General features: G+C 29.9%; 15 protein-coding genes across 25 annotated transcripts; 8 read left to right on the top strand and 7 right to left on the bottom strand.

Annotated features, from left to right (window-relative positions):
• The first annotated feature begins 4,287 nt into the window (after positions 1–4,287).
• Positions 4,288–9,293, top strand: LOC119671415 (vacuolar protein sorting-associated protein 18 homolog). Its single transcript, XM_038082031.1, has 6 exons — positions 4,288–4,657; positions 4,961–5,274; positions 5,693–6,007; positions 6,070–7,459; positions 8,402–8,553; positions 8,613–9,293. Exons 1-6 carry the CDS (start codon positions 4,390–4,392, stop codon positions 9,075–9,077), a joined length of 2,904 nt encoding a protein of 967 aa, XP_037937959.1. The 5' UTR covers positions 4,288–4,389; the 3' UTR covers positions 9,078–9,293.
• Positions 9,294–13,551: 4,258 nt separating this feature from the next.
• On the bottom strand, positions 13,552–14,435 carry LOC119674483 (protein C19orf12 homolog). The gene is made up of 2 exons (XM_038085623.1): positions 13,947–14,435; positions 13,552–13,877 (listed from the first exon to the last, which is right to left on the bottom strand). Exons 1-2 carry the CDS (start codon positions 14,143–14,145, stop codon positions 13,657–13,659), a joined length of 420 nt encoding a protein of 139 aa, XP_037941551.1. The 5' UTR covers positions 14,146–14,435; the 3' UTR covers positions 13,552–13,656.
• Positions 14,436–15,734: 1,299 nt separating this feature from the next.
• Positions 15,735–25,034, top strand: LOC119671417 (protein halfway-like). Its single transcript, XM_038082033.1, has 7 exons — positions 15,735–16,043; positions 20,244–20,869; positions 20,940–21,174; positions 22,141–22,263; positions 22,325–22,483; positions 22,541–22,651; positions 24,510–25,034. The coding sequence occupies exons 1-7, from the start codon at positions 16,026–16,028 to the stop codon at positions 24,789–24,791; spliced, it is 1,554 nt and encodes a 517-aa protein (XP_037937961.1). The 5' UTR covers positions 15,735–16,025; the 3' UTR covers positions 24,792–25,034.
• Positions 25,035–25,168: 134 nt separating this feature from the next.
• LOC119667085 (probable ATP-dependent RNA helicase DDX52) lies at positions 25,169–27,280 on the bottom strand. The gene is made up of 6 exons (XM_038076369.1): positions 27,184–27,280; positions 26,911–27,120; positions 26,330–26,844; positions 25,938–26,271; positions 25,567–25,877; positions 25,169–25,511 (listed from the first exon to the last, which is right to left on the bottom strand). Exons 1-6 carry the CDS (start codon positions 27,256–27,258, stop codon positions 25,169–25,171), a joined length of 1,788 nt encoding a protein of 595 aa, XP_037932297.1. The 5' UTR covers positions 27,259–27,280.
• Positions 27,281–27,505: 225 nt separating this feature from the next.
• Positions 27,506–29,304, top strand: LOC119671419. The gene is made up of 2 exons (XM_038082035.1): positions 27,506–27,911; positions 27,967–29,304. Exons 1-2 carry the CDS (start codon positions 27,525–27,527, stop codon positions 28,849–28,851), a joined length of 1,272 nt encoding a protein of 423 aa, XP_037937963.1. The 5' UTR covers positions 27,506–27,524; the 3' UTR covers positions 28,852–29,304.
• A 319-nt stretch (positions 29,305–29,623) lies between these two features.
• On the bottom strand, positions 29,624–33,484 carry LOC119671418 (syndetin). The gene is made up of 12 exons (XM_038082034.1): positions 33,353–33,484; positions 33,065–33,292; positions 32,681–32,998; positions 32,426–32,614; positions 32,278–32,364; positions 31,639–32,220; positions 31,236–31,576; positions 31,007–31,172; positions 30,753–30,863; positions 30,369–30,692; positions 30,138–30,250; positions 29,624–30,065 (listed from the first exon to the last, which is right to left on the bottom strand). Exons 1-12 carry the CDS (start codon positions 33,416–33,418, stop codon positions 29,738–29,740), a joined length of 2,853 nt encoding a protein of 950 aa, XP_037937962.1. The 5' UTR covers positions 33,419–33,484; the 3' UTR covers positions 29,624–29,737.
• A 1,165-nt stretch (positions 33,485–34,649) lies between these two features.
• Positions 34,650–36,843, top strand: LOC119671420 (N-acetylglucosaminyl-phosphatidylinositol biosynthetic protein). Of its 2 annotated transcripts, none has more exons than XM_038082036.1 (7): positions 34,650–34,746; positions 34,912–35,052; positions 35,109–35,199; positions 35,258–35,503; positions 35,556–35,673; positions 35,736–35,855; positions 35,913–36,843. In XM_038082036.1, exons 2-7 carry the CDS (start codon positions 35,042–35,044, stop codon positions 36,767–36,769), a joined length of 1,443 nt encoding a protein of 480 aa, XP_037937964.1. In that variant the 5' UTR covers positions 34,650–34,746; positions 34,912–35,041; the 3' UTR covers positions 36,770–36,843. The 2 variants fall into 2 exon arrangements, with proteins under 2 accessions (XP_037937964.1, XP_037937965.1); XM_038082037.1 differs by having other exon boundaries at positions 34,651–34,761.
• On the bottom strand, positions 36,837–38,135 carry LOC119671422. 2 transcript variants are annotated; one of them, XM_038082038.1, is made up of 2 exons: positions 37,897–38,135; positions 36,837–37,624 (listed from the first exon to the last, which is right to left on the bottom strand). In XM_038082038.1, the coding sequence occupies exons 1-2, from the start codon at positions 38,051–38,053 to the stop codon at positions 36,873–36,875; spliced, it is 909 nt and encodes a 302-aa protein (XP_037937966.1). In that variant the 5' UTR covers positions 38,054–38,135; the 3' UTR covers positions 36,837–36,872. The 2 variants fall into 2 exon arrangements, with proteins under 2 accessions (XP_037937966.1, XP_037937967.1); XM_038082039.1 differs by having other exon boundaries at positions 37,875–37,959.
• Positions 38,136–40,469: 2,334 nt separating this feature from the next.
• On the top strand, positions 40,470–41,645 carry LOC119674562 (sperm-associated antigen 7-like). The gene has a single exon (XM_038085709.1). It carries the CDS (start codon positions 40,643–40,645, stop codon positions 41,384–41,386), a length of 744 nt encoding a protein of 247 aa, XP_037941637.1. The 5' UTR covers positions 40,470–40,642; the 3' UTR covers positions 41,387–41,645.
• Positions 41,646–43,194: 1,549 nt separating this feature from the next.
• Positions 43,195–45,143, bottom strand: LOC119671423 (XK-related protein 6-like). Its single transcript, XM_038082040.1, has 6 exons — positions 44,629–45,143; positions 44,484–44,570; positions 44,348–44,422; positions 44,096–44,229; positions 43,890–44,042; positions 43,195–43,760 (listed from the first exon to the last, which is right to left on the bottom strand). Exons 1-6 carry the CDS (start codon positions 44,976–44,978, stop codon positions 43,315–43,317), a joined length of 1,245 nt encoding a protein of 414 aa, XP_037937968.1. The 5' UTR covers positions 44,979–45,143; the 3' UTR covers positions 43,195–43,314.
• A 5,493-nt stretch (positions 45,144–50,636) lies between these two features.
• On the bottom strand, positions 50,637–79,196 carry LOC119671424 (high mobility group protein DSP1). Of its 8 annotated transcripts, none has more exons than XM_038082048.1 (6): positions 78,915–79,196; positions 73,244–73,768; positions 56,474–56,635; positions 52,255–52,418; positions 51,990–52,164; positions 50,639–51,126 (listed from the first exon to the last, which is right to left on the bottom strand). In XM_038082048.1, exons 1-6 carry the CDS (start codon positions 78,936–78,938, stop codon positions 50,941–50,943), a joined length of 1,236 nt encoding a protein of 411 aa, XP_037937976.1. In that variant the 5' UTR covers positions 78,939–79,196; the 3' UTR covers positions 50,639–50,940. The 8 variants fall into 8 exon arrangements, with proteins under 8 accessions (XP_037937971.1, XP_037937970.1, XP_037937976.1 ...); XM_038082047.1 differs by having other exon boundaries at positions 56,474–56,641; XM_038082046.1 differs by having other exon boundaries at positions 56,474–56,641; positions 73,244–73,771.
• Positions 79,197–84,006: 4,810 nt separating this feature from the next.
• LOC119671425 (double-stranded RNA-specific editase 1) lies at positions 84,007–88,461 on the top strand. 2 transcript variants are annotated; one of them, XM_038082050.1, is made up of 5 exons: positions 84,007–84,167; positions 87,042–87,327; positions 87,397–87,723; positions 87,786–88,036; positions 88,100–88,461. In XM_038082050.1, the coding sequence occupies exons 1-5, from the start codon at positions 84,105–84,107 to the stop codon at positions 88,289–88,291; spliced, it is 1,119 nt and encodes a 372-aa protein (XP_037937978.1). In that variant the 5' UTR covers positions 84,007–84,104; the 3' UTR covers positions 88,292–88,461. The 2 variants fall into 2 exon arrangements, with proteins under 2 accessions (XP_037937978.1, XP_037937979.1); XM_038082051.1 differs by lacking the exon at positions 84,007–84,167 and adding an exon at positions 86,414–86,931.
• Positions 88,462–90,579: 2,118 nt separating this feature from the next.
• On the top strand, positions 90,580–99,993 carry LOC119671427 (transmembrane protein 68). The gene is made up of 4 exons (XM_038082052.1): positions 90,580–90,625; positions 90,749–90,887; positions 98,874–99,540; positions 99,609–99,993. The coding sequence occupies exons 1-4, from the start codon at positions 90,580–90,582 to the stop codon at positions 99,714–99,716; spliced, it is 960 nt and encodes a 319-aa protein (XP_037937980.1). The 3' UTR covers positions 99,717–99,993.
• Positions 99,994–102,764: 2,771 nt separating this feature from the next.
• Positions 102,765–106,138, bottom strand: LOC119671428 (alpha-glucosidase 2). The gene is made up of 3 exons (XM_038082053.1): positions 105,177–106,138; positions 104,225–105,116; positions 102,765–104,172 (listed from the first exon to the last, which is right to left on the bottom strand). The coding sequence occupies exons 1-3, from the start codon at positions 106,044–106,046 to the stop codon at positions 103,289–103,291; spliced, it is 2,646 nt and encodes an 881-aa protein (XP_037937981.1). The 5' UTR covers positions 106,047–106,138; the 3' UTR covers positions 102,765–103,288.
• A 1,023-nt stretch (positions 106,139–107,161) lies between these two features.
• On the top strand, positions 107,162–108,186 carry LOC119671429 (mediator of RNA polymerase II transcription subunit 4). Its single transcript, XM_038082054.1, has 3 exons — positions 107,162–107,321; positions 107,382–107,562; positions 107,617–108,186. Exons 1-3 carry the CDS (start codon positions 107,254–107,256, stop codon positions 108,127–108,129), a joined length of 762 nt encoding a protein of 253 aa, XP_037937982.1. The 5' UTR covers positions 107,162–107,253; the 3' UTR covers positions 108,130–108,186.
• Positions 108,187–144,179: the final 35,993 nt, after the last annotated feature.

A 144,179-nucleotide genomic window follows, 5' to 3' on the forward strand; every position in this document is an offset into this window, starting at 1 on the left:
CGTTAATTCTGAATTTAATTTATTCTTGAGGAAATTTGGTATACAAAGACGCTTAACTGCTCCATATACGCCGGAGCAAAATGGTATTGCTGAACGTAAAAACAGAACTCTAGTTGAAATGGCCCGTTGCATGATGAAACAAGCTGAAGTTCCGCCAAATTTTTGGGCAGAGGCCATAAATACAGCGTGCTATATTCGGAAAAGGTGTCCTACAAAAGCATTGAACGGTGTAGTACCGCACAAGTTGTGGACTGGTAAAATGCCAACTATTGTACATTTTCAAGTATTTGGCTCTAAAGCATATGTCCTAAAAAAGGATAAGACTAGAGATAAATTCGATTCTAAGTCAGAACCTTACATGTTTGTTGGATATTCAAACGAAGCGAAAGCCTATCGGCTGTGGTCACCTACAAAACGAAATATAACAATAAGCCGTGATGTCGTGTTCGTAAACAAAAATATCTATCATAATAAATACGAAAACATTTATATTAACAATGAAAACGACTGCCAAACAAATGATTATATCGATATTGCGTTCGAAAATTGTGAAAATCAGAAACTGTCGGTCAATCCGAAAATTGTAGAAAATACAGATACGCGAGAAGAAAACTCCATTCGTAGGAGAGGTCGTCCGAGACTTATTCGCACAAATTCACGCGGTAGGCCTCGAAAAGAATATTACACGTCAAATCGGAATGGTGAAGAATCATCCAACGAAGACGAAAATACAAGTTCAGTAAGAAAAATTGCTGATAAAAACCATTCAGATGATGAACCTGACAACAACGTTTTTGAAGATTGTGAAATGGCGTTTCTCACTACATATCAAACTCCAGTAACGATTTTGGAGGCACTTGAAAGCGATGAAACAAATTCCTGGTCAAAAGCGCTAGAAGACGAAATAGTGGCACAACTAAAGAATAAAACATGGGAAGTGGTCGAAAGACCGAAATCACGAAAAGTTATTGGGAATAGATTCGTGCTTCGAACTAAAGATGACGGAAAACAGAAAGTACGATTAGTAGCGAAGGGTTTTGCACAACGACCAGGTGAAGACTTTCATGATACGTTTTCTCCAGTCGCTCGTTCAACATCTATAAGACTACTTGCGGCACTGGCAGCAAAAATGGATTTGGAGATCCATCAGATGGATGTCATTACAGCATATCTAAATGGAGAGCTCGAAGAGAGTGTCTTCATGGAAATTCCCGATTATCTTATACCATTCCTGAACAAAGTTGTTTCATCAAAACCAGTGGGAAAAACTTCAACAATATTGTGTGGAAAAGTTAAAGAAACAGCGCAGCATTGGTTAAAGGCGATTAAATCAAGTAAGTCACCTGTATGTTTATTAAAGAAAGCTCTTTATGGACTTCGTCAGTCTGGGCTATCATGGTACATGAAATTGACAAAGAAACTACAGAATATGGGTCTAAGTGCAGTACAACAGGATCCTTGTGTATTCACTAAGCGAGAAGGCAACGACATTGTTTTGATGACAATATATGTAGATGATTTACTAATAGCGTCCAATAATAAGTTTCGTATAAAAGAAATAAAGGCTGCACTTGCGAATGATTTCGAAATGATGGATTTGGGAATAGTAAGTAATTGTCTTGGCATCGAGTTTCATCAAAATTTAAGCAAGCATCAAGTTTTTCTTTCACAAGAGAAGTATGCAAAAAGCATTATTGAAAAGTTCAATATGAAAGACTGTAAACCAGTGAAGACTCCCATAGAATTGAACATTAAGTTAACGAAACCAACAAAAATTGATGAAGGTGTTATGAAGATGTATCCCTATCAAAGCTTGATAGGAGCATTAATGTACTTAGCTGTTACAACTCGACCTGAATATTGCGTTTGCTGTAAACTTTCTTAGCCAGTTCAATTCAAATTATAACGTGGAACATTGGAAAGCAGCAAAACGAATTCTAAGATACCTTAAAGGTACAAGCAACTATGGTCTATTGTATGAGAAAAACAATGAAGAATTGTATGGTCTGGTTGACGCTGATTGGGGCGCTGACTTAAACGATAGACGTTCATATTCAGGGTATGCGTTCATTATATCAGGAGCAGCGATATGTTGGGAAGCTCGAAAGCAACGTACAGTAGCGCTTTCAAGCACTGAATCAGAATATATGGCCATATCTGAGGCCACAAAAGAAGCGTTATATCTAAAGGCAATCCTTGATGATGTTGGCATTACAAGTAAAACAATTGAAATCTTTAATGATAATCAAAGCGCTCAAAAATTAACGGAAAGCTTCAGGTATCATCCACGGACAAAGCACATTGATATTCGTTATCACTTTATTCGCAGCAAGGTTAACGACGGCACTGTTAAAATCAAATATATGCCAACAGAAGAAATGCCCGCAGACGTCCTTACCAAAGGACTCACTACAGAAAAGCATGTTAATTGCTTACGGAAATTAGGAATGAAATATTAAAGTCATATTTTACACATAATAAAAGCACTTTAAGAGGGGGTGTTGTTATGTAAAGTACTTTTTTAAATATTAATTGCCTGGCAACTCTGGCCTGTCATTATTCTATATTCCTTTTGTAATTATTATTCATTATTCATTTTTAGTATAGTTAATAAAGCGAAGTAAAGAACATGTTAAAAATACATCGGACCGTGTTTCACTTTTGCTAAAAATATATAATACTGACTAAGCAGAAAAATAGTTTTTTGTGCAGAACTTATTTTAAAATTAAAATTACAAGCTTAAAAACAATAAATATATTTATAAAAATTTTTTTAACATTGAAAATGTTTTACGAAACATTTATCATTGAAATATAATAAAATTATTATATATTTTATATATCTAATTTTTATGTATATATTATATATTTTAATATATTTATAAATATAAATTATTGTTCATATTTCAAAAAATTTTTATTTCATATTTTTTTACATGTTTTTATTCATATATTCACTCCACTATTTTAAGCATCAAGCATACCAACACACGATTTTTAAATTAATATTGTTGCAAATTATACGTATAAAATCGTTTTCGATTCACAGATCTAGAGTAACTTTTTTACCCGAAATTTACGGCAAATCTAGAGTAACTTTTTCACCCAAGATTTAATTTAAGTACAGTTTTCATTTTCGATTGGTAAATCTCGAGCGACATGTATAACACTCGAGATTTACTTACAACACTTTCGACATTTCACCAGAGTAGCAAGATTACGCTGAAATTAACAGCTGTTTTATATGGCTTTACAAATAAAGTATGATTTGATTCAATAATGTATTTTTGAAAAATATAAATATCTACCAACCTACTAAAAAATGTTAGATTACTTTAAAGAGTTCAATTGGGCAACAAATCGCAATCGTAGAGTATATGATACTGTATAATATTGCGATGTATCATATGGTTACTGCATAGTATACGATATTGTAATATTTCACACTTAAAGCTGAATTAGATGTCAAAGACGTAGCAAGTATGAGAATAAAAACAACAGAACACAGAAAAAGTCATAAATTATAACAAAGTATATGCAAATTTGATTACCAAATACTTCACACACAAAGAAATACAATGCAATTACTTAATGTTTATGTCAACTGATGTATGCACATATGATTGAAAACATTGCTTTCCATAAGGTAGTTTGAGTTAGCTGATTTTTTACAGCACATATCGCTATATGTTTGTGATATAGGGTACGATATTGTCATAAAACAAAATTTCTTTTCTTAATAGAAAATGTTTGAATTAAATATTTAATATTTTTCCTTTACCGTATGTGATATCGATGTAAAGTACGATATTGTTATGAAAAAAATTTATTTTATTATAAACAATTTTTGAATTAAATATTAAATATATTTACTTAACTGAAATTATCTATTTATACGTGCTATTTTTAATAGTCATTAAAAAATTAAAAATTGATATTAATTTTAATATTTTATAATATATTATTGTAGTATTTTTCAAAGCCATTATTTTTAACAGTTTTTCGATAAAGAATAATTAATAATTTTAATTTTATAAATTATGTATATTATAAATATTTATTGTTTATTATATTATATATATATATATTATTTTATATATTATATATATCTATTATATAACATATATTATATATATGTTGTATTATAGTATATATCAAAGAATTTATAAATTCTTACGTTCTACGTTTTATTTACAATTATTTACGATATCGTAAATATTCATAAAATATTAATGTTGATGCCGCCCTGTATATCAGCTGATTTTAAAAAACTCACTCATTCATTGTTGATTGTGAAAAAAATTGTTGATAGTGAACTAGAATCAATAACAAATTATTAATAAATATTATTTGGAATATTTTGGTGCCAGTAAAAATTAAGCAAACAATATGTCAACACACGATACAGCTGAACCCGACGACATACCGGCACAGCCAAAGTTTTTGCCGGATATTGATCCAAAATTTTTAACTACAAAAGATCCAAATGAAACGCCCATTTTCAGCAGACACAGATTGCAAGTCCGCATTCCAGAAACATCTCGAGGTGATATTATGCACTTGGCTATATCAAGAAATTGGTTCGCAGGCATTTTAACAACAGCAAAACAAGTAACATTGGTCCGTGTATTCTTAAAACGTGTCTTGCCACCTTCAGGTGAGGTTAACATTATTTAAGATTATAGTATAATATGTCAAAAAAAAAGCAAATAAATATTTTAATAACTCCTGCTGAAATAGCATCGTTTACGAGGTAGGCGAATTTAACAGGCTTCCCATGCTAAGAAAGAACAGCCTAAGTGACAAGCAATTGGACGTCAAATTTTAAGTCCAATTGTTTTATAACTACGCTCTATTGAAATAACCAGATTCTTTCACCTAAACCTATATGGGTTTATTTTAATCATCCTATTCCAATATGCCAAACGTCAATTAATTACTATAATTTGTCTATTTATAGAAATATCTTTGGAAAAGTATCTTGCCGGTTATAAAATTTCTAAGCTATTTATGGACTTCACCGGTCATCACATAATTATAAGTTTAATACCAAAATCCCCTGGTCTTTGTGCTGACTTCCTATACGTGCACGGAAACACTGCGAAGGTTAGACGTATTGAAAAGTTTAAGGATCATGAGATTACAGCCGTTGCCTTCAATAACTATGCGGGCACTGAGAATGCAACTGCAGCTATACTTTTGGGCACTAGTCGTGGTTTGATATTTGAAACGGAATTGAACCAAGAAACTGAAAAGCCTTTATATAGAAAGCAGGTAAAAAATACAATGAATTTAATGTAGAACTATTTTTTTTTTATCTCAACTTAATGTACTTTATTAACATCATTCATCTCAACATATCATATATTTTAATAGTTTCCATCATATTTACCTTTATATGGATCTAGGCATATCGATGGATTGGTATAAATATTTTAGTATATAAATATTTTTAATTTGCTTACTTAAAAGTAGAAGGCTTTATATTACTCCTAAGTTTCGCTTCTGGAACAAGTCGTCTCATCTCATTTGGCACTAAATTTTGTATATATAATTTAGTTTATAACAAATTAATTATTTATTTGTTTTGTTTGCATAAATTTAATTAATAAGTGTACATAGTTATTAATATTGAATATAGTATCTTAATCATTAAATGAACATTAAAACGAGTTAATATTTACCCCTTCAGGTATACGATTTAGGACTTGGTCGTGCTTGGTATCCTATAACCAGTCTGGAGTTGTTACGTATGGCCAATAGCAATAAATACATTGTCGTTGCTGCTACCCCCGATTGTATATATACATTCCAAGAAGTGTTAAGGCCAGATGAAAAATCACTACAGCCAATATTTACAACTTATGTGAATGGCACACAAGTACATGGTACCATCGAGGTAAAGACTGACTTAACGTACTCCGTTTTTCGTTATTTTGCGCCAGCGAATGAGCGGTATATTAAAAATTGGGGTTGGCTCTGCGGTGCAGGAATTCGTATTGGCGAGGTTAGTCAATGATATCAATCAACAGTTTTAAGTTTGTATCACATTCCCATATATTGTTAAAGGTTTCCGCAGATACTAATAGCGCTGATGTATTACTCGGTGATGACATTATTAAATTAGATTTCGTAGAGCGTCAGCATTTGTCATATGAACAGAGGCGTCAATGTGTACCTATATCGTTTGTACTCACCGAACATCATGCACTACTACTATATCCCGATCACATTACTGGTATATGTTTGCTTAACCAAGAAGTGGTGTATGAAGAATATTTTCACGAAAATACTGGCAAGCTGTTAAATGTATTACGCGATCCGTTTTCGGGTACTCTTTACATATATACAGATAAAGCGGTATATGATTTTAGAATCACAGATGAAGAGCGCAACATTTGGAAAATATATCTTGATAAAGAGAATTATGAAATGGCAGAACGCTATGCTGCTGATAATAGTGATAACTTGGATATTGTATTAACAAAGAAAGCTGACTCAGCCTACAATGCTAAAGATTACACGGCCGCTGCTAATATCTATGCAGAAACTAGTAATCCGTTTGAGGGTATATGTCTTAAGTTCATGGAATTGGAAGATAAGCACCCAATAATTCTATATGTGAAGAAACGTTTAGAGAAGATAATGGAAAGTCCGGATCATGTTATTTTATTGGTAATATGGTTAACCGATCTTTATTTAACACAAATTAATTACCCGGGACGTGCAAGCAGTGAACGCGCTCAATGGCAACGTGAATTCGATGAATTTGTGGCTGATGAACGCATAGCCGCTGCAATGCGTGAAAACAACGTTGCCATACAAAAACTAATCAATGAACATGCCGATACGCATAATTTAATAAAATTTGCTATTTCCAATGGTGACTATGAGGAAGTAATAAAGCAGCAAATATTGTCAGAGCAATATAAGGATGCGCTTGCCTCATTGAGCAAACAAAAAAACTCTGTGCTCTATTACAAATTTTGTCCATTACTTATTGATCATTTACCACGTGAAACAGTGGACTTATTAATAGCGCAAGGTCGGAAACTGGATGCAAAAGAATTAATTACCACACTCGCAGTAATAAAGACACCACAACACATTGAGGAAATTATTAAATACATTGAACACGCAATATATAATCTGGGTGAAGAAGATGATGCTATACATAACTATTTACTGCGTTTATATAGTGAGCATAAACCTGCAAAATTAATTTCTTATTTAAAAAATGAGGGCACCGATATTAGTCTAGTACACTATGACGTCAACTATGCTCTCTTGACTTGTTCCAATTATGATGCAAAAGAAGCTTCAGTTTTTCTAAAATGCTTAGTGGGCATGTGGCCAGCTGCTGTGGAGTTAGCGCTAACATTTGATCTCAAATTAGCTAAAGAGACTGCTTCAAAACCAAAAGATGACGAAATGCGACACGACCTGTGGCTAAATATAGGTAATATAATTAATACTCTTATACCATATATTTTCAATGTATGCCCCAACTACAATTGTCATCTTCATGACGTTGTCTCTCTATTCAACTGTCGCTATATTTTAAGTTCTCTCCATCCTATTGACAAGCTGTGACAGTCTAGTTACAATTAGCATACATATATATTATGATTTATACATATATATTCCGAATATATATATATCCTAGGCTCTATTAAAATCATCTCAATCTACGCTAGTTTCAATAAACACCTATCGACGCTCTTATGTCTCCTACATTCCGCATATTGATCTATGGCTCAGCTCTACTGAAGTACACTGATTACTTTACCACACTCTAAGTTTGTTTCAATAAACGGTACAAACAGTAATATATCTTACACGTTTCCCATATTTGTCTATGGCTCAGCTCTATTGAAGTGGGCGTGATCCTTTTCCTTGATTTAAGCTAGTTTCAATAAAAACCTATCAATACCTTCTCCATTCTTTATATTGATCTATTGTAGTAAACTAGTTCCTTCAACTCATTCAAGTGACTTTCACTGATCGTCTATTTATACCCTCATCTCTCGTCTATTTCATATATTGATATATGGCTTCATTCAATTGCATTAGTCAGGTTTCTCACCTAATCCAGGCTATTTCTATTTGTACCTTACTATACTTTTATTTCTCGCCTATTTCATATATTGATCTACTTCCTTTAGGTTTCCACTCCCGTAAGGTTTACTTTCAACTAAGTTTTTTTTAAATTAATTACAGTTTCATCTCTGTCTTCCATATCTCTTAACACTCTTATCCCGTGTTCCAATCCTAACCCGTATATTTTATGCTTTCATTCATCCATACATATTTTCTGTCCCATAGACCTCCGCGATTTGTAACAACAACCAACTCCTCTTTATACTCTAGTATAAAATAATGCATAGAACCTTCTTTTTAGCTCAACACTGCATACAAGGCACCAACGATGTCGAGAAAGCACTGGAACTATTAAAAGAATGTGATCTCCTACACATTGAAGACTTGCTACCATTTTTTTCAGATTTTGAAAAAATTGATGATTTTAAAAAACCCATATGTGATGCTTTAAAAGTAAGTTCTTTCCATAATTTTTATAATTTATTCAAACGAGATATAATTTTACTTTGCAGGACTACAACTCAAAAATACAAGAACTTCAGCATGACATGAACGAATATACCAAACAAGCGGATCGCGTGTGTGAAGACCTACAAAACATACGCGATCGTTGCGTACGCATCGAAGCACATGAGAACTGCTCCATTTGCGAAACATTTTTAATGGTTAAACCCTTCTTCGTATTTGCTTGTGGCCACAAATTTCATAGCGATTGTCTTGAAAAACATGTCGTACCAATGTTGACTTCAGATCAAAGTCGGAAACTTACGATGTTGAAGCAACAATTGGAGACGTTACTAACAGAATCAATTGCTTCTGGAAACCACTCACAGCAGCAACGTTTTAAGCGTGATAAGATTAAGAAGGAAATTGAAGAAATCGTTGCGGCAGATTGTCTTTATTGTGGACTTCTCATCGAAACAATCGATCAACCTTTTGTCGTGGATTGGGATCAAATTCATGTTGATTGGGAATAAATAAAATTTTCTACACAAAATAAGTGGAACAGCGTTGTGTATCATATAATATTTTATTTCACATATAATATATAATAGTATTAATCAATTTCTGACCTTTGTAGTTATATGTATACGTAGATAATATTATATTTATATATATATATATGTATATATACAATATATATGTATGAAGCTTTGTATGTTAAATTGAGGAATTTCACAATTGTTTTGCAAAAAATATAATGAATTGCTATTGCATTCGTTATCAAATAAACATAAACGTTTCCGTTAATAACATTAAGAACAGAACACGTAGTGAGAAATTAAATTTTTTAATTTAATTTAAAAATATAAGAAACATGTTTTCTTCACTTACTAACACATTAAATTTTTTATTTTTATATTTTTTCTAATTGTATATTGTATTTATATATGTACATATATTGAAAGAAATGTTTCAATAAATATTACTTGGATATATATTCATTTGCATTTGAAAAGTATAAATAATAAATTTGCAAAGAAATTAAGTTTAGTAAGGCGTTAGCACTCTGTTACAATAGAAGTCTAAATTATCTCAATACATTTTTAGTTATCACATGTAGAATTTCTTACGGTTGTTAACTGAAAAATGATAATTATTTCCAGAATAAAAAAATATTTCGTAGTATTTGTTTTATTTTAAAAAAATATGCTTGGTATTTAAAGTCGAATCCAGATGTGGGAACTTCGAAAAACGATGTCTAAAAATGTAAAAATTTAACTGGCAGTATCTATATAAAAAATTTGAAGCAAATTCATAGCATCAAATGGACCGAAGGTGTAATTAGGACTGCCATTTAATAACTTACTACGATGATAGAGCACGATAATTTGGATTACGTATCATGTCTTTTGAATCTTCTGTACAAATATAGCTTTAAGGCATTTTATGTATCATGGGAGAATATACTATATCCTGAGCTATTAACAAACTTTTAAATACGCAGGAAGTTTTATCGAACTTCTGGGCAAAGATTACCTTTAGGTATATTATGATCACGGTACCTGCAATATGCTACAACTTTTATTGCTAAGTAATAGAATATCACCATTACAATATTCCATTATCAGAATTGTTGGTAATTTTACCATTTCCGAGCTAATAGTTAAAATGCCTACATATATTAGGTGATGATGACTTCGATAACGCATGAAGTCTTATCGATCTTCTGTACAAAAATCACTTTAAGCTATTTTATTTATTACGCGAGCTCCATAATTCTGCTATTTCCTGAGTGTTTACTAATGGTCATGGCAATTGGCAATGTTCTGTGTGATTAGATCGCAACCATATAGTGATGACGTAGCCAAATTCTTTAGAGTTTTATTTAAATGACATTTGGATTGTTCAGGTCTTTATTATTTAGCATATTCTATGATATTAATTTCCAACGATTCACATGTGATCATAGTAAGTAAAACGTTGTTGGTAATGGTACTTATATAAATAATATTATAAATATGACGTAGGTAAGTCAACGCAAGCATTCAGGTCTCCGAGTCGAAGAGCAAAATTTATTTTGAGCTCGTATTTGCAAGCATTTTAAATTTAGTTGGAGAACGCGCAAAATCCATGTTTTTTTTTCATTTTATGGAAGGCATAGCTTGCAAATACGCGCTGGATGATCGTTATCCGCTATCTGTGAGATATAGAGTGATATAATTACACTTTTAAATGAAGTTATAAAACTGTAATTTAGGAACAAATCTGGAATAGGTTCATTATAGACAACTGTTTAACACGTAGCTATGACCTTAACTGGTCTAGAAAACTTTTGTGCCTCTAGATAGATAGGTGTATGTTATAGAGTGGTGTAATTAAACTAATAAATAAAGTCATAATATCCGAAGGAATAATAAACTAATAATACTTTAGTAATAAATTGACGACATGACTAGCTATGCTTGTTCGAGAATTAAAATTTAATGCTACTGATTAAATAAAATGAAATGAAAGAGAACTGGATGTTTTTTCCAAGAGTATCAATTTAATACTAATTTTATTTTAAAAATTATTCTCTATTTATACAAAATTGTCTTACAAATAAGGGTTGAAATAATTGGTTGCCTGTTATCATTTATTTTATAGTGGACTGTATTATTTTTTATTTTTAGTTTACATTCTATTGTTGTCGCAAAGGTTCAAAACAAAGAGATATTATTTTTTCTCAGAAGAAAATCCAGGCACAAGGATTTTCTTTTATTGTGTTTAAATACATTTTTATTATCTTAATTAGATACGGTGCCATGTGTTTCATAAGATATTTAAACTGTATGTTTTTACAATGCTATTTTAGGGTATTTTTTCATCCGTATTTCCTTCTAAGAATTTAAATGATAACAGACATAAATAAATAAATTTAAATTTAGGCACATCCTGCCAGCGTTCAAAATAGATACAATTTTAATTTTAATAGTTTTAGGATTGTATGTCCTAAAATAACATGTTCATTATTGAACATATTGCCAACGCTTTTAATAAGGCAGAATGGCTTAATATAATATAAATATAAAATTAAATATTAGTTTAATTAAAGTAAACCATGTTAATTATTGAACAGCTACGGTACATTTATATATTGAATTTCCTATGAAATAGATCATTTCCTAGAAATTTATTATCATTTTAAATTTTTATTAAATATAAAAAAATGAAGTTTGATTTGTGCAAAAATTGTAGCTTTGTACTACACTGAGTACCAACGGCAGTCGTAAGGCTTACAATTAAGACTTATAAAGATATACTTATAAAGATTTATATGGCATATACACTGAGCTCAAATGATTAATTCTGGTCAAAAATGAAAAAGATGACTCATTTTTGCATACAAAATCTCAAGCGCAAATGAGATCCATTGGATCTCATTCTGTATAAATCAGTTTCAACGAGGTTAGAATAAGTTATATATATGTTCCAAATGCAAATAAATACATTAAACATATCCTAAATAAAAGCTTTTCATGGCATTTGACAGTTTGAGAAAATTGTGTTTGACGTATTTACAAAAAAATGTAAACAAATGTTTAGTGGTTGCATTTCCTTGAAAACGACGCACCTCTTTTTGGAACTTCTACTCCCCAAAAATAAATAAAGCGAATCTAAAAATAAGTTTTCAGTTTATATTGTAAGGTTTGAAGGTATATTTAACCTCTATCCAACATTTTTTTGGCACAGGACAGAAATCAAATCAACAGGCAAGTTGAAAAATCTACTGTTTGTAATGAGAACAAATGAATTACAACGTATGTAAACACTTTCAAATGAATCATTTGAAACGAGCCACATGAGGCTAGTGTAAATTCCATATTATACACTCTTTTAAATTTGTACGACTTTTATCGACACTCACTGTATTTGTGTATGCATATGTTTTTTTTATTATCTCTTTATACATAAGATTCGTGAATAACAAAATCGAAAAAGGGGACTCCATTTGTTTTATTGATACTTAAATTTTTATAAATGTATTATTTATAAATAATACAATAGCTTGATTTTAGCTATTTATTATTTGAAAATTATATATGTATTTCGAACCAATTGCAAATTTACGCCATTGTTGAAAATTCTAAATAAATATTTGTTAAGGGTTTATTATGTTTGTTGTACCCACAAAAAATTGTCAATATTATTTAGAAGGTATCCTTATCCTATCTTTACTCATTTTTCAATTGCCGTAACAAGCTTTTTATTTTAGTCATTTTGTTAGTATTTGAAACTGACCACGTCGAAGCGATGGAACTTGTAATACCAAAAGCTGTAACATTTAAACCCCCAACCACTACCCACCTACGTCCCATATAATAGTCTTGTTTATTCTTTCATGTTATCTGCTTACAGGTCTCAGTAAACCGCTGGTCTCAGCAGTAAACTGCCATCGTTGTTGTCTTTCGTTATAGCCGGGATAGTTTTCTTGGTATGGATTTCACGTTTTTGTCTCACCTTGCTTGCAAACAATAGAACTTGGACAAATGTTAACTAGCACTAAGTCATAGATGATGAGCAATTTCGAAAGAGAGATCTGGCTGATCAATAACCAAGTTTGCTATGGAACGTTTTGTGTAGGAAATACAGAATTGCTTTCAATAAGAAACAAACGGTCTCCTTTGCCTATTTAATTATTAAATTTACTATCATTTATACGGTTTTGCTAAGATTAGTCCTTCGCGATCAAAAACTAGAATCTGTCATTCTGTTCATAAATAATGGTTTTTATTTTCTGATAACTAGAAATCATCGAAATTCCACCTATTGGAAAACAATTCCAAATAGAAATAAAAACAAATATTTGTTAACAGTAAAATAAATTTCAATAAGAAAAAAGAAGTAAAAGAAAATGTTTCCAATCATAAATAAAATATATTAAAATTGTACATCGCAAGATATTGGATTACATAAAAAATCAGTACTAAATTGTTTATTTATTAAAGTATACAATAATATTTTATTAAAAACGTAAAATAATAAACGCTTACATTCATTAAATATATAAAGAGAATAATAATCTTGAGTACAGAAATAATTTTTCACAGTATGTTTTCCTAACACAATTTGTTAGTCAACGATTTGACATCGTAGCTCACTTGTTACGAAATTCTTCACAACTTCAAGAACTAACGTTTGCATTGAAGAATTATTTAAGATTAGCGGTGCTAACATAGCAATGTCAGCGGCATTTACTCCTCTAGCAGCTGTCTGGATGCGATCCACTAGTTCTCTTTTTTGTGCGTCCGTTAAATCGTTACGTATTATATCACTTAAAGACTTGAAGTTACCTACCAAAGAAAGTTTATATAGATTAGCAAACAGTTTTTTTGTAATCTTTAATATATATTGAATGTTACCACTCATGGAATAAGCAGCAATGCCACCTGCAGCTCCACCTATAGCCATTCCAACCGGTCCCATTAGTAGCCCAGCTATGAAAGTTGTTGCAGCGCAAACAACGGCTCCCTTTCCAACCTCCTTAACAGTGAAACGAACATCTTCTCTGTCTGCAACTATGGCAACTGCGCGTAATAATTCATCACCTTGTATTGGCATTTTGTGCGTTTGGTTTTATTTTCTTTTGATTGTGCTTTTAAATATTTAATGTAACAGCTATTCTGGAAACTTCTAATAATTTTCTGCCGACGCTGCAATCCTTACCTTACTCTATGGCACCAACTTCAGTTATGTTTAACTGCATTTCTCTGTTATTGCTTTTACGTTCTTGTGAGTGCTGTAAAACGTTTTACGAAGTAGTGAATTAGACGCGATTAGAAAAAATGTACTTATCAACACACAACTGATGATAATATAGTCAACCTAAAACTTGTATTATAACAAATATTTTTATTCAAAAAAAATTCAAATACAACATTGTGTTTTAAATAGATATAAAATAAAGTTGAGGGATATTCAGAAATTACTTGGTTTTTTTAGGCCTATGTTATACGAAGAGTTATGAACAAATCAAGTGTAAAATAATTATTTTGAATGTATATTAAAATATTTAAAATGAGGCAATTTCTATTAAAATTTGGTTGCGGTGACAAAGCTTTGTGCCCTCATTGATCACATCAGTCTTGCTTAGTAATAAATGTCAGTGTTTCTGCCTATTAAGGTGCATCTACACTAAAGCGAACACTTGCGAACGAACGAACATTCGCAGATAATCGTACCTGCAAAACTTCGTTCGCTCTTTTACAGTTTTTTAAATATGTATTTACTTTCTCAGTACGTTTGTTTACAGTTTAGTTATTTGTTTACATTTAACATAAAATACATATGACAAATATTTCAAATTTTAGTAATTTCCCTTGTGGAAATTTATTTTTCTGGGTTGCATTCAACATTTTTGGACTAATTTACCTTGCTTTATTTTTAAGTAAATTAAAAAACATAAAAGCTCTTTGCGTCGTTAATGAAATCTACTTAGTATGTTTCACATACTAAGTAAGCAGTGTAAACATGATATTAGTGTATAATAGAACACATTATACCATGATAAAAAAGGATATATTTTTTTGTTTTAGTTGTCCACTTAGAATAACATTCATATAACACTTGTTTTAATATAGCCTTACCAACAGTCTAAAATCTTTAGATAAATTATAAACGCAGAATAGTACTTAAGCAAGTTAATCATACACAATGACCTCCAAATCCCAACAATCAACGTAAAAATCAAAACTAGAAATAGAAAATATTATTCAACAATCACTGCACATGAAAAATTCCAATATTAACTCACGCCCCTTTTAAATTGATCTTAATTAAATTAATTTTATTATTAATATAAATAAATTTTATAGTTTTTATTTATATCTACTACATAACTCCATAAACTTTTCGTTATCTTAATTGAATTTTAATATATAATTAATGTCTTCAATAATTTAGACAGATGTATACTTGCTATGGAAAATAAATACAAACAAAAAATAAACTTTTATCGCTAACAAATTCCTATGTTTGCACTTAAATGCCATTTATTATGATACATGCTTGAACGTGTTACTACAATAAATGAGTATATAAATTTAAATACGGTAGTACAGCTCTTATGTACTTTATCAACACTGTTTTCATTGATGGTGTATTTATACCTTTTTCTCATTTTTTTTTTTTTGCTCAACAGACTTTTATCAGTTGCATGAGAATAATGAGAATAAGCAAATCAAAAGGAAGTGAAAACGACTGACTTGTATGAATAAAAACAACATAAGAATAAATCAGAACCAAAACAAAAAGCACTTAAGCAACTGGTGTTCTCGCTCGTAAAAGTAAAATTTGCTTGCAAAAGTTAATGGTTAAAAAGTAGAATTTATGGCGGACTGAACATAGTAAAATGTTAAAGAAAAAATTGTTAAAATGAAAAGCAGTGTTTTTGTTAATGTAAAAACACAATAAATAAACTTAGTTGTGAAAAAACTTTAAAGATGTGCTTAAATAAAAGTGTAAGTACCGCAAATGTTAAATATAAAAGGCATAACAATAAAAAAAAAGCTTGTTAATCGGCATAAATTATAATAAAAAAGGAATTAATTACAAAAAACTCATTCTGGTTTATAGACTCAATTATTTTCTGATAGGAACTTGCTTTCATATGTTGATGATAAACGCATTTATTTTTAGAATATTTTTCTACTTACTTTTATAATTGATTTGATCGCGAACGTGGTTCGAAACTTGCAGCAGCGCGCATTGTTGCAGATAAAATAAAAAAAAATATGTATATATATATTTAAATAAAAAGGTAGAATTTATTTAATTATTCATTATGAAAAAATCTGAAGTTTAAAGTTAAATAAATTTTCACCTACGCAAAAGGTTAATCTTCTTATATTTCTGTTTTTATTATCCCTAGTAATCGCTTGGCTTTTAGGTATTTTACAAGAAATTAACATTTTTAAGTAATTTGTTTACTTAAAAATTTATTTTTAATTCTTAAAATTAAATAATTTCATTAGCATCAAATCGTCATTAAGTCGTTAACATTTTTAACAATGCGCGGCGCTACGAAATTGTGTAAATTATTTTATGGTCCCAATAAAGACGCACAAAAGCTCCACAAATAACGTCTTTAATTTGCAATTAATTCACAAATAATTATTTAAATATTTACTCAATAAGCTGTGGTATAAATATGCATACTACTATGCATACCTTATAATTAAAAATTGTATTAAAATTGTATAAGTTTTTACTCATAGTTGATATACTTACACACATATTACACACAATATTTGACCTTAAGCGCTATTTTTAGAACCCGGTAGGGATTTCAAAAGAAAGAAAAAGTAATGGAAGTTCACACTGATAACTTTGTTTATTTAATAAACTGAATTTTCAAGTGATATTTAAATAGATAAAGTGATTGTTCTTTAACAGTTTGTAAACATATTTATGCTCTTAGTAAATTGTTATTTCTAGATAACCATTATTTTAAGAAAAATTTTAAGGCTATGTATGATCTACTTAAGTTTAGAATTAATTGAAAAATCTTACTCAAAGTCTATAACCTATAAAAAGTGCTTCTATTTGAATAGTTAACCAAGCTAAGAAACACTTGATTCCAGCACTATCAAACCAAAAATCTTAAGAAAACGGGACGACGCTTATCTCTAAAGCAAAATAACTAAAGGGATAGATATCACTTCCCTCATCATACCATACTGTCCTACCAACTTCTTTTACTTTTTTGTGCAAATCTTCTTCTAATCTCTAAAGCAAAATAACTTAAGGGATAGATATCCTTTCTCTTATTCCACCATTCTCCCCTACTGCTTTCTGCTACTTTTTTGTGCAAGTCTTCTTATAATCTATTCAATTAAGAAAGACGAGTGACCATCAACAAACTACATTCAACAATAAAAATGTCTGAAATCGTTGTTGCATCTATTGTTGCATCACTGTTCTTCTTTTCTGAAATTCACTTTATCCTTTTATGTCCCAATAGACTAGTTTATTTCCATGTTCTAATGGAATACTTTCTTTCCATGTTCGAATGGAATACTTTATTTCCATGTTCCAATTGACTACTTTATTTCCATGTTCCAATGGAATACTTTATTTCCATGTTCCAATGGAGTACTTTATTTCCATGTTTCAATGGATTACTACAACAATAATAAGTATTTGGTATCAACCCAATAAAGCTCTATGCAGTTTCTTCGGATAGTCAAGAAATTCTTAAATCTTTTAGTTTAAGTGTTGTTAAATAAAAAACCTTTATTAAATGGAATAGATCTCTATGATCCTTTTATGACCCAATTGGCTACTCTTTTCCATATTTCAATGAAATACTTTATTTCCATCTTCCAATGGACTAGTACAACAATAATAAGCTTTTGGTATCAACCCAATAAAGCTCTATGCAGTTTCTTCAGATAGTCAAGAAATTTTTAAAGCTTTTACTTTAGTGCAGTACAATTAAACCTAAAACCTTAAACATATAATATAAATCTCAAAACATGTTAACCGAGCTCTTTAGTATCTAACTAATCAGGGACAATAATATAGAACATAAATAATGCACGTTTCTTAGTCTGTCAAACCACAACAGGGGTTCTCTAGCAGTGGGTTCCCTTCTTCCAGAAGAAAATTACTTTTTTTAAGTTATCACTAAGCTCATTTTGAAGTTTTTAAGCTTAGTCTATTTTACAGTCATTGAAGTGTCTCAGACCTTTTAACGAGAGGTACTAATATTTAAATCCTTCGTTCTCTAATTTATAGAACATAATTACAAAGCTCATAATATAGACTGAAAACCACAGGCTTGTTGGCACCTCAAGAAAAATTAAGTTAAAATTCGAAACGTTTTCGCAACACATATATGAGTAGTTCTCCAGCATATCCTAATGTGTTCGTCATCCTGAAATAACTTAATAATTTTATATGATAGTGCTTTACTATATTATCGTGAAAACATTTTCTATAATGGAACTTACAACTATCATCAGTTTTTTTTTGTTGTAACAAGGCAAGTACTTATAGGGATTTTCAAAAGAGTGATAGACAATTTTGTAAGGAAATCAATGTTAAATTACTACAATTTCCCACATAACTATTGTAGATCAGACTGAGCTTACAGCTAGTCTAACTAACCTAACCTTGTATTGAAACAAAATTCTAATTCAATTAGGTAAGCTAATCTACTTAACAAAAAGGATCTCAATGCGGATTTGATTACACTCTCTGGTTTGCTATCACAGACTGCATATGGGTTATTTATGGGATTTTTAATAGAGTATTTAAAAATTTCTTAAGAAAATTAATATCAACAGTGAGGTGTTTCTTTTAAACATGTTTTAATTAAAAATGCCAATGGGTAAGTACTTGGTTAGTTTCCTAGAGGATTTACAGGACGATTTGAATTTCATTACAATTTCAATAAAATATATTTGTCTTCTGTGACAGAACATAATGTTTCCAAATAAAATAGTGAGATGTTGACCTATGATATATATTTTTTTGTGAGAGTTTTAACAGACACCAAAGCAGAGAGTGTTGAGGTGAAAATTATATAGCTATCCCATGTTATGAAAATGAGGTAACAAATTTCTTAGCTTAATAAAAATCTGGTATTAATATAGACACAAAAATTTCTGTATGTGATCCGATTATATTTATGTGTAAGAACAGAAACCCGATTCTATTTATATAAAAGAAACTAATGGGCTAATAGACCTAAGTGGATCGTTAGAGTCGCTGGTATAACCTATATATAGAAAATGTAACTTAAGAAATATAAATAAAATTGTATTACTGGTAAATTAACTTATTTGTAATATTTGAAAATATTTGGAATAAACTCATTAAAGACAAATGGCGTTTTCGATTGGTAAATCTGGTTTCAATCTAGATTTAATCTGGATCTGTCAATTTTTGTTACCCAATCGAACTTTATGGAATAATTTAACATTTTTGTAGTTGTGTTAGTAGTGGGGATTCATATTGTTCATAAATACGTTAAAGTGTGATTTAATATGTTAAATCAAATCACACTTTACCTGTCAAGTCATATAAGACAGATGTTTATTTCAGAGTAATCTTGCACCTCTGGCTAATCTAAAGTGTTATAAATTATTCTCAAGTGTTATACATTTCGCTCGAGATTTACTAGATCTCGATTAAAAAAAGTTATCCCAGATTTATTCATTTCGGCAAAACATTCATTCAGTCAGGTTAATAAGCATTTCTTTGAAAATTTAATGTTATTATTTATGGATGTAAGCAACATAGTTTTCAATTTCAACAAATTCAATATTCTTTAATATAGCCCATACCTACCTTCTTCCTCGATTGAAAATTGTTTCAACCCATATTTAAAGAAACATGCCTGATTGTCCTATCGCAGTAAAGTCGATTGTTAAACGTTTTGCATATTCTTTGATTAGCGCACACACAGGAGCTCCATGTTAAGGAAATATTCAATTAGTGCTATTAATTTCCTAGCCACTCCTTGGTTAATAAATAATATCTTTACTCATTCGGAAACACGAGTAGAGCATTTCCAATTACGTATTTATGTATATCGACAAATTAGTTAAGTAAACATATTTATTGTTTGCATTGAATAGCAAAGCTCTTAGGATGAGATTAGAATTATTTGCTCGCAAAGTATGCATACAATAAAAATCATTTGTTATCTATAGTTTTCCTCGGTATTTATATTTGGTATTACTATCTGCTTGCTGGGCGTTACGATAACACGTTCCGAAGAGAATTCATTAACAGCAACAAATCAACAACAATATGAAAACGTTAATACTAGTTCTAAAAACCCATCCATAAACGAAAATGAAACTCCAGATTCGCTAAAGAATTGCTATTATGCTGAAGAAAGCTTATGCCTGATTAAGCCACAACATGACAACCAAACGGAATCATCTTGCCAATGTGCTGCTCATCCAACCATTGAAAACTTTTCCTACTGCTGCAATGTCACACACATGGTCAATATAACCAGTTGCACTCACATATCAACCTGGACAAAGCTACATATACGGAATATATCACTGCCTGAGCTGAATCTTGGAAATTCTATTTATCAAACACTTATATCGCTTGCCATTACCGATGGCAACATAACGCGTGCTACTAATTCATTTTCTCGCGCATCCAAAATAAGATGTCTGAATATATCAAATAATCATTTGTTGGATATAGAAGATCGTGCCCTAGGTCTTGTGTCCAACTTAACATATTTGGATATAGCCAATAACAATTTATCTCGTATACCCAAATGGAATCAAAGTAGAAACATAACCGTTAATGTCAGGTGGGTGTTGAGTCTAAAATAACCACTGGAAGAATAGTTTTGACAATAGTTCTTTTTTATTTATTTTCAGTGGTAATAAACATATGCTTTGTAAAACCTTGAAGGATGCCATTTTTCATGATTCATTCAAATTCGTTAATCCCGAAACCTCATACTGTGTCCAAAATTACACATTCAACTGGTTTAATGGTACGGATTATGTTTCCATACAACAATTACAAACATTGAAGAGATTGAAAACAGAGTGTCCCGTAATACCAGGACGTGGTAATTGCACGTGCACTATAGATAAAATGCTCGCATCAGTAAGTATATATACACAGTCATATAATTATTTTGCCGGTTCCGACGGCTACATCATAGAGAGGTCATATTCAAAGAGAGAAATATTAAAACAAAGGGAGGCCTGAACACTTTACAGTGTTTTTGAACTATAATTTATACATTTTAAAAATATATTTAATTCATATTCATATAAACGCAGATAAAAAAAGTTATAAATTAATATGTGTTAATATGGAAACTTAAGGTATCTGAAGATTCTTACTTGAACAAAATAGAACAAAATTTGCAACGGTCAACTGTAGTTCACTACCTCTCAAAGGGATTTGACAAGTAGATCCCCTCGTCTTACCACAACAAGAACAACAAATGAAATAAGACTTTCCGCATCCTTTACAAAGTTTTGTCAGTATTGTAGCTCTGTGAACGATGAGAAAGTTGTACTTTATCTTATATATTAGTGCCCATCACTGGCTAGGAAAACATTCAAAATCTTTGGGACCTCCTTTCAAGCTAATCTGACAGACTTGTCATACATTAAAATTAACAATAAAGCCAAGTTTATAGACTCGTCAGTTTGATGACTTTAACGGAGGAGAAAGTAGTGTCTTCTAAAAGGGACGCTGTTCGCCAGATGTTCCGGGCCTCTTCATTTAAGCTGACCAGTGTTTATAAAATTTCTTTCTTTGTGTTTAGTTTGTAAGACCCTCTTGAAATAAATTTCTAGTTACGGGTTTGATATCCGTATATACTATATATGGTATATATATATGGTAAGATATATCAATAAAAAAGTAAATAGATTCTTAATTCTTCTTAAAAAAAAGTTAAGAATATTTTTAATATCTGGTTTAATTACTTCAGTAAATGATGTTAAGTATGATTTTACGATTACACAAAATATCGATATAAACAATACGTAAATGGATGAAACCCATTAACATAAGTATTCTTATTATTATATATATATACTCACTTATTAATTTCAGGGTGATCAATCGAAGCCATCAGCTAAACTATTTTGTCGAGTAGATTGCTCCAGCCTTGGACTTACAGAGCTGCCAGCAAAATTACCAGAAAACACTTTCTCTCTAGACATATCCAATAATAATGTAATTATATTTTAATGATGCATATTTTTCTATAAGCTATTAAAATTTTTTGATTTATTAGATAAGTAGCATTGAATCTCTTGGCAGAATACCTTCCTATCAGAATATTGTGATGTTATATGCTGATAACAATCAGATATCATCTATGAATGACTTGGAAGGAACAGAATTCTTAAATCATTTTCAACGTTTGTCACTACGTAACAATGCCTTAAAAAAGGTAATATTTTAACTAATTTTATTAAATAATAAAATAATTTTATGTTTTTATTTGCAGTTGCCAGAATATTTACTTACAAATGTACTCATTGATACTGGGCTCGGACGTAAAATAAATTTAGGTGGAAATAAATTAGAATGTGATTGCAACTCAGCAAAAGTCCTCAAGGTATGCTTAATGGATTGTATATTGTGTAATAGGGAATAACTTGTTATTACACATTATAACATATTAGCGTAACGATCCCTTATACTAGATCTTAATAGATCAGTCTTTAAAACATTGATTGGAGTGACAATTGGTTACTGTCTTTTGAAAAGGCATAACGTTTAAAACTATCAGAAGCCGACAGACTATATATACAAGGCACAGAAACGTCCCTATATATTCTTGATAAACTCCCAGCTCTTATACAATAGAGGAGAAGAATTTCTCACAAAGAGTTTCATCTAGGAAGAACGGTTAAATATCGATGGACTTAAAAAAGATTAATATTTTTCTGGATACAGCTGAAGTGAAAGAAAACCTTCACAAATTGAAGAAAGGGCAAGATACAAAGGCCCAACGACGTAAGGTCAGAGATGAGCCCGTATAAGAACTTTAATGACTCTTGATTGTATTCAAACTATTCTTTAACCAGTTTTTCTTAAAATTTCTTTGCCTCCAATGTTGGAGCCTTACAAACAATCTTATTAAAATGTAATAGCTTAATCTCAGTTTTCACCATAGCTGCACTTACCATCTTCATGAAAAGAGAAAAAAATATAATGTTCTTAGATCAGGGTTATGTCCAATTGGGAAATTTCTCGCTCTACAAAACTCCTCTTAGGAAACTATTCAGAGAAGAAAAACAAATATCTCCTAAATCTGAACAGTTGAGATTTGAAAGCGATGATTCGAGTCATAACCGGTTATTGGTTTCTAAATAAGCATAAAGTGTGGTTAGGTCTTTCGACAACCAATGAATACAGGCTATGGAAAACACAGAAACATGTATGTACTCTTAAAGTATGCTCGAGTCTTTTACAATATAGGAAAAAAGTTTTCATAAAATATTGATCCTCGAATCAGAGTCGGCAAACTTCGATCTGGAAGAGATCAAGACTTTTCTGGAATTAGCTGAAGTGAAAATTATTCTTCGGTAATTATGGATTGGTTAGAATACAATAATTCATTAATGGAAGCAGTGCCACGAACAGCTTATGTTCGAGCTCACGAAAATTCAAATGCAATTCAATAGGACAAGGTAAAGCTATGCGCAAATCAAGCTCCTTTATCAAATTAAAACGATCATTCCTGTTCAATCAATCTTCCAACTGAGGTAGCGTTTTTGAATAGATAATTTACGATTATAATTATTATTGTCCTTCTGGGTTTAGAGTAGGCCTCTAAGTCCTGTTGCGTCAATAAAAAGTAGTATATGTTAGAACCTACTTTACAGAGTTTTATTGCCTCTTCCGTAAGAGTATACAGTATAATAGGCCCAAAAGCCTATTCCGTATGTGCATTAGCGCAGGGCATTCTAACAGGACATGTATGCCCGACTCCTCATTCTCTTTACAGAATCTACAATTTGATTTTACGTTTAAGATATACAATTTTAATTTTTATTTTGATATAAAATTTAAACTATATGGGAAAATGTTATAGATTCAATTACGGCTCACATTTATAATAAATCGTCTTTCATGTATCTTTAACTCAATTATTATATCTTTATGCATAATAATATATATATTCTTATATATATCTATATTATTATGTTGAGGCTAGTTGAGTCAATGCACCTGAGCACTTTTACTCTCTATTAACTGCGGGACTTCTTCATAATCCCTCTCTACGCCTTGACTGGATTATTGTTTATCAATTATTATATATTTATGTATAATATTATATATATTCTTATATATATCTTTAACTCAATTATTATATCTTTATATAGAATAATATATATTGTTATATATTGTCTTTGACTTGATTATTATATATTTATGTGTAATAATATATATACTTTATATGTTTTTAGCTTTGGCTTTTGGAACGCAGTCGTGATATACCAGATTACAATGATATACTTTGTCGTAACATGGCACATCGTGTAATGGAATTACAAGAGGAAAAAATGTGCCAATCGCCACATGATTGGACCGACTATATATATTACTTAATAGCAGCTGAAGCATTACTGCTTATTGCATTAATTACTAAAGTATCATATGATTATTGGGTATTTAAAACTGCCGGTTATCTGCCATGGCCAGCTAGTAAAATGCCTAAGTTACCCTGTGACTGGTTATGTGAATCGTAAATCTAACCTACCTACAAAACGTATTTTAACATTATTTTACATATGGACAGAGGGATTTTATACTCTTAAAATTATGAAATTTATGTGCCTAAAATTTTTCATAGAAAATCATTATCTGCATATCGTTTATACAATATTATAAGTAAATGTTTTTCAAAATGACAATTATGTGCAATTAAATGTGCCTTAAAATGTTGCTTACAATTTTTGTGTATGTGTAACAAAACATTAAATGTATGTATGTATGCATTAGTTTATATAGTCAAATTTTTATAAAAAAAATTAAATTTACATAAGATATTTATTTATAGATGTTATTTATATTGTAAGAATTATTATAAATAAACTAAATGACAAAAATTTTAAAATTAAATGTACTAAGTTGTAAGTTTTTTCTTTTTGTTTTTCGTCACCTTTGTGACTTGTTTTAACGATTTATTTATGGTTTTTAATTTTTTAACTTTTTCTAATTTCTTCTCAGTTTTGGCTGAATTCACTTTGCTTTTAACATTTTTCAATGTTTTACTTTTCTTCTCTAAAACCTTCTCGACTTTTTGTAGTTTATTATGACGCTCGGTCTGGTGCTTAATTTGTGTAGAGATCTCATCACGTTTCGGTGCAGCATTGGCCAGTCTCTTCTTTTCGCTTTTCCTTAACTTCTTCATAGTCAGCATAAATTCGGGAACTTTGCCGCCTGAGTTTTTTATAATATGAGCAATGCTAAAAAAATAAATAAATTAATATTTTTTTATATATTAATTAACATATACTTTACCTTCTTAAATTTGGTGTGTCATTTTGTGTAAAGAATGTGATTGCTTTACCAGTGCGTCCAGCTCTACCTGTTCTGCCAATGCGATGTATGTAAGATATAATTGAAGGTGGAAAGTCATAGTTTATAACAAGATTGACACCTTTGAAATCTATACCTCGACCCATTAACTCTGTACATATTAGTACCCAAATCCCACCTTCACGGAAGGCACGTACACAATTATCACGCTGCTGCTGTGTACGATCAGCATGTATGACATCTACATTGATGCCATCGTAGAGCAGTTCTTGAAATAGTTGCTTAGCTCGATCCTTAAATGACACAAATCATTTTAATATATGAATATACTATAATTTACGAAAAAGCATTACCTTACTCTGTACAAACACTAAAACTGGTGGCTTTAAACCAGCGCGTACCAAATCACGTACCGCCAACAGTTTACCACTTTCAGAACCAACAAAAAGTAATTCCTGTTCTACAGTTTCTGTAGCAGAATTTTGCAGACCCACTGTAACGCGTGCTAAATTTTTCAAATTCTTTAAAGCCCACTTAGCTACTGGCACTGTGTACGTTGCACTAAATAAAGCTAATTTCTTTTTAGAATTTGTGCAAGCTTCAATAATATCATCCACTTGATCCTTAAAATTATTCTGCCCTTCCTCCATTAAACGATCTGCTTCGTCAATTACTATCCATTCGATACTATATAAAAATGATTTTAGAATAATTATAATTTTTTAAAGCAAAAATGTTTGGCTACCTTTTCAGATCGATGAGCGGTGGCTCTTGTTGTAGCAAATATCTTATACGATTTGGTGTTGATATGAGTATATCACATTTCTTATTACCAATTGCGCTAAACTTTTGTTCGGCCTGATTTACTTTGCTGATAATATGTACTCTAAGAGCAGTCTTCTCTGCAAGACGCACGCATTCCCTGTAAATTTGCTTAGCCAATTCACGTGTCGGTGCTAGCACAATTGCACGAAACCCAACTTTTTGCGGTGCACGTAAGTCATGAATGATGGGAGTTAGAAAAGCTATTGTTTTACCCGAACCAGTGGGAGCACAAGCCATAAGTGGACGTCCTTGTAACATAATTGGTATTGACTGCATTTGTATAGGCGTTGGCTGAGGATAATTATAAGCACACAAGTTGGCTAACAGGCGTTGAGAGATATTATAGTTCGTGTGCAATTCTTCAAAACTTATAATTGGTGGAGGTATATTTTTACCAAGCACTGTGATACGTTTGTCTTTGCGTAATGTTGCTAACTAAAATAATTTAATAATTTACTTTAATTATATACATATATATATGCAGAATTTAACAAATATTACCATTTCTTCCTGCAATCTTTTTGCTTGTTCTGCTTCGCTAAGTGCTGACTTTTTTTTCTTTTTCGCCGGCTCAAGTTGAGAACCCTCGAGCAATTGAAATGTAGTTTCTTCATCGGATTCCTCAGCTTCAAGCTTTATTTGTTGTTTAGCATATTTTTCATCGTCTTGAGTTTCTTTCAAAACTTTAGGTTCATCCCGCGCCTTTATTTCCTTGCGTTACAAAATTAAGGAATAATTTTAGTTTAAACATTGCTTTGATTTCAATAAACTTACTTTTTCAGTAGCAGGTTTTCTTTTTGTGAATTTTGTGCCTCTTGTTAATTGTTTAAATAAATCAAATGAGTCCATTTTGGATTAAAATTGATATGAATACAACAAATAAAACCAGTGGATAGAAGAAAATAATCGCACGTGCGGCTTGAAAACAAATCGCACAACAAAAAACAAACAGCTGACAGCACATGGTTGTATTTATATATTAAACATGACAGTTAAATAAAAAACGCAGACTGGCAACGTCGGTCGCTAAAGGCATACATATTTTTGTTTACATTTTTAATGCATATTAGCTGCAGTTATTTTAATATTTTGGAAAAAAAATATTGTAATTAAAAATGGATGAAAACGTAGTGCTTGCGAATATAGCAGCAATAATTACAAAAGATATTCTATTTGATGATAAAAACTATTCCGGCGTACAGCAAAAATTTATGCAAACAAATTTTCACGGAAAAAATCCCTCAGGCACGAAGTTGGACGAGGACGAGGAGTTTTATCTGCAGCAAACAATATTTAATAATAAGAATCACACACAAAATCCAACAAACAAATGTCAGACAAATCAAAAGAAACGCAAAATGCATGATTTTTCTACTTCAAAACCAAAATTTTCAAGGCAAACGTTAGATAAAAATATTGAAATCAAGGAATTAAATTTATTAAATGATTTCGAATCGAATGACTTCGAAAATCAACTTCACATGTCAAAAAATACTTTCATTGTAAGTATAATCTTCACTTAACCACAATCTAATATAATTAATTTTATAATTTTAGAGTATTTTCCAAATGGTGCGCGTTCTATTAGCAAAAAAATTCTCGAAGAGAACGATCCCTTCACAGACAGTATTCTCGCTGGCCATGTGGAAATTAACAACCGATGAGCATTTTGAAGAAATTTCGCGTAAATTTGAAATTCCCTTGAATACCTGCATTGAAGTTATTCGACAATTTTGGAATATAATAGCATATAATTATGAAACTTTCATTAAATGGCCAAAGACACAACATGCACAACAAACTACCATGAATGATTTTAAAATGCGTCCAGAGTTGTCACAATTTCCAAAATGTATTTTCGGTATTATAACACTAAAACGTTTAGACATTTTTCTAGAAACCGAAAATGAAGAAATGCCAATTATATTACAAATAATCTCCAATGCCAAAAATGAAATCATAGATTGTTTCGTTGAGTTTGCACAGAAATATAATTTCGATGAAACACCCATTGGACTGGCATTAAGTAGAAAAACAATACCTGAAAATAGTTTCTTAATTGGTAATAAATATTTTCCACTTAAGCACTATTTATTACGTCCTTTTGAACAAGGGTGCACCTCAAAGCAAGCGGCTTTTAATAGTCTGCTAGAACCAGCTTTGAATATGGGCACTCGCGTGCTAGATAATATTGCCAAACGCTTTAATGTACTCTATGCGCTTGAAGCTAAGGATTTGGTTGAGGTACGTAGAATAGTGGAAACTATTTGTTCGCTACACAATTTATGCATTGACAATGAAGATGGTTATGTGAAGAAGAAAAAGGAAGCAAATAATTTCAATTGGGCGAGCAGTGGCAAAGCACCAAACGTACGAATCGGTGAGACTAGTTTCGGCAATAAGAGACGTGCTGATTTAGTTGAAACTATAATAGGCAAGTAGAAGTTAAGATGTTAAAAAAAATATAGTTAAAGGTTATAGTACGTTTTCACTGACTTTATTACACCAGTTAACTTACTTGAGATTCAAGTAATTCAAGCGATCTGAACTAAGTTAACTGGTCTGACGAAACCAGTGGAAGCATACTATTAGGTAAATATGATAGCTGTTAGTCATGTATAGACAAATTGAGACGTAAAAATAGTTTAGTAGTAGGCAACGTGTAAGATAGCGACACATTTACGAATCTACATAGTACTTAAATCTATACCTAATATTTTAATTGCTCTTAGATTTAAATAAATTATTTAAAATTTAAATATTTATTAAAATACATTTGATTCACTACATTTATACATTTGCAAACATTCATTACTTAAATAAAATATGTATTACTATTACTTTTAGTTACTTTATTATAAAGTCTACAATTATTTGTCCGTACTTGCTTGCATAAAATTAAAAATTGTTTAAGTAATAACAATAAAAGTTTGTTAAACATAAAATAGCATAAAATTCGAGTGAAAATTCAAGTTTCATATATAATTTTCGAGAATATAGAGAGTATTAAGTATACAAAGTAGAAGATAGTTTAGGAGATCTTATTAAGTAAAAAAATGTAAATTCAGTTAAATAGAAATGATTAAGAAATTTGAGAACTTCTCATAAGGTACATAAAAATGGAATGATTCGTTACAATTATGAACAAAAATAATAATAATAAAGAATAATATACAATAACAATAATATATACAATTAATAATATAAATAATTTGATGAATATAAATATAAAAATACAAAAAAAAATATACAATAAAAACCAAAAATAATACATAATAAAAATATTTGTGCTGCAACATTTGGTTGCATGTTTCCGTTGCAAGAGCAACTATGTGCTTGTTGTACTTGTATTTAAGTTGTTGGCATTACCCAAGAGACTCAGTAGTTTCTGTCTGGTTCGTTTATCACTAACGCAAACACACTGTATTAAATTTGTAAGTTGTTTTGCGGAATATTGTTCGAGATTCTTTTGCGTTTCAATCCATTCCTCAAACTGCTCATTTGAGAAGTAATATGCCTTTATAAAACCATCAACATAGGAACGATGTTCAGGAAATTTTAGAGTTGATATCAATTCGAGTAACGACATAAAATTCGTAAAATCCAACTGCATAAGTGCACGACCACCAGCGGAACATTTTTTTACATTAGAAAATCTAATAAAATAATTAAATATAAAGAAATTTCATATATATTTCATATAAATAATTGAAAACAATTATATTTACCCTTCGACTAGTAAGTGTGTTGCTACGTGCGCCACAGAATTCCATAATGGTTCTGTTGGTAAGGTCACTTCTTTTGCTATTTCTTCCAAACGCATAGCAAAATGTTGTATATTCTGTAATTTAATATAATTTTAAAAAGTTATCACACTTTTTTACAAAGGAAAATATATTATTAACTCTTTAAATAAAGCTATGATAGATATTTATTAAGACTTCCTGTTAAGAACTTACTCTATTCATAATGTCTATATAGCTATTGTGCTGAAAACTGACGTGATTCACATCCCACTTCACTTTCGATATTAGATTTAGTATAGCAGGCAAATCAATAATTCTAGAAGTAACGCATGTAAAAACAGGCCGAGCTATGTCAGACATAAAGTCAATGTAGCTGAAATAGTTATCTAACATTTGACGTTCGTTTGGAGGCAATAAGTGATTTAGATAATTTTTTAAAGTTTGAAATTGTCGTGTCATACAATGTCCACTCTCAATAGCGACTACGCGTTGCGATAGTCCATAGAGTGTATCTGGATTTGCTAATTCATTATTGATCTATAGAATAAAATAAATGAAATAAATAATTATTCTTATTTAAATGTAAACATCACTTACCAAAGACGAAAAATTTAAAGGCCAGCATTTAACCGTTGACACAACATTTTGTTGCGTTGCTTGCAGTTTTTGTTCTAGACGGGATGCATAAAATTTGTCCATTTGCACAGCCTAGTAGTAGAGTAAAAAATTATAGTAAAATAAAATTAATTATTAAAACAAGTAGAAAGGAGAATCGTATTTCTTAAATAATTATCTTGAATCTGCATACAAAGTATATTTAAAATTGCTGACAAAATTGATTTAACACTCACAGCGTCTTTTCCAAATATTTCATGTACAGCGAAACCATAAAAATCCAGTAATTCCAGCATGCTGGACACTATTTTTGGCGATATGCAATGCAAAAGCTTACACATTTGTAAATAACGTCCGATACATCGAAATACATTAAGAGTGGTATTATTCACAATTAATTGGCTATAAAGAAATTAAAATAACTTCAAAATTAAATGCATATTATATGCAATGCAGAAAAAATACTTATTGCTTCCATCTTCATCGCATTTGCTTTGCATACTCTTCGGTTCATCATCACTTTCTTCTGAAAAATAACAAGAAGCTTCGTCTACAATTCCTGATAGTATATCCTCTTCCAGCATAGCAACATCCAAACCGCCATCAAATGGCGAGCTCTTTTCAGAAAATCTTAAGAAATATCCATAGGAACCGTATATAGAACTATTACCATCCTGTGAGTGCACTGATACAAGCTCATCGCAGTTGTTATTGCTAATTGGTGAGTTATTAACTGATGTAGATGTAAGTAGAACAACTGGAGGGGTTTTATGGCGACGTAATGTATGACGAACAGCACGAAATTCCTAAAGAAACATAACATAAATTAATAATTGCATACAAACACAAGCTATAAACTATAACTCACTGGTAACTGCAAAATATTCGCAAATGAATCCACAACAGTCCAAGACTCATTATCCAAAAACAAACAAATTTCCTCGAGACAAGACGAATGGTAACGTTGAAAAAACTCTTCGCTTTGCATATGCATAGTTTCAATCAATTTATCTGATTGCTCACCACAAAACTCGATTCCAACCTTTTTTAAACGTTGAATAATCGACAAAACTTGTATGAACTGATCATATTTAAGCATTTTTAATTTTGAGCTTTGCAAAAATATATAAATTTTTGTTATTATATCGTTCCAAATGCGTGATTGACCCTTTTTTAACTTTTGTTGTATATAGAGATCAGGTGAATCCTCTAAATCTAGAGAATATAATTTATAATTTTGATGCCATATCACAATTTGGAAGTATGAAGCCAATATTGTCCAAAATGTCTTGCATAAACTTATTAAACAGGGTATAAATTTATCAACAGCTACTTGTTCACAATATTGTTCGTAAAGGTATTTAACATTCTCATCCATATTGGGATCATTGTAAGCGCGCAATACGGAATTCACTGAAGAGTGGATGGCAGATATAAAATTTATGTGGAGCTGTTAGTAAAATTAATTAATTAGTTAAAGCATTGTGTATAGTACATATTTACAAACCTGATCCATGGCAATAAGAGATTTTCCAAGTAACTTATAGGCTTCTTGCAATTTTGCATACTTACGAGCATCAAAATTTAGAATCATCTAAAAGTAAAGATATAAGGTAATTTTATTGCATTTACTAATTTTATATAATCTTCCTAACCTCGTTTAGAACTGTATCCAACTGAAATTCAGTCAGTAGTAATGTCTCTTGGAGTTTTTTATTTAAAGATTGCACGCAATTATATTCCATATAACCTTCGGCTGAATCTTTACATGTTAACAATAGAGAGATCGCACCAGAATAATTAAATTCATTCAATAATTTTTGTACCTCCACATCAGTAGATTTCTAGGCATTATAATTATTAGTTAATTAATTTTGTTTATAGTGGGAACAAAATGTTTTACTTCTTACCAATTTTTTAATTTCATTCAGTGTGTTTAAAAGGTCTTTTAATATTTCACGCTTCCTGTATGAGGCCAAAATTTCCAAACTGGTTTCAGTTAAATTCGTTTTAGCATATTTTAAGTACGAACGTGCCTTTCTACAAGTCCAAAGCGACTCTTCCAACTCTTTTTGCGTCTCATTTATTGCACAAAATTCTGTGTTACAGGCACTACGTTGTTCCAAAATATTTTGCAACACTTGCTTAGAGAGCACCTTATGTTGGATACGCAGTTGTGCCATTGTATTGTCAATTAACTGAAAATCCACTCCATTTTCCAATACTTTCTAATAGAAGAAAACAGAATAATAATAAAACAAATCTTATTGGTTTTTTTCTTTGTTCATAGTTACTTGCAGTTCATACATTTGTATGTCACAGTCCACATCATAATATATTTTATCGATACTCTCTAAAATTTCTTGATCAGAGGATTGTTGTGTACTTTTATCTAATGTTTCACTCGCTGCATCCACTTGATCGGATTTGGTGATTGCCAACGCTCCAGCAGTTTCTGCAGTGACACTTTGTATGAAATATTCGGAGAAACCCATGGCAGGGATTTTCATTTGACGATTTGTCTGAATGGTTACAAAATGTTTTCATTATAAAGTATATGATTGGGCATGTACTATACATACTTGTTTGTGCAACAAATCCATGAATTTCGTCTTTATTTCATCCATTTTTGCTTTTGGATGCTGCATTATGCATTATTTTTGTAGCAACAAAGTAATGACAGATGTTGTTACAACTGCGATGACAAATCGCGGATATTTGTAGTGTTGCCATCACAAATGTTTTGTTGAAACCAGTTTTTAAGTGTTAAATTATGTTTTATTGACGTATTAAAATTTTTCAAAATAGTTTTGTATGAATCATACAAAAACAGATAAGCAATCAATATCATCGGCTTGTTTATGTAGCTTTCTCACTTAGTTTTCTCAAACGATTTTTCTCACTTTTGATAAACATTGCGAGTAACTAATTGTTAAAAGTGAAAAAATCGTTCGAGAAAACTAAATGAGAAAGTTACATAAAGAAGTCGCATGTTTACACTTCGCAATTACCAGAGATCAGTAACAATGATTGCATAATTAAAATGAGGGTTATGTTAGGATGCATTCAAACTATTGTCGAACAACATATTTGTTGTTGATTTGAATGTAGATTAAAAAAATTGAAAAGAATGATTAATTAATAATTATTAATGATTATATGATTGCCAGCGTAACATGATGTAAACACCTATACACGATATCGAATTTTTATTTTGGCAAACAAAGAAAAAGAATAACATGCTTTACGAATGTATCAAGCAAACTAATATAATCTAGACAAGAGCATATATGTTATATGTTTTCAAAACAGTTGTGATAACATTTCGTCCTGAGGAAGAAATCAAGAAAACTTCCAAATGTCGATGGAGGATATAGGTATATAGAGGACTATATAAAATAAAAACTTATTTACAAATTTTTATTTTATTCATATAAGCTTTTTTAAAAACATTTAAAAAAGTGAGCTCACAACTACTCTTAAAGTAATTCAGACAAATTGAACATAACGAGTTGTGATAGTGCAACAATGTAACTTTTTTTATATATAATTATAATATTAACCCATATCCGCCCAACGTTCGATTAATCGAACAGCAAATTTTATCACTTTTCTTGGATTTTTTGTTTATTTTAGAAAAACTTTAGGGTTTATATTTATTTATATATTATATCATTACTTTGAATGTATGAAGCTTTAGCTTTACAAAAACATTTGTGACTTCACTCCACACCACCCACTTCCTTACTAATTAAAACATTTTGATCAAGAATTCCAAAAAAATATCCTTGGGCGGATATGGGTTAAAAAACATAGTTGCTTTGCTTTTATTATGTTTGAACGAATGTAATTAAAATATCACATAACAATATATGCACTATTACAGTTAATGCTACAAACGTATCATTTTATATACAAAATCCATACGAAAATGTGCTAATGAGTTTCAGTAATTACAAGTGTAGACATTAAGCAAGTAAATATCTTTGATGTAAATCATTTGTTTTTTATGATTTATTTATAACATATATTCTGATGAATTACACTATATCGATTAAACTATAATTTATGTATTTCATAATATTGGAATATTTTTCGTAAACATTTCTGTCACTGACAAATGCTCGCTTATAACTTATAGCACTGTTGTTTGTGTATGGGCTGCTTGAATAGTTTACAAAATCTTTCAAAAAAATGGTTAGTCTAGATATGAAATGAAAGTGAGAACGCAAATATTCAAAACAAAAAGTAAATAATTGTGGATATGTAAAATGCGAATATGGTAAATAAAAATTGGTTATTTTTGTATAATAAATAATAATAAATTTTTCCATCTAGTATGGCATCGGATTTCTTTTATCCTAGCATCGGTGGTGTGGAGGAGCACATTTTTAACTTATCTCAAATACTGCTTGAACATGGACATAAAGTAATTAGCAAAAAACTGATAACATAGATTTATAAAATTAAATTATATTTACCCATAGGTAATAGTATTGACACACTCATATGGTGATTGTAATGGTATAAGATATTTAAGCAATGGTCTTAAGGTTTATTACGTACCCATCAAAGTGTTCTACAATCAATGCGTGCTTCCAACGCTAATTTGCAATGCTCCTCTTATCCGTTCAATATTGTTGCGCGAGCGCATCGAAATTGTGCATGGACACTCTGCATTCAGTACACTGGCACATGAGACTATGACAATAGGAAAGCTGTTGGGAATGAAGGTAATGGCTTAGCAAATTTCATCGCACTTACTCTTTAACACACTTTTTATAGAATGTTTTTACAGATCACAGTCTTTTTGGTTTTGCTGATTTGTCTGCCGTTTTTACTAACAAAATATTAGAATTAGATCTTTGTAATGTGAATCATTGCATTTGTGTTTCCCACATTGGTATTCATATTAATTAATTATTTTTAAACTTTTATAATTAATTAAGTAAATTACATTTTTAGGCAAAGAAAACACAGTATTAAGAGCGCGCGTACCTAAGGAAAAGGTATCCGTTATACCCAATGCCGTTGATACTGTACTATTTACACCGGATCCACACCAAAGACCAAAGGATGGCACAAGTATTTTTTTCAAAAAATCTTCTTCATTATTCTATTAAATTTGGGTTTTTCTTGCAGTAAATGTTATTGTGGCGTCTAGATTAGTTTATCGTAAGGGAATAGATTTGCTTGCTGGTGTCATGCCCAAATTAAAACGCATACCAAACATAAACTTTATAATTGTTGGTGATGGCCCCAAGCGTGATCTCTTGGAAGAAGTTCGCGAAAAGGAAAATATGCAAGATAGAATAGAAATAATTGGTGCAGTGGAACATTCAAAAGTACGAGATATACTTGTAAGAGGGCAAATATTTGTTAATACATCGTTGACTGAAGCATACTGTATGGCAATTGTGGAAGCTGCAGCATGTGGATTGCAAGTGGTGTCAACACGTGTAGGTGGAATACCAGAAGTTTTACCCTCTAGCTTGATTATATTGACTGAGCCTGAAGTTGACTCAATTTACGATGGTATTATAACAGCAATCACTAGATATAAGGAATTTTCTACAAAAAATATATCGGCTTCAAATAATTGCAATAGGAGTTTAAATAATGGTCATATCGCTAAGCCAAAACGTTATAAATCAAAGTTTACTATAAAACATAATGACGTGAATAGCAAAGTAAATATGAATAATAGTCTTGGCATTAAGGAAGCAATTTTATGTCCTTTTAAATGCAACGAAATTGTTTCTAAACTTTATAATTGGGAGAATGTCACGCAACGTACGGAGAATGTTTACAACCGAGTTTTAGCTGAGGATCAAAAAACGCTTGGAGAAATGCTTTTTGCATATTTAAAAAGTGGCGTGTGGCCATTTCTACTTGCGATCTCATTGCTATATATTATTTTACAAATTTTAGAGTACTTGCGTCCGAGACGATTTATAGAAAAAGCAAAGGAACTGCCATATTTGAAAAAGAATTTATAGATCCACTTAAAATAAATATATATATACTTTATTATATAAATTTTATAGCAAATACATTGTTTTAATTCTTAATAATACATATAAAAAAATATATTTTATTTATTTATAAAAAGTTGTTTAAGAGTTCTTGTTCTTCTTCAGCTAACAATTCATGTAGCTTCAGTAGAAGATCTCTTTCAAAGCGACGCTTTCTTTCTCTCGACAATTGCTGTATTTGAGGTAGTAGTCCTTTAAAGAACGCCATTTCAGCTTCTTCAATTTCTTTCTTATTATATCTGTTCTCATTGATATATACTAAAAGGGGAGGAGTATTTTCTATGGTAGGAGTGTTGTCTGCAGTTGATATATTTTCCGTACACGGAATACTTTCGCTTCGTACTGGTCTCGTTATATCAGATATACGAGTTTTTTCTTTTATTTTGTCAAAAGTATCTGAATTTGTTGTATTCTCCGTACACGGAATACTTTCGCTTCGTACTGGTCTCGTTATATCAGATATACGAGTTTTTTTTTTTATTTTGACAGAAGTATCTGACTTTGTTGTATTTTCCGTACACGGAATACTTTCGCTTCGTACTGGTCTCGTTATATCAGATATACGAGTTTTTTCTTTTATTTTGTCAAAAGTATCTGAATTTGTTGTATCACCACCTGTATATTCTTCTAATGAGGAACTCCAATCACTTTTAGTTTTTTGACGTGTTATACAATTTTCAAGAAATGACATTTCCTTCGTTAAATACCAACCCGTTCGAACCGCTTTCATTTTGCCACGACGCTCCAAACCCTTCTGTAACCTTAATTCTTTTGTGTACGAGACTCGTAATGCTTCCCATTTTCTCTTACATTCATAAACTGAAAGTAATTAAAAAAATTTAAGAATTATTTCGTAGCATAAAAATTCCTTTTGAAATGTATATTAATGAAAATAAAATATATTTATATTTTATTATGAAGCATTAAATATTAGAAATTCAGAACAAAATTAAGAGAATAAATATAAATCATTTCATTAAAAATCTGATCGATTATATACACACTAACGTAATAAAATAACTTCAAACTATTACTATTATTAATTAGTTAAGAAAAATACTGCTTTTACTTTGCTGCAGAGTTTGTTTTACCATCTTCTTTCAATTCTGCTGCTATTGCTTTCCATATTTTGCTATTTTTTTTGTAATTTTTACCGACTTTATATAATTCAGGATTTTTTTTAACTAATTCTATTAGTTTTAAAGTTCGTTTACTCTTTTCGCGATCCGTTGTCATATTTTTTTGCATTTAAATTAAAAGAAAAATACCGCCAACAATACAAAAACAAATAAAAATGCTACTACTTTGCTTCTAAATGCACCCAAATGCTTTTGTTTACAAATGCGTAAATGCAACAAATGAACAAAATGAACACCAAATTACTATATCAAACATGAATGATGATTTTAAGTCGACATGCTTATGAAGTCGACATTTTCGAATAAAAATGTTCGAATTTTTATATATAAATGTTAAATTGTAAATTATATAACAAAAATATAAAATAATATTATTAAATAAATCTATTATTATTATTGTTATTTTAAAATAATAATAATTTATTTATTTTTCTGTTCGTTTATAAGGCAATTACAATGGGCAATACATGTCTTCCAGTGGAAGTGTTGACAGTCGTATAAACACGCGTCCTATCAATAATTGTATATATTATATAAAAAAGATTGCTGCAGAAATTTTATCCAAAAACTGGGAATAGTCTACCATCGGATGTTTATCAGAGGCAGCAGCAGAACATGAAGTATGTGCTAAGAAGATATACTGAGAAATATTTGATAATACACGTAACCTAAAACTGCAAAATATACTAAAAATATTCTAATATATTGAAAGTATAGGACTTCATGATTCACTCTAGGTCTAAATAAATAAGATCCATTATGATAACCTGTTATCATAATGGATCTTAACCTGTACGAACAGGTTATTGTCACAGTCAGCGTAATTTATCAACGGCACCGTTTTCGGTAGCTCGCAAGTGTAGCAGAAAACGCATGCTAGCCTATATTTGCTAAGCGAGATATTGGCATCACTGTTGCAATCTGTCAAATGTTTTGTTTTCACAAAGCAAATCTTGCATATCTGCACATGAATCAAGCAAACTGCATTTTTTATAAAAAAATAAAATAAGATAAATGTTACTTGTTAATAACTAACATTTTAAAAAATTCAATGTGATTTGTACTTACGATTTCTCCATTGTTTTTCAAGATTTTTATATATTTTTTAATATTTTGCTTTATTGAATTTTGTTTGAATATTTTAAACATATGATTTTTGACAATGATTGCAACATTCACTGGAATTTCCAATGAAGGTTCACAATAGTTTGCTATATTGCGTTGGCAGGACTTTTTTATTTAATGGCCGAAGTGTTTGGCCAGTTAACAACTACTGGCCTAGATAGTGAAAATAGTTTTGTTGTTTTGCAGTATAGGCTAGCAACTTACTGTTTTTTGTCATACTTGCGAGCCACTATTGACCTACTATTGAACACGTGGCAGTTACAAATACTCTGGCAAAACACAATATCTGACAACAACTTATATATCAGAAATAGATAACTACTAGTTACTGAAAAAATATAAAGATCCGGAAATCTAAAGGGAATGTATATATAAAATATATATAATAAATAAAAAGTCACCTTTTAAATACGCTTGGTTGAAACCTTTCGTTTTATATATCTTATTGAATAATATATAAAACCATCTGAATTATAATTCTCAAATGGTTGGTAAATATATGAGCATATAAATTCTTGTGTTATGTATTATGGAAGGATCTTTTTTATCATTGCAAGAAAACATTTTGTAATATTTTTTTAATAATGAAGCATACACCTACCGGAGAGTTACATAACGATACCAGATTATTATTTTAAATAGTTAGGTTAAGTTAGGTTATATAGGCGATCCCTAGGGGACTCACATTGGCATATTGTGTTATTTGCGTAACTTAATAAATATTTCCTCCAAGAAAGCACGAACTTCAGCACCTCAAAAATAGCATTACAAAAGAATTTTATTAAAGTTTACGAGAGTGCCGGAAAGGAGAAGGTCCAGGGTTTTCTTAATGATCGGTTCCTTGCATTACTTGTTTAATGTTATTATTAAAAATAAGAAAAAATGGTTTTGTTTTTTCTTATTTGTTCTATACAAATGCATCTTCACGGCCGTTTCATGATATAATCAATTATTTTTCACAATTTATAAAAACTTCCACCGCTCAATTTCATTCGAGTAGCACATTAAGAAAATAGTTTGCATTTTAATAAATGTACTGATATTGAGAAATCGATATGGTTTTCATGCTATTCCACAGATTTATATGCTATCCAACATCTGACTACGTAACTAACACAAACATTTTGCCTAACTTAAATACCCGTTTCACAGTTGTGTGCGAAGGGTATACATATTACGATATTAATAAGAAAAAATATACATAAAAATGGTCTTTGTAACATTTTTTTTAATTCATTATGGAAATTATTTATTTATACTAATTAACGTTGATATGATTAAGGCTTCATGAAAGCATTAATTAGTATAATTAAAATGAGATGTTAGAAAGCAAAAAATATTTAAAAAAATTGCATTCCAAAATCGTTAGAATCCACATTTTGACATTGAAACGTTTTCCACTTTTTGCTGTCATCTGCCAGCTGAGCATTAAGAACAAGAAGTCGCCAGACGAAGAAAAGAATATTGTGTTGTATTAAATAACATAACAAATAAACAAATAGAAAGACGTAGAAAATATAAGTTACAATAATAGTCAAAATAAAGTGCTGTGATATCAAATATATCCAGAAAAATGGATTTGCTTAACTCTATACTCACATCAATGGACAAAGATAAGCCTCCAACTGCCAGTGAACAACAAAAGAAATTAATAAAAAAACAGAAGGAGTACGCAGAGCGTATTAAAAATAGGCAAAAGGAGGAATTATTAAGATTTCGTAAATACGTAGAAGAAAGAATAGGTCGCTTTGCCAAAGATGATCGTCCACATATTGAGTTTCAACCTTTGGATAAAGTGCATCGCGCAATTATACACGAGGTAGCTGAATATGGTGGATTTATTGCAATGAGTTTTGGTCGGGAAGATATCGATCGTCATTCAGTAGTTTATAAGAAAGAAAATGCACCAACAGAAGATGAAATCGCTGCCAGACGAAATGGCGATGGTTGGGATGAGGACATAGCAAAGGAATATGCAGAGCGTCGAAAACAGCAACGCGAATTAGAAATTGAACAGAAGAAAATGGTTCGTGCTTCCATCAAAACTACAACTAAAAATGAAATTGAAGTGAAACCCAGCAGCAACTATAAAGATAAATATGCACATTTAATAGGTCAGGAGGCTGCATTAGAAGCGGCAAGAAAAACAGAAACCAATCACAGTTACGGCTTTGTGCCGAGCAAAAATAAAAAAGACATGCGTTCAATAGAGCAAACCTTGGCTGATATACAAGCCAAGAAGAAACTTAAACTACAACAGCAACAGCAGCAAGTCGAATCGCCTATACAAATAGAAGCAATAAATAAAGATCAGTGATAACCAAATTCATTATATTTTTCACATTTTAACTATTGAAATAACTTAATATGCAATAATTTAAAATGCAATATACATATTAACTATATTTTGTGAATTGTTAAATTTGAAAATGGAAGAACTGTTAGAAGTTTACTAAGCAATATCCTATTTGCGATTCAGAAAAAATTAAATATATATATATGGATATATATATATTTGAAAAATAAATAAATTATTTTAAAAAGTTATATACGTTTATTTAAATAAAATTGAAATTTAACTTAACCAAAAATATTCTAGTGATAATTATTGGGTGAAGTTTTGAAATTATTTTGCAACCAGGCATAAAATGCAAGTACAAAATGTTTTTCTTATTTATTTAATATTTAATTAAAGGTTATTATTGTTAACTTTTAAAATAAAAATATTGGAAACTTTACATAAAAAACGACTAGATTAGGTTGTACCGGCACTAGATTCACTTAAGTCTTTTGGCCCATTGTGTTACCTTGGAGAAACTCAAGGTTTTAAACCACCTGGTATCTTTGACGAAGCTTATAATGTTGTAGGAAAGGACTATATAAAGAAAAATATTAACCCCACAGCAATTACGGGATTTATATATAGTCTAGAATTGATTTAGTTGGGCCTTTAGGCGCACAATAGATCTTTTAGGTCGGGGTGCATTCATAGCCTATTATTTAATAATAATATTAATATAAATAAAAATATATATAGCAAAAACTATATAAACAGTGACATTTTGCTTATTTCTATATTTGTTTTTTTTTTTAGTACGGTTAGCTAGCATTTTTTTAATTATTCTTATTTCACGCTTTTAGTGCAGTTTGTTGGCACTTTATTTTTTAAGATGTATTTACTTGGGGTGGTGCGCCAGTTCTGGCACATGAACATTATTCCATTCATCGTATTACAGCACAATTACATTAATTGTGCTAATTGAGCATTCGTACACAAGACAAACACTACAACTGAATCTAACCTAAACCTAGTTTAAAGCAGGGACTTTCTTAATGTTTAAAATAAATAAATTATCAACGATATTGAGGGTTTTTTGAATAAAGAGATATTATATTAATATAACATATTTGTAAAATTTATAAATTATAATTTTTATTAATAGACTGTGAAAAATCTATAACTTATTTTAAAGCACTGGTAATTGTTATTGTCTTCCTTTAACAAATTTATATACATTTATTCAATACAATGCCATAAAGGCTGAGTTCAAATACTTATTATTTGAGGATCTACAGAAATGAAAATTTGATATTTTATCTTTCTATAACAAACGGTAACTATGCTAATATATATGTGTATATTCTACCTCTTGTCTTCTATCACCTTACCAACAGGCAGCACATTCAAAAAAATTATTAGGAAATTCTTGTTTTACATCTTCTTCAGGTCACAAATCCATCACCTAAGCTTCATTGTATTCTTTTTAATTACATTTGTGTGAACTTCTCGGAATTTCTTTGTAATAATTTCAAGTAAATTCGAAATTTACAATTTATTTAAATAATAATACAGATACTTTTAGAATGTATTCAAGGATAAAATAAAAGAAAATAAATTATATTTTAATATTTGTGAGTTGTTGAACATTTTCGCTTTCGGAACAGCACAATACAATACAATATTTATACTATATGTTATTTTGTAAATTTAATTTTCATGTGTAAGACATGAATTTGATCGATATATACAATATATATAGAGTTTTATATATTATTAAATATTTGTTCGCTTTAGTTTTAGTTAATAAATTATATAAATACAATGTTATAAAGAATTGGATTTGTATATAAAAATAGGTAATGTTGTTATTTGTATACAAAAAATCTTATATTCCTATGGAGTATTGGAATTTTTGTTTGCTTAAATACAAAAAGGAATTGTGTATTTAAAATAAGAAATACATATTAATTATTATTAACAAGTTTTGATTTCCTAGCTGTTTTTTTTGGATGAAAGCATGTATAATATATAATCATAAATGTTAAACCAAATATATAAAATACTAAAGCCATTGCACATAATGAGTAAAAAAGATAAGTCCATTGGAATAAATTACTTGACGCAAACGACATGAATAAGGCAATACATATAATATTCTCTGTAAAGCATATTATATAATATATCAGGTACTTATATTTAGTTGAAGCGTCTTTCACAGATATGTAAGTAAATAAATAAACTACGCCCAATATAAGGCAAAACAGAAAATTTAAACAAGAAGTTGATGCAAACACTGGACGTTCAACAATAAAGGTAACGAATCCAAATAGGAATGCATGACTCAAACATGCCACAATTGTCCAAAGTGGAAACAAACTGGCGACGAATGCAATACATAAAGTCCTTGAAACTGAAAATAGAAATAAATAATTAACTATATATATATATATAAAATATGAGTGTATTAATATGAGACGTTGACTATTTAGGCATTAGCATGTGTTACAGTTTTAAATAAATATATTATGTTTAAACAAACCCGAAGTGCAAAAATGCCAGCCCAACTGTAAGATAAATCCTTGCGTGCTAATATCACTTTTATCGATTTGGGAATATCGATTGTATCTATGGTAAGCAGCCAAACACCAAGCCATGCTTCCAAAGTATGAGCAGATAGCAATTATTTGCATAGCTACAAATTTCACACATTACAAAAAGAACTAAATTAATTTACAGAATACATACGTGTAATCTCTTCATCCACAAAATTTAAGACAATAGATATTTGTAAAATTTTTTGCGGTGCCGCTTCAAGAAAACACTCAAATAGTCTTATAAAAGCGACATCACTTTCCTCTTTTATAGCCATTTTATAATACCTAATAAAATAATACAATATATTTAACAAAATCTTATACTACATATTATTATTAAGAGAAAAGTGCTTTGAGTTATATTTAAAAGAGATCTGCTTTGAGATCTGTTTTGTTTACATACTTAAGCTGCAAATCTTTACAGCCATTCAACTGCGCACGCTTGCATTTTATAGAGTAAACAAGCACATTCCAATAACTGAAAATAAAAGCATAAAATAAAATACATAACTAAATGATTTAAATGATAAATAATTTACCGAAACATAAAAGACGATAGAAAAATAAGCCAAAGTGTCTTGAAAGACTTTACAAATCCCTTACCAAATTTGCCGTCCTGGTAGCACCTGCGCAAAATCACGAAAATATATTATTTATAATTAATTTAAATTATTTTCAACTTACATATTTGCGTGTATAAGCGTCGTTATAAACATTGGCATCACAATGCAAATTGCTGTCCAAATAAAGTAATTAAGTTGCCTGGGTGGCTCATAATAACTATAAGCCAATTTTATGCTTATACAGACTGCAATTGCGCGCATGAAAATCGACGAAGCCGTTGAGAGTATATCATAGTAGGAAAATGTATAGCTATCGGTTGTGTTAGCGTTAAGTCCATCAACTTCCGTCCATCTTTTTGATCTGCGTTTCTCGATGAGATTGATTTCTTGTGATTTCGAAAACTTTGAAATTACGAATTCACTTTTGTCCATTAAACAAATGGAACCCGTGATGGCAGTGGGTGTGGTCATTTCAGTTTATATAATTTCAATAAATATGCTTTAGTCATGTTTCCACTGATAATGAATTTAATCCGCACTGTATTAGTTGGAACATCCGATAACTTAAAAATAGCAAAATAAATTAGCTTTCAAAACGGGATTTTGTACTCATTCCCTTTATCACTTGTAGAATCTAAAAAATAGTGCTGCCACATAATTAATTATATTACATATAGAAAATCATTTCTATAGTATTAAATTATATTGTTTATTGGTTTAAAATTCTTTTTCTCTAATATGAATTGATATATTAATTAATTAGATTTATAAGCGAAAATGATTTTTTGTGACAGAATACTTTTTTAAAAGTTCGGGATGATTTTTTATATATATATGTAAACATTATATCGTTTTAAAAGCTGATCATAAAAAGAAGAAAATTATTATTATTATTATTTTTTATTTAGTTTTAATTTTTTAAATAGACATCAATATTTGCGAAGATATAAAAAAATATGCTTTAAAAAAAATCATCAAATGCAATCTGACACCTTACTATGCCTGCCATTCTTCACTTTGAACAGCTATAATTAAATTAAATTAGGTTAAGTTATTAAATTAAATTATATTAAATGAAATTAAATTAATTAAATTAGGTTAAGTTAAATTGAATTAAATATTATACAATTGAAATATTTATTATTAACTTCCTACATAATATTATAATACTTATTAACTAAAAAATATTTATGATTTTTGAAATTATATTAAATTAAATCAAACATTTAATAATTGAAATATTTATCTTTAAGTTCCAACATAACATTAAAATACTTATTAACTAAAATAATATTTTCTTCTTACATATAATAATTTTTAAAATTAATTTGATTTAAAAAGGATGAATTCAAATTAATTTTAGATAAAATAATTGCATGAGTTGAATAGTTATTTAGAAAAATTACCTCTTAGTAAATTACCTCTTTGTTATGAATTGTCACTTGGTAATATCCTACTTAAAATAGGTTAGACTAAGTTGGAGTGATGGGCTTGTATTTCACACACTCAAGCACAAAAAATGGTCTGTTGTGATACCACGGATTGTTCACTTAAGAAGTATAGATTTCGATATGTACTGTAATGTTGCACGACGAATAATATATTAAGTGTCCGGATATTGGACTTCTTTTGTTGCTAGTAATTTGTTCTGTTCATCTTATCTCTATTGTTATTAAATTTTTAAACGTATCGTAACCCTAATCTCTCATGAATATATGTATATATAATGTACTACACGAGCCCCTGTAGTAATTTTTTTCTAAACTATTTACTTTGTAATGTTTAAATTTCAACGATAATATTTTTGGTTCTTGGTGCAAGTTTTTGGAAGCATTTTTGCTAGCTTATTCTAACTTATGCTCTATGAAATATGCTCTACGCATCACTCTATAATATAGAGTTTATAAAGAAATTCTATTATATATCTATAGAATATTCGTCAATGAATGCATATGGTTCTTCTTATAGCAACAAAGTTATCTTAACCTCAGAGTAAAATGGGCTTTGCTCATTTGTGTCACATATCAAAGGGAAATATGCTACATAAGAGATAATGTACTCTTCTAAGTTTATTATTATGTAGTGTAATTCCGTAGATGCCCCTCCATACAGGTCTTTCTATAGTAGGTGTAGAAGCGAAAAGATTGAATATCTCTAGTAGAGACAATATTTTGAACTACTGGAAATTTTGTTTTTTCCGATTGTAATACGAGTATATACGAGAGAGAGGATAATGATATAATTGGCGAAATTCTAAACTAATTCTAGTAAACTTATTCGATGTTCAAATGAATTTAATGGAAAAAAGCACATAAAGTTTTTTTTTGGTTGACATATTGATATTGAAAGACGTAACTGCTCCCAACCATTGCTGTGACACCTTTCCAGTGAAACAATAGAAGATGTTTATAGATTAGAATAGTTGTTTGTTGTATGAATCAGGTCAAGTATTATACTTTTTTTTAACCTTAAAGCGCTTCACAGCTTGCATCGCTAAAAACTTCTGTGCTAAAGCATTAGGGTTATGAGCTGGACGTATAACGTATTTTTGCAAATGGTTTTGAATTTTGTTTTATCTGCAGTATATTTAGATATTTATAGATAAAGACATGTCTTTGTTGTACCCTGATGCACAGATTAGCATTCTTAGTATATTCGAATAGCTGAGTGCTCTCTACATTTTCTCTTCTGTTAGAGAGATATGCGGTTCCCCATAACTGGTTTCCGTATGTCCAAATAGGCTCAATAATACTCTTGTATAACAGAACTTTCAGGTCAAGCTTTGATGATCTATGTCCCTTTAGGGTTAATAATACTTTTGTGCAGCAGGACTTTTAGGTCAAGCTTTGTATGGCTATCGTCATATAGGCTAAATAATATTCTTGCACAACAGGTCGCTCAGGTAAAGGGAAAGCTTTGAATGCGTATCTAGGAGGTAATACAGAAGGATTGCTGTGAGTTTGACTTGCTTACCTTTTATCTCAATGTGCTTTGGCCACGTGAGTCGTATAGATGGTATTTGACGCTGAAAATTTGTGCTATATTCTTACTATTAATGAGATTATGTTTCCCTTATCAAGGTTTAACTTTATTTTTTTTGATTGGGTAATAATGAAATGAATTGCTCTGACTAGAATGGTGTTTGATTCAGTACCCGCTCGTGGAAAACACGGTAGACGCAACTTCGGTAGAAGGACCAGCTGACCAATGGTACGAAAAAAATCGATGCTACTAACTGATGACAGCAAGCCACTGATCGGACTGCTTAGCGGAGACTACTGGACGTGGCTGAGGACGAGTATCGTCTGTAATAGTCAAATAAGTATAAAGTATATTGTAGCTGTGCTTCTTATAGTAGCTAAAAAATAAGAATACTTCAAAATTTTTAAGCAGTTTGAGAAAACCAATATCGTACACTTCAAATGTTTGAAGAGAGGTACCTCTCCGGTAATATATCGATATATTGACCACAATATATCGTTTAGCAATATTTGAACGGCTCGCTATAGTCGAATTTCGTATATGTTTCTGCTCGCACGAATCATATTTTTAGCAATAATTTATATAAAATGTGTATGTACAGTTTAAAGAAGTCTATGGCAAAATTGGCAATATAGCAAAGTTCTATTACCTGTAAGCTTTATATATATATATAATTATACAATTTTATAAATTTCTTTGCAATACAACAAATTTAAAAATGAAATAATAAATAAGGCTAACACTACTATGTACTGTATATAGTTCTAAAAAAAATAAAATAAATAAATATATTAACAAAAGAAAACTCATGTTTTAATACTTTTTAGTTATTTTTTGTTTATTATTTTTTTTGTTTACTTTTAACTCTAAAATCATATATTATAAATGATGACAATATTACATTTCTTTCATACAAGTTTTAATATTTTCATTCTTTTTCTATTTTAAATACTAAAAATATCGCACGTTAGTGTACGTTTGTTTCTTGTTTAATTTTGTCAGCATTTTTTTCTTCTTTTTTATTATTTTGTTTAATTACTAAAATTTAATATATATGTATATTAATTTTAATATTTATATTAATAATAATTAAACTAACTGTATAAGCCTAAACTTTATATCTTATAATGGGAAATTTTATTTTTGAATTTTTATTATAACTATTGGATTAAGTTGTTATATTAATAATTTCATTTAACTTTAATTAAATTAAAAAGTAATTATTATTACATAATATATATAAAAAATCAACAAACAATTTTTTTTGTTTTTATTCATTTTTTAAAATAAACTACACAACTAATTCATTATTTTGGATACTTAATCAAAAAAAAAATCAAAAAATGAATTACAAATTAAGAAATATAATTAAATTATTATTGTTCCAATGCAAATTATTATAGCGGCAAATGAGAGGCGTGTGACGACAATGAGTGATGATCAATGAATATGAAAAATGTCAACTTTATTTTATTTGATTTTATTTTATTTTATTTTATTGGTGTTTATATTGCAGTTAAATTTACTTGAATTAAGCGGAACTTGCACAGCTCAAAAAAAAGCTGCTTTAAAAAATTGCTTATGCATTTCTTTCTTTAAGGCCAAATTATTAAATAAATTGGTTGTTCTCATATATATTATATGTAAAAATACAATTTTTTATACATTTTTATATGTACGACAGAAATTCTAAATACCACACTTAAAACTTTTGAACTCTTTTTAAATAATTTTTACAAATTCTTTTAACTTTTCATTTATAATATTTTTACACAAGTTTTTACTTCTTAGTTTCCCTACTAATGAGTGTATGTATCTTTATGAATATATATCTATAATCCTACTAGTAATTTTTGAATGATTATTTGTATTATTTGTATTTTTATTCAATATATTTCTTTCTGCTAACTTTAATAGGAATCTGTCGAGCCTGAACTGGTTTGTATTTTTTATATAAGAATGAAATTATGCCTTTTGCTTTAAAATGTCAAAATGTACAAGTGAAAATAGTGTATAACTTAATAAAAACAAAAGAACAAATGAAATTTATAAACATACATATATATATAAATATATATATAATCAACATTTTATGCTAATGTTAAATGAAGCTTTTGTTGATTTAATATATTTATAAAGAAGGATACGTAATGTTAAGTTTAATTTTTAATTCATTTAAACAAACAAATTATACATATTCTCCTTAATTATAAATTTAATTAAGCCTCTATAAAAAGAATTGTTTATACAGTTATATTAAATTTAAAGTAAAATTATAGAAAAATTTCAATTGTTCTTTCTTAAATTTTTTTCTTTAAATGCTAAAATATATACAATTTTAAAAAAATTCAAATATGTTGATTCTTACACATAAAAGACAACAAATTTTTCATTTAATTATCTTCATATTCATTTCAACATAAAGAAAAACAATACATACGTATATATATATAATATTTTATATGTTATATAATAATATATAACAAAGAAGTATGTATACATATTTTCAATTGTACAAATACATTTTATTTTTAATAATTTATTTGATTTTGTTGCTTTATTTCGCAATAATTTTGTTTATTATTTATTTTAATGGTCTATGTACATTAATTGGTTTTGAGTGTAACTATTTACAATGATTTATTTTTAATCACCAGTGTAAAATATTTATTTTATAACGCATAAAATATTTGAATTGTGAAAATGAGTTAAATTAAAACAAGTCTTTTCTTTTTGTTTTTTAGTGAAAATAACCTATAATTATTATTTGTTAAAGAACATAAAAAAATATCTAAAAACTTGTACTTAAACTAATTGTATGAGGGATTTTTTTTTAATTATTTATTCATTTTTTTTTTTTGGAAGTGATTTATTTTTTCTATTCAAATAATCTCAAAAGTATATAAAACACTATGTTATAACATTAGAAAATTGTCTTTTCTTTAAGATTTTGTCATTAAACAAAAACTAAGTAAAAACTTTTTTTAATGTAATTTAATATTGAATTTTTTTTTTCTTTAAAAGTAAACAAATATATTTATTTTATTGTATTTTTTTATTATGAGGAAAGTGATAAAAAAAAATAATACGAAAAAATATTTTCATTTTTATAGATATAACTATGCGTTATTTATCTCTATTATTAAAATAAAAATCCTAATTCAAACAATATATTACAAAATTATAAAGAAAATATGTGTCATATATGTGCATGTGTAATTTCATGTGTGATTTATGATGAATTACATATGTAAAATTATTGAGTTTTATCCTGTTTCATCTGTCGTCGTTATAACTGAACTTTTAGCAAATTTTATAACTATGTTTACATAAATATATATGTAACTTATTTGATTATTTTTGTATAAAGTATTTTTCACAATATATGATTAAAAATTATGCACTCTCGCACGCACACTCTCTATTAATTCTGGAAAATGTGGACTTAAATCTACTGATTCTCATCATCGTCCCCGTCGCCATCATCATCATCATGTTCTTCATGATGCTGTTGTTGCTGCTGCTGTTGCTGTTGTTGTTGCGCTGCAGCTGCCAGTAACGCATTCTTCTGCACTTGAGCTTGCATGGAAGGTGCAGACATTGGAATTTTCCCGCTGGTCTTATATTCGGTCATTTCCTAAAATAAAAAAAATAAACATATTAATATAGATAGTTTGGTTAGGTTAAATTACGCCAACTTAGGCCTTTTGAACCATTGCGTTACCGTATAAAGAAAACCCAGAGGTATTAATATATACATAAATGTATAACTGGCGCTATTTTGAATTTCATGGTCATGCCGTTTTAACAACAAATTTATTAAATAGTTTAAGCTATTTTGAACTGATTTTCAACTTTTCTTTATAGCTTAATTTTGGAAATATCGAGGTTAAATTAAACGAATGTCAAATGATCAGTTCAATTGACAACTGACTTACAGCTTAAGGTATATAAAATGTAATACCACTACTTAACACGGAACATTAACTGTTAACTAGTTATGAAAGCTTTACAAAGCGGAGATAGTTCTTTATCTTAGCACTGAACACATCCGTGAGAGAGCTAGCTATATTTGACTAAAAACATATCTAAAAATATATATTCAATCTGCTCATGGCTTAAATTAAGCAGTTACAAAAGAGATTTCTTCCTCATTCTCATCTTCACAATTTGTAGAATATTTATAAGACTGAATTCGCAGCCTAACATGGTAATCTACTATCGCTAGACCTTAGCAAGATTTTAATTTTGAATGAAAAACTGAAAGATGGTGCTAATATTTTGCCAAAATCTAAATAGTATAAACATTGCTAAGAGCGTGTTGATATAGGAAATTTCTAATGAAATTTGAATCCCATGATTCCAGACGACCACGAAATCATTCAATCAACCACCCTTTTGAACCATTGTGCTAATGGAACTTAGTGTACTTAATTATTAATTTTGTTTTTTTTTTATTTAATTTAAAAACTATTGTCATAGATATTAAATGATACTTACTCTTTCATAACGGGCTTTGTCCTTCTCTGCCATTAATTCATATTTCTGTTTCACTTCGGGATCAACATCAGACCACTTGCGTCCTAGTTCTTTAGCAATATCACCGACACCATATTCTGGATTTAAAGCTTTAACTTTATTGCGTTCATCATTACAAAACCAAAAGAATGCGGACCTAAAAATGAAACCAGAAAAAATTGTTTTATTAAATATGAAATTGATTTTTAATTATATTAAAAAAACTTATTGTTTGCTACGAACTCACAATGAACGTTTTGGTGCATTAGGATCTTTAATTTGTTTCCTCTTCTTGCCACGTCCAACTACGGTGCCTTTAGGTGGTACATAATTTTGCATTTCTAATTCATATCTTTGTTTGTCCTTTTCTGCCATCTCGTGGAAACGTTTCTTTTCCTTATCAACCATTGTCTAAAAACAAAAAAATTTATAGATTAGTTTAGGTAAAATATTAGAAATTTAATTCAATTAAAAAATAATGCATTGAAAATAATTGTTTATACAAAGGTTAAACAATTTTTTAAAATTAATAAGAGATAAATCAAAAAGTTCGATATTTACTTACATTCATAATTGTGAATGCAAGCATACATACATTACAGCAAGCAATATAAAACAATAACATCAACAGAATTAATAAAATAAAAGAATCCAGTAAGGGTTAAATAAAGATCGAATTCAATATTGACATGACAAATACGAACAGTGCTATAAATTTAGACATTTGTTTATAACATTTCAAGGGCATGTCCATTGATATTACAAATTCTGATGTACATTTAAAAAACAAGTTATAAAAATCTATTTTAAGGGTCAAGATGTTTCTATTTATTTTTGTTTTTGTGAAATTGGTTTTATAGAAAAATATTTTCATAAATTTCAATTATTTTAATCAATTATACATATACACTCCCTCACCTATATAACAGAAGAAGGTAGGTAGATGAAGAGAAGATAGGAATGAATTCTCCTTAATAAGCTCAGAAAGCCATTTTGATTCCACATTTCTCGTAACAGTGGGTAGAAGAATGGGTATACTAGCACCAAACAGATACATTGAGAGAAATACTAATATTATTGTTAGAAATATAGCCATGTGTATTAAAAAATGGGGCGCCCAGTAGCTTAAGCCTGGTTTCAGACAAAACTGAAAGTAGACACAACAGGTGTTTTTTCTTGGAGCTGTAGACATATGCTACAGCAGATACGACAGGACAGGTCGAATCTGGCTTCATGCTGTTTAGTGTTAATGCAGATATTAACCTAAACACTACTAATTTACTACTGTGTACCAAATGGGTAGTTATACATTTGGAGTAAATGGGTCCATGTTGCTTTTGACTTGACTGGTGACGAAGTATAAGCACGCTCCCTACTTGCCTATCGCAAGAAAATGGTTATAAATCAACTTTTGCCTGTGGCTGGTAAAGGCAGGGATAAAATAATGTTAAATTAATATCACGATAAAAGTCAAAACCATTTAATAATAATTCTATATATATATGAATTAGTTTGGTTAATTTATTAATAGGAATTAAGTATTTATCTTTCTTCTACCCAAATTTAATGATCATGTTTTAATTTAAAATTTCGCCTGAATATTGGTTCTCCCCCTTATATACATATTTTACTATAAAATTCTCTGCAACTACACATACCAACTTATATTCTTCATTTTGTAATCCTCTATCACTACTTCAACATCTCAATAATATTATATAAAATATTTTAAGAATCCATGTTAGTTTACCAAGGTTTACATATATACTTTTATAGAGAAATATTACGCGTAACTATATATAATAAAAATTTTAAAAAATATTTTGTAATTCTATCTTTGATATCTATACTTGATAAAATATAGATATTGTTAATGCAAAGGAAGAAATAATTATTGCGTAAAGTAGAATTTTTAATTAATAAATTTAAATTTAAATAATTTTAAATACCCAAAAGTGTAATATATTATATAAATCCCTCCCCTAATCCTACTGCCTACATCGACATCAACATAAACCCAATACACTTTACTCACAAACTAATTTCTGACTTCCATATTCACATCTTATTTAATTTGGAAAGAGAATTTACGGAAGATGAGTGTGTACTTGCGTTACAGCACATAGAACCAAATGAAAACAACACTACTGGTGTAATTTATGCGGAACCTAATAGAAATACGAAATTAAAATGGCAGGGGCGAAGCAAGAAGTAATATCATCAGTCTTAGTTTCGCTACCCAACGATTGAAAATTATTTTAAAACAGCAGAAACAGAGAGAATGAATAAGGTACAGGGGGCCAGCCACACATACCCGTACGCTGAACATGTTTTTGCCATTGATTTTTAAACGAAGTAAAACCACCCCAAACCAAACCATACTAGGTGGTGTTATCGCCACCAGCAACCCCCAACCTTGTATGTTAGCAAATACATAAGAGTAAAGGCAATGTGCATGCCACCACCAATATTTTGCTTTTCTGTATATTGCTAACTTGGAAAAAAAATGAAATAAAACACCCGACCATACCACAAAAAGTACCACACCTAGTAAATTGCTTTTGCACACGAGCGATTCACGAAATGTTGGAACGCCAAGTTATTATAAAATATAAATTGGTTAAATGAAACATGATTATAATCAGAGAAATGAATTTTTACTAACATGCGGATATATTTCTTCAACAAATTCATAATTTATCATCACACAGTTTTCCAGTTTACTGGTCAATAGTCAAGCCGTGTGAAAAATTATATTACCTAACGTAGAGCAGCGCTCTATAAAATCAATATGTGCACAGCATAATTTATTCCTTGCCCTTTGTGCTTCTCTCGCACCTCCTAACTAAAAACAAACGAGGAGACACTTTACACATGCAGCAGTAGCAGCAGCAGCCCACCCAAGCCTTTCGGTCATAAGTGCTTTCAATCCGCACACGACATGCTCTCTTGTTTTCATTAAAATTGAGACAACGACGGACGACGGACAACGTTACATGGCATAACACTTTTACCCACCTAGAATACGTTAGCGTTAAGGTTGCTCAGACATATCTGACGTCTGCATTGAAATACAACTCCCTACTAATGTGATGCTAAGACCAAAGTGAACTTCCGCAACAGCGAACGCTTGGGATGTGCTTCTATATACACAGTTAGAAAATGCATTTTACTCATTATTTAATAAAAATTCAAGCGTTCCTTTTTCCATCTACTCGAGCAATTTTCTTATAACGTGAACACCTTTTATCTATTTATTTTTAAAACAAGATAATAATATAAATGGGGACTAATTAAAAAAAAATTATTCATAACTTAAATAAAATTATTTCAAATTTACACAATATATTTTACTCATAAATAACTGCAATATAGATAATGGTAATGTGGATTTATTAATGAAGTGTGATCTTAATTTGTTAAATTAATGGATCTATAGAATTTACGACTCTCTAGGGGAATTTGTCCTCTTAGACTACAAAGTGCCACTCACGCCTTCAACAACAACGGTCAAAATTTTAACAGAAGTTAATAAATCTATATTATATAGATACTGATAAATCGCTTCAAGAAGGAACTATATAATATATTATATTACAAAATTAGTAAAATATGAGTTTTACTTTAAGAGCTTAAATGACTTAAATATTATTATTATTTGAATAGGTTATATTAATTCGCACGTAATGCCCTAATGTCTGTTGTTTAGTATTCCGGTATTCCGGGAGCATAGCCAAAACTCAACATGAGCAAACCTATTTTTTGTTGCGGAGTCAGGAACCCACATATTATGCAATAATATAAATGCATATCTTGCATAACCAATGCTTCTTGTGAAAGAGCATAACCAACTACTCTCCAAACAATGTTTTCTTGCGTGCCACACAGTTGGACACCCAATGGCATCATGTTTAGTAGAACCCCTTCTAAAAACTGTATTCGTGGATACTTTTCTTCTGAACATGGATATATCGTCACTTATTGCCATGAAGCTAACATCCGTGAGATCAAATATTAACGTGAACTAACAGATTTTCACGCAGATACCGTATCTTTTTCGAGATTATGGTTGCACTGTAACAATATTCTCAATAAGCATCGCCTTTATCTTGGTTGACTTCAATTTAAATTCCACCTATTTTTAATCCATTTTTAATCCTAAACAAACCTCTCCACTGTCATATGACCATCACCTAATCTATCTAACAAGACGACCAAGTATCGTTCCCCACTCCCAATAGTGACTTTACCAGCAGGCAGTTATATATTTGACAGTAATATAAGTCTTCTCTACATATGAATAGTTATAGTGGAAAAAGGAACGAATTCTCCTTCAGAAAGCTGTCTTAATTCCACATTTCTCGTAATAAAGGGTAGAATAGTTATATGAGATTCCATATTAATAGTAATATGTATATTATATATTACATATATAAAAATATAATTAAAACAAAATTAATACTAACCTTCCATCGTTCAGCGCACTTTCTTGAGAACTCTGCAAAGATAACGGTCTCATCAGGATGCTTTTTCTTATGCTCTTCTCGGCATGTTTGTACAAAATAGGCATACGCTGTCATGCGGCCCCTGGGCTTAGCATCGGCTTTTGCACCACGAATCATCGTACTCTGCTTCTACGAAATATATAGATCAGTAAAGGTTTTTAGCATATTAATTAATTAAATTCAAAAATTATAGTTTTTTAAAGTTATATATTTAATTTTACAATTGCTCTTTTTTTATATAAAATATTATATACTAACAACAATTAATTAATAAAAGTGGTTAAAAATACTGTGAGTCCACTAGTATCTATTAACGAAATCACAGTTACAAATAGGGTAGTTAGAAGTTACTTAACTTGGATGTTGACCAAAGATTAAGAAGTCATAAAAAGAATCACTAGATTTAGTGTCTTAATTGTTGCAGTTAGAAACTAGTGACATATATATACTCGATATATTTAAAAGTTAATTATAGGTACTTTATTATAGCTTGTATATAACTTTCTTAAAAATAAACGAATTTATTTCAATCTTTGCCTGTTGTTTTCTTCTCAAGTATAAATATGAATTTGGATGTTCCTGATCCTTAATCGAAAGCCACCTTTTGAGACTTGAACCCACTATACCACCTCTTAGGAATGAATGGAGAAGATTTCCATAGCATTGTGAAAACTTCATTCCAGTAATCAGAGGAGAGAGAAGGGGAGTGGATTCAATTCTCACACACGAAACATCCTTAATTATCTTATGCTACCTATTAAGGTGCATACGCCGCAACATATATTTCATTATCTCATTAAATAATACACTTAAGGATATATTATTTTAAATTAGACCAACCTTTATTCAGATAACAATTATAGAGAAAATTTTGTTAGAATCTTATTTAGAATCTTTAGAAGATTTATATAATTAATTTGGGCTTTTATTTTAAACTAAAAATATTATATTTTATTAAATTTAACTTTTTTCTCTTAGAACTTTAAATTACAATTTAGTTTGGGTTAAATAACTTTAATAGAAATCATTTAAAATTTTGAAAATATTGATAATAAGAATGAATTTATGCAATTTATTATATGCCAAACATTTCCATTATCCACATGCATGTACATATTACAGATGCATTTACTGAATACTGATAGAGCCAGAAAATGCTGCACATATCAGAAAATTTAATTAAAGAAAAATAGTTCATACAATACATTATTTTATATGCGCAGGACACAAGCACGAAGAATGAATGCAGGATTCAGGATTATGTATATTCATTTATACGTAAAACAATAAATTTAATAATGGAGAAAAGGAAAATTCAGTAGACAAATGAAGTGATGCAAGTGACACTGACCAACGATGAAGAACTCTGATAGATAACACATGAATACGCATATAAATTAAGATATAGACGGACAGAACAGGACAACAGACAGGAGTTATTTAAAGTTGTATTTAAAGCTTTATATCCTTTCATTTCAACTACAAAAAGCTATCAATAAACTAAATTTTCTATTGCGAATATTATCTGAGACATACTTTTACTAATAAACATTTTATCTTTCTATTTGTATAAACTTTTGATATTTATTAATTTGTTTTATAAAATTTCAACTAAAATAATCACTCATACGTGTACAGCAAAGCAATTAAGTATCCACTGGAGAAGATATATATTCATTTGAGTAGACATAAACACATTCGTATAGATACACGAGCCATATGTATATAGTTTAAAAAACTTATATATATATAACTATATACAATATTTATATGCCAATGAATTATTTACATAATTTTATTGCAATTTCTATATATATAATTGCATACTTATATATATAATTACATGTATGTACATATTCTATTTACATATGTAGCATTAAAATCGCTAGAGGAACGTAAAACTAAATTTCAATTTATAATAAATTAAATTTATACATTTTTATATCTACTTTTGTTCTTTAATTAAAGATGTTAAACAATTTAAATATTTAAATTACATAATATTGTAAATATTATTTAAAAATATTGGAAAAAAAAATTATAACAGTTTCATCATGTTATTTATTAGAAAAAAAGGGGGAAAAAATATGTTATATCCATAACGATTTGATATGTTAACCACATTAATGAAATATGAAGCAAAATAAAATAAATACCATTTAATTGTTCAAGATTATAAAAGATGATATTGAATGTAAGTTACACAATTCTAATGACCACAAGTTCAAGTAAAATAAAATAAATTTGCTACAAAATAGATGTAAGAGTCAACTATAGTTCAACTACTGAAATATTGTAGTGTCTTTCAGTCAGAAGTAATCGCGATTCACTAAGCAGCAAAATGAGTTCTATGCAACAAGATCTTCAATGTAAATATTGTAATCTTCTCGGATAGCCAATGTATTATTAAATCTCTAGTAAGCGCTTTAGCTTTATATTTAAAAATTCGAGATTACCTAGCATTTCTTAACGAGATAGCTAGGTGTATCAGTGTCCAACTTACATGTGTACCTTGGCTAAAGAGAGCTTTCGGGCAACTGCAGGGTAGGTAGAAGAATTTGTCAAGATTTCCTGATATTCATCTTTTGGATATTGATCTTATTGGTGGACATACACCAAGATGGCTAAGATCTTACTTAGAAAACTAATTTCGGATAGCATTTTAAGTCTATTATTGTTGCATATGAAACTATGTAGTTTAACTTACTCTAAATAAGTGTTTAGACTATTCAACCGTTAAGTTAGACTGTAAATTTATTAGATTTATTTAAGATTGTATGAACATTTTGGCAGGAACTCGGCAATTTTCGCAAAAAAAAAAGCATTAACTACTCTGTTCAAAACACTTGACCTACGAGTAAAGAATATGATTGACAAGAGATCGAACGTGGAAAGCTTTTACTTTATGGTGCATTATAATAAAAAAAAATATATATAATTTGATACTATAACAAACTAATAAAAAACAACCACATTACAAAATCAACGTTAATAATTCAGGAAAACAAAGTATAAAACAAAGTATAAAACAAAATAAAAATAGAATAACCATATCAAAACAAAATAAAAATTAAAAAAAAGAACACCAACTGTTGCTGAAACAATTATTTAGTCTTTAATTACAAGAGGCAGACAATATGACGCCAATAATATTAATTTTAATAGGACAAAAATTGTCTAAACAAAACAAACAATAATATAGCTATATTACATACATACATACATAACAACTATTATGCACGTATGTGTATATGTCCCTAAGCATTTATTTGCAAATTAACATCATAATACAATTTTATAAATATGCTAGCATGGAGGAAGCAGCGATGAGTGGAGTGAGCAGCAAAATGAGAATGCCTGCCTGCGCTTTTTTTCTACAGAACAACGCAAACTGAAGCAAAGCAAAGCAAAACAAAACAAAATCAACAACACCAATAACAATACACAAAACACTTATAATAATAAGTATATCACCCCATTACTACACGACAAAACTTAATACATGCGTTTTGGCGCCGTCGTCCACACAACAAGCAGCAGTACAGCGACAAAACACACAATAGCATTCACGTACATATTTATAAATATTTGTTTGGAAATGTACGTAAATACCTTCAATATGTGTGTATGTTGGTATGTAGTAATGTAACGTAGGTAATTCCTAAGTCTCACTATTCATTCATAAAATCATACTTTAACTGCTCTGCTCTGTTCTGTTCTGCTACTGCTACTGCTCTGTTAATAGTATTGTTGCTGTTGCTGGTGCTGCTGTATTACTTTTTTATTCTTTTTTTCGCATTGATATTAGTAAGCGACGACGAAATCGATGAATGAATGAGTCAAACAAATTCACTTTTCTGTTTTGGCAAATATGTGAACAAACTGATAGATGACTTTTGGTCAGCTAGTTAGGAAGTACCATTAAAACATGCTCGTAGTAAAACATGCTCATAAGAATTTGCAGCAGCAAAATAATCTAAATGACTTAAATGATGGCAGTATATTTATATATGTACGAACTCCAACAAAATAGCGAAATAAAAAAAAAGGAATGGTAAAACCTTAAACCGCTGTCATATACTAAATTGTAATAACACAACAAACACCAGAAAAACAAAAAAAAAAAAAAGAACACAACTTAAAAGAACAAAAAAGAAAATCTAACTAAATCCACAAAATAAATGCTAACACAACACATGTATACAAAACAAACAAACAATCACTCTTTAGCAAAAAAGAAACCTATAATAGCTTAAAAAATTTTGCGCCAAAATACAATATTAAAAAGTTCCACCGACAATATAAAATAAAAATATAAAATAAACAACAAAACAACAGAAGAAGCAAAAGCAAGCGGCAGCAGAATTTCTTTTTTACAACTTAACAGCAAGAAAATGGGTCTTTGCAATATAAACGAGTACAAAAGGAGAAAAAAATTGAGCAACTGTTGCGCTTCCGTAAACAAAAATTTAAATAATAAACAACAAAAAATATAAAAAAATTCATTTTATGCATATCGCTGCTACACGAACGCATAATGCGGTAGCAGGCGGCCGCATTAGCACACATACAACAACAAAAACCCCACACATCATAGTGTGTAGGGTTGTTGTCGTCGTCGTCGGCGTCGTCATCGTCATCATCGTCGCTGTCGTTTCGTGTGAAAAATGATGCGATTAACAAAATTTGTACAAGCATTAATTTTATATGAATTCTACTTATTATTAACAATAAAATTCACAAGGAAATTTTCTTACATACATATTAAATAGTCTGTGACGTAACAATGTGACGTAGGATTTCATTATTTGTTACAATGAATGAAAATACATGCATGTGTGTATGTATAAAACATGGATTTTAAATTTTTATTGATGCTTTATTTATTAGAGTTGGTAAGGGAAATAAAAAAATAATGAATAAATACATTGGAATGCAAATTATTATTTAGAATTTATTACTACGAATTAATAAAACGATTTTATATACCGATAAAGAGGGTATATAGTGATATATAGTCTTATCAATTAATTATTTAATTAAGCTACTATATCTATTTTCTTGTTTTTCATCGTTTTTTTGTACCCTGACCACTGCGTTCTTCTTGTGAACCCTTCTGGTCTGCGTATGAATAACGCTAATACAAGGTACCATTAACAGGGTATTATTTGAGGTCAAGTGGGTGGTGGGTACAGGTGGGTACAAAACCGCCACTCCACTTTTTTGATTTTACTATAGAAATTATTTGACCGTATAAAATTGTCATTATTCTAATATCTCAAATATTTCTTTTCTTTTTTGATTCGTTTTTTATCTGTTTCAATAGTCAGATTTTTTTTCTTGAACCTACCTTTGAGGTTTGTATTCTATTACTTTATATTATATATACTAATCTATATAGAATTATAGATATGTTCTATATTATTCTATAGATTCTTTACTCATATATATCTATTATTCTATGAGATGTAGTATGATATATCCTACTATTCTATACTCGTAGATGTAGTCTAACGTATTTATTTTTCTACAAATATAGTCTGATATATCTATTATTCTATAGATGTAGTCTGATAAATTCATTACTCTAACACATGTGTAATAGCAATGGACTGAAGATTACTGTAATCTCAGTCATTCCAAGTTCACTCTTACAAGTCATAATTCGATTATCTTTTCCAAGGGTTCATACCGGAAGAGTTTCAGGGTTCAAAATAAAAACAAAATATATATGTTATCGTTTTAGTTTAATAGATCGTAGCATTTGTGTTTAGCATCATTGACTAGGAGAGGATTTGAAATTACCGAAACTTATGACAGAGCTGTCATCCTGTAAAGTTAAAACCATGGCCAAGTTTATAGATTTGTTAAATTGGTTCACTTTTACTTGAATAGGAGGAGACGTGTCTTTCACAATTGTTCATACACGTGTCTTTCACATTTGTTCGTACACTGAACACATTGGTTCTTTCTACAGATCTGTCGTAGTCAAGAGGTCATTATTTGAACTCAAGTGAGCTTTAAAAACACGGCTACCACTTCAATTTACCTCACAATTAATTATAATAATAATTATTATTAATTATAATTACTAATGATTGAAAGAATTGTTATTTTAAATTTTAAATAGTATCTTTATTTAAACAGTGTCGATATGAATATATAAAAGCGCAAAGAACAAAATAAGAAACTAAGGCTCTTTAAAACAGAAAATAAAAGAAATTAATTTAGAGAACAAAATTCCAGAACAATAGTAAGAAAACAGAACGAAAAACAGAAAAAGACATGTTAAGTATTGCTCTCAAGACGGTAAGATATTGTTTTTGTATACATATTATGTGGAAAGGCAGGTGGTATTACCTCTTGCGTCAAAACTATGTTTATGTATTCAACTATGTGGAACAATTATTCGTTCTTATTTAGTAATCTTGAACATCCCCTACTATTGTAGTCGATATTGTGTAGCACACAAGAGGGAACAAATAAAACAATGTCAGTTAAGTGGTGGTTGAAGTTATTTTCGCAAATAATAATGCAATAAGATACACAACAAAAGCAAATATATGAGCAAATATAATGGACAACACTTAAAGTTATATTAATTTCATAGGTACATTTTTGTGCAGAAAATCATTTAACAATATGCAACAGGTTTTTAAAAACTTAATTTATACAAAAAGAATCATTTTAAATGGGACTGCAGATGTACTCATTACTAAGTCTAAGTGGACTTATAGCAGATTCTTGTTAATATACCTTATACAGAAATAGTTTGATTAGCTTACAAAGTTTTGATCATTCTTTTGTAATAGATAGTTTATTATATTGCTATAGTACACTAAAAGACATCGTTTGTGTTGAAAAATTTTTTTTTTGTAAATAGATTTTGCATTTCAGCGTCACAACTTTTGTTAGATATACTCAATTATGTTATAAAACTATATCAGATTGGGGCAGTGAGGTGCAAATATCTCTTGGTTTAAATTGTCTTTTTTAAGAACACTTACTTTTTAAATATTCTTTGAAAAATATTTAATTCATATTTATGGACAATTTTAAATTTTTATATTTAAGTATGTATGTTGATCCTTTTTTCGAGTCAGAGCAACTGGGCACTCTTACTCTTTGATAGCTGGGGGTACTACAGGGTCCCACCCATCTCATTGACTAATTTATGTATTCCTTATAAGCTTCATGATTATTCAGTGATTGATCTAAGATCTGCGTACCTCCCCGTACGAAGAGTGATTACTCTAAGATTAGATAGTGCTAAGTAAGATAGCCTGCTAGTTTTCGCATATAACTTCAGGGCTCTGTTTGTTATGTATTTTTTGATCGGGTCTATTCTAAGAACTCTTAGCATGTCGTTTATGCGGATGTACCAAGGCACTTTGAAGTAGTACTGAAGAAAGTTCTTGCTAACTGGACAAAAAAACTAAGAACATTAACAAAAACATTAAATAGAAACAGACTGTATAAACATTTAATGTTACATATGTTTAATAAGTTTCACACATATATATATTATATATATATTATTATTTAAATTTAATATTTTCATCAAATACATACTTTTCGTATTAAAAGTTAAAATAAATAATATAAGAAAAGAATTAAAATTTATTTTCTCATTGAAATTAAAAAATATTTAATATATAGTATCTGAAATATTCTTTATTAAAATGTGCATTTAAAAAAGTAACTAAAAACGTGCAGACATCTGGAAATATAACTAAAATGTGAGCTGAGTTGCATACAAATATACACTTCAAAACGAGTTCAAATATATTTGTATCTTTGTATGAAAGAAAAAAAAAAAAAAGAATAAAACAAGTTCAACGAGAAACTCCAGTAACAAGATATTTCCCTTTTTATTTCAAATTCTATTTCTGAAAAAATAAAAGAGAACTTAAATGTTGCATGCAAGCAGGCAGGCCAGGCAAGCCGCAACACAAAAGATACTACGAATTTTCAGCGCTGCATAAGGCAGAATTACTTCGAAGTATAAATAAATTCCGCAGAAAACATAAACGGGTTTCGCTTGTCTTAACAAGAAATCTTAAAGGAGGATAAAAGTTTACATACATCTCTACGTATATACATAAGAATAACTGATCGTGCAACAAAGTTATAAAAGCGAACCAAGCAATATCTCGAAAAAAAAAGACAAAAAAAAAAGAAACAGATGACATTGCTGATTAAAGGATAAGAATAAGAAACATATACATACGTCTATCTAGATACAGTTCTTTAGGAATTAAAAAAAAAAATTTCAATTAGAATTGCATGTGCTATCGGATTTTTATTATCAAAAATTTTAATTAGTTTTTTCGATATCATTCCAACAATTAAGCCTAGATCATATAAAAGTCCATTATAAGACTTTAATTGTATCGTAATATTTTTTATATGTAGTTTTAAAGTTTAGAATAAAAAATCTTAACTTAATGAATTTACTGTTTTTTATTTTATTTTTTTTAATAATAAAAAATATTTTTAGACTATTTAAATTTCTATTTTAAAATACATTGCTCTATTGCTTTAACAAGAGGGAAAAAAAATAAGATTATACTTTGGGATCTTCTATATCTCTCACTGCTTTACAATTAATTAATGATTAATTCATGATTATTATACCATGTTTTTATTTCAATCTGTCCTAAAATTTAAGTGGTTATGATTTTTTAGACTATTGGGTCATTGCATTGGGTCAATTCATTAGTAGCAACCGTAACAACAATTATTAAATAATAACATTATGCGACATTTTAGAAGCGATATACTTTTTATGTTTTTAGTAGACCTGCTACGAGTAAATAGATAAATATTTTTGTCTTAGACATCTTTCGCCAGTATGCCCTGTTAGAATAGGATTTCTTATATAGAAATATATAGGTTATTGTGATATCTTATTATTTAGAACCCATGGAGGAATGGAGAGAAGCAAAGTGGTAAAGGATGCTTAAGGCATAAATTGTTTATCCTATTTATTCCTACAAAGTTCGTATCTTTTAAAACAAGAGTTTTTTATAAACTTAGTAAGTAACTTACTTACTGTGCGAATTTATTGTCGTACAGTGCATTTTAATAACAATATTAATAAAAAAATATTAAAAAGTAATTATTGCAAAAAATATATATATTCTTTTTCTTCATCTTAAAAGTATGTAAATAAAAACAGTAAATAAATTGTAATAAAAATATTTACATGTTTATAAAAAAAGAACAAATTAATTAAATTACAGAATAAAACAAAATAATATACGATAATTAATATGCTAATTATAATATTAAATTTGTAAAAATTAAAATTAAGTTTCAAATTAATTAAAACTAAATTTAAAACAATTAAATTAAAAACAAATTATTGATAAAATTAAAATAAATTCAAAAAAAAAACAATTGAATAAATGAAAGTAAATTCAAATAAAAACTATTTATAATATTAAAAAATAAATCAAATACTTACAAATAATTGATAATATTAAAAAAAAAATTCAAATAAAAATAATTGATAAAATTAAATGATAGTAAAATAAATATTTTTATTTGAAAAAAAACAAAAAAAATTTAAATAATAAAAGTATAATAAAAATTTAAATATCCATCTCTCAACAAAACGAAAACGCAGAAAATAGTTAAACAATAAAAATAATTTAAATAACCATAAAAAACAGTTTCCTGCAATATTTTTGCTTATTTCATATATTTGATTGCATGCGATGATATTTTCATCTATGTGATGATACATCTGTCTATTGCTAACAGTCAACGTATGGCTAATAAAGTCATAACACAATTATTATGATCATTATCTATCTTCAGACTTTATAACGCTAACAGCGAAAAGCATTCACAGAGACGAACGATGTACACATGCTGTTGACCAACTATAACTTAACAGACGGCTGCAATGCATAAATGCATGATGTCTGTTGTGCATTGCTTATTTACACGCTTACATGCATGTGTGTGTGCGTATGTGTAGACAGACAGGCAAACAGGCAAACAGACACCTATGCATAAAACAATTAACATAGTTTTTCTGCGATTTGCGTACATTATCATCATCGTGCGCAGTAGTTCTTTCTTTTCATGGAAAACGTACGTACCTGCTGACTCCGCTGACTAAGTTGCGTTTGGCGTTTGAGTTTGGATAAATAATGAAAATCAAACTCGTTCCACTTTAAAAGCATTTTACATTAGTAACGCTGATTTTAGCCAACATATGAGGTAGCTGTTGTTCGGGTCTTTGTACGTTGTTCAGTCAGTTTCTAAGTCACTTGTACAAATATTTCGATATTTACGTTGCAATTTGCAGTTTGCAGTTTGTAGTTTTATGTACAACAAGTAGACAACAACCCAACTGAAGTTGCAGTTAGAGTAAAGCAAGTGAATGTGATTTGAGCAATTCAGTTTCGCTTTTATTAGTGAAACGGGCAAGTTAATAATAAACCTACCTTGAAATCAACAACTGTTGTTGTTATTGTTGTTATTTTGTTTTACTTATTCTAAAGATTATTCAGACACTTCATAATGACCTTTAAAAGTCGATATAATTGACAGATAAGAAAAATTAAGTTAATTTTAAAATAACGAGAAGTAAAAGGTAAATGATATTTTTAAGTAGAAATAAATACAAATAGTTTTTTTTTTTTTTTGAATTTCAAAAGTAGGTAAACAAGGTAAGCGTATTATATTTAAGATAAAAAAAAAATAAAATAAAATTATAAAAAAGAAAGTTCAAACTCACAAAACAGCACAATCATATGTAAGCCTTTAATTAAATTAAACCATAAAAGATCCAAAACACTAATTTTTTTCTAAAAATATTTATTTAAATAAATAAAAAACATTAAAAATAAAAAAATTCATAGCAATTTTTATGCATAGTAAAGTACGGGTTTAATGAGATAAGGCAGAAAAAAATTATAATAAAGAAACTTTTGGCATCATTGTGTGCTATGTGTTGTGTATGTATATATATATGTGTGTGTTATTTGCGTTGCTGGTTAATGTTAATTTTTTTTACTTTGGTCAACGAACTTTTGAATACTTGACAAACAGCAAAGAATACTTCATTCATTCACTACAATTTACTTTTTATTTCTGGTTGAATGCGCTGAATTCACGTTAACCCAACAATCCAAAACGAGAAAATTAATATTCAGAACTAAAATAAACAAAAACAAAAACAAAACCAAAAGCAAAAGCAAGCAGTACCCGCATTACAAATTCCGTCAAACATTAAGGAATTTCAGCTAATGAGAAATTAATTCATGCGAAAAGCAAAAAATTTTTAATTTAGTTAACCATAACTTCAAAATACAGTATTTATTAATATTTTAAGAGAAATCCAAAAAAAAAAAATAAAACTTCTTTTATAGCTGAAACTAATATCAAGGAAGTTTTTCAAAAAATACTCGAACATATTTCTGAATTAAGTTTAACTAATATATTTAGAATAATTTTAAATATAAAAACAGACAGCAAATTGAAGAATATTTAATATTATATGAAAGTATAACATTAAAAAAATTTAATTTATAAAAAAAAAATGTAAAAAAATTAGACTAAAATATTCTTTGACACCGTGTAATCTCATTGAATTGAAAAAATAAAAAATGTTTTTTTTTTCTTAAATCATCTCCTAGATCTTTGCGATTTAGTTAGGAATTATTCTGCCTTTTTGTTAAATAATTCAACGTTTAATATTTTTTATTACATTCTATATTTCGACTCTCCTTGAGAGTCATCATCAGGATCACGATCTCAAAAAATTGGTAATATTCTAATATAATAAAAAATATTAAAATACAGCCAAATTAAAAAATATATAAAAACCATTTTAAAAAACAGGTCGATAAATAAATTCAAAAAATTATATTTAAAAATATTTTGCAATGTTTCCAAACAGATTATGAAAATAAAATTATAAGCAGAGAAATAACATTACATTATTTTCTTGCATTACCCACTCGAAATAATAAATAATTAAACATTACATGTATAATTAGTTTTTTTTTTAAACTATAATCTTTATCATTCAACCCTATAATTTAATAATTAAAATAAAAGCAAAGCTATGAGGCAAGCAAATACTAATGAAAAACATTCAACAACTTTTGTAATTATATACAATAAACAACAATAAGCTAATAATTATATTAATCATTTAATCAAATAAACAATAATCAATTGTCGCTTAATCTTTACCTAATAGCATATACCAATGTTAATATTATAATTTAAATATAATAGATATGACCAGATAATGTTCAAAATAGCAGTTTAGTTTACGGTTGCAACTTTTTTCAGTTAAATTAGACTGAGAATGAAATTAATTGATATAGATAAATTATAATTGAATATTTTTAATTTTTTTTAAGCTGTAAAAAGCATCACTTAATTGTTTACTGTGTCAGTTAATGATATATATAAATTTTTGTAAAATATAACATAAATTTCTTCTTTTTTTCTTCTTATATTCTACTGCAAAAACAACAATAAATATTTTTATTTATTTTTTAATGACAAAACGTGTTTGAATTAAGTATTAATTTTTTTTTTGCATGTTAGAAATTTAAAAATGAATGTTATGATAAAAAAGTCATTGACTTCTAATAAGAAAGTACGGGGTAAGCATAACAAGTTTCGCGAAAATATTTTATTTATTGGATCAGAAAAGCTTAACAGTATTTGGTAAAAGAATCACTTAAAATATTTTATTATTACTAGTCAATAATATTTATAGTTAATTATAAGAATTTCATTAATATATATTTAATACTGCTTTTGTGAAACATAAATAAATAGTTTAGGTTTGATCATATTAAATGAACAAAAACTAAGAAACGTTTTTATTGACTTTCCATTTTTTTACTTCATTTTTTTTTTGTCAAGGAAACAACCAAATCTCACAATATCTTAAAAGAAAGTTGAAATAAACATATATTTGCAATCACATATAACAATTATGAGAAGATTTGAATAAGAAGAAGAGTATATGCATAATTGTACATTTGAAAACCTTTCATGTCATTGCGCTGAGGTTTTATAAAAATGAATATTTCAGTCTACCTAATATCTAGAACGACCAGAGGAACCTACGTCCTGGAACCACTCATCAAGTTTGACAACTAAGTGCCATACAGCACTCCTAAAGAGGACAATACAACAAGGAGATCCCTGCATTCTGTAACAAAATACGATAAAAAAGCATTGAACATTATAATTGAACCTGTAATATTTGCAACCAATAAAGAATAATAATGAGTACAGAATGGTTTTCAATCATTATAAATTTAATAATAATTTTATTAAGAAAATTATATTGTAAAGATATAATTTAATTAACTGAAATTTTAAATAAAACATGGAAAGACTTAACGATATACCTAATGATATCATTGATATGCCCCGTAAAGTTATCAGCCTTATAGAAGGTTTACTTACAGGTCATTGCCGACTAGGAATCCATGCTAGAATATTGAATCTCCCTTTCAATCATACCTGTCGCAGATGTAGGGAAGACGATGAAAGTGACTGTCATCTACTTTGTCTTTGCCAAGCTTAAGTACGACGGCGACTAAACACTTTAGGGTAGCCCATTTTCTTGAGGGCTACCCACTTGATCAATTACAAGACTTCCCACTAAACAGCATTCTAAGCTTCGGCAAAGGGTCTAGGTGGTTGGTTTTAAATTTTGAGTTTCCTCTATATATGGTAATACAATGGGCCTATAGCCCTAAGTAGATACCCTAGGAATCGCCGGTATAACCTAACCTAATTTAATTCATACGATGGAAAGACAGTGTGCAGCAGGACTTAGAAGAAATGAACATAAGAAATTGGTAAACAAAAGCAAAAAACAGAGATGAATGGAAGACTATTATTAAAAAGGACCTAAGCCCTCTACATGGACTGTATAGTTACGAATGATGATGAATTTAATTTATATCTAAAATTGTATTGTAGTAAGTATAATTTAATTTTTGTTTGTATAATTTCAACTCTCTGATTAAATTAAAATAATTGTAACAACCTTTCCTCCCCTGCGATTAATATGTTTTCACTAATTTTAAGTAGATCTACATAATTCGGTTTTTGTTGAAAACTATGTATATTTTATGCACATACACACATACATATTTTGAGTGCAATTTGCTAACACTTCATACCTTTTGCTATATTTGATACACATTCAAAGCATATCTAGGCAAATAACAAACAAAATGAAATAAAAAAAAAAATAGAACATGAGGAAGTCAAACTTTTTATTGTACAAACGCATTCCTATGAAATTTTTTTTTTCTCAAATTTTTTAAAGCACATGTCAACGGCTTAGTAAAATAAAAATAAAACAACAAAACGAGCAAAAAAAATTGTTTAATCTGAGATAAGGGTATGCAATGTTTGTGCCAGTAAACATATCAGATATCAAAAAATTATTTGTATTGAATTTTAGCGGCAAAATCTGAATCAATAACAAGCGGAGAACAGGGGATTAAATATCTGCTGTTTGAGATGGAATATATTTGAAATTCAATTTTATTTTTTATAAATTTCTACTAATAATATAAATGGTAGAGATTTGAGAAAAAATAATTCTTTTGCTAAAACAAATACGTGTATATTTTTTATCGATGACACTACTTTTTAACATTCGTTAAACAAAACAACACGTGGTGTTTCAACTCTCAGAACAACGTTGACAAAAGAGATAATGAAAAACTAAACAAAAACAATACTAAAATTAATGTTAACACAACTGGCAGTGTTGATAATAGAAACAACAAGCAGCAACGATAAATGCAAACTAACTAGTAAATTAAAAAAACACATGTTTGGTGTATATGAACGTGAAGAAAAAAACAGCATTGAAAACGAACACATGGAATACATGGAATATTGATAAGAAAAAGAGGATGGAAAGAGCAAAAACAAAAAAAAACTGAATGGACGCGGCGGTAACACGCAATTTAGCTAATAATAAAATAAAATATTTGCCGGCAAAATTCCTGAACAAATCAAATAAATAGCAAACATTTAATTCGGTCAAGATTTTTTTTCTAGTGTTATAGAATAATAATGATTTTATGCCATAAAGAAACACAGTTTATTAGAGAAATAAAATCAATGAACTTTTTTGTAGTTCTTTCTATAGAGTTTTAGTAAAAAGTTTAGGTTTTTAATGTTTTTTTTTGCATAAAAATATATTTGTAAATAGAAAAAAAATGTTAAATAGTAAATATGATGTTTTTAATAGTTAAAAAAAAAAAATAAAAACTATTATTTATTTTGGGGGTGTATTTTAGCATATTTTGAGCGCACATTAATAGATAATTATGTATGTACTTGTAGTGGCTATATTATCAAACAAATTTATAAAAAAAAATGTCATAAAATAATAAAATAATCATAGACAAACACATCTGAAATTTTTCTAAACAGAAATATTTTATAAAAATGTGTTAAAAGTCCATTTAAATAAGCATCAAATGCCAAATGTTTAAATAAATAAGGGTGTGCCTTAACAGTTACATTTTCGTACTTATAAACTTTCATAAAAGAAACACACATACCCACGTAAAGTAAATATTGCCAAATAGTTCAAAGTAAAAATTAAAGTATTTGCTTAAAATATATTTTGGACTAAAGAGAGACTTATGCTATTAATTACAACAAAAATATTGATATTTTAACCAGTGAATAGATAAACAGATAAATCTGCAAAATGAACCTTAATAAATTAATTGAATATACAAAATTAAGACGACACAAACTAGGAAACTATAAGCTTTCATTATGTGTAATCAAAAACGTTTTTTTTTTGTTTTGTGAATGGTGAATGGCATACCAGCCAGGGTTGCAATTAGTCCAGAAGAGTACTTTTGTTACACAAAGTTTTCTTGTAGATGAAACTTTGATATAAAAAATAAATTATTGAAAATGACTAGCAGTCAAGAAGAGGGAATATTTCATAAAAAAAAAAGATATGATCGGCAATATAGAGTTTAATAGGATTTAATTTAATTTGATATAATTTATTTAATAATTAAAAAAAAAATTTCATTTTAATGTGTATATAAATAATTTTAAAGTACGGCCAAGTATAGTTTTTTTAGGAATCATTTAATTTAATAAATATATAGAAATAAATGAATCTTTTTGGAATTAGTGTTTTTTTTTCTGTAAATCTTTTTTCTGTATAATTTTATATAAGTGCATATACAAAAATTATCCATTTATTGATAAAATTAAATATACGTTTTTTATTATTACTGGACTTAGGTCGTAATTTAATATATAAAAAATTAAAAATGATTTTTTAAATGAAAATTACACTTATAAATTTGTGTTAAATATTTAATTGTATTTTAATTTTTATAAAAAATTATTTGTATTACAGATATTTCGGCCTACTTCGTGTTAATGTGTTAAATTAACGCCCTAAATCCAGCAATAATAAAAAAAACGTATTGAATATTGGTCGTAATAACAATTTATTAAAATTAAGTATATGATGAAGAATATTACACTTGGATATGCTTAATATGTGGTTAAAAGTTGGTACTATAGCTATATATAATTTCTTCTGATATTAACATGGATTTGGTATTGAAGTCGCATTATTATTAATTGTGTATATTAAAAAGAGCAATTGTAAATATTTATTGCAACAATATTTGAAATTTGTTTAATAAAAAAAAGAAATATAATTGTACTCACCGCTGTTGCGTTAACTGCATTCTGTTGTTGCTGTTGCTGTATTTGTTGTTGCTGTTGTTGATGCTGCTGTTGCTGTTGTTGCTGCTGCTGTTGTTGTTGCTGTTGCTGCTGTTGTTGTTGCTGCTGCTGTTGTTGCTGCTGCTGCTGTTGTTGTTGCTGCTGCTGCTGTTGCAATTGCGCAGCTGTATTAGCATCAATTTGACCCTGATTGGCAGCTGAATACCACCATTGTGATCCAGGTACGGCTGCAGCTGCTGCCGCTTGTGCCATATTAATACGATAATCATAGCCGGTGGTTCCTGCCGCATTTGATGTAGCAACTACTTGTGCCATTGTTGTGGCAGGATTTGGAAAACTCCCACCTGCCATTTTATATGTAAAAAGTTGCTGAGTTCCAACACCAGACGTGGTATTAGCATTATTTTGATGTGCCTGTTGTTGATTCTGTTGAACGACAACTTGATGTTGTTGTTGCTGTAATTGTTGCTGCTGCACAGCTTGCTGTTGCTGCTGTGCAGCTAATTGCTGCTGATAATGTTGGAGAGTTTGCTGATCAATGGATTGTTGTTGTTGTTGCTGTTGTTGTGTCGCTGCCGCGGCGAGAGCACCGGGCCACCAAAGGGCAGCCTCAGCAGCTGTCGCCTGGCGATTGCCCCAAGCACTGTGTTCTGACATTATTTTTTTGCTTGTTTTGATTTTATTATAAGTAAATTTTAAGTAATAATTTTTTTGTGTTTGCTTATTGGATATTTAAGATGTTGTTTGTTAATGTTTGGACAGAAATATATTGATATATATATATATATATGTAATAAAATTTTATCCTTAACTAATATCCTATTTAAAAATAATTTAATAATTAAGGCATTTGCTTGGTGTAGTTGGTATAACTAATGTTAGGCCAATGCTTTACTTTATTGCACACTACCGCATTATTAACACGATTTACCAAAGTAGATTTCAATTTAGTTTAAATAAAATAATTTTTAATTTCACTATACACAACAGATTAATTATATATATATATATGTATTTACTTTTATATCTACTTCATTTGTATATTTATTTAAAGCAGTAAGCTAGCTATGCTGAAATTTTCACACAAATATTAAATGAGTAAAACCGACAGACAGACAAATCCGCCATTAAATAAAGATGAGACTTGTACGGATGTGGCGTTCTCTGAAACGTGTTTTTTATTTAAAGTTTTAATCGTAATTTCTTCGTGCTTCTCTTGTATTTTCACACCACATATTAGGGTGGCTTTGTGCTTTTTCAAATAAAAATTTATTGCAATCTATTTTACGCACTTTTCATTCACTTCGGCCTTAATTTGTTCTTGCACAGATTGTCATATATTCTCAAAACATTTGGCATAATTTCTATTTCTATTTTTTATTATTTAGAATTAGAGTGATAAGAAAATCACGCAAAAATAATATCACACATTGCAAATTCAGAATTTTTATAGATTTTTTTGTAAGTCAACACGGTGTAAATATATTTCTTTTTTTTCGGTATTATTTTTGTATTTGTTTAGTCAAAAAAAAAAGAAAACAAAAATACAAAAAACACGGCACTTGCAAATTTCATAGAAAAAATGTGCACTTTTTTACTTTTTTAAAAATATACTTTCAAAGAAACAAAAGATATGCTTCTGCTCTTGGCTGGCGCGGTCGGTAACACGAGTGGTTTGGTATGGTTATAAAACAAAATGTGTATAGAATACAGTATAAAACAATAATGGCTTTGGTATGCAATAGTAGCTTCTTCTTCTTTAACTACTTGTATTGTCGTCGTCGTCGTCCTCGTTTATTATGGCTATGGCTATTGCTTTGCCTTCTGCTTACTATACTATACTAGCCCTTGGCCACTAATCGTTTGCCAGTTTGCTTTACTTGTTTGCTGTTCTTTGCTTGCTTGCTTGCCTGCCTGCCTGTGTTGCCTTCTACTTGCCGCCTGCCTGCCTGCTTGCCTGCCTGCCTGCCTGATTGCTTGCTATTCAGTTTTCTCCCTTCCCCATTTTTGGTTGCTTACTTACTTGCCTACTTCCCTTTTTACTCGTTCTTCGGTGGTGTGCACGTATATGAGTATCTATCCGTATGTATGCTGACGACTATACTATACTATACTATATGCTATTATATAGAAAAACATTTCTGTATGTATGTATGTTTATAAGATTGTGTATTTGGTTATATACTATGTGAAAAAACGTTGATATAAATACAACCAAGAATGTGTGTATGCCGCTGCTGATGCCATCGACGGCGAACAAAAATCGACCGTATGAAACGAGCAATTTACGATACGAAGTAATCCAAGAAATATATGGACGGACATTTAAAGGTTCCCAGCAATTGTTAATTGAAGAAGTAAAAGAATTTAAGATACTTTTTCTTTGGCATGATTATAGCGTCAAAAGACAATTGTTTGTTGTTGACTAAAGAAATGCACATTTTTATAAACCAGCATAAATGGAATTAACAACGCACAAATGGTGAGGTGACTACAATAAAACATTTGCTTTCTTTGAGAATCCATTATTGCAATTAATAGTGACTTCATTTATTGTGCAGGTGTAAATTTAATTAGCTGCATTATTAGATAGGTTTTTTTTGATATTTAATAGCGAACTAATGATGTATGAATGGGAGTGACCTTCTTAAAAAGGATATTAGTTAATTAAAGAATTACTTCCTTGAATGCACTTAACTTTTTATTTTCATATATGTATATAAAATAAACTGAATTCATATATTATATGATATAGATGCAAAACACATTACAATAGTAATATGTAAATATGTTAAAAACTATAATCTAATAATTATACAAAAGTAGATTTAAGCAATTATCGTCATATTTACGTAAAATATTAGTTATTGTTACTATTATAGAAGAAGTCTTTGTTATATGGATATACTTGCTATATATAGCATCAAAATTTTATTGATTTAAATACCATATTCAATTTCTATTTCAACACCTTATTTTGTTTATCAACTTTTATAATTTTTTAGGATTATAAAGTTTTAAATATCTGTAAAAGGAGAAATATCTATAAAAGAAGACTTTTCAATAGTTAGGATACATCTATTGGTGTCTATTGCTGAGAACAGAAATTTCCATAAAAATTTTAATATAAGTAAAAAAAAAACTGTTGTTTACCAGATAACATTATGGAATGCAGTTTTATATTTTGGATATATACAAAGGTATATATGGAAAACCGCAACTATAATATTGGAATTAATATATGGAGTTCATCAAATAAATTGATAGAAAACAAATTTTAAAACAAAATTTAAAGCTTTAAACGTGACAACGTCGCTTTTAGAATCAATGAGAGTGTAAAAAACCGTTCTCTCTGTTTCCACGTATATTGTGTTACTTGTGTAGGTATATACTTTGCATGGTGACGAATAAAACCGGTTTTTTCACACAAGAGGGACGCTCAACCCAAATATACACATGCTATATAAATTACAAGTTCTCATATTTAATGTTCTCACAAATGTATATCTACTAAATTAAAAATGTACTCTCGCCGCTCTCACATTTATAGTGTAGGGGAAATTTATTATATATAAATAATTACATAGAAATGCAGCCAACCGTTTAGTTAATTTCCGATATGAAAACTATTTTTGTTATAACATATTGTGTATAATTAAATTTTATAGAATTTATTAAATTACGCAAATATTAAATAAATTCTCAGTGAAAAAAAATATTTGTGATTTTTAATTAAGTAATAGATGCGTAATTTAAATAGCAAAATCATACATTTTCCCACCACATGTGTTAAAAGGTTAAAATCTTCTCTTCTCTTTTTAAGTGTTGCAAAACGTACCGAAGTCAATATAGTACTATTAAATACTGTTTACGTCGTAAAAACAATGCGGCAGTGTTGCCGCGCGCATGTAAATAATACGAGTCATTGGATTGTTTACGCTACCATATATTGTACACAAATTTTCCCGCCATTTTTTAATTATTAAGAATGCAATAATATAATTGAACTGATAAACAACTTTCACCTAGTAATTAAAGAAAATTATTTATTTCATTTTTTTTTATAATGAACTCAGGCAAATTATTCCTAAAATTAAAATAATATATCAAACAAAATATTTTTTCCATGTCATTAAGGTATCAAATTAAAAATCTATATCTAAATATAATATGTATGATCTTAAAATCATTTATGAATATAAATTATTTAATATTAATCAATATTTTTTTTTTGTTCACATCTACTATTTTCTTTCTTGCAATGCATACACAAACACACTACGTTTAAACAAATTAGTCCAACTTTTAGAAAACACAAAACGGCAACACTAATATTTTCTGCGCGGAGAGAACGCAAAACATGACAAAATAAAATGGTGGCCTGTTTTCAACCAGGAAAAATGTTTTATGCACTGTATTCTTTTTATAGAATTTTAAATATATTTTTGATTTAATATAATTATTAATGCATTTTAATAGTTTTTTAATTTATTGAAAATTTATTAACAATAATATTGTACACTTGTATGTATGTATGTATGTTACGCAATGGTTGGCTTGCAATTCACACACAACACTATTTAATTTTATATAAAGATTTTAAAATCGAAATTATGCATAATTTATTTGTAATTTGCAATTAAATGACCGATTTTTGTATTGTTTGCATAATTATATATTTAATAAGCTATAAATTTATAATAATAATGTTTAAAATTGTATATATTTATTCGAAATGGATACATTACTTTTTCTAAACAACATCTTAAAATAATCCAATTTTTTCTTGATATTTGGTATATTAAATAAAAATAATAAACTAGATTATAACAAGCATTAAAATGTCAGAACACAACATTTGGGGAGTGGCAAATATTTTCGTTTTTATTGAACAAAATACGTCGCGCATTTACGTTTTTTATACAAACTTCCAATATCAACTAAATTTGATTGTTTTGCAGCGACTTAGGACTCACCAAAACAACAACAACAACAAGTATAAAGTAGCAGAAAACTGTTGTGGAACAGTTATATTTCCAATACGTATACTGTTTTGAATTTATTAACGTTAGCAAATTCAGTGGAATATTTATAAAATGTACATTTTTTTGTGTTTAACGCGCACAGAAAACGTTCATCACCGTTCAAACGTTCAAGCAATTCCAAATCACCAATAAATATGAATTTCTTTAAAGAATTGTGCACATCGACTCATCGTCATTTTCAACAAAAAAAAATTCCATTAAATTCGCACAAATTGAAATTTAGCTAGTGCACAAATAACAAAAAAGCACTACTCTTAACAAATAAATTATTCGTTTTTTCGTCTTGTATATTATTAAATTGTTATTGCATTATAATTGTTGTTGTTGTTGCGTTTGGTTGCCGTTGTTGACGACCGACCGCCAGACAGACTTATTGCGTCGTTTCTTCGTCACAATGCTTTCGCATTGACGATTCGCTGTTTGGTTGAACCGTCAAAATTGGGTAAAGTCGCCAACAAAACATCACACATTATCATTATCAAAGCAAAAACATTTCTCGGATACGATTTTCGTTTGCGTTTGATTTCAATTGATGGTGGAAAAAATATAAAAACAGAAACGAACACGACGAAAAACAACAAAAGTGCAAAAAAAAAAATTCAACTTACCTGAATCTGATGAAAATGCTCCATGGTACGTAGTACTACTTGGTCGCAGTGGGTAATGTTCTTCTCTGCTATTGTAATAACCTTGCTTTACTTGCTTGCCTTAGTAGCTTATGGATGGCGCTCGTATTCGAGATATACACAATACACAATTCTATAGATAGAGTATCTTTTGCCTAGTATAAAAAGTTTCTTCTTTTAAAATCTATTCAATAGCTTGCTGCCCGCCGTTGCTATATTAAAAACACACAGAGAACCAACAACGAATGTTATGGCAATTTCCTTTGCCTTTTGCTTTAGCTGGCAATGTATTACGACTTATGTGCTAAGTAAGAGAGAGGAGAGAACAATTTTGCATTTTTTTCTTATATGTTTTATTAATTTGAAATTGATTTGTATGTCCCGGCGTCTTTCCCCTCAAACTCGTACTCCATTTCATTCACGCGCTTACAGAAACAAGAAATTTTAATCAGGCCTTCTCATTCACTCTTTATATACTAATTGGACTGCATACAAATGGTATACGTAGCGTCGTGTCGTTAGTGTTTGTTTGATGTGCCATGAGAGAGAGAATATTGTAAATAAAAATAATGAAAAAAAGAAACCAATTTTTGCCACAACAAAAAATTTCACAAAGTCTTTGTTGTTGCTTGCTTCATACAATATTTATATTTTAAGTTTTTGCATTTATAAAATAGAAAGTATAAAATAAAGTTTGTTCTGTTCATGATAAATTTAGCGGTTTATTTTATGTCAGGCCTGCGTTGCAGAAGGTAGGTCGGTTGATCTGGATTTTTTTTTTTCGAAATATAAAATAATTTTTTTATATAAAAATATTACTAGTAATGTCCATTACCTGATTAAAAGATCATTAATATTTTTTGTTTTTATTTATGTATAGTTTTATATGTAACATACAAACATACACATATTACTACAGCTATATTGTGCTGTACGTACCATTTGTATGACTGTACTTGGCGCGCATTTTTTTGTTTTGTGTTTTCTTCTACCAGAGAAACTGTATTATGTACAATGTAAATGACGCTGCCTATCTCAGATATTGTGTATGTGTGCTAAGGATTTCATATACATACTTTATAAACACACGTACCTATATATGCATTTATACATGGTCCCTTCCTTTATTTATGCATAAATTTAAAAAAAAAACCTACATACATATATTAAGCAATTAAAATTTAATATAGCAAATAATATTATGCATTTTATTTAGCACAATTAACAATTGAAAAATATAGATATTAAATGCTCATGCGCAGCTTATGTAGACTAACAACAATTAATAAATTTTATATCGATGTAGTTATGATATACTATGAGGGCATTAATGAAGTTATAAAATAAACAGTAACTTAACATATAATTATCTATTGAAATTATATTTGATTAAAGTAAATTTGTAACTTCGTAGCTTACATCTTCAGACCTGATTCTTGTCTATCTTGGAACAGGCTATCACAGGTCTCTATAGCTGGAAATATACAAGCACGCAGATGTATAAATAAAAACATACATAAATGTATGTATGTATGTATGTATATAAACGTAAAGAGTATACGTAAGTGCTTTTAATATACCAGAAAGTAATTATATGTACATAGTATGTATGTATTTATAGTTCCATTACTTCATGTTTTGATATTTTAAATAAAAATTTTTATAAATTTTAAATATTTTAAAAGACCCTAAAATAAAACATCAAACATATGGTCACGTTGCATAATACAAACTGCAATTTCTGTTAATGTCAGGGACTATAGACGTCTTGGACCCTCCTGCAGCAAATCAGTAAGCGTATACATATAAGGTATAAAAATAAACAAATTAATGTCTGTTAAAACAGTAATTAGACTTTTTTACTAATATTATCAGAATATCAGTCGGTTATTATAGTTGTCCCGTAAAGAATACTTCATATGATTCCAATATAAAATCATGACAACTGTTTCACGATGCGTAAGTGAACTTCACAGATTATAACTCATCTCAGACACCCGTACCAATCAACATACATATATAATTGATTGTAAGTGAACAGAGTTATTTACAATAGATCTCTCACACGTGCTTGTACCAAAATTTAGTTTACAGGTACCCTCTTACCTCAGTTTTGCAAACGAAACCCTATTTCTCTGCAATCACAGTACCAATGGGGCTGCTATTTTATATTACTGCGCAGGATTCAGAAAGTGTATAAATTATACAATGAAAAATCATGAAAAGTAATTTTTATTAAAATATATTTGTTATAAACATATCAAAAGGCTTATTATCATAATGATGTCATTAAATGTATCTTTATGATTATGTTTTTAACATACATTATACTAATCTCCTAAACTCTAAAGTTTTATACATAATATTTGTATATATGTACATACATATGTATTGTTAACTATGCCTTTTATATGTATTTGTTTATGTTATATTCCATTCCATAAAAAGATGAGTTTGGTTACAATGAAGCTCACAAGAAGTCCAAATTTTGCTGAATGGCCTATAATTACAATGTTAATTAAAAGTTAGGTTATGTTAAATGGAAAGTGGCAATCTTGTATACCAATGAATGGCTCACTTGAGCTCAATGAATGGCCCGTTGTAATATCACGAATGAGATACTGTCCACACGTCAGACCTGCAGGATCATTTTAAAGTAAGAAAACTAAAACATCTAGCGCACAACAGGATTTTTTTTACAAATTTGAAAGTTAGGAATCTACATAAAACAATACTGTTTATAAATCCAATATGTTTTTGGCATAAAATTAATAAAACTTTAATAACATTTTAATAAAACTCTTCAATTTATTTATTGTTATTAATTGATTCTTTATTTTTAACTATCCTATATTTTTTATAATCTTAATATGTATTTATTCATTGTGTTATATTTATCGATTTTTATTTTTATAATTGTTACATATTTTTTATAATCCTAATATGTATTTTAATATAAAATAAATAAAAGTTCATAAAATATTCAATATTTCAGATTCTTTATATTTATTAATATATATTGATTTTTTATTTGTTATTATTATATATTTTTTGGTTCTAACTATTAAATTGCCTCTTACTTAAAATTGTGGTATCTTTTATTTTTCGTTTTTATATCCTTAACTTCGTATTAATATCATGATAAAATAATTTTTAATAGATCAAATAGTTATTAAAACTCACTAAATTAGTCATGAAATACTAAATATATTTCACACATGTCATAGCAAACAAACAAAAAGAAATAAAGGCTCGTTCACAACAAATGTTTCCTGTCGGAACATTTGTATCTTTACGCTCGCTTCATAAATGTACACCTGGTATTACAGATATATATGTCTTTATTTATTGGAGATTGTGAATCTCTTTTTCAATTATTATTTTTATCTATTTTATTGTATTATAATTAAAATTAATTTTACAATACGTTCACACTATGGCATGTAACGATAATTGTGCAGCAATTAGACGTATTTTGCATACAATAATGTTCATATAAATATTGCGAAACATTTAAAATAAATCGAATTTTTAAAAATATTTAATCATAATAAAACACTTTTTTTTAAATTGAATTACATTTTAATAATATATATTATTAAATTTTCAATAGTTTGTTTTTTAATATTTTTTATAACTTTAAGTTTTTTGTTTGTTTCGCTATTCGCTAATATAACAATATTTTATATTATTTTATAACAATTACATATGTTTATTTCAATATTTTTATTTTTCTTAATAAAACACTTTAGGTAGCAATACAAGAAAAATTATTTCATTTTTAAATAAGTATTAGGTTTTACTCAATTCTTCTCAATACAATTATAAGGTTTTCTTATATCACTGACTTAATCAGAAATGATAATTAAGTACTTAATTGATTATGTAATTGTTAATTTAAGAGTTTAAATTTGTTGCTCATTAGAAATTTCAAACAAATTGTAAATTTAAATATGTCATAATCAGCTGTTTGATTTTAGAAAAAAAAAAATTTATTTAAATTATTCAAATTCTTTAAATATAAGTATTGTCTGTATCTTGTATTAATTACAATAGTTATTAGTTAGTTTAATCAGCAAGTTATTTACTTCATAATATTTTTATAAAGAGGTTTTTCCAACAGTAATGAATTACAACAACAAAAATTCATTTTATATTATTTAAATTAATTGAATTTTTGGCTGATCATACAGCTGTTTCGAGTATCGTCAAATACCCATCATCAGTGGTCTTGGAAATAATTATTGTATTTAATTAATCGTACATAATTTTTTGAGAATGCAAATACTAGGAATCGGACTTGTGTCCTGCCGTTTAATGTTCGCACATTTTGTTTGGAATTTTGTTACTTTGCTGTGAAAGTTTTTTGCTGTTTTTATATTAGAACGAAATTATAAACCAGCTGTGTATTGAATTGAATTGAGTTGAATTAATTACTTATATTTTTATTTTTAATTGTTAAATTTCAATACTATTCAATACTATATTTCAATACTATTTTATTAAAAAAAATTAAATCGCAGATGTGTGCAGTGTTGTAGATGTATGTCTATAATACTTAAGATTTAATTTTTAAATTAAATTTAAATTTTTAAAAGTAAAAGTGTATATTATTACTGCGTAGCTGGTTTTTATTGTTAATAATCATCACCTGTCAGTCGTTTTCTTTAATGTTCATATTAGCATACGTGATATAAGTAAATTTAGAATACAAAATATTAGAATTTTTAACAAATTACTTTTATTATAAATAACGTTATAATGAGTTGTAGGCCAACAAAAATTTTTATATGAAATGTTTTATAATAAAAAGAAATTCGTATTTATGTTGGCTTCTATTAGTCGAATGTATAGCTTACCTGTCATATGTAGAAATTTGACAGTAGCACTCATCATGTAAATTCAATCTTATAAACTTTTCAATGAAATACGCAGTGCTGTATTTACCCCAAAATTTTGAAAAGAGATAAAAGTATGCTTCTTACCGTATAATTTGCAAATAGATAGGGATAGCTAGGGTTTGCATTTTTTGTTAAGGTAAGAAGGAATAAAAAAAATATTTATAAACCCAGGTACAGAATTTTTAGAAAAATGTTTTACTACACATATAGACGTTAACGAAGGAAGTTGTTTTTAGTGGCATTCTTAGTAAAGTTTTATAGATAATACACAATGAACCGCAACCGACGTTCTATGAATACTATATCTAAACAATTTGTGTCTGGAGGAACATATGTAAGTTATATACATATATTTATATAAATGGTTATGTTTAGTTTTGTATTAATGCATTTTGGTAAATGCTTAAAAAAATACTCTGTGTCAACATATGTTTAATAATACATATGTAAATTGTGCTATCAGTAGTAAGAAGTGTGATAGATAGATATGCATTTAAAATAAAAATAATTGAGTGATATCTAAATTTGACTATTTAATATTATTTTTTTGTTAAAGAACATATCAGCTAGTGCCAAGTGCAGCTATAAAAAAAAACAGATTCTGATTCCCCGAGACTAATGAATGAGATACTGTCTATATTGCTACCAATAAATTGCGCATGACATAATCTTCTATCTATGTTGGTGTAGCGAAAGTTATTTAGTATATGAAATTAATATTCATGAAATACTTAGTTTAAATTATAATGGTTTTTGGTAACATATTGAAAAAAAAAAACAAATTTATAGAGCATTTGGCTACATATCTCCAGTAACATTACAAGTAAAAATAAATATCTTTCTACCATGCATGCATATCGTATATATCAAATATTTATTGTTTTATACAAATAAAATTTAACTATATTAAGTTATTTTGACATGAACAAAGTTAAATGAAAAATCTACACTTTTTAAATATTTTACACATTAAGAGAGAAAGATATGTCTATATCCAGAAGGGTGTGGTTGATAGCCGTATTAATATATACAGTTGACAGATTTTTTCGGTGGTTGATTACCATTAAACTGCCATTTATTTATTGATTAATAATTAGACCATATCGAAATTCAAATTTTAAACCATTTTGATGCTGAGTCATATTAAATAATATCTTAAAGTTTATTATTAATTTCATTTGTGGTGAAATAGTAATATTAATATAGTTTTATTTAGAATATTCACTTCAGCATTCTCTTTCAGTTTAAAAAGAATCGAGCGTTTTGAACTACACAATTCGTTCTTGAAATATCTAAAAAATTTCTATATCTTTTACCTTATCTAAAATAAGATTTCTATATAGGCTTTCTAGTTGTTTTTTCTACAACCGCTTTTTCTACATCTATTGATTTTAACCCATTCAATGGATTGCTTGTTTCATATCACAACAGTTTCCCCCACTTATCCGCAGTTGAGTACGTTAGCTAGTGCGCTAAGAACTTTATATTAATACTAAGTTAAAGAAAATGATAAAAAGATTTGATTTACGCACTATGGTCTATCTAGTTATTACTTTTTTATGTATAGATTTTCACTAATTTGAAAGTTCCACAACTTTTTACGGTAGCTCAGAGCCATTATAATCTCAGAATAACACCTATTTACAATTGATTGTAAAAGACTTTTACAGTCTTTCGTTAAAGGACTTTTCAAACGCATTATATATTGTTATATATGCTATATCTCAAATAAAGGTATAAAATATAAACTTTGTAGTAGCTTATAAGTTTAAAATTCATTCTATCATGCTGTTGGCAGTTTTTGATTCTCGTCTCTTGCTGTTTGTGTTTAACATTATAATATAACCTGTTCACAGATTTTCGATACTAGTTAGTCTGTAGATGTTCGATTTTTGGGAGTAAGCCTGTAGAACCAGAATCTGTAAGTAGAATTATAAGGTGACCATAAGACAAGCAGTACTATATACAATATTATTAGTTTTTGCTTAGATTTTAAATTGTCAATAGGTTAAAATGATATCGAGTTAATAAAATACATTTCCTATCCTTAAAATATTTTTTTTTTTTTTTTTTGACACTACTAATTCGCCATATGTTTTAATTAATTTTATAGCATCTTTTTTTTTATTCCAAATCTGCCATTGTCTTTGTGTACCGTCTAAGCTAGCATCAAAAATTAATGCATTATAATTTTTAAATTTTCTAAAATTAACAAAAATTAATTTATTTTTACAATTTACAGTGTTGTTCAGTATCTGATTTTTTATGTATACCATAAAGTGAATTTAATTTCAAAAGTCTTTAAAACCAATTTGATGAAATGTGCAGTAACATCCGCCAATTACGCATTGCTTCCAGAAAAAAGCATAGTTGGAAGCCTGTTACGGCAAATCGATAAAGAAAAAAAAAAGTGGAATGATTGGTATTGATTTTAAGAGTCCTTTGAAAATGAATTCCTTTATTTTAATGCAAAAATATTAGTTTTGCGTTAAATAGTTATGTTCATTTACTCCGCTTGATCTCAAACGAAAAAAAATTTTTGCTTAAGAAAACGGCAGTTTTATATATTTTAATTAATTATTTATTCACTTGAAAATTATGCCGAAGATATAAGATATATCTACATACATACCCCGGCTTGAAATTTTTAATTTATATCATTGTTGCGTGGTAGGTTGCCAGCGCTCTCAGCGTGATGTCGTAAATCTGGCAATTTGCGATGTTCCAATATGTAAAATTAAATTCCAAGTGGAATAATACTTTTTTCAAGGAATAAATGGTTTGTAAAATTTATACAGACGATTAGAGTAATTAGGGTGATACTGTTGCAAATTGTGTTATGTAGTTGATTTACCTTATTGTTTTTGATAAGCAATAACGATAAGATAAATCAAAATGTAGTCTAATCTCACAAATTTGCTTCAACGTCCTTCCAATATCGTTTGGGTATTGGCTGCAGGAATGTACATAGCTATTCCTGAACTAAATTTTCTGTTGTAATAAACATAATGTTATGGACAAAGTTGGGGCTATGATTCAAGTGGAAATTATATTAGATATACATATGCCTTGATCAGGCGGGCAAGGACGAATGAAAGGTATACATTACAAATTATGGTTTGTACATTATACAAAATATAGCAATTTGAGGATACAATTTATTGATATTTGATAATATAAATAAATATTTTTAAAATATTTTCTTTAGAATGGTTCAGCCAACAACAGCAACAATAGACAACGAGCAGCGCAGGCGCCAGGTTATCAGCAACCACAGTTTCAGGTGCAGGACCAATTTCCATCTCAAGCTGTTTTCGAAGAGCCTAAGGTGGAAGCTATGCAGCAGGAACCTGCTAATAACCAAAACCTCCAGGAAGACGTAGCAGTTGATAAATTAGTGCCAGACACTGAAAATGATGATGACGCATCTTCTATTCGCGAAAATGGTAAACTGAAGTTCAAAAAAATTTTCTTAACTAGAAAGAAGTCTTCAGGTGTGTTTGATGCGATACAAAAAAAATATACACTATTTTTCAATTTATACTTGTATTTTTTATTTTTAGTTCGAGCAAAGGAGCAGAAGATACGCCAAAATCGCCGTTTGCGCAAAGCTATACTACCCAAAAATGCTTTAATGGCTTTAAATGAAGTAAAAGGCATTAAAATAAGCGATTTTACTATTAGCAATAATATTAACGGTGGCTTCATTGCACTTGTAACTGTTAATGCGAGCGAGTATGAGGGCAAGGGCAATTCAAAAACTGCTGCTAAAAATAATGCATGCGAAAAGGCTTTACGAGACTTTGTCCTTGCTAAAATGATGGAAAAGCCTAGACTACCCAAAAACCAAAAACTTTCAAGTGAGGATGTCAATATGGATACTACAAATGGTAAAATTTTTTAAAAATTTCACAAAATTTAAATAACATTTTAATATTCTATATTTATTTAGACTCAGACGCAACAGATTCACAAAATCCTCCTGATGATGATTTACCTATGATTAATTTGGCTTCATTTGCCATATATAAACTTTTCTCAGAGTGGGAGAGTGAGGGTTATATTGTTCCTGAACTTCATCCTTCAGCAAATGGTAATCCAGAACATGATGCAACCACTCCAAAGGAACCGAAAAAAGCTCCAATTCGTAATGATCTACCACCAAATTGGGAAGATATGCACCCAACTACTTTGCTTTGCATGGTAATTAGTAGAACCGAAGTAACAAATAGAATAATACATTAACTTTATTCAAAATTTATATAGATGCGTCCAGGATTGGTTTATAATTATGATGGAGTCATTGGCGAAAAGCCCAACGTGTTGCAGCAAGTAAGTGTGACACTTGATGAACAGGTGTTTACATCAACTGGCCGGTCCAAGAAAGTTGCACGTAGAAATGTTGCAGTAAAAATTTGCAACGAATTATTTAGCACTAATTTTACAACTGAAGAATAGAAGAATAGACTATTTAACTAACTATAAATTAATTAAATTTATATTAAATATAAGTACATACTTAACGGAAAATAGAGAGACAAACAGACATTTTGCAAATATAATATATGTTAATTAACCACAAGCATAAACAATAAAAATTCTGCAAAAACAGTATTTCAAATTAAACCTGAAAATTCAATGTTTTAGACTTATTGTTTTACTAATTATTTAATGAGAATTTATTATATGTTTTCATTTTTAAATATTAGTTTTTAATACTTTCTATTGCCAATTCGACTAAAAATTCTTATATTTCCAATATAAAGCTAATAATGTTTAAGCCTGTGAACCTCATTACAATAGTTGACCTACAATTTTTACAAAAAAAAAAACTATAATATGGAGTGGAAACTATCAGGACCAAGAAAAAAGTATATAAAATAATATCAGTTGATTGGGGTCAGACTCGATCTACTCTGTCGAAAATCTTGTTGATAATATATACCTGTCGTCGGTATAGTACCTGTTGAGAGCAAGGAGCGGCGTTTAGTTGTTGTGATTGGAAAGTGGTTCCAGGATCTAAGTTTGACTGTTTCTGCAACTTATTCTTATGCTTTAATGCACGTATTTATTTAAATCTTTTTGATTTTGGACTTTGAGCTGGTCTCTACATATCAGAAACTTTAGTTTCCCTCTTTACACCAAAATTTCTGCTCTCAACTTTTTCTGGTGTCCCCGCTGAACTTAGTAACATACGAAGAGATGAAGTAACCAATTTCAGTAGATTATAAAAGAGGAGACAAAACAAAATCATTGTAGCACATCTTCAGAGTGAAACGATATAAGGCGGTGGCGGTCAATAGTGTTACCTACGTCTTTAGTAAGTTGAAGTTACCTGCTTTATTTCGCGTCATGTTGGTAATCGGTCAAATTATTTGGCGTGTGATGGGCTCCATACTTTACATCATTAAAAAAACGGGTTATTATATAAAGACCCTCTTTTATATTGTTTTAATCCTCTCCCCGTTTATATCCTTGTTCTCATCTTCTCTATAAACATGGGGGTATAGACTTTACTCCTAAATTGAGTTATTCAAACTCAGCTAACATTTTATACATTTTATATATTTAGATGAAGCGGTAATCATCACCATCAAGGCAGTTCAATTAAGCGAGTTCTCCGAAGAAATTAAATATTTAACTAAAGCCAAATCATTAAAACAAAACATTTTCTTCAGGGACTTGCACTATTTTCAGAAAAAAACAACATAAGAGTACGAGGACGTACCTCAGAATTAAGTATACCATACAATCAGAAACATCCAATCACGGGGTCATTGTATGGCAAAGCTTATTATGGAACACGTACATCGAGAAAAACTCCATTGTGAACTTCAAGTTGGCACAGACCAGGCAAAAATTCTGGACAATTAAAGGAGAGTGCATGGTCAGAGCTGTTGTACAACATTGCGTGTTATACAGGCGAGCACGGCCTTAAATGTTAAAACAAATAATGGGCAACCCACCAAAGGATAGAGTTTTTTCAACAAGACCATTCTTCAATTCCATGCAAGGCCTACATAGTGATATTTTGCCGTTTGTCTAACAAAGCAGTTCATCTGGAGTTCCTTAGTGACTTGACAACTACAAAGAAAATAATAATGCTATTTATTATGATCTACGCAGTAAAGATAAAAATTGTAAACTAAAAATTTCCTTTAATTTTCTTACGTTAATTAAGTGTTTTTAAGCCCATGAATTAAAAATAATTTCACAAATAAAAATGCCTCATCTAGTACTTTTGGAGAATGTGTTCAAAAAAAAAAAATGGTAAACATAAATTATAATGGAAATAGAAATCATATGATATGTCAGTCAGTTCTTGTGTTTGCTTTCGACAAAAAACTTTTCAGTTGTTTTTATTCGTTGGTTGTGTTTTGGTCGCTATGCGCCGGGGGAAAAGGTTCTCGGCTTGTGACAGAATGTTGAAATAAAAAACTAAATGCATATTTAATAGTAGTTAAAATTTTGCAACAAGAAATAAAAACAAATTATGCAAAGCAAATATGTACGAAATTAAAGAGCAAAAAGTTAAAAGGTGGTGAAGAAGAAGAGAAGCCAAAAAGCGCAAAATAAGAAGTTCAATTCAGTAAAATTAGGTCTTTGGCCCTTGCTTAAAAAGTCAAGTTAGCCAAAAAACAAACAAGTCAACAAAAAAGAAATCAGTGTGCGTCAGTAATTTGAAAGCAATTTTTTTAATAAAAATTAAAAATAAATATAAAGAATAAAATCGTTTATTAAACAAAATGGATTTTTTACAAAATATTTTAAAGAATCTGCAAACGTTTTTGTGTAAGTTTCCATGTTAACAAATAATTTATTGTTTTACCAATAACTACAAATTTCTTATATACTTTAAATATATATATATATAAGATTTAGAAAATGTTTGAGATTTTTTCTTCTATTCTTCAGCATCTTACATTGATCTGGACTATTCAATATGGCTTTACCGATTACTTACGCCGCTGTTGATAACATTTCTGCTGCCCATGGTTTTTGTGGCGCTCATCTACATATCGTACATTATGCTTTGCATATACCGATTACACCGGTAAGTTATTTCCAGTAATTGCCATACTTACGCATAACTGTTTTGCAATGTGAATTATAATATAATTATAATTAATTAAAATTCAGTTTTTTTTTTAAACTAACATTTTCTATAAAATATATTTTGAAATTTATGCTACCGAAATATATTCACTAATCACTAATTCCATGCACGTAGAGATTTAAACGAGTTTATAGTTAAAAATTATAGCCGCCAAAACGCTAGAAGTGAATTTGTGTGTCCTTGTTGAAACTTAACCCGTTTTACTTTCATTGTGACACAACACTGGTTACCACAACAACAACAACAACTACAAATTTACTATTGATAGAATGATTAACTCAAAGCTATATAGAAATTTTTGGGCCAATAATACAGTCTAACCTTATGTTCCAACTTAGTATGAAATACTGTTGCACGCTTAAATATGAATCAAGCCAACAGAGTTAATGACTTAAGACAGTATTGAAACCTAAGTTCCGAGTAGAGTGTGAATCAGAAGCTATGGAAAAAAATTTCCACTTAATCAGTTAATTTACAACTACAGCCATATAAAAATCACGAAGATCAGCTCTCCTTTTGATATTTGTTTTAAAAAAAAATACAACAAATCAAAAAGCTGCTGCAGTGGCAGCCGCATAAGTTGAGCTGATCGAACTTTTATAATGGGAAACGTCTAGGGAACTGTGACAGACCCAAAAAAAGTTGCGCTCTCTAATTTTGGAACTGTATTGGACATGGAAAAAACCACAAATTGTTGCATCAAAATTAAAAAAAAAACATTTTAACAGTTGGTATAAGAAATGGTCTTAAATTTTAACTATTCAAAAAATAAACCAATTTTTAATGACACATATCCTTTTTTCCGGATTAATAACAAATTAAAAAAGAAGGATGATATAGATCAACAAATAGAAATAACGTGTGAATAATGCGATCGCATTACATTTAGAAATGCGATCGCATTCTAATCAATATTAAAGTAAACGATCAGATGGATCAATGTTAACGTAAACGATCTTAAGAAAAAGCATGAACGTGAGAACACATTTCCTAATTTAATGCGATCGCATTCTAATCAATATTTAAGTAAACGATCAGATGGGTCAATGTTAAAGTAGACGATCTTAACAAAAGGCATAACGTGAGAATACATTCTCAATTTAATGCGATCGCATTCTAATCAATATTAAAGTAAACGATCAGATGGATCAATGTTAGAGTAGACGATCTTAACAAAAAGGATGCACGTGAGACCACAATTTTTGATCTAATGTGATCGCAATTTAATCAATATTAATCGCATTAGATTAAAAAATATCAAGATATATTCAATATATTCAAGATTGTAATACTATTAAAAAAAAAAAGAAAGAACTAGTGCCCAATGCACGATTAAACTACAGAGTTCATAGGTTTTTAACGTGATTATCTGCCGTGATTGTTGAACATTACGTGTTTTCTTAACAGACATATTAGTGCAATCCAATTGATACTGTATATCTGGATACTCTCCTTGAGAAGGAGACAGACTTATCTAAAATATTGGTGTAGTATTATGAATAGATAAGAAGAACTACCCACAAAAAATATGTTCATATTCACATGTTATTAAAAACTTCGTCCATTTGAGGTATTTAGTTGGAGGGCGTTGGTTTAAATGGGAAAAAGATTTAATTTTATCATTTAATAATTTTACACCCATTCCCATCTTTTCCATCTTTTTTGTCTTATTTCACTTTAACCCAAATAAAGTTTACTATCCATAACTATAGCAGATTGAAATTGATTTCTATTTCTGTTGTACTTTCATCCGAAACTATCACGTTCTCATGAGGGACAACAATAGCCAAAAGTTTATTAATCGTCTTGCAGTTTCATATACTGCTAAGGCTTCTGTTCATCTATAATCTATAATGTATCTATAATTCTATAGATATATTATAATATAAAGATATATAATATCTATAGAATTTTTAGATATATAGATAATCTACATATAGCTAACGTATATATGTACGGTTTTAAGTTAATGCAAAATTAATTTCGCTGGTTTTGATTTATGGAATATTTTCTGTTTGGATTGAACTAAGAGTATATTGATTTAACTGCAGCAAGTTTTTTTTAAATTAACTAATAAGCAGGTATTTTTTTAGGCCAATATTTTAGTTAGTTTAATATTAACTCAGATATAATCAAGTTTTTGCTTTCAGCCCAGCTTAGATAATAAACTGTTTAACACTTTTTTGCAGTAATAACGTTTATAGTGTCTATTATCTATCAATTGACATCTATTAATTAATTTTACATTGTTTACCTATTATTACATCTTTTTTGTAAAGTTATTTGTTATTTGTTAACGACGTGACGTTTTTAGTAAAAGGTTTTAGTGGAGATGTGAACCCCCAAGCACTTCCGTTTAATATGTTTAAACATTTTTAACATTCTCTTAAAGTGTTTATATATTTACCCTTTATAAAACGGAGATTCTTATAACTATTTTAGCCTTTTTTAATTTTTTGGACAAGGTATCTATTAAACAGGCATTTCGTTTCAGTGTACAGAATTACAGTTCACACCAGTGTCCACATTAAAGACTTTCCAATGTGTTGCTTAATCTATCTTAACATAATCATATCATAACATGTTTTCTTATTCTTATTTTTTTGTTGAAGACTGGAATTCTTCCTGAAATAGACCCTGAACCTTCGTGTTAAGTACTTATTTAATGTTCATCTGTACTTACATTTTGTTCAGACCTGGAGATTTGTTCCAGACTTCTTGCATATATATGTATGTATAGATATTTATATGTATATGATTTATAAAAGCTATTTTTTAAAAAAGTAATGACTAAGTAAAGGGTTTTTTAATTATCTAGTAATTACTTCCAAATACCAGTTATGTGTCTATCGTCAATTGGGAAACGAATTTAGGTAAAGTAATATTCTCTATAACAATTCATCAATCGTCTCTATCGTGAACTGGGAAGCGAATTTGGGTAAAGTGATATTCTCTATAACAATCCATCAATCGTCTCTATCGTGAATTGGGAAGCGAATTTGGGTAAAGTAATATCCTCTATAGCAGTTCACTAAGAGCTGGACTTGGTACTTGGTAAAGATGTGATGTGTTCTTATTGCCGTCTTTTAGCTTCGATCCACTGAAGGTTCATTGTTTTTTTTTCTCCGAGATCTTGGGCTTTGGTTATTTCCCAATTTTACTATCATAAAAAACAAAACTAATATATATTATTATATATATATAATAGGTATATATATTATTTTTATAAAGTAATAATATTAATTCAAGATCTAATCATTTTGAAAATATATTGAATAATTTCTTTATTGCTAGTATCTTATATCTCTTAGAGATATGTATATAGTAAATTGTTTGCTAGACTTAACGTTTTGCCTTTCCTATGTCTCGAAGTATTGACTCGAAGTACCCAACTCAATTAAGTTCGTACTAATATAAGTAGTATTGTATATACTACAAAAGTTATGAATAACATTCAGTATTTTCATTTTAAAATGAAATGCATAAATGATATACGTAGATATGTATGTATATTTATATATATATGCATGCATAAATGTAAATAAATATATTTTAAAGAGGTTAAAATTTAAGTAAAAACGTAAAAACAAGTTTAGTAGTTTTTCTTAAGTTTCATTAAAGTTTTAGTCATTATTATTTTATTCTACTTTGTTAGAAAGTATGTTAATAAGATATTTATACAGTTATGTACAGTTGGTTTCAGATATATTTATGAATGGAAGTCAGATTAAAAATCTTTTTAAATAAATTCAAACAAATGAAGATGTTAATTTTAGCTGATGTCAAAGTTTAAATATCCTTTATATGGAATTATTTAGAGTCCCCCAGCAGAAACTTTATGTGATTAGTACCTATATTCACCTATTTGCAGGATGAATCTCGTACTTCCTTAATCATAATTGGGCCATTGAATGATTCACTTAAACAGAAAGACCTGAATCAATCAATAGGAAATGCGAGATCCCATATAAGTTAAGTAATTCGAAAAATGTTTTTATAGCTTGGATGAGATTTATTGTCATACCTGGCATATTCTTCATATCAATAGTAAATGCGAGATCCCATACAAGTTAAGTAAGTAACTCTCCAAATGCTTTTATAGTTTGGCTGGGATATGCTTCAGATCTGATATCTTTTTATTATTATTTATTCTGGGCTCTACAAAGTTTTTATGAGGTAAAACCTTTTCATTTAGGTCTATTGGCCCATTGTGTTACCGTATATATAGGAAAAACTCTGGGTTTAAAACCACCTTGAACCTTTGGCGAAGCCTAAAATGCTATTTTGTATTAGGTTTTGGAATTGATTAAGATTCTCAAGAAAGGGGGCTCCTAAAGTGTTAAGTCGCCGCTGTGCATGAGCTGGGCAAAAACATAATAGATGAGAGGCAATCTCATCGTCTTCCCCACAGCTGCAACAGGTTTTATTGAAAGGGAAGTCTAATCTTCTAGTATGGCTTCCTAATTTATGGTGACCTGTAAGTAAACCTACCAAAAGACAGATATCTCTACGGGGTATCTCAATGAGAATTTTGGATTTCCTTTTATTGGAAGGTGACCAGATTGCATACAGATGCCTACATATCGTTGAGTCTTCCCATCTTTTATTAAAAATTTTAGCACAGAAAGAACTCAGTAACAGTTGATGTTAACATAGTGATGTTAGCGATATGCCCAGCTTTTGCTAGTAAAGCACAAAAATTTAAGGAGCCTTTAAACGTGCTATTGCCAGAGAATTGGGAAGAGGTTTTGGGAACAGAATGAACTATATATAAGTCAATAAAAAATTTGTTTACTGGTTAGAAAACCATTTTTCAGTTTCATAAGATAATGAAAATAATTTTCGAACAACCTTATATATTATGTATATAATATATTATTTATTTGAAATTGTTTAGGTTATATCGTCTTGACTTTCATACTATCTATTTAAATGGTATGGTGAGTTACAGAAGATGAAAGACAGTGACGCAATAACAAAATACATTGTGAAACCGGTTGCAGCAATTTTTTTATATACATAGTAATGGTAATTCCGTACCCATACCAGTATCTATCTGCATGCAGTTGCATTTATAGAATCTCGTAACTTTAATTACAGCTAAACTTAAATTATCTAAAGGTTGTTAGAGGTTAAAGAATTTGAAACAATTAATGAATAGAAGTTTACTTTGTTATTGCAAAAATGGATGATTTTTTTTCAGTCTTATATATTTATACCTGCTTCTTTATTTATGAGGTTATTTTACATATTACATATTATAGTTCTGTAGTAATTATAAATACTGACCTCAGAGAGCTGCTATCCGATTTAATTTTATTTTAAGTGAAAAAAAAATGAAAAAAAATAAAATATTTATCAACAAATTCCATAATGTGAGTTCTAAATCCTTCTGTGGGTCTGGCACTTGCGTACTTTAATGAGTCATATGTGTAATCAGCTAATACGTCTTGCTTCACAAATATAGTATGTATAGTATGTAGAACGAGTTGCTAGTTTCGAGATACTTATTACTTATTACTCGTTAATTGTTTGTAAACAATGCAAATTTATCTTATAAATTTCGTCAGTTGTTTTGGTCGAATCACGCCATTGGACTGATAACATATTTGAGTAATTCTTGTGCGATTATAATTATTATTATAATTATTATAAGTACTTATTACAGTGAATAAACGAAAATTGCTACAATGTATGGTTGGTCAGACCAGGGTGGGCGATAATTTTGCTAAATTTAAATCAGTTTCTTATCATATCAGAAAGACAACTGCTATTTATTGCCATTGTTATTATTATTAATATCTTTTTCTTTTTTCTATATAATTTTATTTTTATTTTTTTTTATATACGATATATGCGATGTTTTAGATTAGAAATATTTCTATTTCTATGTTCCCTAAGTATCTGCACATACGAGTATGTCATTGATTTATGCTCTCTAAAATTCAGATAAGAAGGTCATTATTAGGTCGGGTGCAATTGAACGCATCGGCCTTCAGTGAGCCGAAATTTTAAGAATTTTTGAAATAATTTGATAAGAAAATAACGTTTCATTTATTATTTATAGGCATTGCCCACAACGGCTGCAATTATAGAATGTTTTTGAATGCGTCATACTCTTGGGTTTAGGATAGGTTATGTGTGGCTTTCTATATATAATTTACGAGCACTTAATCACACCTAATAATTTATTAAGTGGTTTGTTCTTTTTTTTTACAAAAGTGCTAATTAGATAAAAATTTTAGAGTAAGTAAAATGTGCTACGATTTATTGACTTTACAATATTAAACATTTTAATAAACATATATTATCAATAAATTACACTTTATTAACTCTAATGAAAGAGTAAAATCTTAACAACAATAAAAAAGCAACTTAGTTCAATGCAATTAGTAAAAAATGCTTCGACTAAATGTATTTTTGAAAGATATTTTTATAGTTTTTATTATATAGATACATTATAATTTGTGTTTACAAATAGGTATTTCTGCATATATATTATTAACTTTGTAACAAAGTCAATGGTAATGACAACACCAAGTAATATGTATATATATTTAAGTGAGAGGTTTGTGATGTTAATTGTTTTCGTTTTGTCAATCATCGCTATTTAGTTTATAATAAATTTATTATTCGATTTGAACAGGTCTTCAGTAAGTTAATCAGCTTACCTGACTTGATTGTTCACTTGGTTGTTTATGTTCATTTTGAGTACTCTAGATTTCTTAGCACACTCACTTATACGTTCTTTTATGCGCAAGCATACACTCATTAAATATCATTTAGGCAGAGCTTTAAAAATTGAATCATTAAAATAATTAAGCTAGTAGAAGTTACTATTAATAAACTTGAGAGGTACTTAGACAGCTGCTTGAACAGTTCTTAAGCTTATAGTCAGATCACAAATTTGGGTTTAAAATTTATCTAGTATAGTTAAAATATTAATAGCTCTTTTACCATTCAAAAACTTGAAATAAACAAACAGTTGTTTTGATAGTTCTTAAGACCAAAAAAGGATCCTAAATACCTTTTCATAGTCTTTTTGACGTTCCTTCTTCGATATGGGTCAGGAGTAAATTATTGGGTCGGGAGTTTTTATCCAATTTATATTAGAATGCCCTTAACAGCTGACCTTTTAACCTTTATTTGAAGGTAGACATTCTTAATAAGGGAGGGAGTCATGGTCGCAGTAGTCTATATCGTAGTACGTATTCAATTTTACTTAATTTTATTCTATTGCTATTCTATGAGTACGTAATATTATCTTTGGTTGATAATCTATTCGATGCAGTCTGACAAGATGGTAACTCAGAGAAGGTTTCGATTCTGTGAAAGAGAGTTTTTAAAAATTTCTTTGTAAATTCTCTAGCGATATATATATCCACTTCCTTCAACATTTTTGGCTCATTACATTCAATTTATCTCATACTTGTCTGAAACTGTCTTTGCTTGATAAACCTTTTCTTGTGATTGATCGTAAGATCGGTACTTCAGTGATACGACGTGTCGACTATGACTTTTCATTCATATATAATTATAATTATTATTCATACGTGATTTTTTTATATACAATATTTAAAGGGCTTGGGAAATATCTATCATGGTGCTGATTGACTGTCAAAATAGTTTAATACATCAATATGAGTTTTATAAAATTATTTATAGTCTGCTAAGAATTAGAATTTATGTATATTATAATTGAATAAATTTGTCCAAGATCACCGGTTCTAGAACTTGTCCAGAACATTGCAAAAACTATATTTCTTCTATTTTCATTTCAGAGTTGTATCAATATATATTATGTATATATATATCAAATATATGATGGGTACTTAGAGTGGTATTAATACTATCCATGATATATTTGTCTGTAGTCTATATATATTTGTTATAATTATAAAATCTTTCCTACTTCTGTTTCAGAAAAGTTATTTTGCGTTCCGTGCAAACTGATGGAAATTTTTGGGAAGTCGGTCGTAAAATAGTTGCAGCAATGTGGGATGCACATGGGCGCTTCTATCATGGGTACGAAGTAATTGGCATGGAAAATATTCCAAAGGATAAAGCTGCATTGATCGTTTACTATCATGGTGCCATACCCATTGACATGTATTATTTAAATGCACGGATGCTAATGCAGGAGGATCGTCTAATCTACACAGTTGCAGACCGTTTTCTTTTCAAAATACCTGGCTGGAATACCATAGCTGAAGCGTTTCATATCAGTGCCGGTACTGTACAGTCCTGCATAAATATACTAAAGGAAGGAAATTTATTAGCTATTTCACCGGGTGGGGTGTTAGAAGCACAGTTCGGGGATCATTTTTATGAATTGCTATGGCGTAATCGATTGGGATTTGCTAAGGTCGCACACGAATCTAAAGCAATGATAATACCATGTTTCACACAAAATATCCGTGAAGGATTTAGACAGTTGACTATATTTCGAAGGCTCTTCTTAAAGATTTACAATTGGATACGTGTGCCAGTTTATCCAATTTATGGAGGTTTCCCAGTTAAACTGCGAACATATCTAGGAAAACCAATTGAATATGATGAAAATCTTACACCGGAAGAACTGCAAATTAAAGTAAATATTTTTTCTTTAAATTAAATAGAATTGGATTATGAGTTAAAAATATTTTATTTTAATTTTAGGTTGCAGCTGCTCTGGAGGAACTTATAAACAAACATCAACTTATCCCTGGCAGTATACTACGTGCATTACTAGAACGTTTCTCATTCTATAGAAGCAAAACTGATTAGTGGAGTGGAATCATTTACATATAATTTACGATAGAATATTATTTGAAATTAAGCAAAAAGACTTCGTCTAAGTTAAGTTCTCTCATAAAAAGTTTATATTCTGGAAAGTTTACAAATCAAACCGCAGTGTATTTGTAAGCAAATTCGAAATAAGTTAACATAGTTAATAATATTTACTTAGACTTTAGAGTACTTAAGCCAATAAGCGAACTTAGCTCAAAGCTAACATCGTAAAATTTTTACAAAGATTATATATATATATTTTAAATAAAAACTTTTCCCCTTAAAATTCCAAATAAATTAAATTTTTACTATTTTGCATATACAAAACATATACATATAAATTATTTCATAACTAAAAATTTAAAAAATTATTTTTATTACATTTGTACTGTACATAGGTTATATATTTAATTTTATTACAAAAACCACCCATTATTTTCTGTTTTTTTTTCTTAACGGCAAATAAATCTATGATATAGAATAAGGCATAAGTTTATTAAATAAGTTAAAATAATACTAGTAAAATTTTTATAACATAAGTATAATTTAATACAAACCTATAGATAATAATTGTATGTATGTAAAAAACGTTGCAAACGAAAAAAGAAATAAATTATTTTAGTAAATAGAATATTATACAGATTTTTCATATATGTCGAAATCGTCTTCTCAGCACACACTAAATTAAGCCTGCTTCACTTCATTGCAGTACCCAAGTTTCTTGACCTTGACCCGGGTTAGTATTAATTAATACCTCATCCCGTCTGAATCTCACTTAACTACTATTTTTATCCTTTATATTTACCCACATCCAGATACTTTTACAATAACTAACCTTACTTGTTCATACCAGATTCTCTGGTCGCTTATGAACCTTACCGTTCAAATTAGTTCAATATGGTATATGTAAATATGCACGAAGGTAAAAATTATTCCTTAATAACCAGTGTCGCAACTGTAAAGATGTCGGGAAGAACGTTTTATATTTGCCTGTGTAGTTGACTTATTATTAATAATGATATTCTTAATGATAGTGGATTCCATGTTACAGTCGAGATACTATCGGCAGATTAATTCCTGACATAGAGATATGCGTTTTGAAGACCACATCTTCGATCGTATAAATCGAAAAAATGACACTCCTTGCTGGGAATCAAAATAGATTTTGTATTACTTTGAGTATTCTAAAAGTAGTTGTGAAGTTGGTGAAGGACTCTTTGAACCCAACTCAAGGATATTGCTAGCATTGCATTATGGCTCCCTGTTTTTTAAGTGGATCTTCACACAATTGAGTTCTGTAGTCTAGCCAACCAGATAATCAAGCAGCAATCAAAGCATTTCCTCTTGGTAGTTTAATTAAAAAATTTTAGTAGACTGTTTTGACATATAGTAGCAATTGGCAAGCTAAAACCGAATAGTGCTTTGCTGGGCGCCTGGTCACACAGGAATCAATAACAATAAGTTCACGTACAATATCGCAAAGACTGTATAAACCATAAAATTATGTGGATCAAAACCTATTTGTGTAAGAAGTTTTTCTAGAGTAATGTATCTGATGTGAAACGGAAAGATATCGAGCGGCACTTTAGGTAATCGCTAGGCTGGTTCGTCCGTATTACTACAGCAGCATTTCTTGCTCAGTAGAACAATGCCGAGGTTGTTAAAAGGTTATCTGACGAGTCTGAATAGCCTGCTTCATAGTCTTATCAAAATTGATTTTCCTTAGAAAAGAGAATGTCAACTATTTGGAAGCATATAGGACTTCACATTCTCTGTGACTGTCTAGCTTTGATCTGGCCAGGTGGAGATTGCTGGTCCAAATATCCTTATAACAGTTGATATTTTTATTTTCATTTGAAGGGCGGAGTGTCGGTTAACAGTACAAAAGGTCAGCCATGGTAGCTGAAAGCCAGTATTCCATATTTATTTTATTTTATGCTCTACTCAGATTAGAGTAGGTAATTTATTTGAGTTTTTTGCTTTCATTACGTTAGTTATGTAGACCTTAAAATCCTAATTAGACAATTTCTAACTAATAAAAGTGGTATTTTTCAATTTTATCAGTGACCACTTCGGCCTAAGTGGATTCCGGCTTCAGAATGTTTTCCTAATGTCATCTATTTAACTGTGCTACTGTGTTACTGTCTTACTAGCTTCATCTATTTATACGATTAATAATTTCAATCCATTAACATTATTTTTTCCATTGTGATGAATATCGAGTCCTTTATAGCATTGCTGAAATATCCTGAACCTATAACAGATGGATTATGATACTAACATTATCTTTTTTAGTACAGATCTTATTATCCTTACTATAGTGCAACCATTCCATAACCTTGACATGTGGGGCTTGATAGCAACCACTAACATTTTTAATTATGCTGTGTTATTAGCTTCTTTTTTAGTGAATTAGTGTCTAAAGCACTTTTACTCAATAGTGTCTGTAACTATTATTATGATCCACTGTAATAAGAGCTAAGTTGAATTCTGATAATAAGTTATTCAGAATGTTTTATGAAAGTATACTTCAGTATACTTTGAAACCCAGCATATCTTCCTAATGGAAGTTTTACTAGCTTAATGATTTTAAAAAATATAACAAATAAATATATTTTGTTAAAATTTTTAACTGTTTTTAATTGATTGAAATGTATTATCTATAAAAACTTTTTATTTTTTAAAGTTTCAATAGTCAACTGCGAGTTTTTTTATTAATATTCAAGACCTTTGAAAATCAACTACTATTAGAAACATCGATAATTGTTAAATCCAAGAAAACGTACTTGGATTTGCATGCATTTTTTAAAGTTATTTGACCAATTTTTCATTGCTTTAAATACTTTAAAATTTTTTATTTTCTATGTCGTGTAAGCGCAATTTTAAAATTCTACTTTTTTTTATTATTAAACATATTTGAAATAATTTTAGCAAAATGATTTAGATACCATATAAGTAATAGCAATTCTTTAAAAAATATTAATTAAAAAAATTCTTAATAAGCCAAGAAAAATATAATTTCCTTAATAGCAGCCATTAAATAAATGTTTTCTCTTTAAATTATTTTTAAACTAATTAAAGTACCAGCAATTATTATGAACATACAAAAAAACATTTAATTAAATTAATAAAAAATCGTTGGCACGTCGTTACGAAGCGATACAATTAATTAAGTAAAAGATTAAAATAATAACACATTAATAATAAATAAGTTTAACTTAATTATCTGCAAAAACAAAAAAAATTTATACATATAAATACAAAAAATAATATAAAATCAATAATTGTGGTGTTCACAATCTTTGGTAAAATTCGCGGCTACCGAGTAGCACTTCGTGTAAATGTTTTTTGTTCGTGCCGCTTTGCACTGTTACTGTTACTCGGTTAACGGAGTTATTACTCCAAATCGTGAATACCTCTAATATTTTCACAAATTCTTTGCTAACTATTTTGGTTATTTATTTTACTGCTTAAGACTTTATCGTTTTCTCTAAATTTAGTAAATTTTAATTTCCACTCGTAAAATCGAGAAACTACTTAATTATTTAAATTGAAAATTTATAAAATTTCTAATAATGCTCGGCCATTATAAGTACAACCAACGCACTCCAACCGGTGAAGGGATTGCATCCTTTACCATGTCCAGTCGTGTCATCATATTGTTCCCATATATAACCGCTTCTTTGGTATTCCTTGAAAATATTTCCAACGACATTTTCACGTAATTCATTGTATATATCGCGTGCCTGCGCTGCATATGGGCCTTCAATTTTACCATAATGACGCAGCGCCTTCAGCACTAAGTAGTTAATATTAATCCAAATTGGGCCGCGCCAGTACGGTGGATCATGTTCTGTATTACGCTTGTTATAAAGTGGCGATAACTTCGATAAGGAACGTAAACCAAATTGTGTCCAGAGCTTCGCTGGATTATGTATGTCCAGCAGTATTTTGCCTAAATATGGTGAGTCGTGCTCAAGTATTTCCAGTAGAAATGGAAATAAATTTACATAGCCATTGGTTGTGTCAACGAATTTATAGTCCGGCTGTTTAAGTGTAACGCGCACCATTTCCAACTGCTGCTGTTGGTATTTCTGTTGGTTCTTCTGTGTCACCTGTGGTCGCTTAAGCACTACGGAATCTGTGTGCAAGCCCCAATCTGCATACGATTCCGTGAATGGACTAAGATGTTGCTCATTTAAAAGTTTATTATCAGTTAGAAATGAGGCCGTTTCGTAGTACTTGACATCGTCTTTGCCTAACAATGTCGACAGTTCACCCATAACGCTAGCAGCAAATGCTATCCAACAACGTAAATCAACATGACGTTCCTGACTGGTAGGATGCGAAGCACGCGGAAAATCATCTAAGCCTGATGTAAGTGTTTTGGGATTGAGTTCTCTTTCACTGGTGGCATCACGTCCACGCCATTGATATGTGCCCAAGATGTCACCTAAGCAACATAATTTATATTTGTTTTCAAACGATTCTAATCCAGCACTTACCTCTTTGCGTTGTATTGTACCAAGCGAACCATGTTTGTAGACGTGGATAAAGCCGTTCTAATATATCAATACGTCCTTTTATTGATAATTCGTTTTTATGATGCGTTAGTATTTTTTTCAGCGTCAAAAAGAAAGTTGGAGGATTTGCATTTGTGTTTCGTTGTATGACAAACTCTGCAGGCACTTTTGTTAACGCTTCCACACCTAAAATTTGTTCACGTGGTATCCAACCCTCAACATTAAGCAAGTCAAACCAGTGACACATAATATCTAATTCAATATCTAAGTCCCAAGCTGATAAAAGCAAACCATGAAAACCTTCATCCCAAAGGAAACCACGTGGGAAGAACGAACGCGATGGCACTGCTGTATATAAAGGAGCCTTCCAATATGGCACAGGATTTTTCGTATAAACAGATTGCACACGACTCGAACCATAGAAATAGCCAATGCCACCCAACATATTGCTTAGAGCGGATTTAGCGAATTTTATTTCATCAGCCGTAAAACCTTTTGCACGCAACTGAAAAGTATTTTCGAAACGATTATCAAACTCAGCGATCTTTGCCTGCAGATTGTTCGTGAATTCGCGTGCTATGGGTGGCTTTGGTATAAGTTCTCCAATGGAGAAGCCAGAAGTGGATTGATATGTTATATCCATAGTGAAATCCATTTCAGCGGTGATTTGTATGGCAATGAAATTTGGATCTGCAGCGGCAGCACCGTTATGTGATATCATTTCACCGGGCAGTCCAATGTAGCGATTGCCGTGTTTATCCGGAAATGCGCGGAAATATTGAAAAACTGTATCTTTAAGTTTACTTAAGGATGGCGCAATTGTACTGAGATACGATTTGTGTAAGATGCGGCCTTTAATTGGGTGAAAGCGTACCTGTAAAAATTAATTAATTGAGGACTTTAAGTTATCACTTATAAGAAATCATATATTTACCTGGAATTCACCTAATCCTAATGTTTCGCCATAAACCCCTGACTCTGGATTCTTATCATCTGAAACATATTTTATATGCCCATTAGTTCGCTCGTCTAGTGCCACATACCATATCAGTGATATAGTTTTGTCCCACGCTTTGGTTGTATTACGCACCGATATACGTGCTGTCCAATCACCACCAAATTGTTTGCCACTAGGAAACTTGACGAACGAAGTTTTTATTTCATATGGCAAATCATGTATTTCTTGTACACCAAATGAGCGCCCATCGTGATGCGTCCAACCATACTTATCCAGATTATCACTTATTTCGCACCAATGCCTAATGCCTTTACCACCGTGCCCAAGATTAGTGGGCTGATACCACATTAAGCCCATCACCAGTGAGTGCGGATCTCTGGTCTTTAAGCCGAAATAATTAAGCGGACGATAAGTGCCCCAATAACGGTCTGGATCATCTAGTCCAGTGCGTTGCACCATTTTTTGATTATCAAAAGGTGTATTTACACGAGTTTCTAAGTAACCTAAATAGCCGAAATATGAGGCCACAGCTAAACAAACACAGCCGATTAATGTTTTCCATTTATCTAGTATAATGTTGGGCGAGCAAAAATTAAAGCCAGACTTTTTCTTCTGCTGTGTAGCTTTGCCTTTCGCAGTAGCTGCCGATGACGTGGAACTGGATCCACTGGTACTGGAGCTATGCGCATCATTGTGTTGCTTTGCAGGTGTTTTGGTTTTATTTTGAGTCGAGGCACTCGTAGGCGTTACGCTCGAATTTGTAGAATTCGTGCCAATATTACTTTTATTAGACTTTTGTGTGTTATTGCCATTTGTTACCGGTGCATTTCTACGCTGACGTGCCATATTTTGTCAGCGCTGCTGTTTGTTATTTTTTGTTGGCCAAGAGTTAATTTATTTAACAAATTTTTGTTCTTTTCGTAAACATTAATTTTGAAAGTAATTTAAAATGTTTATATTAACAGTTTTCCAAAAAAAAAACTAATGCACTCCAAACATTGCCAACATTTTTATCAATTATTCGCACACTTTGTAGTAAAAATTTTTAACAGTGTAGCAAAAATAATAAACATTGCATGGTTGTATTTAATTAATTTTCATTAAAACCAGTGTTGTTTAAGAATTCATATTAATAATTATTTTTAGGTCGTGTGCGAGTTAGGCGAAGTTGCGTTCTAAATGAGGGAAATTCTAAGTTGTGCCGATGATGTAGTGATGTGTCGATACGTGTAGATAAATGGCAAAATGTGTGCAGTGCAAAAAATCCCAAAAAATCTCCCATTTGGTTTAGCATCAACTTAGCTTAACTCGGACGCGTCCATAGGAGAAATTTAATTTAAAATCTCTTTAATTGTAAGAGATTTTAGATTCATTATTTACATTTCCTTATGCAGTGATTATAGCAATAGATAACATAAAACAATATTACAAGATATAATGCGCAGTGCCAATAAAATTAGTGTACTGCTTTACAATATGTAAAACTAAAAACTACTCATTAATATAAGTAGATTTAATTGCGCATTCACACTGTTTTCATTCGCAAGCTTTCGCTTTGTTGTGGATGCGTCTTTATTAGGTGAATTATCTTAAAAGTTCATAAAAGTCTCTTTAACTGCATATATGAGCTCATTACAATGTGAGCGCACTCAATGAGCAAGTGCCTAAAATGGGACAGTGTGATTGTAATATTAATAAGCAAAACTGCCAACATGAGATCATGTACCAAAATAAAACTGTTTACTTTGTTATTCTTCATCTAACAATATAATAGATATATTAATTGTTTATACAGTAATGTTACCAATATAAAAATACTATATTTAATGCATAATATTGTTTAATTAATAACAATATTTGTTATTATTATTTGCAGAAAAAACTATGCTGTCGTACACATTTTCTCTCCCACAATATGTTTTGTTTACGTTGCAAACATTATTTTATTCACTTACAACACTGCCTCTGAGGTTTTGTTATGTTTGACGTGCCGTGAAGTCTGAAGCTGTGTCGGCATACAAAAGTAAGAAGTTGGAAATTAAATGGTCAAAGAATGACTTTTCACTTAAGCACGAAGGAACGTTTGCTTTTGCTCATTGATGATATAGAATTAGTAGCAAAGTAGGTGTTATTAATATTGCATTAGAGCTATTCATAGTAAAAAAAATAAAAATTTTCCAGAGAACTCATCGAAAATACAATTGCACCCAAACATCAAAAGATTTCAACAACGGAACATGCTGCACTCGTGGATTTATTGGTGTCCAAGGATGAAGAGTTTCGCAAGATGTTGGAATTAGCAGATGAGCAAGCCAAAATAGAGCAAGAAATGGATCAAATAAGAGCAGAAGTAGAAGTGCATGTAAGTTCCGTCCAGTGAAATTATTCTTTTATTCTATTACTATCATTTTTGCAGGATCGTGAGATACAAAAGTTACAAAAATCACTTAAAGAAGCTGAATTTATTCTATCGACGGCATTATTTCAAGCTCGACAAAAATTAGCCAGCATAAATCAAGCAAACAAAAGGCCTGTATCTTCCGAGGAATTGATAAAGTACGCTCATCGCATAAGTTCGGCCAATGCAGTTAGTGCGCCACTTACTTGGTGTATTGGTGATATGCGTCGACCTTATCCAACGGATCTTGAGATGCGTAATGGTTTTTTGGGAAAATCAGATTTAAATATAAATGGTGGCATTGTAGCACATCAGAATAATATATCCGATCCAAATCGCAATATGGCAGAAGTGCCCAATGCATTTCAAAATCAATTTAATTGGAATAATTTGGGTGAGTTGCATATGTCAATGGGTTCCAGCGGTAACTCAGTTGCATTGGAAACACGTTCTCATAAAGAGGCATCACAAGATGATGTTGAGGTGATGTCAACTGATAGCTCCAGTTCGAGTTCCAGTGACTCGCAATAATAGATTTTTGTTTTATTTTATTATTTATCTGAAAAATAGTAATATTTCTCATATTAGTTATTATTATATTTTATTATTATATTATGTTTTATTATTGTATTATGATATATTATATTATTGTATTGTAATATTATATTATTGTATTGTAATATTATATTATATTATTATGTTACATTATTATGTTATAATACTATAAAATATTATTATATTATATTCCTATATTATATTTTTATATTACATTATTATATTATATTATTATTGTATTAAAATATTACTTATTTTTATATTTTTACTAATTAGTTTTAAATTTAAGCTTATCAAATTTTCTTCTTGTGTTAATTTATAAGAAGCAACAAATATTTTAAGTTCCATAGAAAATTTATATAATTTTTATTTATACCAATTAGTTTTATATTTAAGCTTATCAAATTTTCTTTTTGCGTTAATTTACAAGAAGCAACATTTTGAAGTTGCAATATATTAAGCTCCTTAAAAAATTTATATAATGTTAAGGTTTTGTGGTATTTTAATTTTGTAAAGTATTTAATAAATAGTTTTGTAACATATATATTGGATATTATATAAATATGTAAAAGTGAAAAATATTTTAGACGGATTTAGTCTCTTCTATACGCCACTGCTAGACAGACGTTGTGGTATATAAAATTCAAAAGGATCGCAATACCCTGATACACGAGTAATGATAGCAACAATTGGTTAGAAATTGCTTATCCCTATGAGAAATTCAGATTTAAATTGGTAATATGGGTTTAATGTTCCACAACTGGATGGACAGAAATGCTTTTTCATCAAAGAAGCTAAGGAAATTCAATCACAACGGGAAAAATAGGTTTGAGTGCCGTATAAACGACAAGAGTTTTTATCTAGTTATCGATCGGATTGGTTACGAGTAGTTCAATCTTGCCAATCTTGCCTATCCATCTATCTTGGTTTTGCATATTTTACCAGAAACTGTTATCTTGCCAAACTCTTGTGTGCAACTTAGTTTTAATATCTTCCTAGTATCATACTCTCAGTCTTATCTATGAACTGAGTTTAATCTATTATCTGAGTCTAATCTATGAGCTCAGTCTAATCTATAGGATGAGTCTAATCTTTGAGTTAAAACATTGAGTATAAATCTATTTTATTCCATTCTATAGGTTATATATTGAACGGATTAATCTAAGCGGTTTATATTCCTGGTTTGGTTATCGTATTGACAAGAAGATCGTACCATTACCATATACACAAAAGACCGTATTATTACGGTCAGACGGTTTACCGTACCACATTTACCTTGTCTAAACTATTCATTAAATAAATCTATCCTACGCTAGGTGCCGCAAGTATCAGTTGCGACTTAAATGTGGAGTGGTTTTTTTGTTAGATATATATTAAGATATATATTTGTTAGATATTTTAAATACTATTAAGAATATTTTAAAGTATTTAAATTTTCTTTTTGTAGAGGTCGCGTGAGACAGTAAATTACAATAAAATGTAAAATATGAGCACCTGAGTGACGTCTTATTACTGTTAAGTGTTCAGTCCTTAAATTCATAAGTAAAACTGATTGCAATTTTAATAAATTGGATATGTAAAGATATAGATATATATGTATATATATGTACATGAATCTAACTCATATCTTTATTTCTATCTTTCCAAAATTTAATAAGATATAGGAAAAGTTTTCTGTCTTTGGACATAAAGTGTTCGGAGCATCTAGCAAGAATACCTGTTGGTATCGGAGTGATCCAAATTTTTGTTGGAATGTTCATTATAGAAAGAAAAACTAGGACAGTTCCATGTAATATAGAGCGATTTAAGAGTAATGGGAATACAAAACCAAGAGCAGTAAGAACATAAAACTGGAGAGGAGAGACTTTGCATAGGTGAAGATGCAAAATAGTGTTTGAGGCAACATTGGTTCATCTTGGAATGTGTTAAGGAAAAGGTGACTTGTGAATTAAATTTCTTCTCTTTATATATAAAACTTTATGAATTCAATATCTTTTCTGTTTGGTATTATTTTCGGGTTGTTTGTTAGTAAATGCCAGTTGTTTCAAAACATAGAAAAAGGGGTTTACAGGACTCTGTTTCTTTTTTATGATCGGTTTTAGTTTCGATTTAAATTCAGTTTATTAGTATGAGTATGATTAGAGTATAGTGAAGCACAGTTTTTTTGTCGACATCCAAAAGAATATATAAATTTTATGTTCTATTCTCTTTAGTGGTCAATTTCGCGCAGGAGGTACTTGGGGTATGAATCAACCTCACCTTTTTCCTATTTTAGTATCAACAGAAGTGTCAAACTTAAATTCTGCTAATGAAAGCAACACCAGAAAGCCCTGTTGGAGTATGTGGACTTCCTAGGTTTTTGCTTTTTGCCACTAGTGTCTAGATAACCCACATTTAAGCTTTTAAAATGAAAGTAACATTAGAATGGTATACTGGGATATGATAAGTACGACATTAACATAGCTTAACATAGCGTCAACATAGCTTATTTTTAGAAAATGGAAGCAACACAGAGTTCTGCCGCGATATAATGATCTCTTTGCTTTTCTCGATACGGCACTGATGTTCACATAATCGAAATTTTGAAAATCAAAATTATATCGGTAAGCCCTGAATATTTTTTATTTCAGTTTTATGTTGAGATTTTGTAAGAAGAAGCATTGGAGTATGTAGACCCCATTGTTTTCTCGTCACGCAACTGGTGACCTGCATACTTTACGCTAAATTTTTGAAAATGGAAGCAAACCAGATTACCTTGCTGGGCATGATAGATATTTTTGTCTTTCTTGCTATGGCACCTACATAATCCTTCATAACCGTCGCTTTAGTTTTAAAAATGAAACCAACATCAGAAAATGATGTTAGGACAGGATAGATATGTCTACATTTCTTTTTAAAATTAAAGCAATACCGGAAAGCTCCAATGGGACATGATATATCTCGTTGCCTTTCTCACCACGGTACTGGTGTCTTCATAATCGAAGTTTTGAAAATCAAATGAACTTTTTTCATTTCGGTTTTAAGTTGAGATTTTCTAAAAAGAAGCATTAGAGTATGCAGACCCCCTTGAGTTTCTTGTAACACCACTGGTGTCTACATAGTGTACGCTAAAGTTTGCAGAATAGAAGCAACACCAAAAAGCCCCGACCTTTTTTTATTTCGGTTACTTGTTGAGATTCTTTTAAAAGAAACATTGAAAATAATTCCTCTTTAATGTTTCCCTTTCTATTTTATTGCCATTCTTCTAGATTTGCTTCTTAAAAAAAGAATAAAAAAAAAACGCGGCGCACCGCAAAACATTTAATTTAGGTTTTTCACGCGACCTGAAGACTATTGCTTGGTGGACCAAGTATCATGACTATGAAGACATTAAATCGTGGTTCTTTCAAAAATGTTCGCTTCTATTTTAATTTGTGAAGAAGAAGTCAATGGAAGGCAAACAAAAATCTATTGAAGTGCGTTCTTTTTCATATGCAAATTATGAGACGCAGGAAGCTGAGCTATGCGCGCATGATTTGCACCCAAGTTCAAGGCTTTCTCATTGTTCCAGACACAATTTTAAAGAGCAGCCATACAAGGCATGGAACGAGAGGCGTAACACAAACGCTGTTGGATTAAAAAAAACCGAAATCAAATTGAAATTTTATGTAGCAAACGTGATTCGACGCCGTTGTCATGAAAGGTAACAACTTCATATGGAATAAAGAAGAAATTAAATTATAAGAGGAGCGCACTCAAAGGGTGACAATTATGGCTTATGGAAGAACAAAGCGTTTCTGAGCGGAGCGCAGTACATATGGGCATGTATGCAAATTCAAATGCTTTGATATTCATTACTCTAATCTGTGTTTCAGTAGCAGTGGTCACGTTACGTTGGTCAGCGGCATAACTGGTGAATTTGTCTTTTTCGGAAGTCACCTTAAGCGGTTACTATAAAAGCTTTGTGCTTATTAGCTTGCATTGAACACCCAAGGATTTTGATCCAGGTAAGTATAGTTGCGCCCATTTTGTGGCTGGTGGTCCTCTGTTGTCCATTAACGTGGTAACGTGTTGGTCACTCATTATTGGTTATTTGAATTACATTTGCTCACACAAAGATAAGTAGGGTTTGCTCCTGCTGACCATAACTAATGCTCGTACGTTGCATGCCGTTTGTCAATTGTCCATGGCATGGAGCGATTGTTACTTTGTTACTTTACCTTCTCATTATTAATTTAGTTGTCTTTGTTGTTGGTTGTTGTTGTTGTTGCTGTTCTAGTTTTATATTAAATTGCACATTGCGTGCGTGTTGCACAATGAAGTCCTTTGGACTGGGCGTTCAACGCCGCTTTAGTAGCTCATTTCCTTTGGCTTTGGTATAGTATCTGCTTTTAATGATTGCCAATTTGCTCTGAGTTTGGTTGAGTTAAGATTTTCCAATTGTTTTCCAATTTGCTTCCATTATTGTTTTGCAGGTGGTGTTAAATTGTCAACAGTTCTGACTTTTATTGTTCCAAATAATTTTGTTTTTGTTTTTTGACTGTTACCAGGACATTGTATTTTGAATTGAGAATGTGGCCAGGAACGTCACAAGCTGATTTTTAATTATATCCAGTACTATTGTATACAGTGTGTTCTTTGTGAAGAAACCAACATATTAAGAGAAAATATTACAAAATGATATCGAAAGGAAGTGGGTAAGATGGAAATCATTACCAATTGAAACCAAATTTTTTATTAGTGAAAGGATTTTTCTACTAAGAACCTGAGTAACTATTCAAATATAAAGATAACAGTATCTAATGATATATAATAAAGAAATAAAAACACAGAGTGAGAGAGAACGAGCGAAATAGAAATAGAGAGATAGATAGGGTGAGAGGCAGAAAGCGAGAGAGAAAAAAAAATAGAGAGAAAGAGAGTCAGTGATTCGCAAAATATAATAAATAAATATTAACAAAAAAAGGCAGAGGGAGAGGGAGAGAGAGGTTCCAAATGTGTTCATATATTCTTTTAAACGGGCTAAAGGGTACTTCACAATATATAATATTAACGCAATATAATAATAAAGACAAAAACCGTCTGGGAGAGAGGGAGAAGGCGAGAGAGAAAAGAAAACAGATAGAAAGAGAATCAGTGATTCGCAAAATATAATAAATAGTATAAACAAAAAAAGGCAGAGAGAATGAGAGAGAGAGGTTGAGAGAGAGAGAGAGGGAGAGAGAGAGAGGTTCCAAATGTGTTCATATATGCTTTTAAACAGATTAAAGAGTACTTCAGAATATATAATATTAAGGAAAAATAATAACAAAGATAAAGAGCGTCTGTTGTTCCCAATATACAATGAATTAATAACAGAAAGAGGTAGAGACAAAATGTTCAAATATATTTATTTATTAATTTAAAAGAATCAAAGAAGGGCACAATATATAATAGATAGATATAAACAAACAAAGAAAGCGAGGCAGGAAGAGAGAGAGGGAAAAAAAGAAAAACACTAGAAAGCAAGTCAAACAGTACATTTCAATATATAAATAATAGCAGAGGTAGATAGATAGTAAGTAACTAAATTGAGTAAATTTAAAAAAGCATGAATCAAAGACTAATACCATTCGATTCTAGAAATTGAGGATATTTGTCTTTTGAGACGATATACTAACAAGAAGACAATATACTAACAAGAAGCTATCCTGTTACTAAACTATGGATCAAAGACTGATACTATTCACATTTTCATAAGCGAAAGAAAAATACTCTATTGATATTTTGAATACGACTTGTAAGTACAATGGTGCGTAGCTGGCTTAACTGAATAACCTTAAGTTCGTGATAGAGGTTGGGTTAGTTTGGGGTGTTAGCCTTGTGTAAGCCAACCTTAGCCGTAATAATGATCCGTTGTGATATCACAGAAGAACCAACTAATAGGTAATAGAAAACCGAAGCAACTTGTGTGTGAACGATCTCTCTGAAAAGGTCCATCTCCTCCATTCAATTAAACTTTGGGAAAACCTTCATATGTTTAGGCTTTTCTCGTTCTTTAACAAAGATTCCACTGTCAACTCTGTTGTTTAGTCTGTGTAAGTCTTAATCATGGCTAGCAGCGACAACTCTGTCTAGAGTTCAATAATCTCTACTTGGAATGGCAGAGCCAAAAGGTTTGTATATGAACATTCATAGTCAACATAACTTGAGGATGGCAAGTCATGGACCAGCGTTGCTCGTGAAAGTAGCATATATTAAATAATAATTGCGTTATAGTTTATTGTTTTAATAAAATACCTACATCCATTAACTAGATAAAATATATAACTACGAGTCAGTAGGCAGGCAGGTTGGAGTGGCGTCTTTGTATCCCAAAAAGCCCACTTGAGCTCAAATGATGGCCCATTGTGGTACCACAGGAATAACGTTGGTATGTACATAGATTTAGATCAGTATACATTCAACGCCGAACGAAGGTAACGACTCCACCATTAGGTAATGAGTCAGTAAGAAAGTAAGTAGAAGTAAGGCACTAGTAAGCCCTATGCATATTTTTGGTTCCCGTGAGTAGGAGTCAAAGTGCTTAGTATTAAAGGTGTTAAATAGAAAACGACAGCAAAAATTTGATAATAAAAATTTATTTAAAAACAGGACAAATAATAAAAATTTATAGCAGATGTAGAATCGATTTCAATGAAAGAAGATGAAAATGTTCCGTTTGCCAACACGACAGGATATTTACGATTGACAACTTTATTTTGGCAAAAGGTAAAAACAAAATGTCCTGCTAAGTGTGGCAATTAGTAGAACATTTGTCGGTATTTATTGTAGGCAATTGATATGATAAGAAGCAAAGAGTATCGAATAAAATACGGCAACATTTTAAGGTTAAAAGGATATTGTCACGGCACGAGGTGCGCTCTGTCTTATTGCTACTGCAATGAGTGTTGGGCTGTAGTTGTATAATAAAATTTTGTAAAAAATAAAGTCTGTGACAGGAGCTGATAAGTTGCAGACGTGTTGAAACTAAAACAGAATTTATCTAATTGAATTATGCGTAACATGTTGCTTGACAGTTTAAGGATATGCCGAAGGATATGATAATTATGGTTGCAGCGGTTTACTTTAAACTAAAAACAAATTCCAAGAAATTTCGATTCTTCTCGTTAAGTAGAAATTTTTGCAGTTGGAAAATAAAATCGTCGCCAATGAGTTAAATAATTTATTTTTGCCAATGAAAAAAAAATGGGAAAAATCAAAACGGATTAACATTAATTTCTAAATAGATTTCTGATTTAATTCCAATTGAAGGCACATCTCCATGATCCGCTTACGTGGGTCTTGCAAAATTTCAACTCAATTTCCTTTGACATGACACTAAATAGCGATAAATCCGGGACATAATAAATATCAGAGCACAGCATAAGAATGGAAAAATTTGAAATTAAATAAATAAAAGTCAAAGCAAAACTATTGAGCTCGGCTATTCACGTTGGCGTACTGCAACACATGCCAGATTTGTAGCGCAGACCTTCGACCCTGACCCTCGCCTGTCCAATCTATTCAACCTATCCAACGCCAACAACAACAGCAATTTACGCTCAACTGCGCATAAAGACGCTCGTGCCCAACAGGATATCAATGGCATGATTTTCATATTGAAATTGTATCAATTTGAAGTCGAACAAGGATAACACATGTGTTGTGTTATCCTAGCGTTTCTTATGAAAATTGAAAATATCATGCCTTTGGCAATCTTCCACAAGAGCCAACGACCAGCTGACCATAGAAGCAATTGCAAGATATGAAATGAGATAAGTAGACAACATAAAAATTGAACTAGTAAAAATTTTTATAAAAATTTGATAAAAAACTGCTTAAATCTTGCAATAAATCTTTAAAATCCTTAATGTCCTTAAGCAGTAAACAATCAAAATAAGGTTAGATAGGCAAAAGCAAGAGTAGCGGCAGCATGCAGGAGCCAACTGAGTATTTAGGTGTGCTGCCATTGACATACTTTTTACCCTCAATTTCACTTTGTCTTGTGTTTTTTCATTAGTTTTGTTTATTTATTAAGATAAACTGTTTCTGTGTTGTTTTAAGGATAATAAAAGTGTCTCAGCACCTTCGAAATTTTTAACTAGTATATGAAGGAAAGAAAAAGCTTTGTTTCTTCTTAAGTTTTAAAACTATTATTAAATTGCTTTAGTTGAATAAGAGGGTAAAATCGGATAAGGAGGGATCCCTCCAAAATAAGGAGGGATCAAACAGTCTTGGTCCGATTAAATACATGGTCTGATATTAACAATTGTCGACTTAGTGTGAATAGCTAAGATTAATATATATAAACAATCGACGTCGAACTTTTAATAGAATGGGAAATAAGTATTTTTATTAATATTAATATAGGCTTATTAGATCTATTTGGCTATCTCTGAGTGAGCATCCGAACCTGTAGCATTTACGGCTGTTGACAAACCTAAACAAATCTTTCAACAAACCTTTTGGAATTTCCTCTATAAACTTATAAAAATTTCGGCTGTTGACCAACATAATAATGTATTTTAGTTTATTCATTTCAATGAGGTCAAATGAACAATGAGTTTCAAGTCAATTGAACGCACTGGATTAGTGTTCTCTCCACTGCAGAGCACAAGCTAATTAGTTGGGTTAAAATTTCACTCTGCATCAGTGGCGTAACTACAGGGAAGCAACTGGAAGCAACGCTTTCGGGCCCCCGAATTTAGGGGGCCCCACTGTAAATGTTTGTAAACGTTTTTTGTTGGAATAACTTCATATTGCATTTTATAAAAGATACGTAAATTTTAAATTTAAAGTACATAATATGTATGTACTTCAAATAAAATATTAAACCTATTTATAAAATAAATAAGTTTTTCTAAGAAAAGTATGTGTCTTAATCGAGAGTTTATATGGAAGCTATATCTAGATTTAAACCCATTTGAAAATAATTTTGTACGTTGTCTTTTGCAAATATCAGTACCGTATACACCAAATTCTATTTAAATACCTTTATTAAAAATGGAGAAACCTCATATCCGATTGTTAAGTTTATATCACAGCTACAAGAAATAGACGTCCAATTTCAATCAAATCAAATGGTGAACAGGGTCGGCTAAAAGTGTGTGTGTAAAGTTTTATTCGAAGAGTTCAAAAGCTGAAAGAGTAGTTTGAACTGAAAAAGTATATATATACTGTACTGATATGTACTTAATGGTATTTCCGACGTTTCCTTTAATACGTTACGAAAATCTTGTCAAACCTTATATACCCTTTTAACATTTTTCGTGTAAAGAGTATAAAAAGAGGGGCCCCTTAGTATGTTGATAGGGGCCTTTTAGTTAGAATTTGCTTACAGGCCTAAAAAATGTAATTACGCCACTGCTCTGCATCTACTTAAATCTTCTAAAACTTGTTTATTGAAATGAATGATGTAGATCTTATACTTAAGGTACAATAACGCTTGTGACATATTCTTAGTGCAGCATAAGGCCTCTAAACTTATCTGAATCATATTCTGTTTGCTGGTGTAAAATATATAGATTCAAATATAATATATGACTGCGAACTCTTCACTCATTTTTTTTCTCCAAGACTTGCATTAGGTTCTCGGCCATCCTTGAGAGCTTCATTTAAAGGTTTTACGCAAGATGCCAGCATAAGGCTTTGGCGTTGTATAGCCGATCCATGACCTTTGGCGTTTTTTAACCCCGGTTTCTGGATTCTGTATGCTTTGGTCCATTTCTCTGATCTTTGTAATGATGCTACATAATCTTTGCGCTTCAATAGTCTGTAAATTCTTTTAAAAATCAAATGAGCAAACGTACTGTTTGGAGCCTTGAATGCTGAATTTCTATGTCTCGCACTGTATGTGTCACATGTAAGAAAGGTGCTAATATCTCTTACTTGGAGGATAGTCCCTCATTACGACATTGTACCGTTGGGACTTTAGGAGTCCCTTGCTGTTTCACTTATAACTAATCACAGAGCCTCGTAAACATTAAACTATTGCATGAGTCACCTGAGTCATTTCTCCCAGATAATCCAGAAACATTTTCAATACTCATACTCATATACTCATGTGAATTCTGCATAAAACTGGACAGATACAGAGTAGAAGCTTAATGCATCCTTTCTTCTTCAAAGAGAAGATGCATGTCTTTTCCTTTCTCGTTATGACAGCGTCTACAAAAATCGTTTGAGGAAACTTTAAACTTTACTTCGCCAGTTACATAATAAATTGATAGTGACCTCTTTTAAGATGGCAAGATCCCGCCTACTAAACCCACTTAGACATTTTGTCTTTTTATTGTTCACTTCTGGCTATAATATAAGTGATTGATTCAAAGTAGAAAGGTAGAGAAATTCTTCCCACCTGTGGTTCACTAGTTCTTTATTTCTAATTTTTATTTTGTTTGAGGCAAGACGTGTAACTCAAACTCTTTTCTCAGGAAGAATTACAATGATAGTAGCTTGGCTGACAATTTCATCCGCTATGTATATTTAAAAATAAATGTTATCGTTTATTTTATTATAATAACATAATAATAAATTAATAATTTGAAATAAAATAATTAAAAATAGTTGAGAAAAATTACTAAATTAAACTCTATAATGGATACAAAGTTATCATATGCTTTATTTCAGAAATTCAGAGTCTTTTAGTTTGAGTTTTATAATATATTATCAAGAATTCTTTCAATCTTAAGTGGAAGAATTTTTTTTTTTTTGACGAAATATTTACTCTCTATTTTTATATACCTATAATAATATTAACCACGAAATGGCATATGCCATTGCATACCAAAATCGATCGGCGCCAATAAATACTTGAACACGACCAGTGATTGTCTGCCTCTAATCACAACCAAGTATTACAAAGAAATTTAATATGAAACCTCAAAGAGCTACTCAAACAAGCGAAAAACTAATATGTTGACGTAATGTTATATATAATATATAATTAATGTTAAAAATATACGATTTCTAAGCATTCTTAGCTTAAGTGAGTTGAATTGTCAAAATGAAGTTGTCAAAAATTGCAGCCACTTAAGATCTCAAAATCACAATCCTTGCAAACAACAACAAAAAAATAATTTTAAAGAAAGGATCCAGAAACATTGTTAAGCGGTCAAGTGTTCAAAGTCAGCGCTCACTCCTTGATCCTTACACACAATACATTACACAACTGTTTGATTTCAAATTGACAAACGAGTATCTTAACAAGAAAATAATTTGTTACTACCAAGAATCCTTACATCCTTATAAACTCAATTTCTACTAAATACTTAATCATTACTAATTTTTTTTTGTTTATCCAAAGGATCGTTGCAAAGGATCACTGCAAAGGATCGTTTGCAACATGTTTTGACACAAGGCGTATGCGCCTACGACATATACTGCCCTCTAAACATCAACAGACGCAATAATACAAGATCACCACCACCAACAACAACAACAACAACAACAACAACAGCTTCTGACGCAAATGCAGTGCGATCTTATTACAGTTCCTTACACCTCATCATTATCCTGGGTAATTGGATCTTTACTTCAATGCAAACAATTCAATTTGGAAATTTTATTTATTCGATTTTTTTTGCTCGCTGCTCTAAAATTACGCATAATTTTGTCCCGACAATTTGAATTTAGAATTCCGTCGAGATGCTTATCAACGTGCCAAGTGTTGATCCTTGTGATATTTACACACTGGAGATCGTATTTCTCGATATCCTTGTTAACATAAAATTGATCGTTGTTTACGCTTCTTTTCAATCAAACACAATGGAGAAGCTAATTTGTAAAATTTATTTCTCCTCATTAATAATTCAATAGTTTGATCCCTTTTCGTATTTCATTTTTGTATATATTGCTCTATACATCAAGGATTGTGTTACTGTTAATAAGGATATAGTCTCTTAATTTATTCATTACCAAATTAGCAAAAAGGTTATAGTTTTCTTTTGTTGTTTTTTTTTGTATTAAATTGAGTGTTGGATTTTAAGCATCAAGATATCTACAATAATTTCAGAAGGATATAGGAAATTTAGAATGGAAAATGGTATGTCTTTATTATAATTGTGAAACAGAACTAAACAATATGTTCATTCGAAGGAGTACTTTTGGCATATCGAAAACCTTTTTCATAATTTTTTTATCGGTCGATAGCAAATAAGGTTTCAAGAAGCTACCTAAGGTAACAATCCACTAATTCATTATCAAAGTAAAATGTTCATTAACCACCGTAATATCGTATGTAAGAGAAAACTTTTCCCGAAATATACCTTAAATCAAAAGACTCCATTATTGTCCGATTTTTCCGATTCCACTACTTGGTAAAGTATTTTTGATTTACTTTTCTTGCAGATAGAGAAACTTCGCCGATTAGGCTGGGATCCTAAAAATTTGAGATAGATGAAGTTAAAACTATAAACACCATACGTTCCACAAAGCCTAAATCGACATATAAATAACATATATATTAACAAATATAACATATCATATATATGTTATATTATATATTTTTGAGATGATTTTCTATGACTTTTCGGCATCTAGCTAAAAAATTCTCAGTCATAGTTTGAGGAATAGTCATCTTCCAAGCACCATAAGACTTAAATTATCCACATAAATACAAAATTTTGGATAGCCCTCAAAAAAAACAGAAAGGGTGACGAATCAGATGATTTTGGTTGACAATTCATATCATCAGAATATGAAATAATACGTTTGGAAGTTTTATTCTCACATAATAAACATACTATGTAATTATGGATAGAACTTTGGGTATATTACCAAACCAATACATTGATGTATGCAAGTATTTATATGTTAAATATATCGCTGATTAATAATTGAATGGGGTGCATATAATCTTAAGCCTGGATCTGAATAAGCCTTACCGAAGGTATAAAAAAGTCTATCATATCTACTTGTCGTCTTTTGGTTCTATATTAAGCCACGTCGTTTTTCACAGACAAAGATATAATTTGATTATTACTGGCAGAAGTAGGGATAGAAGATACGGGAGGTTCTATTGAAAAGGCATCAAGTCTCGCTAGCCGAGGTCCTCCAACGCTTTTCTCAGACAAGAAGAGAATTTGTGTATAACTGAAAGGAGTAGGGATAGAAGATACGAAAGGTTTTATCTAGAAGGCACCAAGTTTAGCCAGCTGAGGTCCTTTAATCGCTATATTCGTATACTAATGAAGTTAGAGTTATCTTAAAACTTCTACTTAATAAGTTAATAAATCACCTATATTCGTGAACTATCTTGAATGAGATGCAACCTGCTGAAATAGTTTTAATAGGTTCCTTACCATCCGTGGTAATATAGTGAAAATCTAAGTTCGCAGCGAGAGTATAGGTTTTAAGGATGTTGAATACTTTTACTTGAAATATTAGCAGTAAAGACTAGAAGAATTATTAATGTACAATGAATATATATATTGTATTACATATGATTTATGTTTTAGAGTATCGTGTCATTAGTGATTGTGTATTCCATACCAACCTTCTTATATGTGCGTTTAGCATTTTCAAGAATAGATAAGTTTTATCTTCTATCTATCTATCTATCTATTCACTAATCTTTCTTATCTATCTTACTATTTTCCATACGATTTTTGTTGTATGCTCTATCTAAAAGCGTTTGTAATCTATAGACTTATTACCGTAGATTTATGACTGTCATAGCTAATCATAATTTGATATTTTTTATTTTCTATTTTTGCCATAATACAGTTTGAATCTAATAGCATATTGGTACGTATATAACTATAGCTACTATAAGTTTCTGAAAAAGTGATCTTCACATACGAGTAAAATAGATAACATAATCTCTACGTGTCCCAATTTCTTTTAAGAAAGAGAATATTGTATATTTAACTGATTTTGAATTAATCAAAATAAATAAATTTTTGTAAATTTGAATAGTTCCTTTAAGCTAGAACTGCACCTTAAATATTTTCCATTTACCCCATTGTGGCTTAGATCCCATATTAGGTAGCATTGATATAAATCGAATGCTTTTGCTAAGGATATTTCAAAATTACAGCAACTGACTTTCAAAGTCCCCTTTTTTTCCCTCAAATTAATACACATTTTTGAGCTCATTAGGCATAACGATGGGAATATTATCCTTTGAGCATTCAAATGTAAAAATACCAACTCAAAAGGTGACTCTGAAAGGAGTAAGCAGAAATACTAAGAAAGGAGTAAGTTAAATCAATATTGGCTATGTGAAAAGGATATCTCGGTTTAAAAATTTAGCTTGTATACTCGTATAATAATTGTATTGTTATTTGCTTTGTTGCTATACGAGGGGAGCAAATAATTTGTAGCCAATTTGTTGGTGTCAAGTAACCAGCAAAAGGACAAACGAAAAATAAAAATTCATTAGCGCGGTTTGTTGTTACAATTAACAGAGACGGTTTGGGAATGACAAGGATACTCATCCTGGGAGTTGTGTTTTTCGATTAAGTCGCAAATATTATTTTTAATGATTTATATTAATGCTATTTAATAAGTATAACGAAATATTTTCATCTTATAATGAGATTGCATACCAACGTTAAGCTTTTCTACAAGGCAGACAATGTTTTCGCCTTGGCGTAGAGTCCTGCGTGTATGTTTTCCTTTAATAATGGCTTTCAGAAAAAAATTAAATTAATTTTCTTTATTAAATTCAATAAATTCTTTTCACACTTTTCAAATTAAACTCCAACTGATTTCAAACGTAATGAATTCATGCTGTGTCAATTCTGTTGTTTGTACAATACAAAATTATGACAAGAGTCCTTCGGCGTTTAATTTTTAAACTTCAAATTTTAAAAATACAAAACAGTTAAGTCTTCTCTACATTCACATTAAAAAATCCATGCTCATAACTATTAAAAAAATTGTACTTTAATGATAATAACAATAACGTTGAGTGCAACTCAACACTTCGATTCGATTAAAATTACATTTCTATTGTCCTGTTTGGGCACAGCGTGAATCCTTTAGAAGTGAACTTCTTTTCGCAACAATTGTAGCGGAGCGAACACAAAAAATGAATGAAAAAAAAAAGTGAAAAAAAGTGTAGAATAGTCGGAAAGGAAATAGTGAAACCCCTTCTGTGTGTCTACAACAATGCCTCGCATGCAAAAGAGGAAGCCACGTTGTGGGCTTACGACCCCGGCCACAAGATAGGTCTACCAAAGCAACCCCGTTTAACGTAACAAAACAGAATGCTTGTGAAAGGTACACTTGACAATACAAAAAAAAAACTTGCTACTCATTTTTTAATAGTTGCAAAAATAATGCTAAATAAAAACTAACATACGTTGACGTACTACGACTACTACACATAATGTCCTTTATTATCCTTTTAATTATTTTGTACCGCGCAACATTTTCCACCTCGTTTTTCCATCTCGGGTCACGTCACATCACTCGTCTGCGTCACAAATATTAACGGCATAATGTTGCTTTGAACGGTGGGCACGAGAAAGTACCAACTATACACGGCCACTGTGCGTCCCACTGTTCAAGGATCAACAATAAACAATACGACAACAAATATAAAGGCAAATAGTGAATGTTGGCCAAGCAAAACGCACAGCTAAGCACAAGGCAAAGGATGCAGTGCCAAAGCACCGAAACTGTGACGTTAAACGAGAAAGCAAGGATCAGTCGTTCTCGTAGAAAACCATGGCAACTACACTGAGGTGTTGCGAAATTAACGCTTCACTTTATGACAGCAGGATGCACTTATACGTACGTGTACTCATATGTCGTCGCCACTGTAAGTCAGTGTCCTGGGCTAAAAAGAGAAATTAGTAAAAAACGAAAGCGAGCATCGGGCAAGTCCCAAACACAAAAGGATTTTTGCCTTTACAATTTATTTTTATAAAATAAAAAATTCAAAATTAACAAACAAAACAATCAACATTTTTTGTCTTCTAATGAATTCTGTAAGAACAACAACAACAAAAAATTATTTATTTAACGAAATAAAAAAAAATCCGAAATAAACCCAACTACACCTACAGCAGCAAATTAGAGATTTTGGTGGATGTGAAAGGCGCTCTAAGCAGGATAATCAAATTCTTCTTTAATTTTTACTTAAATTGGATTAAATTAACTTGTGCCCCTTAAATCGAAGCCCATTCAAAACTAAACTGTTGACTCTAAACAAATTCACCAGCGAAATATACAATATATGTATTACCCATATACAGGATACCGTATTATCCTTTCAAAGAAAACAGTTGTTTGAAAACTGTCAGCTTATGATGTGATGAGAGGATATTACTTGCAGTAAGTAAAGAAGAAATCTTTAGCTTGTGGACAAAAAAGTATATACACGATATACTCGTATATATATTTATTTTTATAACTAATTTCCTGGTTTATTCACGCGCCATCAAGGCTTACAGTCACGGATTAAAAACAGCTGCATGTCAAAGGACAAGGATATTACAGTTAGCGTAATATTACAATCCCTTAACACTTTTTCCTAGGCTTAAGCTACGATTCCGTTACATACACCATCTTTTTTTATTATGTATTTCTTCTAAATCATAAAAAACACATTCTTAGTAAAAATATATATGAAGTAAATAAATATAATTAATTTATATATATAATATAATAAAATGTGTTTATATAGTTATATATATTGTGTACATTGTGATCCTGTATCACACTAAATCTACTAAATCACTATATTTTGAACGAAAGCCCTTCATAGAAGCCTTATAAGCCTAGTAAGCCTTATATATTTATATATATTAATATTAAAATATACAATATAATCATAATAGATTTAGTATAAAATTTGATTTTAACATCAGTTATAAGAGCAGTGACTATTTTACTTACTAGAATAGTAAAAGTATTGAAATTAATATAACACAGCAAATGAGTTCACTAATGAACTTTTACAGCAAATTAACAAAACTCTAGGTTGAAACATACAAGTCAATTACGGCTTTAGTCACTGGCTAATGAACACTAACTCTGAGCTGTAAATTTGGCAGGGTGCGATTTTAACACTTGATGCTTACAGTCTCAAAAAAAATAATTAACGAATAATTAAATATAATAAATAATTCCAAGACCACTAATGATGAGTATTTGACAATACCCGAATGGTAAGCTGAATGGTTAGCCAAAAATTCAAATAATTAAAAATTAATAAAAATTTTTGTTGTTGCAATTTACTACTGTCTGAAATCTCTGCATAATTGATTTAGTAAAGTCAGTGTGATTCTTTGATGCAAGAAGCAAAGCCTGGGAAAAGAGAAAGACAGTGTTAGTGGTTAGTTTCTTTTAGACCTAAAAACTTCAAAATATAAAAATGACAACTAGAAAGCTCGAATCATACGTTTCCGATATCTCGGACAATTTTAGTGAAAACAATACATTGAGCAACTTTGTTCACAATGCTATATGCAAATAAAAATTAGTTCTCAAAATATCGGGCTTTGTTTCTGTTCTGTATAGAATGACACGATATAGAATCGGTAATTTTAATTCAATAGTACTGTCCTACCCAATGAACTACTATGGCTGGTTATTTAATTTCTTGTGACTTCAATAGGACTAACAGAAACACCACGGAAAAAGAGAGAGCAGTAATTTGGGAAGGAAGGAGTAGAGTGAGCAAATTGGGAGCAGCATATTAAGTTATGTTAAAGAAAGCATTAGTACCCCAACATAAGAACATAAGCCACCTTTCTTCTTCTTTTTTATTCGCAGTACAGTACATAGTGGACCATTGTCTTGATAAGCATGTTTCGCCAATATGATGCGTTGGTTATGAGATCTAGTGTAACGATTTTCTAAAACTACTCTATAACATCATTCATCAATAGCTGTCTCAGTTTACTTCTATCACGTCTACCAATCTGTGTTCATTTAAGTGCTTGCTTTACTATTTTCTGAAGTGTTTTCTTTGTACATGATCTAAGCAGATTCGTAGCCTTGAGAAAAAAGGAGTAAGTGGGGTCGAAGACCTGCTTATGAAAATGTATTAAACAGCAAAAATCGAAGTAAGTATTTGGTTACAGGTCTGGCGCTGGCCATGTCAACAGATTCGGTTAAATCAATGACTTGGCATGTGCAGTTAAAAAGCCAGTGATTAAATGTTTTCAGATTAATTTAGACTGAGATACTTGTCAGTATACCTTAGATTTTTGGAAGCGGCTTATGGTACCGCAAATAATTTATAACTATAAGTATATATATCTATATTTGAAGTAGGTTGAAAGCATCAAAAATCACAGTATGTGACTTGACCCCACTAAAACCAGCTTTTAGAAATGAGTTGAGAGGACTTCAATCATCACACTTGAAAGTCATCTGGCTGAGATCTCATTCCAATGATCAGGAGGAAAAGATAAAAGAAACTTAATACTTATATTTTTTTTACTATAAATTTATAATCACTGAAAAGTCTTACAAATTTACATTTCGCAGTAAGGTTTCGATCCTATGAAGCGAATTGATGTACCCTACTTCGGAAGCTTAGCAACCTCTTCGTAACTAATAAATCCCAAGTTATCAAGCGCAGTCAGGTGGTAATTTGCTCGTGTGAGTAAACCAATTAACATTAAGTTTAATTTTTTTTTTTATAGTTAGTTAGTTGTGGTGGAGAGAGGGCGAATCCTCCTCAAATAGCTAAGGATGAAAGCCGTTTTGAATCCACAAAAAACCTCGTAATAATGGGTAGAGGCATTAACAAAGGCAAGAATCTGGCTAATGTTGATACTGGAGATATTGCTAAGTGAGTTGAAGAAAGGGGCCTCTGGAAACTTAAACCTAGTTCTGGTCAGACCTGGACAAAAACACATCAGGTGTTCTGATGTCATTTCTTCAAGTGTTTTATTTTTAATACTTTAATTTATTTAAAATTATATTATTTCTATGCCGAAATTCATTGAAAATAATTAATAAACTAATTTCAATTTTTTGATAGTTGTTTTGTATTTAAAGTGAAAAAAAATCACAGAGGACATCTAAAAATGCAAACATTTCCTTGACAATCTGTGCAGAAATGCAAGCTTGTTTATAGAAATTGATACAAGGATAATTGTATAAAATTAAAATAAGAAATAAAAATAAAAAAAAATTGCAAACTGAAGGCAGAGCAGATTTCAATTTGATTATATAACACAAGTATTTAAAATTTTATCAGATTTTGCAAAATATTTAAACAAGGACTCCAACAACAACAACAACAACAACAACCACGACGAACGAACGATGCTGATAGTTGGAAGGACGAGGGTGCATTTAGAAGTAGTGGTCATGCCAAAAACAAGTATGAAATTGTATAGTCCTTAAGTGATTACACATTACAGGGGTGATTTCATTAGAGTGTAACATACATAGAATAGGTTCCAAGGACCTGCCCACAAAACATTTTTCAATTATACAGCATCCAGTTTTCTCAATGGGTGCCCTTCGGCTTGGATATTATATTCTCTTGATAGTTTATCTGGTATTTCGGATCTTTTGGTGATTTTTACCTTTTGACATATGATACGTTTATGCAGCAGCACTGCAGCAGCGATGTGAACGTGTTGCGTTGCTAAGTGGCAAGGACCTTTGACAAATTTCAATCAGTGTAATTATGTCGCACGTAAGCCAAATCAAGATTGAATATTTTTGCAAAACAAAAGAATGAAAATAAATAAAAATACAAATTTATTAAAAAAATGTGGGTTGCATTATTTAAATGAAGATTTTTATCGAAGTTTACGCTTTGTTCCTATTTTTACGAGGATGCTAAGCGTGCAAAATAGTGCTAACTGCAAATAGTATCAAGGATTAGCATAGAAATCGATACTAGGTATTTATAACAGGATGTAAAATTACGTATAAATACGTAAGGACAATGTATGTGAGTTGTAGTTTCCTTTCTATTTCTTTGCTTAGAATTTATGAATGAATTTTTTTATTTTGTTTTTTAATCATTTTTATTTTTAAGGATTACCGCTTCGAGCTAAGCCGGAACCAACATATTGTGATGTATGCAACATATTCCTCGATAGTGATCGGGATTGCATTTGGTAAATCCCATTTTTATGACCTCAAATCTCATATGTATTGTTAGAATGCGAAAGATATTTTCAAAAGATTCTTGAAAGAATTAATTTTAATAAAAAAAACTATTAAAAAATGTTCAATTAATTTTATATTGTCCACCTAAAGACGTTTGAGGCTTTTAGCGTGGTTTTATATAATTTTATATATATAATTTTATAATTTTATATATAATTTTATATATATAATATAATTTTATATTTTATACTATATTTTATATTACATTCAAAATATATTTATACTTTATATTATTATTATACATGATATTATTATTAAATGGAGAGAACTATAGATCAAATGAGCTATTGTGCTAACCCCAGTTGATTGACCAATTATTAACCTTGAATAATTATCTTATGTCTGTCCCTAAGATTGATAAATCAGCTGATGCTTAGTTCAAAGCAAAGACTTATGTGAGCTCATGTGAAACAGCCTTGGATAAGTTTATAAATCTTTTAGTATATCTTTGGTCTTTATAGTTGATAGAAGAATTTTTAAATTGCGAATCCTATTAGTAATTATATGAAAACAGTATGAGTTAATGATCATAATCGCTTGAAATCAACTAATAGGCGTTTAGTTCTTTATTCGACTAGAGAGTCAAAAATTTCATTGCCTTTATATTATTCATGAATCGGTATTCACCATAAAGTGGTGCGGTTGTTTTGTCTCTGATAATTAAAGAAGAAATAATAAGTTTTTATTAAATTAATGTAAAGTTAATTTATATATTTGAAATAGGATTTAATACGTAGCACATAGTTACTGAGAAATTCTTGAATTAGAATAACAAGAGGTGAGAACCTTATAATTAAGAAGAGTAGTGTGTGTTTGATCAAATAGCCGGAAAAAGTTTTAAACTGCTCTTGAGAGTGAACAGTAACGATAATGCAATAACTTATACATTATCGTTATTGTACACTCAGAGATCAACCAATTTTAGACAAATGCAGACCCTCATATAATGTTCACACTAATATGACCGATATTTGATAGAAAAAAATTTTGTGGCCTACACAGCCTACTAAGTAAGGATCGTCGTGGTTGTATGATGACTGTAAAGAAGTCAACCTCTTAATTTGGAGTTCCTTCCTATGAATATTGTAGAAGTTATAGGGTTCAGAAGAGCAGTGAAAAAGTTTGACCGCAGCTATCCAACTTTAGCGAGTAGCAATTCAAACTTCTCAGGCAAATATGTCTTCAGGTTTCTGATACAGGTATGGCACAAAAAGATTAGAGGCATCCTGCACTTAAAAGTGAGTTGAACTATTAGTCTGATAGCCACATTAGCCTAACCTAACTTAAGAACACTGTGTACTAAATGGGCACCGTGCGTATTGCTCCAATGTGTAGGCATTGTTTCATAAAGACATACCAGACTGCAGATAAGATGATTTTAATGTTTAGGGGGTCTTTTCTTTTTTAGCCTGACGGAGATAACAATAGAGGATTTTTTGGATATCTTCAATTTTGTCTGGAAGATCAAATAATTTAACGAGCAGAACATAAGTAGATTTATTGGATATAATGGTTAGTATAGCTTGCTTCCTAATTGAGACGTTAAAGAAGATTATAGTTGTCTCGAAGTGGAACTGTTGATGTTCGTATGAACATCCGTTATTTTAACCTAAATTAGCTTCACCCATTAGGAGTTTTCTTAAGATGTTATATGTTAGGATATTACTTTAAGATATTATGATCATAATATATAATTATTTATGTGTAATATTTAATTTAAGGAGTTTTTATTCGTCTTTTTTTACAATATTATCAATGTCTTTCAATTTAATCCAAATATTCAGAATATGATTTCGTTTCTAGTTTAAGCGATGCTCAAGAACAATGCCATATATCTGTATTAAAATCAAAACTTTGTTAAATTTATATAAAATTTAACTTAAATTAAAAATAAATATACTTTTTAAATAAAAATTAAACTTAAAATGTTCGACAAATGAAATTTAATATTTCGCCTCAAAACGTTAGACAATAGCAAAGGAAATGAAATGACCGGAAGTTACTCCATATACTATTTGCCTTTGGAAGTCAACTATTGGTATTTGATTTGAGTAACTTTATGTAAGCATAAAATTTTCTTACGAAGGACACATACGAATGTTTGAATTTCAAATTATTTTAGTTTATATCCTTTTATTTTTTTGTATTAAAAGTAGAAAATAAATTTTACAAAAAGTCTTGCACCTTCGAGCACGTAGAGTAGTGAATAAGTCTGAAAGACAAAATTGTAGTATGCTTAAATGGACAAATATTTTTTATATATAATCTAACATATGTAAATCAAAAATATATTTATTTTTATATATATGTATATACAAAGAATCGTAAATATCCTCACATAAACATTGGACACTTAGGAAGAGTATAAATTGGGTTTTTGGCCACTGAGGTTGATTATGTTGGCTACCGAACAATTTTCCAAATTGACTTCTGTTACAAAAAACACATACTTCATATTTAAAATATATAAATATATATAAATATATCTGCAAATATATTTTATGTATATATATAAATGACGAACGAGCATCCACAAGTTCGCTTTGGTTTATAAGCGTTTGGTAAGGTGACAAAGGGTTACGAATATGCTGGAAATCCTGCAAATATGTGTGCAGGATTGATTTAATTTATTTAAATATATTGAAAAGGGTTTGGGTTACTCTTTGACTTAAATAAGTGACAAAAATGTCGTTCAATGAGATTAACTTTATACACAACGCTAGGAGGAACTATTTCTGCTCTCCATTAGTTGGAAACGCAATGATTGTGATGCAGCATATGTTATGCTGTTATTCTTTATTTCTTAAAGAAATATACGATTTCATTTTATTTTAATTAAATATTTTAAATTAAAATATATATAATATTATCTATCTAATATTACTTAGACTTACTCTCACACAACTTTCACTCCACTGCCATCAGTAAAATTTATTCAAAATTTAATGTCCTTTTTAGGCTTTTCCCATATGTAAAACAAAGCGTGAATTAAGGTTATTTTTGGTGAAAATCTTCATTTTTGGTTTCACATTTTGGCGATACAAATATCGGCGTTTATATTAAATAAGAGAAAAAAATTGCCTATAAATTATTGGTTAAAATTTTTTCCACCCAAAGCTTTAAAGCCGATTTGCGGGCTTATTGTTATGTGGTATATGCGTATCCTTTTTCCAATAGGGAGAAACGGCTTATATATACACATATATTTTGGTCAAATTTTAGCTTAAGTGATTTGTTTTAAAGTATTAAGGACCCCACATATGGTAATCGCATTTAAGTTAAAAATTGGATTTCGTTAACATATCAGAATTGATTTTTTATATGCCCTAACAGTGGAAATTTAATTTTATGAATGTATTACCAACGTAATCCAAGAATATATGGAATATTTCCTAACAAATACATATTCCTCGCATTTATGTTTGAAGAGTGGATTCCGAGTTATCTACAGGCTATTAAAATTAAGGAGTACACATAAATTAACTCCAAGGATGTTCAATTAAAAGAAAAATATACAATAAATAAGTAAATCAATAAAGAAAAATCTCTTTAAGTAATTAAGTCATTAACATTGTCGTATTTGGTTAAATTATTTATACTTAAAATAATGTAATTATTAAAAATAACATAATAATTCTGTCAAAAAATTGAAACCATGGCAATAGCACAGCCCGCTATACGAGTCGTTTATTTGATAGGGTTTAACTATATTTAACTTAACATATACTTATTTAAATAATAAATAAATCCCTAATCTAGTATCGAGGATTTGTAAAAAAAATATTGAGCTGTCTTTCGTTTTAATATAAGAATCAAGCTATTAATTCAAAGGATGAGAATATAGTAATAGGAATAGTAAGCGATGAAGTGTGACGAAGTGATATATGGTACAATTCCAAACTCGGGCAACAATAGTCTTTGGACAATAGTGTGAATAACTTCGAAATAAACCGACGGTTTAGTCATTTCTCAACATTAGGTCAAACGCTAAAAGACTAAAAGCTGTGATAAGTTGAAGTCTACAAAGAGTAACGTAAATTAACTATGGTAAGGATAGATGAGAGCGGCAGCCTTCAGCATCAAACCTCACAAATAATGGCTTGTTGTGATACTACACGTAAGACATAAACTTTACTTGCTAAACTGCCGTTAGGACTTAATAGAGGGCTTAATTGCATTGTAAGATAACGATGCATTACTTGGAGAAAAATTTAACTCCTATTTCGAAGTAGCTATCACCGATGAGACATCGTCCATACGTCTGACCTAAAGAACTAATTTCAAGGTAGAAGTTCGAACCATCTAGTCCAAAGGCGACATATCACTGAGAAAACACAATTTACTTATTTAGGTAGAAAAACTAGTTTTTAAACTTATCTATGCGTCTACCTTTAAAGGATGATGGTTTAGTCAGTTCACTAAGAAAAGAGATACTAAAGATTCTGAATCTTATTGTTGTGAATAATGGGCATTTACACGTGAAATGGAGTATAGTTTTCTTCTAATCCGCAGATCCATAACCCCACATAAGTGGCATGACGCAGTAACCTGTTAGCATATATATCATAGACTTATGTTGGTTCTGGTTTAGTTGAAGCAGATAACAGTTACGTATCCAAGGTGGATTTCTTGATATGGTCAGAATCTTTAAGTCTTTTCTTACCAATTCCAGGTATTTACGTCAAATTGAATTAACCTAACATCTAAAATTTTACTAGATTTATAAAAATTTGAAATAATGAATTTATCACTTGAAATCCACAAACCGTTCATACAGACATAATTATAAATTTATGTTACACTTTAATAATATAATTATTAAGACAATATTAGTGAAATATATCTCTTAAGCTACATTACGTTACTGTTATTAAGGTTCCATATTTTTAATTTACTAAAAAAGAAAGGTCTCTTTAGAGGAAATTTTTTAACCCCATTGAGATTTGAACCTGTCCTCATAAAGACCAGAAAGCATGTACAGTACTTATTAACAACAGTACATACCTTCTGATCTCGTCGCCCCAGGCAATTTTGTTAGATATAGGCATTCAAATTCAAAAAATGCCACTGCGAATTATAATTTACATCGGTTTTATTATATTGTATAATATAATATGTTTAAAATAAAGTTTAATAAAATCACGTAGGTAATATATTTTTAAAGTCTTATTTAATTATAATTTCTAATTATAAAATAAAAACTATTAGTAAGAAAAACTAAAAAATTTGATCACGCCATTTGATTTTTTTGAGGTTAGAAAGAATATTTTAATACGTGTATATACTACACATCTACAGATTGTACTATAAACTATTTTAATAAACTTTATGTTCAATACGAAAAAAAGTAAGCAAAAATTTTATTAACCATCGATTGATAGAATTGGTTGACTAGAAAAAATATTGCCATTCCATCAAAGTTTATATACAATATGAATAAACTGAGTAAACATATAGAATACTACAACATATTATTAACATTAAATCGAAATAAGTTGAATTAAATTTAATTAAAACTTTTAATTATAAATAAACAAAGTTTAGATTAATTCAAAAAAAAAAAAATTTGATCTTGCTGAGCTTTGAACTCGTGACATAAAATAATAACTTATTGTGGCGTTTAATAAAAATTAAAGAAGATGAGAATTATAAAAAAAAACTTTTATAGTTTTCATCTTATTTGAATTTTCTGTTTTCTATAATATTTCCAAAACTTACTATAGTTGTTTTAGTTGTGTTTAATATAAACTGCACTTATTTGTTTTCTTTTTTTGAGATTCCACAAAAGTGTTATCTAATATATGAAAATTTGTGTCATGTAAAGGATTCGGTACAATTTACTCGGCATGGGCGATAGTAAAACCATTTTACTAAAACTGGAACATGTACTGAGAGCATATCATGTAGGTATGGTTTGATGCTTTTCAGTTCAAATATAAAATAAAGATTTTGGGTTGGAGACTGTTTTGACAACTCTGTTGGTAAAAAGAAAGGTAAAATAGGGCAAAAGAACGTTTGGACTTCGCCAAAGAAAGAAACTGAAACAGTAATGTATAAAAAATAAAATATTATTTATAAAATGAAATAACTGTTTAGTATAACTAGACTCATAGTGCTGTCATTGAATACAATAGTCGGTTATTGAAAGGATAACAAAAAATTTGTAGGTAGTTATATTGATTTAATTAGAATTTATAATCCCAAAAAAATAATAGTTTTAATAATTAAAAAAAAAGGATCCCGCCGAGCTTTGAACCAGTGACATAAAATTAAATCGTATTGATGTGTTTGGCGTTTAAGTAAATTTAAAGAAGGTGAGAATTATAAAATTAAAAGGAATTTATATCACTCATCTTGTTTAAATGATTTGTTTTATAACTTATTTGCTGAAGTTAATCGAATTGTTTTAATTACGTATAATGTAAATGTTTTTGAATTTATAAGACAACATTAAATAGGATGGTTTTCATTTATGTAATGTGTTGGAAATTTATTTAACATTCAATTAAAAGTATTTAAGGAAGTTTTTTCTAACACTATTATGGTGTTTTGCTGTAGTAAGTTGGGTCTATTGTTGGGTCGTTATTATGCCAACGGGATTTAAGCAAATATTTTTTTGGTGGTGTGCAGAAGTGGTTTAGAAAGAAAGTTAAACAATAATGTATAAGCTGTTTTATATATATAATTTAATATCAATAGGTTAGGTTAGGTTATACCGGCGATCCATGGTGGATCTATTTAGGCCTATTGGCCCATTGTGTTACTGCAAATGTACGATATCAATATTTAATTTAATAATAATTTAAATAAAATATTATAGTTTTTATATAATCAAGTCTATAAAAATCATGACTATGAGTTTTTTCGCCTGACAGTCGTTGCTCATTTGTAAATAATTTTAGAAGATATTGTTTTTTTTCATATTTCAAAATACAGATTTTTTATATTATTTAAATAAAATATGATAAACTGCAAAGTTTATTGATATCACTTCCTCTCTCAAAAACATAAATAAAACCAACAACAAATCTTAACTGACAACATTTGATACTGGCGCCGGAATTCATGAGAATTATTTTAGAGCTGAACAATTAACATATCCTTTTGCAGTTATTGTCTGACAGGTTAAATGTAATCGTAGCAAATAGGATAATAAACACTTAAAATTATTTATGTTATTAGTTTAACAGTCCCACTTAAGTCCTGAGAAGATAAAAAATGTCATGTTTATATACAAGTGTCAAAATTTACGCAACACTCATTAATTGTTATTCCGATAATAATTACATGCTCGTTAATGGGCCTGTCCTTTGTGACCTTAAAAGGTCCTGCGTATGCACAAAACTGCAACTAATTATGTGCACATGTGTAACACGAAACCACAGTCAAGCGCTACATTAACGTGTACGCGGCATGAGGGTGTGTTTTACGACGAAGCACTAAAAATTCCTGTGCCTCGATTTGGGGGCACTGCAAGCACTTGGCACTGGCAGTGGCTTTTAAGCCACTCCAAAGGTTAACAGGATGAAATTTGAATGTCCTTGTTGTTTTTCGTATTTATTTACTATTTTGTATAATTACTTGTAATATTTATGGCACGTAATTTAAGACATTAGCTTGCATTTAGGGAAGCGTATCGCTGCGAGTAAATCTTCCTGCGGTAAGTGTGGGTCAGTGTTTTTTTTGGAAAAGTGTAAGTTACTGCAAACAGGAAATGCCACCGATTTTTACAACTTCTAAATGTTTCATTTATTATTATGTTGAAGCTAGTTTAGTCAGTGCACTTGAGCATTTTTACTCTCTATTAACTGCGAGGTTTCTTTAAAACCCTTCTTTGCTGTTTATCTCTTCATCAGAATAAGCAATAATTGACCTCAGATCTGCATACCTCCCCGAGGAGCCTGTAACTATTCTGAGATTCGCTAACGCGGTATTGATAAGTCTGTGTAATTTCCTGGCTCTATCCTTTATGTATTTTTTGATCGGATCAATCTTGAGATCCTTGAAGATGTCATTCGTCCTAATGTACTATGGTATATTAAAAAGTCTTCTCAGAGCCTGGCTTTGTGTGATTTCTAGCTGGCGAATATTAGTGTTTGAGGCTTTACTAAAAGCTACACATCCATGTAGAAGTGACGGACGAATTATTTGGTTATATATCAGCTTCCTGTTTTTAGCATTGAGATTTTCATAAGTTTGCATTTCATTAAAAAATAAAAATATCCTCTTTTTTATAAGTTTTTTGAAATCTGCCTTTGCTTCAACATAATTCGTCTTACTGTCCTGCTAAAATGAGATTTCAAAAATCCTCAATTATTCACACATACTTCATTAATAAAATCCATACATCAAAAATTGTATTATTCTACTGCAAAATAACTATTTTTATTGAAAAAATTTGGTTTTTTATAGAAAATTTCATTTTATTAAGCGTAAAAGTGCTATTTCCTCTAAAATTCAAGCACTTATGAAAACGCATAATGCCTCCTTTGCAGAGGTGCGTACAAACCCAAAGTCGGTAACCAATTCCTGTTGTTATGCCAATTAATCGAAAGATCGTTACATTCATAATTGATCGGCAATTGTGTTTCAGGGCAACTATTATGTCTGCTTGCTGAGGACAGACACTAACGAAACCATCCCGCTGTGGTTAAATGACTGTGGTCGACCCCACAAACCATTGGCGTAACCAATCAATTTTTATCAATGCTTGTGTGAAGCACTTTATTCACATTTTCATTTTTAAATTTCAAAAAACTTGTTAGTCCTTACATGATTTATTTTTTTCTGTTAAAAGAGTATAGTGCAAAATTTTTTCCTGTTCGGCACAAATAAAAACTATCTATTTTTTCTGAAATTATCAGGCGAAAAATTACAATTTTCATGCTTAGCAACACATGCCAACGGGAGTCGATGTTAGGTCCTATTTTCTGGTATAAAAATTGCATGAAATCCTTGCAAAATGTGCACAATTCGATCATTTTCCTTTTTTCGGTAATAATGTCATCAAAATTTTCTACAATGAGTAGATAATAGTGACGTTCGGTTTCCAAGTAATTGAAAACCGTAAATAATTTACAGGATTTTTATGCCTTTCAAGCTGTGAGTGTGATGGGAAGCGAATAATATTGCAAACTATTATGGGTTATTATAATTTGTTAAAGATATGAGTATGAGAAAATTTCTGTTAATTAAAATACACTATTCTTTAAATAACTCTAATATATAGATTATCGAAGCTTTAATTACATAGTTTATATATAATGTTGAATATTCATGGCTTTAATTAAAGAAATTACACAAATAGCAGACTGAATGCGAATCGGAGAAATATGCATCAGTTCACCAAGAAGAGATTTTGTGACTATATTAAAGATATATATGTCTTACTATTGGAACTTGAATTAGGTAGGGCGCTTCACCCATCTAACTAACTCAGTTAGACCCTAAAGGATAATTATAATACCATTGCTTAAAGCAGAAGTCTAACTGTGTTTGCAAATGCAACCGTAGCGAGGCTTTTGTAATGTACAGCACGGTTTTCACCTCAGCTCTGAATACTTGGAGAGCTTAAGATATATTTTCCTTTGAGGCTCTACATGCTTATAGCTAAAACTGAGCAGTTTTTAAAGAAGTGTTTAACTATTTTTCTCTATTCTATTTTTGCAATATTAATAAGAGAAACTCCGATCATGTTTTAAAAATTCAAGTTACTAATATATATTTAATATTATGTTTTTTTTTATTATTATTAAACATTAGATATATATTGCATCGTAAATTTTGCTCCAGAAACACAGAACCTTGTATTAAGTAAAGTGGGTGTATGGCAAGTACTTTTGTACCAGGAAGGATAAGTCTATAAAATGTTTAACCAAAACCAAGATAAAATAGTGAAATCAATGTCAGGATCGACTGGTTTCAGAAATAAACTGCGAGTCATAATTTAGATTCGTTATACTTTGATTTAAAATTTTATAAAAATATTTTAATATTAAAGGTCTCTCTTCAACTGCTCTCTCTCTCTCTCTTTCTCGCTTTCTGGATACTAAATATTTAAATTTTATCCAAATTTCTGACCGAAAAAGTAATTGGACTACAGCACAACCAAAACTCTGTGGCCAAATATATTTGGGATTTTGTTAGGAAAACATTTATATTTTATATATTGGACTTCTCCTCTGTTTGAAATTGCTGGCATAAATCAAGGTAGACACTTTGGCGTTTAATGTTAACATTTTCAAAAAAAAAAACTTTTTCTGCTCATTTTGTTGTAATATAAGAACTTTATCGATGAAATTTATTACTGATATATACATACATGTATTTCCACATCCTTACTAATGGTTCCTGCAATTGACCTGAGTGCTGCTTTGCATTGGACTCCGCTCATACGCCCACAGTTGAGTGTCACTCGGTTATCAACTTTTTCTGAACTAAGTTCCACATTGTTGGAACACTGGAAGCCACTTACATACAAATTTATTATAGTTGTTGCTGACATTTTTGTTGTTGTTTTAACTGCAACTAAAAACTATTTTATTACATGTCCCCATGTCTCCATGTCTCCATAGCTGTTGTAGTTGTCATGTCCGTCCGTCATTTTGCCACTGTCATCATTTTAGAATTTTCGATGCCATCAAGTGAGACAATTTCATCTCGCGTAGTTAAGTCCGAGTGCTCCATTTTCTTTTTTTTTCGTTCTCTCAGTTGTAGTTAGGACATTTTTTGTATCCTCTTTCAAACTTCCTCGTAGCTACTTGTACATTTTTTTAGTACTTATTTTTTTTGCATTTTGCTTGCTATTGATGTTACTGTTGTTTGGAGTTTACAGAGATTGCATGGGTGGCATGTTCCGGATTTAGAAGTTGCCTAGTTTAGAGGTAAGAGCATGTGTGCCATTTATCCAATGTGTTTCCGCTGAAGTGGTTCCACTTTGTGTCATTTAATCCGGGGTACTCAAGTGTATGCGTGTTTATTTTTATGTGAGTTTATAAAGTTTGAAAAAACTTTTTATTTTAGTTAAAGTTTCAGATTTTATTGGTGGCTATGCAAGATATATTTTTAAACATATTCTTAATTATACTAAACTTTATTATATATATATAATATAAAAAAAATAATATTATGATATGTTGCACAAATTTATATTATAATTTTCAATAATTTTCTCTTCAACTGAAGTCTAACTTTTTTTTAAAATTAAGAAAACATTTCCGATTTGATTTTTAAAAGAACTTACGAGAGACAGGTCATTGAAAGTATCAAGCAGCATTTCCATGTCGTTCCAATTGAAAAAATTAGATATTGGTGTTAAAATTCAAAGAGATTTCTGAAACACTTCTGGGATTATTAACGTTCGATAACTTATGGAATCGGCTCGCCCAAAGCTTCTGTGGTAAATTTAAAAAATGGTGCCTAAGATAGTTCAACGCATCTGCTAGTAATGCGATTGAATTATGTTAGCTTCTTAGGTATAATTATACTGCTAAGAACTATTAACAGTGTTTTCTGAAATTTTAAAACTCCTACAGACTTTAGAGGCTTTTTCGTTTAAAATCTACTTCGTCCTTCAGTTCGTCCCACTTGCTTAGTTCGCCATGTAAATATAAACTTACAGTAAATACCATATATGTCATATCATAAGGATCATTTTGCCTCTTAGGTAATGTTCTATTGCTTGATGAAGCTCTATAAATCGATTGTTTAGTCCTGTATAGTTTATTTTAAATAAACAGCTGTTTTTTATATTTTTCTTCATTCACACATCTTTAAAAAAAAAAGGAAAACAAACTCTTTGGATTTTCAATTCAAAACCTTTAAAAAATATTGTATGTAGGTTTTTATAATATAGATCATACGGTTTTATTTTGAATAGCATTATGACATATTTGTCCAAAAAGTATTAAAATCATGTTAGAGTCCTTATTAGTTTTCTATTTTGACTGGATGACTTCTTCAACAAACGGAATCTATGTACTTATTAGGAAAATAAAACATATACTATAGGTTCAGACATTAGTTTTCTAGCTTTTGGCACAAAGTATATAGCAAAACGCAATAACTAGATTTTTGGATTATCGTACATAGGGTCTATCAAAAAGTAGGGTTTCAGTACAGACAAATGTCTATATTATTATATTAGTTATATTAGTAAAAAAATAAATAAGTGGAGTTATGTGTATAACGTGTTGACAGCTGGCTAAATTTCCCTTCATCTTGTACGCAAAGTAGCCAAAATATGCGCAAGTTCATCAACTACGTCTCTGACTGGTAAAACTGGAGACCCAAAGATCTCTTCGTGAAGTCCTCGTGTTAGCTACTTATAATTTATTTTAAGCCCTGCTTTAAGTTAAAAATGTCTTCACTACTGTTTCTTTCACAGGATTTACCATTTGTTAGTATTACCATTATCAGTTCTACATTGTACTTAGCACATTTAAAGCCTCACGCATTTTTTTTATTTTTCCTTCTCAGAGTTTAAAGAAAATGAATTCAAATCTTATCTTGATGATTATGCAAAAAAGTTGTTAAAAATTAAATTGGTCGCCATCAGTAGAGAGCATCAAAAAAACTTATTACACATCACCCCTCAGCGCTGATGCACATGACAATCATCAATAAAAGTAGCCGCACCCTCCCATTGTGACTGGCGTGTCCTGCCGGGGTGCTGCTAATAAAAAATCTACTTTAGCTTGTAGTACACAACGCAAACAACTGTCAAATTCTAGCGTCAATGAGGCAGGAGAATTGTATGCTTAAATTAGAAGCGCCAAATTCGCATTGGCACGGGATATCAAAGTAAATGCTGACATCGCTTGGCTGCTGTCAACGCAATGTCAAATGTCATGGAATAATTTTCCAAGTCGTCAATTACTTAGTCATCGAGAGATGGAATCAGCAGCACTACCAAATAACAGGCCGACTGGCTTTGATTGTTGCGTGAAACGTGTGTAGAGTGGAGTGGGTGGGAGGTGGGTGCACCATGCGCTTCTCAAGAAAACGTGCAACTATTTACAATTTCAATTTTGGGCAAAAGCATAAAAAGTGCACCATTTTACGTTTTATGTTGTTTTATTAATAAGATGAAAGCCAAGTGGCAGGAGAGCACAGGCACTGCTACTAACTCAACCAGCACAATATGGCGCAAATAACAGATATGGCGACCATCGCCACTCTTAAGGACACCCAACGAAGCATTACAATGGCTATGCTACATTTGACAATAACGCGAGGAAATTGTTTTTTTTGTGGCGCTTTGGTTGTTGTTGTATTTAATTTTATATTTTCCGCGTTTCGGGAAGTACAAGGCATGGTCAACCGAGTGCAGCATATGGCAGCCACATTAATTTCGCCTTGAAATTGAAAATCTCAAATACTTAAGTTTGTCTTACGCATTAAGTGTGGATACGTTCCAGTATATTTTTTGGATTTAACGAGTCCGTAATGAAATTTTTTTATTCAAGCACAGATAAGTTCTATAGAGGAACTGAATACTGAGTACCGAATGCTCCCCCCTTGTTGACAACAAGTTCCTCTTCATTTATTTATTTTATTGCGGCCTCATTTGCGTTATGTACTCAATGGCCTGTGGACAGATTTTAATAATTGCGCTCCTATTTATTTTTTTGCATGCCATTGATTTCATTTCATTTTTCATCATAAACTTTGTCCTTTCGATTTTATTTTTTTTTTTTTCTTACTTCATTTCATTTAAGTCCTTTATGTCCTTATCAACAACTTTAGTTGTTGCTGTTGTTGTTGTTGCGTTATTTTATTCATGAATTGTATTGAGAAATATAATTGCAAATACTCTTAAATTCCTTCAATGGAAAATCTCTGATTGCAGCAAATAAAACGATTAAAATTTATCGTTCGCAAAAATATAATGAATAAAACTTTTTCAGCAAGGACGACAAATTAATATGAAAAGTACTGCACATATCCTTGCGATGTGGTATTTTTATACATGTGTGTATGTGTGAGTGTGTGTGTGTGTGTGGATATAAGTGAATGTCTACAATATGATGCAATAATTATTGTCAGTTCTTAATGAGATGAAGTCGCCAATCTTTTCATTTAATGAAATAATTTTCTTGATAATAAAATCCATTAAAAAAGAAGTTTGTTTTTTTTTAAGTGGACACTGAAGAACGGTAGAAAAATTAATGAGATATAAAAATTAAAAAAAATTTTATCACTAAAATGATATACTCATAACTGAAAAAATATATTTTTTCATATTATATATAATATAAAATTTACTATTTTTTTGGTAAATAAGTAAAACCTGCCCGGTATATTCTATATATCTTGCAGGTGCTTTTGTAAACACTCCATAGTTAAACAAATAATATTTTGATATAATAAACCATGTGAATTATTATTATTATTAAAAAGAAAAGATCGTACACTGGGACCTAAAAGATCTATTGTGTCCCTTAGTCGCATTAGAGTGCTTCTGCAAGTACGATATCTTTAATGAAAGACAGTATAGAGCCTATCTTTCCTAGTCTTGAATCCTTATGATCCATGAAATACACTCCTAGCTGTTTCTTCTGCTTGTGTATCAATGCCGGGCACTACGTCAGCACATGGTATGCAGTTTCTCGCTCTCTAAGACAGCATCTGCAGTCTTAGTTGGATTGCATTCCTCACTTCGATAGGTGATTATTCAATCTACAGTGATCGGTCCCGTAATAATTCTTAAGTTATTTTTTGAATATGCTATGCAATCTTTGAAGCGTTTTAGGTTGTAAGCCCCTAAAAGCATTTTAGGTTGTGAATTGGAAATATTATTAACTATTATTTTAGTATAAGCTTTTCGGTTGTGCATTCGGTTAGAATTATTAACAGAATCATGGGTTTTATCTTAAGAAATTTAACAAAAGTTTAGTTTTTTTTTTATAGTATAACCTCTAAACTTTTATTCAAGATCTTTATTTGAGTAACGTTTCAGCATCTTATAAAAGTTAGTTCTTTAGAAAAAGCCTTTCAGTAACAATAATGTGCAAAGTAATTACATTAATAAAACATTAATATCTTTCTTAAACATATTATGAAGAGAGTAAATTAAGTTTGCTTAATTATTGATAATATTGTAAGGAAGAAAATATTAGTCAATAGATATAAGAAGATATAAGAAATTAGTAGATATAAGAAAATATTAGTTAGTAGATTTCCGATTTGTATGTTGAAATGACACGATTTTGATATATATGTCAGTCTGTTTGAACATCCTAACTAACGGAACTAAACAAAAAAATTTGTAGAAAGGATTATATATTACTGTATCTAGATTAATTTGATTAATTTGATATTAGTCAGTACATTCAACTACATTTCCGATTAGTATGTTGAAATGAAACGATTTCGCTGTATATGTCTGCCTATTTTAGCCCCTGCTTTTCTGGATGTCGGTCATTAACATCCTAATTAACGGAACTAAACAAAAAAATTTGTAGAAAGTATTATATATTAATGTATCTAGATTAATTTGATTCAGTTTTACTTAAGAAGTCCTTTAATTGCACTCAAAAATTCGTTAAGTTAGTTACAATTATGTCTCTAAACAAATAAGAACTGTGTATATACTTCTGTTATTGCGTGTATATATAAAAAATCCTTGCTATCTTAATGATTATGTTCGTAATATTGAGAAGATAGATTGCTCAATATGTCTCTTAAATATAAATATAATATAACGGATTTTATTATATTTTAAATTTTCTTTAACACACTCAGCGTTATCTCCAGTTTTAGCAATGGTCAGAGTCTTGTCTTACTAAAAACTTCTGGCTGGTTCATGTTCAACCCTCTTCTACCCACTATTACGAGAAATTGTGGATTTAAAAACCTTGTTTAGCTAATTAAGGAGAATTTATAATCCCTATTAATTATATAGTAGTTTACTAAGAGGCATCATTCCACCT

The sequence above is a fragment of the Teleopsis dalmanni genome, chromosome 1 (genome assembly GCF_002237135.1).
Source record: "Teleopsis dalmanni isolate 2A chromosome 1, ASM223713v2, whole genome shotgun sequence".
NCBI lineage: Eukaryota > Metazoa > Arthropoda > Insecta > Diptera > Diopsidae > Teleopsis > Teleopsis dalmanni.

What these genes read in the sequence shown, in the direction of transcription:
- LOC119671415 (XM_038082031.1), top strand. Translation starts at nt 4,390, where the DNA reads ATGTCAACACACGATACAGCTGAACCCGACGACATACCGGCACAGCCA. An exon ending in ACGTGTCTTGCCACCTTCAG is followed by an intron (nt 4,658 to 4,960) that starts GTGAGGTTAACA and finishes GTCTATTTATAG; the next exon opens with AAATATCTTTGGAAAAGTAT. An exon ending in CGACCTGTGGCTAAATATAG is followed by an intron (nt 7,460 to 8,401) that starts GTAATATAATTA and finishes CCTTCTTTTTAG; the next exon opens with CTCAACACTGCATACAAGGC.
- LOC119674483 (XM_038085623.1), bottom strand. Translation starts at nt 14,145, where the DNA reads ATGCCAATACAAGGTGATGAATTATTACGCGCAGTTGCCATAGTTGCA. An exon ending in TGCTGCTTATTCCATGAGTG is followed by an intron (nt 13,878 to 13,946) that starts GTAACATTCAAT and finishes TTTCTTTGGTAG; the next exon opens with GTAACTTCAAGTCTTTAAGT.
- LOC119671427 (XM_038082052.1), top strand. Translation starts at nt 90,580, where the DNA reads ATGGATTTTTTACAAAATATTTTAAAGAATCTGCAAACGTTTTTGT. An exon ending in TGCATATACCGATTACACCG is followed by an intron (nt 90,888 to 98,873) that starts GTAAGTTATTTC and finishes CTTCTGTTTCAG; the next exon opens with AAAAGTTATTTTGCGTTCCG. An exon ending in CGGAAGAACTGCAAATTAAA is followed by an intron (nt 99,541 to 99,608) that starts GTAAATATTTTT and finishes TTTTAATTTTAG; the next exon opens with GTTGCAGCTGCTCTGGAGGA.
- LOC119671420 (XM_038082036.1), top strand. An exon ending in TGCTTGAACATGGACATAAA is followed by an intron (nt 35,200 to 35,257) that starts GTAATTAGCAAA and finishes ATTTACCCATAG; the next exon opens with GTAATAGTATTGACACACTC. An exon ending in GAAAGCTGTTGGGAATGAAG is followed by an intron (nt 35,504 to 35,555) that starts GTAATGGCTTAG and finishes CACTTTTTATAG; the next exon opens with AATGTTTTTACAGATCACAG.
- LOC119671429 (XM_038082054.1), top strand. Translation starts at nt 107,254, where the DNA reads ATGACTTTTCACTTAAGCACGAAGGAACGTTTGCTTTTGCTCATTGAT. An exon ending in GATATAGAATTAGTAGCAAA is followed by an intron (nt 107,322 to 107,381) that starts GTAGGTGTTATT and finishes AAAATTTTCCAG; the next exon opens with AGAACTCATCGAAAATACAA. An exon ending in GAGCAGAAGTAGAAGTGCAT is followed by an intron (nt 107,563 to 107,616) that starts GTAAGTTCCGTC and finishes TCATTTTTGCAG; the next exon opens with GATCGTGAGATACAAAAGTT.
- LOC119671417 (XM_038082033.1), top strand. An exon ending in AACATAACCGTTAATGTCAG is followed by an intron (nt 20,870 to 20,939) that starts GTGGGTGTTGAG and finishes ATTTATTTTCAG; the next exon opens with TGGTAATAAACATATGCTTT. An exon ending in TAGATAAAATGCTCGCATCA is followed by an intron (nt 21,175 to 22,140) that starts GTAAGTATATAT and finishes TATTAATTTCAG; the next exon opens with GGTGATCAATCGAAGCCATC.
- LOC119671422 (XM_038082038.1), bottom strand. Translation starts at nt 38,053, where the DNA reads ATGCAAAAAAATATGACAACGGATCGCGAAAAGAGTAAACGAACTTTA. An exon ending in AGCAGAATTGAAAGAAGATG is followed by an intron (nt 37,625 to 37,896) that starts GTAAAACAAACT and finishes AATTACTTTCAG; the next exon opens with TTTATGAATGTAAGAGAAAA.
- LOC119671423 (XM_038082040.1), bottom strand. Translation starts at nt 44,978, where the DNA reads ATGACCACACCCACTGCCATCACGGGTTCCATTTGTTTAATGGACAAA. An exon ending in CTATCGTCTTTTATGTTTCG is followed by an intron (nt 44,423 to 44,483) that starts GTAAATTATTTA and finishes TTTTATTTTCAG; the next exon opens with TTATTGGAATGTGCTTGTTT. An exon ending in TGTAAAGATTTGCAGCTTAA is followed by an intron (nt 44,230 to 44,347) that starts GTATGTAAACAA and finishes TTATTTTATTAG; the next exon opens with GTATTATAAAATGGCTATAA.
- LOC119671419 (XM_038082035.1), top strand. Translation starts at nt 27,525, where the DNA reads ATGGATGAAAACGTAGTGCTTGCGAATATAGCAGCAATAATTACAAAA. An exon ending in TGTCAAAAAATACTTTCATT is followed by an intron (nt 27,912 to 27,966) that starts GTAAGTATAATC and finishes TTATAATTTTAG; the next exon opens with AGTATTTTCCAAATGGTGCG.
- LOC119671424 (XM_038082042.1), bottom strand. Translation starts at nt 73,918, where the DNA reads ATGTCAGAACACAGTGCTTGGGGCAATCGCCAGGCGACAGCTGCTGAG. An exon ending in AGTGCGCTGAACGATGGAAG is followed by an intron (nt 52,419 to 56,473) that starts GTTAGTATTAAT and finishes TTTTGTTTTTAG; the next exon opens with ACAATGGTTGATAAGGAAAA. An exon ending in AATGCACCAAAACGTTCATT is followed by an intron (nt 52,165 to 52,254) that starts GTGAGTTCGTAG and finishes TTTCATTTTTAG; the next exon opens with GTCCGCATTCTTTTGGTTTT.
- LOC119671428 (XM_038082053.1), bottom strand. Translation starts at nt 106,046, where the DNA reads ATGGCACGTCAGCGTAGAAATGCACCGGTAACAAATGGCAATAACACA. An exon ending in TAGGATTAGGTGAATTCCAG is followed by an intron (nt 105,117 to 105,176) that starts GTAAATATATGA and finishes TAATTTTTACAG; the next exon opens with GTACGCTTTCACCCAATTAA. An exon ending in GTACAATACAACGCAAAGAG is followed by an intron (nt 104,173 to 104,224) that starts GTAAGTGCTGGA and finishes TATGTTGCTTAG; the next exon opens with GTGACATCTTGGGCACATAT.
- LOC119671425 (XM_038082050.1), top strand. Translation starts at nt 84,105, where the DNA reads ATGAACCGCAACCGACGTTCTATGAATACTATATCTAAACAATTTGTG. An exon ending in AACTAGAAAGAAGTCTTCAG is followed by an intron (nt 87,328 to 87,396) that starts GTGTGTTTGATG and finishes TTTTATTTTTAG; the next exon opens with TTCGAGCAAAGGAGCAGAAG. An exon ending in CAATATGGATACTACAAATG is followed by an intron (nt 87,724 to 87,785) that starts GTAAAATTTTTT and finishes ATATTTATTTAG; the next exon opens with ACTCAGACGCAACAGATTCA.
- LOC119667085 (XM_038076369.1), bottom strand. Translation starts at nt 27,258, where the DNA reads ATGGACTCATTTGATTTATTTAAACAATTAACAAGAGGCACAAAATTC. An exon ending in CCGCTCATCGATCTGAAAAG is followed by an intron (nt 26,272 to 26,329) that starts GTAGCCAAACAT and finishes ATTTTTATATAG; the next exon opens with TATCGAATGGATAGTAATTG. An exon ending in TAGTGTTTGTACAGAGTAAG is followed by an intron (nt 25,878 to 25,937) that starts GTAATGCTTTTT and finishes GTGTCATTTAAG; the next exon opens with GATCGAGCTAAGCAACTATT.
- LOC119671418 (XM_038082034.1), bottom strand. Translation starts at nt 33,418, where the DNA reads ATGCAGCATCCAAAAGCAAAAATGGATGAAATAAAGACGAAATTCATG. An exon ending in TACAAATGTATGAACTGCAA is followed by an intron (nt 32,999 to 33,064) that starts GTAACTATGAAC and finishes TTCTTCTATTAG; the next exon opens with AAAGTATTGGAAAATGGAGT. An exon ending in CTTTAAATTTTTCGTCTTTG is followed by an intron (nt 30,693 to 30,752) that starts GTAAGTGATGTT and finishes TTTATTCTATAG; the next exon opens with ATCAATAATGAATTAGCAAA.
- LOC119674562 (XM_038085709.1), top strand. Translation starts at nt 40,643, where the DNA reads ATGGATTTGCTTAACTCTATACTCACATCAATGGACAAAGATAAGCCT.